The sequence below is a fragment of the Camelus ferus genome, chromosome 7 (assembly GCF_009834535.1).
Source record: "Camelus ferus isolate YT-003-E chromosome 7, BCGSAC_Cfer_1.0, whole genome shotgun sequence".
In the NCBI taxonomy this organism is placed as follows: domain Eukaryota; kingdom Metazoa; phylum Chordata; class Mammalia; order Artiodactyla; family Camelidae; genus Camelus; species Camelus ferus.
The window spans coordinates 1-144,179 of record NC_045702.1 but is presented as its reverse complement, the minus strand read 5'-3'; the positions used below and the strand labels follow the sequence as shown (position 1 = coordinate 144,179).

The 144,179-nt window shown below is 33.1% G+C and overlaps 1 long non-coding RNA gene and 2 pseudogenes across 1 annotated transcript; all 3 read right to left on the bottom strand.

The window, feature by feature from the left end:
* Positions 1 to 62,829: 62,829 nt before the first annotated feature.
* Positions 62,830 to 64,494, bottom strand: LOC116665090 (annotated as a pseudogene).
* A 29,254-nt stretch (positions 64,495 to 93,748) lies between these two features.
* On the bottom strand, positions 93,749 to 95,301 carry LOC102516601 (annotated as a pseudogene).
* Positions 95,302 to 107,051: 11,750 nt separating this feature from the next.
* Positions 107,052 to 127,709, bottom strand: LOC116665089. The gene is made up of 3 exons (XR_004321667.1): positions 127,633 to 127,709; positions 113,515 to 113,524; positions 107,052 to 107,062 (listed from the first exon to the last, which is right to left on the bottom strand). It is a non-coding gene; the product is annotated as an uncharacterized LOC116665089 (long non-coding RNA).
* Positions 127,710 to 144,179: the final 16,470 nt, after the last annotated feature.

The following is a 144,179-nucleotide window of genomic DNA, read 5'->3' as shown; positions in this document are numbered from 1 at the left end:
GAAAAACTGAAAACCTTCCCACAAATATCTGAGACAAGACAAAGTTGCCCATTCTCACAATTTCTATTCAATATAGTCTTGGAAGTCCTAGCCACAACGATCAAGCAAGAAAAAGAAATAAAAGGATTCAGACTGCAAAAGAAGAGGTAATATTGTCACGGTATGCTGGCATGACACTATACATAGGAAACTGTAAAAGCCTCACAAAATTATACTTAGGCTAAAAAAGGAACTGTGCAAGGTAGCCAGAATATTGTACAAAAATCAATTGCATGTCTTTACACTACCAGTGGATCAACAAGAAAACAAAGTATGGAAACAACCACTTTTATAACTTCACATAAAAGTACAAAATGCTTAGGTATAAATCTGACCAAGGAGGTGAATGACTTATACATGGAGAACTAGAATACATTAACTGAGGAAATTAAAAAGGATTTGAAGAATTGAAAAGATACCCAATGTTCTTGTAATGGAAGAAATAATATTGCTAAAGTGGCCATACTGCACAAGGCAATCTACAAAATTATTGCGATTTCCTATCAAATTACACAAAACGTTTTTTTATAGGACTAGAACGGATGATCCTAAGATTTATTTAGAATCAGTAAATATCCATAATTTCCAAAGCAATATTGAAAAAAGATAAAGAGGTTGGAGGTATAACCAGCCTCATCTCCATACACTATTTTAGAGCTACAATAATCAAACTGACATGATATTGGAACAGAAACAGGCATATGGACCAATGGAACAGAATAGAGAGCCTAGGAATAAATCTACAGGCCTATGTTGAAATAATTTTTGACAAAGTAGCCAAGAATATGAAACAGTAAAGACCATCTCTTCACCAACTGGTGTTGGGAAAACTAGATAGCATCATGCAGAGTAATGAAATTAGAACACTCCTTCACTCCATACAAAAGAATAAACTCAAAATGGTTTGAAGACTTAAATGTAAGGCTAGACACAATAAATCTCCTAGAAGAAAATATAGACAAAACATTCTGAGATAAATCTCAGCAATGATCTCCTACAACAGACTACCGACGTAATGGATATAAGAGCAAAATTAATAAATTGGACCTAATTAATCTTATAAGCATTTGCACAGCAAGGGAGCCAAAAACAAAGCAAAATGACAACCTACAAGATGAAAGAAAATATTTAGAAGTGATGCAACTTACAAAGGCTTAATTTCCAAAATAGAAAGAGTTCATACAAACTAATAATAAAAAAAAAAATCTGAAAATGGGCAGAAACCTTAAATAAGCAATTCTCCAATAAAGACATACAAATCCCAAATAGATATATGGAAAAAAAATGCTCACTATCATTAATTATCAGAGAAATGCCAATGAAAACTGTAATGAAGTATCACCTCTCAATAGTCAGAATGGCCATCATTCAAAAGTCCACAAACAATAAATGCTGGGGAAGCTGTGGAGAAAGGGAGCCCTCCTAAATTGTTGGTAAGAATGTAGTTTGGTTCAGTCATTGTGGAAAACAGGATGGGTTGCCACAAAAGACTAAAAATAGACAACGTACAATCCAGTAATCCCACTTCTGGGTATATATCAAAGAGAACCCTAATTCAAAAACACACCTGCATCCCAATGTTCATAGCAGTGCTATATACAACAGCCACGACATGGAAGCAACTTAATTGTCCATCAACAAATGACAAGATACAGGAGTTGTGGCATATTTATACAACGGAATAATACTCTCATAAAAAATGATAAAACAATGACATTTACAGCAACATGGGTTTCCCCAAAAACTGTCATTCGAATTGAAATAAGCCAGAAAAAGAAAGGAAAATAATACATGACATGACATATATGGAACCTTAAAAAAATTTTCGATGAGGGCACTATGATTTCATCTACTAAACTGAAACGCACTCGCATATCTACTAAATATTCTAACGTTTCCTGTGGAAAGGTGCTGGGACTGGATATATTTGGGAGATGTAGGTTTATAAATGTTATACACTATATATAAAAATAGATTATTTCAAATTTTTTTTGTATGACAAAGGGCATTGTGTTAAATATAGTGAAGTAACATTGAGCAACAAAAAATATATTCATGAACTGGGACACTGTGCTATACACCACAGACTGACACATTGTAAATGGCAGTACTTCAATCATAAATAAATGAATAAATAACTAAATAAGCAAATTAAATAAATAAGTAAGTAAGTAAATAAATAAATAATAATAAAAAGAAATACAAAGATTCACAATACTTGACTTTACACCTTAAGAATCTAGGAGAAAAATCAAAGAATAAGGAAGAAAATTGAATGAATCAGATTAAGGCAAAAAACAAGAGAAACAATGGAAATGATAAAAAAAAAAAAAAAGCCTAAGTCTGTTTTTCTTAAACATAAAGTGGACAAACGTTTTGTTTGGCTAAGAAAATAAAGACTCAAATAAAATTAGAAATAAAAGAGAAGATATTACCACTGATGTTACAGAGATACATAGGATCATAAGAAATTACCACTAGCCAAAAATTTGAATGACCTAGAACAAAGACAAATTTCCAGAAACATAAGTCTTCCAATACTGAATCAAGAAGAAATTAGAAAGTTAAATAGAGCAAAAGTGTGTATGAGTAAATCAGTAATCCATACCTCCCAAAACAGAAAATATTTACAAGATGACTCTTCTAGTGAATTCTCTCACACATTTGAAGACAATTTCTCACCAATTATTCCCCAAATGTTCCAAGAATTTAAAGGGGTGAAAGATTCCATACTGGTATTATGATGCCAGCTATATACGCAAAACAAAGCTAGAAAGGAAATTATATGCAAAGTATAGAATAATACCCATGATGAACATATGTGCCACAATTCTCAACAAAACACAAGCAAAATGAATTCAACAACACATTTAAAGTATCATACACTATGTGTTAAGGGATTTATCCCTGGGTTTAAGGATATTTCAAAATTTTCAAATCAATAAAGGTGACATGCCACACTACTAGAATGAGAAATGAAAATCACACAATTTTCTCAATAGGTGCAGAAAGAGCATTGTATATAAAGAAACATCCTTTTATGATACTCCCGACAACTAAAATTAACTCTGTCAGTGGCACGATATCATATACACACAAAAAGTGTGTGGAGAGAAGCGATGCAGTTCACTGTTTACTAATTCTTAGAAAAAGGGTTTATATCTCATGAACAATGACTCACATAATATCTAAGTTATAACAATGTTAATAATCTTAAGCTATTTATGTCCCCATGCTACTGCAGTAAGCACAGGATGTTAAATGATCAAGGATTGTTTCAAAGTTCATCACAAAACTTCATTAAATAGGCCATCACTTAACCTGCCAGCTATGACTGTCCTAGGTTGTTCTCCTCTGAGGATTTTTCCAATCATTTTCTATCCATCCATCCATACTGGATACATTGAGTAGGTCATTTCTTATCCAGCCTGGATATGGGACATTCCTAAAAGTTTATCAGTTCAGCCTATCGGCTTATTCTCTAGAGCCTTCAGACAGGAGTCTACAAACCCAACATCCCTTGACAGAAAAGTGAATGAAGAAAATTTGATGTATATATAAAATGGAATCAATAATTTGCATTCCTATCAACAGTGTCCACGGTGTTCCTTTTTCTCCACCAACATCTATTTCTTTTCTTTTGATGAAAGCCTTCTGACAAGTGTGAGGTCTTGTCTCATTTTTGGTTTATTACTTTCCTAATAATTTATAACTCTGAACATATTTTCATGTGTCATTTAGCCAACTGTAAGTTTTCTTCGGAAATTTGAGTCAGATCTAACTATTCAGTTCCTATGGACTGTTTTTAATTGGATTGTTTGGTCTTTTTGTTGTTGTTGTGGGGTATGATTTTGCCATATATTTTGGATAATAACACTTGATTTGAAATTATCACTTGCAAATATATCCTCCCATTGTGTTGGTTGACTTCATTTTACTGATCATTTCCTCTGCAGTGTAAATCTCTTTAGAGTGATACAATCATATTTCTTTAGTTTTGCTTCTGCTTCCCTTGACAGAGGAGTCATTTGTAGAATCCAATTAAGTCCAATGTCAGAGTGTACTTCTTATGTTTTTCTCTAGGATTCTTTGTCTTCGGGTTTTATATGTTTTATATGCCCTGGAGAGGGATTGCTGGGTCATAAGATAGGTCTATTTTGTTTTTTAAAGGAACTTCCATACTGTTTCCAAAGTGGTTGCACCAATTTTCATTCCCCCCAACAGTGTAGGAGAGTACCTTTTCCTCCACAACCTCCCCAGCCTTCATTACTTGTAGACATTTTGATAGCAGCCCTTCTCATTAGTGTGACGTAAAACATTATTTTATTTTTGTCTTGCCTTTGTATAATGATTAGTAATGTGAGCATGATTTTATGTTCCTGTTTTTCATCCGTGTGTCTTATTTAGAGAATTGTCTTCTGCTCATTTTCTGGCAGAGTTGTTATTAAATTTTTGAAATGGAGTTATATGAACCATTTGTGTATTTTAGTAATTAGCCTCTTGTTGATATCATTGTTTCCAAGTATTTCCTCCCATTTGGAAGTTTATATTTTTATTTTGTTTATTTTGCTGTGTAGACGCTGTTAAGTTTAAAAAGGACCTTTTTATTTAATTTGATTTTATAGTTTTCAGCTTGGGAGAGCGACGTAAGAACATTTTGCTACAATTTATGTTTTGTTTTGCCTATGTTAGATTCTAGGAGATTTATAGTGTCATGTATTAGATTCAGATCTTTAAAACATTTTGAGTTTATTTTTGTACAATGTGAGGGAGTGTTCTAATTTCATTGATTTCCATTTAGCTGTCTAGCTTTCTCAATATCACTTGCTGAAGACTGTCTTTTAGGCATTGTATATTTTTGTTTCTTTGTCATAGGTTAATTGACCATAGGTGTGATATTTTATTTCTGCCTCTGTGTTCTGTTCCAGTGATATAGATGTTTGTTTGTTTTCCACTATTGTGCTGTTTTGATTACTGTATTATTTTAATAAGTCTGAGATATGGGAGTGTTATGCCTCCAATTGTGTTCTTTTCCCTCAATGTTTCTTTTGCAGTTCTGGTTCTTTTGCAGTTCCATACAAATGTTAGGACTGTTTTTAGTTTTGTGGAAAATATCATGTAGTTCTATCTGAATAACATTATATCTGTAGACATTTTTTGTTGTATGTATATTGTAAAAATATTAATTCCTCTAAACTAAGACCATGAGATTTATTTCCATTTCTTTGCATCATCTTCAAATTTCTTTATCACTGTCTTCTTGATTTTATTATATTGGTTTATTTATAGGTTTTTCATTTATTGATGTGATTTCATATGGATTTTTTTAAATTATGGAATACTTCATTGTTAGTGTAACTAAATCTGACAGTTTTTGTATATTAATCATGAATCATGCTACTTTGCTAAATGTATTTATAAGTTTTAGTTGTTTTTGTGTGGAGAAATTTTAGGTTTCTCTATATAGATTATCATGTCATCTGAAATAATAACAGTTTTACTTCTTTCAAGCCAACTTGAAAAACTTTTTTCTTGTCCAATTGCTGTTGCTAGGACTTCCCATACTGTGTTTAATAGAAATGGTGAGAGTGGGCATCCTTGTCTTATTCCTTAATTTGGCTTTCAGTTTTTCACCTTTGCATATTATGTTGTCTGTGGGTCTGTAATAAATGACTTTAGTTATGTTGAGATATATTTCCTGTATCCTTCTTTGGTAAGAGGTTTCTATTGTTGTTGTTGTTGTTGTTGTTGTGTTGTGGTTGTGGTTGTTTTAAAGTATAAATTTTTTATTTTGTGAAATGCTTTTTATGGGTTTATTGGGATGACCAATTTGATTTTCCTTTTCTTTTGTTAATCTGTGGTAACAAACTGATTTATTTGTGTATGTTGTATCTCCCTTGTTACGCTGCAATGAATCCAAATTTATCATGGTGTATAATTCATTTTATGTATTGATGGATTTAGTTTGCTAATAATATTTGCAGAATTTTTGCATCTATATCAATCAAAGATATTGGCTTGAAGTAATCTTTGACCATACTTTGTTTGTTGGCTTTGATATCAGGGTGATGAAAGCTTCATAGAAGTAATTTGGGAGTTTCACTCATCTTCAATATTTTTGAATAGTTTGAAGAGTATAAGTTCTTCTTTGTATTATTGTACAGTTCTCCACGCGAGCTGTTTAAATCTGCACTGGTATTTAACGATTTTTTTAAATGCAGATTCTATCTTTCTTCTGCTAATCAGTTTGTTCAAATTATATGTTTCTCCTTATCTCTGTATCTTTCTAGACATGTGCCCACTTTTTCTAAGTTGTCCAGAATTTTGGCATGAAAGTGTTGACAATAAGATCTCTTTTTTATATATCTGTGGTAACAATTGTTGTTTCTCTTCTTTTATTTCTTACTTTATTGCTTTGGAGCATCTCTCTTTTCTTCATGATGCACCTGGCTAGAGGTTTTTTGATTTTGTGCATCTTAAAAACAAAACAAAACAAAAAAAACTTTGGGTTAACTATTGTTTTCCATAGTGTTTTCTCTATAATTTATATATATGCCTGTAATATTTAAGATCATGTTTTTCCTGTTTTTAACTTTTTTTATTGATTTACATTCATTTTACAAAGTTGCCTCAAATTCCAGTGTAGAGCAAAATTTTTCACATACAATAAACATATATATATTTGTTGTCACATCTTTTTCCTTGTGAGCTGCCATAAGATCTTTTGTATATTTTCCTGCGCTATACAGTACAATCTTGCTTATCTATTTGACAATTTTGGCATTCCAGTCTTTCTCTTCCCAACCCCCGCACATTTGACAACCAAAATTTTGTACTCTATGTCTGCGTGTCTATTTCTGTTTTTAGTTTATGATTGTTTAGTTTTGCTTCATTTTGTTCTTAGATTTCATGTATGAGCGGTCTCATATGATATTTTTCTTTCTCTTTTTGGCTTACTTCACTTAGAATGACATTCTCCAGACGCATTCTTGTCGCTGAAAATGATGTTATGTTGTTGGTTTACATGGCTGAGTAGTATTCCATTGTATAAATATACGGCCACTTTTTTATCCAGTCATCTGTCCATGGACATTTAGGCTGTTTCCACGTCTTGGCTATTGTAAATACTGCTGGCTATGAACATTTGGGTGCATGTGTCATCCTGAAGTAGGGTTCCTTCTGGATATATGACTAGGAGTGGAATTCCTGGGTCATATGATAAGTTTATTCCTAGGCTTTTGAGGGATCTCCATGCTGTTTTCCAGATTGGCTGTACCAAAATGCATTCCTTCCAGCAGTGTTGGAGGGTTCCCTATTCTCCACAGCCTCTCCAGCACTTGTCATTTGTGGATTTTGAATGATGGGCATTCTAACTGGTGTGAGTTGATACCTCATTGTAGTTTTGATTTGCATTTCTCATATAATCAGTGATATTGAGCATTTATTGATGTGCCTGTTGATCTTCTGCATGTCTTCCTTGAAGAATTGCTTGTTTAGGTCTTCTGCCCATTTTTGGATTGGGTTGTTTGTTTTCTCTTATTCAGTTGGATGAGCTGCTAATATATTCTGGAGATCAAGCCTTTGTCAGTTTCATTTGCAAAATTATTTTCCCATTCCGTAGGTTGTCTTTTTGTTTTACTTCTGGTTTGCTTTCTGTGTAGAGGCTTGCAAGTTTCATTAGGTCACTTTTGTTTCTTACTGCTTTCATTACTTCTACGAGAAAAGTTTCGAGATGGATGTCAAATAATGTTTTGCCTTTGTTTTCCTCTAGGAGGTTTATTGTATCCTGTCTTATGTTTAAGTGTTTGATCCATTCTGAGTTTATTTTTGTGTCTGGTGTAAGGGAGTGTTCTAGCTTCATTGATTTACATGCTGCTGTCCAGCTTTCACAACACCATTTGCTGAAGAGACTGTCTCTATTGCATTGTATATTCTTGCCTCCTTTGTCGAAGTTTAATTGACCAAAAGATTGTCTATTCATTTCTGGGCTCTCTATTCAGTTCCATTGACCTATATGTCTGTTTTTGTACCAATACAGTGCTGTCAGGTTGACTGTAGCTCTGTAGTATTATCTGAATCATTAGCATAAAGAAATGCCACTGATTTTTGAACCTGAATCTTATAACCTGCTACCTTGCTGAATTCTTTGATCAGCTGTAGAAGTTTTTGTGTGGATCTTGCTGGGTTTTCTATATATAGTAGCATGTCATCTGCCTATAGTGAGACTTTTACCTCTTCCTTTCCAATTTGTATCCGTTTTCCTTCTCTCTCATTTGATTGCTGTGGCTAGGACTTCCAAGATTTTGTTGAGTATGAGTGCTGATAGTGTGCAACCTTGTCTTGTCCCAGATTTTAGTTGGAAGATTTTGACTTTCTCACCGTTGAGTGCTATGCCGGCTCTACGTTTGTTATATATAGTTTTATGATGTTGAGTTATGTTCCCTCTATGCCCACTTTGGGCGTTTTTATCATACATGGTTGCTGAATTTTTTCAAATGCTTTTCCTGCATCTATTGAGATGATCATGTGGTTTTGGCACTTTCTCTTGTTGATGTGATGTATTACATTGATTCATTTGCATATTTTGAACCACCCATGTGTCCTTGGGATGAACCCCATTTGGTTATGATGTATAAACTTTTATATGTGTTGTTGGATTCTATTTGCTACTATTTTGGTGAGGATTTTGGCATCAAAGCTCATCAGTGATATTGCCCTATAATTCTCTTTTTGGTAGTGTCTTTGCCTGGTTGTGGTATTAGGGTGATTGTGGCTTCATAGAATGAGTTTGGGAGTATTCCTTCCTTTTCAATCTTCTGGAAGTGTTTGAGAAGGACTGATATGAGTTCTTCTTTGTATGTTTGGTAGAATTCCGCAGTGAAGCCATCCGGTCATGGACTCTTCATTGTAGGGAGTTTTATATTGCTATTTTGATTTCATTTCAAGTGATCTGTTTGTTCAAGGGGTCAGTTTCTTCTTGATTCAGTCTTGGTGGACTGTATGTTTCCAGAAACTTATCCATCTTCTCTAGGTTTTCCAGTTCGGTTCCATGGAGATTTTCATAATACACTAGTATGATATTCTGTATTTCTATTTTATTTGTTGTAATTTCTTAATTCTTTTGTCTTATTTTGCTAATTTGTGCTCTCTCTCTTTTCTTCTTTTTGAGTTTGGCCAGAGGATTGTCAATTTTTCTTACTTTTTCAAAAAACCAGCTTTTGGATTGGTTGATGTTTTTCCTATGGTCTTTGGAACCTCCATTTTATTTATTTCCTCCACAATCTTTATGATTTCCTTCCTGCTGCTGCCTTTTGGGGATTTTTGTTCTTCCTTTACTAGTTCATTCATCTGGTGGGTTAAATTGTTTATTTGTGATTGTTCTTCTTTTTTGAGGAAGGCCTGTATCACTCTAATCTCCCCTCTTTGCTTGGCTTTTCCTGAGTCCCATAAATATTTTGTGCTTTTGCTTTCATTTTCTTTGTCTAAAGGTATTTTTTCTATTTCAGCATTGAATTATTCATTGACCCATTGGTTTTTAATAACATATTGTTTTATCTCCATGTTTTCCTTTTGTTCTCCTTTGTTTCTCTGTTGTTGAGTTCTAGCTTCATGGCATTGTGGTCAGTAAAGTTGCTCGATGAAATTTCTATCTTCTTACAATTGCTGAGGTTTCTTTTGTGCCCATGTACACGATCAATCCTGGAAATTGCTCCTTGTGCCCTTGAAAAGAATGTATATCCCATTTTGGGGGGGTACAATGCTCTGAAAATATCCACCAAGTCTAATATTCCTATTGTATTATTTAATTTCTCTGTTGCCGTATATATTTTCTGTCTCGGTAATCTGCCCAGTGATGTCAGTGCATTGTTGAAATCTGCAACTGTGATTCTATTCCCATCACTATGCCCCTTTATCTCTGTTAGTAATTATTTTATGTATTTAGGTCCTCTCTATTTGGTGAATATGTGTTAATGAGTGTACTATCCTTATCTTGTATCACTCCTTTAATCATTAAAAAATGTCCTTCTTTATCTTTCTTCCTGACATTTGATTTAAAGCCTATTTTGTCTCAAATCAGTACTGCAACACCTGGTTTCCTGGCTTTTCCTTTTGTATGGATTACCCTTTTCCATCCTTTCACTCTCAATCTATATGTGTCCTTCTCCCACAAGTGGGTCTCTTGTATGCAGCATATTTAAGTTTCTTGCTTTATTAAATCCCCTGCCACTCTATGTCTTTTGACTGGAGCATTTAGTCCATTCACATTTATAGTAATTGATGATAGGTTTGTGTTTATTGCCACTTTGACCTTAACTTTGCAGTTAACAATGTATTCATCTTTGTTACTTTCATCTTCCTTTTATGGTTTGGTAATTTTCCTTTGTATTATCAAGAAATTTATTTTGTTTTTTTGATTCCCTGATTAGTTTTCGTCTTGTTTTTACCCTTTTTATAAGTCTATTAGCCCATTACTATAACTGCTTTTATTAAACTGACAGTAACATGATCACAAACCCATTTTACGAAGAACAAAAAATTTTAAAAGGAAAGACAGAAAACAATTCTGTATTTTCCTGCCTCCCTCTCCCACTCTCAATGATTTGTATGTCTTATTTTATAATTTCATGTTTATTTTATTTTTAATTCATGTGTTATAACCTTTCCAGCAGCAAGTTTCTCATTTCTGTAGCATCCTGCTGCTTTTCTATTTAGACTAGTACTTTCAATATTTTTTAAGTAAGTTTTCAGTGTTGCTAAACTCTTGCAGATTTTTCTTGTCTGTGAAATTATTTATGTCACCCTCTATCATAAAGGATATCCTTGCAGGATAAAGTATCTGAGAGTATATCTATTTTTCATTCAGTACATTTAGTATATCTTAACACTCCCTTCTTGTCTGTAGTGTCTGTGTAGAGAAATGATCTGAGATCCTTATGGGGGTTCCCTTGTAACTCACTCTTTGCATTTCTCTTGTTGTCTTTAGGATCACTTCTTTATCCTTGATTTTGGCCATCTTAATTATATGTTGTTGTGTGGGTGTACTTGGGGTCTTTCTGTTTGGGACCCTCTGAGATTCCTGTCCTTGGATATCTCATTCCATGTTTAAGTTTAGGAAGTTCTCAGTCATGACATCTTCAAACACCTTTGCAAACTCCTTTGATATTTCTTCCCCTTCTGGGACATCTATCATGCAATATTTGTCATGCTTTATATTATCCCATACTTCCCTTATGCTTTTTTCATTTGTTCCTGGTTGTTTCTCTTGTATGACTTCTGATTGGGTGCTTGTTATTGTCCTGTCTCCTAAGTCACTAATTCATTCCTCTGCATTTTCTAGTCAGCTTTGCACTGCTTTACATCATTCCTTATCTCAGTCAAGTGGTTTACCTATTCTACTCGGCTCTTCTTTATAGCTGTCATTTCATTTATGACATATTTTATATATCTAAACACTACCTCTGTTATTTCTTTCAGTATTTTGATCACTCTTTTTTGAAATCTTGATCTAGTTTGCTATCAATGTCTATTTCACAGAACATTCTTTCAGGTATTTCTGTTTTTCTTTTAATTGGGAATGGTTTTTATGTTTCTTCATCATTCTCCTACATCTTTGGCACTGTTTTATGGAGTACCAGTTATCTAATGTGGTCCTAAAAGAATTTAACTACCTAATGCCTTTGTAGTAATACAACTTAGGAAAGAGAATAAAGAGACAGATTGATAAAGAATTTTAAAGAAGGGAGAAATAAAGGTTTGAAAATATCATATAATGAATAATAGAAAAGCAAGTTGGAGCAGAATTTTGAAAAATAATACTCATAAAAATATTTTTTAAAAATTTCAAAGGGATGAATATGGGAGTATATATAATTTTCTAAGAAGTAAAAATTCAGAGGGTAATAGAAAATGGAACAGATAAAAACAAATTTAAACAAGGATGGATTGTTGGTATCCTCCTGGAGACTGTGCTTTTAATGGGAAGTCTTTCTGCCTTCATCCTTATTTGGAAGCTCAGCTTGAAGTTTCCGGAGGTCCTCCACTGTAGACCTCATCTGTGATGCTCCCAGTGCCTGTCAGCAGGCAGATTGCACCTACTCCCAACAATGGGTCAGGTGCTGTTCTCCTTTACTGTGGGCTGGCTTGTCACTGCCCTGCCCGATGCTGCAGTCAGATGTTGCATACTGCCCAGGCATGAATGGGCATCATGCCCTCTCCCAGCAGAATGGTCAGGGGCTGTGTTCCAGCCTAAAATGTTGGGGGCCACCCTCCCCTTCAGGGTGCCGGTCACTACAATGCTCTGTGCCACTTTGCACTCCGCCTTGGGTTTGCACCCCATAGGTGGGCTCAGAGAAGACTGAGGAAAAGTGTTGTCCCTGGTCTGGGTCAAAACACAGCTCCTTGTTTGTCTTGGTGGTACAAGTTCTCTGAGGAACCAGGACAGAAATATCCTATCTGCCTTGGGCTGTAGACAAGTCTCTTTCTGGCCCTTGAGGCTGCTAAGTCCTTAGGTGTGGATGCAGGTTTTGCCCCCACTGCCACCTGGGTGCAAAGTGCCAGAGGGTATGGTGGCTGGGCATGAGACCCACCTCCCTTCAACTAGAAAATTGTGTGGATTCTCAGAGATTGGGGTATGCACACTTCTCCCCACCAAGGGCACATCTGCCCTGATGTTTTATATAGGGCCCAGTTTATTCTGCCCCGTGAATGCACAGCCATGGCACACAGCCCCCTATGTTACCCCTGGGTTGCCTCAGTTTAGCCATCCCCTTCTTCCACCCAGCTCTGGCAGTATGGCCTTGCCCCCAGCTACTGGACTGCATCTTGGGCTGGGTGTCACAGGGACCCTCTGTGCCTGTTTACATTTGTTCTGTCAGTCAACTGATACTCTGTACATATCCAAGCCTTGTAGGTTCTCCCTTCATCCAACTGGCCTCTCAGTTGGAGAGGGGAGACTCAGTGAATGAGTGCCAGTCCTTCTTTGCTTATCCTTCCCCATGGGACCTGTCCCACTCTGTTTTGCCTTTTCTTCCATCTTTATTCCTTTTCTCCAACCAGATTTTTGGCATCTTTATCTTTTGCAGAGGACAATGTTCTTTCAGAGTTCTGCAGGTTCTCTGGTTAGCTGAGTGACTCTGTGTATGTGAGTCTTGGTGCATTTGTGGGAAAGGGAGAGCTACAAGCATCCTTCTACTCCACCATCTTGGCCTCCCCCCAAAAAAAGACTCACTATATGGAAAAAGATATACATAGCCTGGAAATAGATGGAGAAGATATTTTATGGAAATGACAAGAAAGTGCAGATTGCAATGCTGAAAACATACAAAATATGTTTTAAAAGAAGGGCCACAATGAAAGTTTAACATGAGATTATATAAAGAAAAAGAGATCAATATAAAAATAGGGTATTACACTCATTCACTTATATATGGGCTCAACACCATAGATCCTAAATGTATAAAGAAATATTAGTAGACATTAGGGAATTAATTCATTATAAAACAATAATATTACATGAGTTTGTCTCCTCACTATTTTGATGGACAGAAAATCCAGAAAGAATATCTGCAAGGAAACAGAGGTCTTAATAGCATATTAAATCATTTCAACCTAACTGAGCTATTGGACACTGCATCAGAAAATCAGAACGCAAACTTTTCAAGTGTACACAGGATGTTATCTAAGGAATTAACCACATATTATGTCATGAAAGGAGCCTCAGAAACTTTAAGCAAATAAAGATGACAGCAAGCATTATTCCATATACAAAAGTATGAAAAAATGCATCAACTCTAGAAAGAAGAACAGGAAAGCACAAACATGAGATTAAACCACATCCTTTAAAAAAACTAAAAAGTGGTAAATGATGAAATCAAAGATGTAATAAAATCATACCTGGGGACAAAATACAATGAAAACACAGCTTCATAAAAAGTATGGGATGCAGCAAATACAAATCTATGAGGGAAGTTTAGAACAAATTGTGCCTACTAGAAGAAATAAGAAAAACCTCACACAAAGGACCATGCTTACCACCCATAATAACTACTAATAATAGCAAACAATACCCAAAGGCAGTAGAATGAGAAATCTTTAAACATTAGGTTGAAAATAAATAAAATATAAATTAAAAAATAAATTAAATGTCATAAAATCAGGAGCATTTTTGTCTTAAAAATAATAACAAATTGATACGCATTTAGCCAAACTTTTCCAGATATACAGAGAGTGGACCCAAACAAAATAAGAATCAAAAGATTAGAAATAACTTCTGATATTACACAAATACAAAAATGTTTATGAAAGCCATATGAGCAGTTACATGACAACAAACTGGATGACCTAAAAGAAATGGACAAATATCTAGAAACATACATCCTGCCAACACTGAATAAAGAGAAAACTGAAAACTTGAAAACAGCAATCAGTATAAGTTAAATAAAATCTATAATTTTAAAAACACCCCTTGATCAAAATGTCTGGATGCCTTCATTAATACCTATATCCCCCTAAGTATTTTAAAAAATGAAGGAGGAAGGAAAATTCCCAAAGTTATTCTAAGAGACCACCATTATCTTGATAACAAATCCAGTCAAAGACACTACAAAAAAAAAAAAAAAAAGAAAATGAAAAGCCAATATTCTTGATGAATATACATTCAAAACTCCTCAATAAAACAACAACAAATTAATCCAGCAATACATAGAAAGGATTATACACGACGTTCTGCTGGATAACTTCCAAAGTCACAAGGATGGTTCAACATAGAGAAATCAATCAGCAAGATACATATTCAATAAAGGAAGGACAAAATTCACAGGAACATTTCAATACACACAGTAAAAGCATTTGACAAAATTCATCATCCATTCATGATCAGAACTCTCATGAAAGTGAGTACAATGGGAACATTCTTCAAAATACTAAAGCCAATTTTTAACAACTTATAAGACTCAGTGGGAAATGCTGAAAGCCTTCAGGGTAAAACGGGAACATGACAATGATTTCTACTCTCAGCACTACAGTTTAATAGTAATAGAAGAAAGGAAAAGAAAAAGAAGTAAAAGAAAGGCAAAATGGAAAGAAAGAGGCAAAATTGTCACCAGTACTGATGACATAACAATCTACATAGAGAGTCCTAAGGGCTCCACACAGACTATTATGAACAATAAATAATTTCAGCAAGGGAGCAGGGTATAAGATAAATGTAAACATGTCTCTTGCATTTCTACATATTAATCATGAGATACCATAAAATGGATGTTGAAAGCAATACTATTTTAAATCCCATTCCCCAAATATCTTGGAATAAATGTAACCACATATGTGAATGGTCTAAACACTGAAAATTATAAAACATTGACAAATAATTTAAAAATGATTCACAGAAATGGAAAGATGTCTTGTGTTCTTGGAATGAAAGAGATAATATGGTTAACATGGCCGTACTACACAAAGAAACCTACAGATTTATTGCAATTCCTGTTACAATGCTGTAGTATTTTCCACACAACTAGAAAAATATAATTCTAAGTTTTACATGAAATCATTAAAAATTGCCTAAATGATCTTGAGATAAAACAAAATATCTGGAGGTATAACCCTCCCAGATACCTTACTATATTACAAACCTACAGTAATAATAACAGCATGGCATTGGCACACAGGTATAATCAACACAAATAGATAGAGAGCCTAGAAATAATTCCAAAAACCTATGATCAATGAATCTATGATAAAAGAGGCAAGAGTACACGGTGGAGAAAAGACAGCCTCTTCAATGGATGGTGTTGGGAAAGCTGGACATCTACATGTAAAACAATGAAATTAGAGCATTCCCTGACATCATATACAAAAATAAACTCCAAGTGTATTTAAGGACATAAATGGAAGACCTGATAATATAAAAGTGCTAGAAGGGAATATAGGTGATACACTCTTAGGTATATATCATAGGATTATTTTCTTATATCAGTCTTCTAATGCAAAAGAAATAAAAGCAAAATTAAGCAAGTGGGACCTAAACAAACTTGAAAAATTCTGCACAGTTTAAGACACTATCAATGAAATGAAAACATTGCCTGTGAAACTGGAGAACATAATTGCAAACAATGCAAGTGGCCAGGGGTTAATTGATGTAGGTTCATAGTTGTAACATGGATTTAAGTTACACAACACAATGTGAAAAACAAAAATGCTATGAGAAAAAGAGCAGAGTACCTGAATTAATATTTTTCCAAAGAAAACATTCAGATGAGTAACAGGCAAGTGATAAAAATGCTCAAAATTACTAATTATTAGGGAATTGCAAATCAAAACCACAATCAGGTATCACTTCACACTGGTCAAATGGCAATTATCAAAAGTCTACAAATACTAAGTGTTGGAAAGTATGCGGAGGAAACAAAGCCCTTGTATACTCCTGGTAGGAATGTAAATTTGTACAACTTCTATGGAAAAGACTATTCACATTACTTTAAAAACTTAAAAGGGAACTACCATATGACGAAGTAATACCTCACCTAGGAAAAATCCAGGGAAAATCTCTAAATTGAGAAGAACCAATGTTCACAACAGCACTGTTTATAATATTCAAGACAGGGAAGGAATACAAGAGTACACAATAGACTATGGACTTAAAAAAATATGATGTTTCAATAAATATGCAATGGAATATTACTCAGCCATGAAAAAGTATAAAACATAGCTTTATCAGTATCACGAATGGGTCTACAAAATATTATGCTTAGTGAAGTAACTTACACAAAGACAAAAGTATATAATATAATTTATATGTGGAATCTAAAGAATAACAAATATCTGTGTATAACTATCAATAGCTATCAATTGATAGATAGATAAATAGTTAGAAAGTTAGATAGATAGATACATAGAAAGATAGATAGATGGATATATAGAGAAATAGAGAGACAATTAGAGAGATAGAAAGATAGAGAGTTTGACATATTGAGAGATTAGATATACAAGACTGAAGCAGACTCAAAGTTATGGGAAAAATTTTATGTTTACCAAAGGGGAAAGGAAAGACAATTTAATGGTAGGACATTGAAAGATACAAAGTAGTACACATAAAGGAGATAAGCAACAAGGATTATCTGTAGATATCAGGGAATTATACACAATAATTTATAATAATTTTATGTTACAATTATTGTAATAACTTTTAATAATTTATAATGCAATATAATCTACAAAGTGGTTGGAATCACCATGCTGTACATCTGAAACTACACAATATATTACATCTACTGTACTTCATTTAAAATAAAATATCTCATGTATAATATAGTCCTTTTTCCCCTGATAGCATCATCCTTTAATGTTGTTTAACATTTACTCTTTAACTTTTCTGATTACTGTCTCAAAATAATTCTTTTGCTATTCTGAGGATGTTACCAGATTGAAATATCTATATTTATTGCCCCTGATTTCCTATTTTTCTCTCTTTAATCCATATACTATTGTACCATTTTAACACATATCCAAATAAACAGTTGCAGCTTTCTCGTGGTCTCTACTTAGCATTATGTTCAATGTTTTGCATATTTTTCCCATTTTATTTTTCTTAGAAGAGCTCTTTTCTACATCTCTTGTAAGGTGTCTCAGTTTTGGTTTTCATCTCATTCAGGTTTTGTTTGTCTGGTAAACACTTCATTTTCAATTTGTATCTAAGTGATAACTGTGCAAGGTAGAGTATTCTTGGGTTAGAAATTTCATATATTAGTAGTTTGAAAATGTCATTTTATTTACCCTTGGCCTATGTTTTCTGCTGAGAAATCTGCAGATAGCCTAATGGGGGTTCCTATGTAGATTATCATAACTTTTTTTGCTGCTCTTAAAATTTTACTCTGTCATTGACTTGACAAATTGCATATGACATATCTTGAAGGAGGTCTCTTTGCCTTAAAGTTATTGGTGTTTTGTTGGCTCACTGAATTGTGTATCAGTTTCTTACACAGTTTAGGGAAGTTATAGACTATTACTTTTTTAAATAAACCATCAGCTGACTTCTATATTTCTTCTTCCTCCAGGATTTCAATCTAATGTGAGTTCCTAAAGAAGTCTGATGGCTATTGTAGAATTTCCTCACTTTTTAATATCTTGTATCTCTGCCCTCTCCTATCATTTCTAGTTTTGTATTGGTGAGCTTACTAATCTCTCTTCCACAAAAACAGTCTACTTCCAATACTTTCTATTGCATAATTTGTCTCATTTAATAAGTTCTTCTGGTTCTCCAATAATGTTTCTTTATTTTATAGTTTCAATATCTTTAGTAAAGTATTCCTTATCATCATTTAATTTATTCCTGATTTCACTAAACTGTTTTCTGAGGTTTGTTTTATGTATTGAGTTTCTGTATGACACCTATTTTGAATCCTCTATTAGTCATATGGCAATATTCCATAACTTTAAATTTGTTTGCTTCAGGGTTGACCTTGTGTGCGTGTGTGTGTGTGTGTCTGTGTTTCTGTGTGTCTGTGTATCTGTGTGTGTGCGTGCCCTATAATGTTACTGTGATTGGTCATGATCTTTTAAATTATTGTTCTGATGACACTAAATAACAGATTGGGTGTTGAATTCCTTGCTTTTGTTTTCTGGTAGTATGCAATATTGCACCCTTTGTGGTTTTACTTACCTGAGCTACCTCTGATAATATTTAAAAATGGCACTTTACAGTCGCTACTGTCTGTATAAAAGATGTGCTTTCATTGTCATTTCTTAGACTTCTCTGGTAGTTAATGCCACTGTTGTCACTGGGATGGGGAACCCTTAAAATTATCTGATATCCCTTGAGACTCAGTGTACACATTCATGAAATTTGGAAAGACAGGTGGGTAGTTGGAATCAGGCAAGTGCCTTTGCCATGTCCAGTGTTGCAAGGTACCTTGTTTCCACCACTGTGTATGGGGAGTAGTTTGAGTGTTATGAATGTCTGAGTGTCTGAAGGATGGAATTTCTGTCTCCATTGTGGCTCCCTCCTAGTTACCTGTGACCATGAGTATTGGTGCAGTTGGAGGCTGAAGCTGAGTGAACAACTGAGACCCTTTTTCTACTGGGTTCTCTGAACATGTGGGCTAAGATACACTAGTCAGTTGGCCTTTGTTGCAGTCACCAACTCTGCTCTTCCCTCAATTCAGCCTCCTTTATGTGTTTTAGTCCACCACACTTCAGCTGTACACATGAGTACTGGAGTATTGTTTTGTGTTGTAGTTATTTTTGTTGAGATGTGAACGTTTTACTGACTGTAGATTAAAGGGGAGAGACAAGAATAGTTTAAACTTATGTCACTTTTTAAAAAGTATATACTTTTTCATTTAAAGGCTTAAATTCTACTAAGGACATTATAAGAACAGTAAAGAAAGTGAACAAATCACCTCCCTTAATATCATAGTACTGCAAAATATTTTGTTTTTCCTAGGTTCTTTTCTTCAATGATTGTCGCATATACATGCACAGTTTCCTATAATATATGCTTATAATCCCTTTAAAATCATTTAAATTATTAAAATATTTCTCTGTCCTGTAAATATAGCTGTGTTGCTTCTCTAATTTATAACTAGTAGCTTGCATATTTCTGTTTTCTACATCCTTCTTCCCTGTGCCCACAGGAAACCACTACTTGGTACACTACACAAATATTTGTGAGTCTCTTTCTGCTTTTTTTATGATTATTTCTCTTATATCTTTAGTTTCCTCATGTAAGTGATAACGTACAGTGTTTTTTTCTGTATGACTTATTTTCTTATGTGCAACATCCTCGGGATCCAATCACATTGTTCCAAATGGCAGATATCTATTTTTTGTTATAACTAACTATTTATTATGTTATATATATCTCACATAATCTTCAGCCAATCATCTGTTGATAGGCAGTTGTGTTGCGCTTCTATCCTTGGCTATTATAAATGATGATGTTAAGGACTTGGGGGTAATATATCCTTTAAAGTTGTTGTTTTCATTTGTTTCAAATTTAGAAATAAAACTGGAATTGCTTCAACATATAATACTTCTATTTCGAGTTTTCTGAGCACTGTCCACACTTTTATAATAGTGGATGCATCAATTTATATTTCCACCAACATTGTAACTGGGTTCCCTTTTCTCAACATTCTTATTAATGTTTGTCATTTGTAGACTTTTTGTTAATAGCCATTTTGGTTGTTCAGAGAATATATTTCATTCTGGATTTGATTTATATTTTCCTAAAGAATATCAACGTTATGTATCTTTTTACGTGCATGAAAATCAGCCACATGTCTGTTTTTGAAAAGTTTCCATGAAGATCCTTCAACTATTTTTAAGTTGGGGACTTTGTTTTTTAAATACTAAGTCTAACATGCTATATATATATTATGGATGTTAACACCTTGTTGGTCTCATTGTCTGAAATTTTTCCTTCTATTCTGGGTGCTGTCATATGTCTTGTGGACAGTTTCCTTTACTCTGTAAACGGTTTTGCACTTCACATTTTTACAAGAAGTAGAATTCCTGTATCATTTAGTACATCTATTTTTTCCTCAATAAACTATAAACTGTTTTTCATAATTTTTTTTATTTTTTCTATTTTTTTTACATAGGAGAAACATCAAAAATAAATATTGCTATGATTTACCTCAAAGTCAGTTCTGCTCATTTTCTTGGTCAGAAATTGTGTATTTTCAGGATTTACATTTAGGAAATTAATCCATTTGTATATTAGTTTGTATACTATGGAAGGAAGTGCTCTTACATCTTCCTTTTACATGTAGTGTCCAGTTTTCTGAGAACTACTTGTTGAAGAGACTGCCTTTTCTCCATTGTATACTCTTGCCTACTTCATTGTAGACTAATTGATCATATGTGTGTGGGTTTATTTTAGGACTCTCTATTTTGTTCCATTGAAAGATGTGTCTCTTTCAGTGCCATATTTTGATGTTTTGATTACTGTAGCTTTGTAGTATGTTCTAAAATCAAGGAGGATAATGCCCACAGCTTTGATCATTTTTCAAACATTATTTCAGAAAATTTGGGCCTTAAAAGTTTTTCTATAAATTTAATATTTGTCTCCTTGTTTTGTGAAGAAAATTATGGATTCTGTGAGACTGGAAATTTACTAAAAGAAAAAAACAGAAAAATATTAAAATGTGGAGGGTAAATCATACAATATTAAACAGCAAATGGATTGCTGTATAAATCAAAGAAAAAATATATAAAGAAAAATGACAACAAAAAAGTTCATAGGGTATAGCAAAAGCAGTAATAATAGGGATGTTTTTAGCAAAATAATCCCACTTATACAAAAAGAAATATTTCCCTCTTATAACATAATCTTACAACCAAAAGTTGTAACAAAATAAAAAAAACTGTTAGTAGAATGAAAGACACTTGAAAGTTAAGAACATAAATAAATAAAGATTAAAAATAGAAACATTAAACAATCTAAATAATGGTTTTTGAATGATAAATAAAATTCATAAACTGTAAAAAGGCTCATGAGCAAAAAAGAGAACACAGATTAATAAACTCAGAAATAAATGAGAAGTTACAGCTTACATCACAGAAATACAAATCATCATAAGAGGATACAACAAATTATATGCCAATAAAATGGAAACCCTAGAAGAAATTGACAAATTCTTAGAAAGATATAATCTCCAAAATGGAATGAGAAATAGAAAATATGAACCAATTATCACTAATGAAATTGAATAAGTAATTAAACAAAATCTCCCAAGAAACAAAATTCCAGTCGTAGACAGCTTCACAGGTGACTTCTGCCAAACATTCAGAGAAGAGCTATCACCTACACTTTTCAGAGTATTCCAAAAATTTGCAAACGAAAGAAGGCTTCCTAACCCAAATTTCCATATCACACTACTACTAAAACTGGAACAAATACCTCAAAAAATTACAGGTTAAATATTACTGATAAGCATAGATGCAAAAATCATAACTTAAATGTTAGCAAGCTAAACAATACATTAAAAGGATTATACAATATGATTAAGTCCATGTTATTCAAGTGATGCCAAAGTGTTTCAATACCTACAAATTAATCAATACGATACACCACACCAACAAACTGAAGAACAAAAATTATATGGTCACCTCAATAGAGTTATAAAATATTTTGACAAAATTAGTATCTATTTATGATTATATTTCCCCTCAAAATGGTCATGAGGAAACATACCTCAACAAAGTTAAGGTCATATGTGACAAGATCTCAGCTAACATGACACTCACTGATTAAAATCTGAAATCATCTCCTGTAAGAGCAGCAAGAAGACAAGAATGCTCACTCTTACCACTTTAATTCAATATAGAATTGGAAATTCCAGCCATAGCTATCCATAAAAAAAGTAAATAAAATGTAACTAATTAAGGAAATGAATAAAAGTATCTGTTTGCAGATGACATACTATAAACAGAAATCCTAAAGATGGCTCGACAAAACTACTAGGGCTTATCAATGCATTTGGTAAAATTTCAGAAAGGAAAATTAATATACAGAAATCTTGCATTCCTACACACTAACAAGCTAACAGATAGAGAAAGTGAGGGAACTGTCTCATTTACAGTTGCATTACAAAAAAATAAAATATCTAGAAATGTATCCAACCAAGGAGGTAAAAGACCTATAAACAGAAAACTATAAAATATTTATAAAAGACATTAAAGATGAAGCAAATAGATGAAAGGATATACAGTGTTCATAGATTATGAAAAAATTATTGTTTAAATGACAGTACTAACCAAGAAAATACACAAGTTAAATTCAGTGCCTATCAAAACACCAAGGGCATTTTCAGAATCTAACAGTAAATAATTCTAAAATATACATGTAAACACAAAAGAGTTGAAATCACTATAAAAGAAATAAAACAAACATACAAAATACACAAACTACTTTGAGAAAGAATAAAGGGGATGTATCACAGTCCCTGATTTTAAACTATAATACAAAACTACGGTAATAAAAAGAATATGGTACTGGAACAGAACAAACAGAAAAATGGAACAAAACAGAGTGCCTAAAAATGAAATCACACAATATGGTCATTTAGCCCATTACAAACAGATGAATATACAGTGGGGGAACTATAACCAACAGGCACATGAAAACGTGCAACATCACTAACCATCAGAAAAATGCAAGTCCAAAACACAATGAGATTTTATGTCAGTGCTGTCAAAATGACTATTATCAAAAAGAAAACAAGAATATGTGTTGATGAGAATGTAAGGAAAAGAACCCTGTTGCACTGCTGGAGTAAATGTAAATTTCTGCTGTCACTGTGGAAAACAGTATGGAGTTATATCTAAAAATTAAAAATTAAATATGATCCCACAATTCCATATCTGCATACTTATTCCAAGAAGATAAAAACACTAATCAGAAAAGATAAATTCAAACCTATTTTCACTTCAGCATTATTTACAATATCAAGGAAATAGATGCAAATTAATTAATCAACAGTAGATGATGGATAAACAAGGTGTGCATTTATAGTATATATATCTACACATCTATTAAATACAGATTTATCTATATTTATAGATATATATATACAGATAGATACATACATACATACATAGATACATAGATAGAATGATTAGATAGATAGATAGATAGATAGATAGATAGATAGATAGATAGATAGATAGATAAATAGATAGATAGATACATAGATAGATAGATAGATAAATAGATAGATAGATACATAGATACATAGATAGATAGATAGATAGATAGATAGATAGATAGATAGATAGATAGATAGATAGATAGATAGATATAAGCACACAAACACATAAAAATACAAAGTGTTATTCCTCAGCTATAAAAAGAATAAGTTCTTGTCATTTGCAACAAATGGGTAGAACAAGAGGGTAAAATGCTAAGTAAAATAAGTCAGAGAGAGAAAGACAAATGTTAATAATTTTATTTATATTTGGAATTTAGAACAAACAAACATAACAATACAGAAAAGGTTTTATAGATATAGAAAGAAACAGGTTGTTAACAAGAAGGAGGGAAATAGGGTGAAGGAAAAGAAATAGTTGTGGAAATTTAAGAGAGAAAAATTTCCAGTTGCAAATTAAATGAGTCAGGGACAAGAAATTTACTATATGGGGAAGAGTCAATAACTATGAAATATCTTTAAATAGCAACATGTCATATCTAGATTTATTCTGCTGATCAGTTTGAAATTTATTACAGTTTACAAACAGTAGGTTGTGTAAGAGAAACTAACATAGAGTTATAGATTAAAGTACACTTCAAAAACAAACAAATATAATTATAGAAAAAAACAGATTTGTAATTAATAGAGGCAGGGGTTGGGAAAGGAGAATTAGATTAATGCACTCAAAAGTTACAAATCTCCAGCCATAAAATAAACATGTTACAGGGAGGCCACAAAGTAACATGATAAACACAAGGAATACTGCTTTATATTATATACGAATGTTGTTAAGGGAGTAGACCATAAGATTTCTCATCACAACAAAAAACCAAATTGTATATCTTTAATAGTGTATCTAAATGAGAAAATGAATTCTCCCTATAGTTGCTATGATACCTATTTCATGATATATGTAAAAAAAATCACTTTCCTGTGCACCTAAACTTACACAATGTTTTATGCCAATTATATTTCAATAAAAGTGGAAGGAAAAATGGAAAGGCAATGATCATTTTTTCCATGCCATTTCTCATGATTGTTTTTGCAGTAAGAAACCTTGAGTCATGATGTATTTATCCTAGGTAAAGATACTAATAAATAAGTGATTTTAATAAATAATACATAAAGATACTAATAAATCAGTTTTCACCATGCCTTAAACTTCTTCATCATAACAGCCCACTGCTTCTGTAGGCATCAAAATTTTACACTGTGAATTCATCTGAGATTAGGGAATAGGTATAAAATTAACCCTGGCTGCTTTTGCTGTGAGTGATAAAGTTCACTGTATCTGACCGAGGGTCTCATCTCACCGACAAGCATCTACAAGGAAGGAACGTGCTCGGTTGCTAAAAATCTCAGCATGGTAAAATCTCATAACTCCAACTCTTCTTAACTGTTTGGGAATGGCAATGCAATACTGACAAAGTCTTGATTTTGGATAACAATGTGGTGTTTTCTCATGGTTGCATTAGGCGTTGTGAGGATAATCATTGTGATCAACAACAAATATTCTTGCTCAAGTGCTGGGCAAAGAAGTGTAAATGTTCTGCATTATTAGGACTGAGTACTGCTTTCAAAGAGATGACTATGCTCACTCTACTCCAGGTAGTCCAAGGAAAGAAAGTTTATTGCAATTTCTAGGTGAACGGGAATAAGTCTGTGTTTCAGTCTCCATAAATAAGTCAAGGGGTGTTCAAAGCCAAAATAAGTTGTGTCAACAATGAGAATTAAAAGAAAAAAAAATCTTAGACATAAGCTTAAGTTAAAAAGGGACACAGTCCTGTGCAGGGCTCTCGGTAATGGAGAATATATATGCATCAGTCCAATTCAAGGATTCATTCGCTTGGTCCTAGCATCAACTCGGGATTCAGTGAAGAGTTAACAATTAGTATACTGGTAGAAATATAATCAACCTCTCCCTGATCTGAAGAAAATCTGGTGGCTCAATGAAACTCTTAATTCACAGAGATCCTGCCAGATGCAGAATAATAATTCACTGATGACTCAACTAAGACAAACATAGTTACTGCTTAACAATCCATCTTCACACACACACATAGTGTTAGACAGATTTGTAGTATTTACTGGGAAGAATTCAGTGGGCAGTATTCAGAGTATAGTTTTCAATGCACCAGTCAACTTTTTTCCTATTGCAAATAGTCTAGATCTTCCCAGGTAAAAAATACAGATGGACAAACAATATTCTTCTTTAGGATTTCTAATTTTGAAAGTAAACTGTACATTTTGACTTATCAGTATAGAACTTTGTTAAGATGATCACGGTAAGACACACTGTCTGATAAGAGAGCTGGAAACTAGCTGCTGAACCACCCCATCTGAACCCCAGTCTGCTAATGTAAACAACAACATAGCCACCATGAGATTTGAGCTGGCAAACTTAAAAGCTTCATGTTTCTGTTGTAGGAACAACCACTGCTGTCCAGAAACTGTTCTCCTGCTGCAAGTGGGCTCTTTTCTTCTCTTGGTAAATGTCAAATAGGTGGGATGTGGCTAGAGCTTACTTTGTCCATTTGCCCATTCTCCAGGTTATCAAAGGCTTTCTTCATAATGGTGACACATTTTCAGGACTGAATATTGCCATTATAGTATTATTAGCTGACACTGGCTGCATGATTGTGAGCAGAAGCCTTAGGCTCCCTGACATTGCCTACAATTTTCCCCGGATTACAGGGCATTTCACATTCTGAAAATACTTCAAATTTTATTTTAAATTAATGGAAAATAGTCAGTCTTCCATGAATATTTTATATTTCCTACTATCTGCAGAAATTGGGTATTCTTGCATTTGGACAAATTTTTAATTCTACCAACCTCAACTCTTTCTAGTCCACACATTTTAGATTGCAATTTGACTACTGAAAATGACCAACCCAAGTAAGGGTCTAGTATCTCTTAGATACTTCCTGTGTGAAGGATAGAAGGGGCACAATTTATGTGGGGTGTATAAACCTAATTTAAATGTTTGTGATGACACTATCCCTTCTGGACAAAGCTATGATTCTAAGAAGTAAATTAATTAGTAGCCAATATAGTTATTATTATGGGGATGAGAATCATTTATTTTGGGTTGGGTGGGTGAGGAAGAGACAGGAATATATCCAGCAAATGAGAATGGAATGCTTCAGTCCCCTGGAGGCATGAATTAAGAAGAAAATATTACTTTGTCTCCTGTACATACCTCCACTTTCTGTATTGTGTGACTAGTCCTTGGGTTATGAAAATAGCTAGTTTGTGGTGAAGAGTAAAGACCATAATGAAATAATTTGAAAACCATGAGAGTTTTGTTGTTTTAGAAAGTAGGTTTTGCTTAAAGTCAACATGTATTTTTCATTCACTAAATACTAAAATGCATCCTGTGGCATGTGCTGTGCTTACTGTGCTTGTACCCAAGATAGACAAGGAAAGGGGGATAGACAGAAAACTTCTAGAGGAGGTGGTTTCTGTGGTGAGACTGGGAAAGTCTAAGTAGGTAAAAGGAGAATATCCAAAGTCCAAGGATGAGCTGGAACAAAAGTTGTGAGTTTGGAGTTAACATGGTTGACAAGCATTTACCTGGATGTATCTCCAGATACAGTGAAACATAAAGATATGCCAAGGTAGTCAGTTGCCAGATCTATAAATAAATGACTAAACAATGTTGAATTTGTGGGCTTAGATTTGGAAAGGCATTAAGTGTCACCCTGAGGATGTAAGCTTGTCTTTGGCTGCAACATAAAAGCAACATAAATTATTCACCAGAAAATATAGTGTAGACTCCTGAGGGGAGGAAATGAAAGCACAAATTGGAATGCTTTGAGAACAGCACAACGAAGACCATAGATAAAATTACTTCTTAAATTCTACCACATGCTGAATGTGCCATCTGAGACTAAATCATGTGAACTTTATTATTCCAGGGATGACATATTAGAGACCATGATCCCTGGGCCGGTTCCAGCATTTATCTCCTGTTCCAACCATTCCTACCTTAACACTTTTAATGCTTTCCAGGATGAACCAGAAGCCACTTAGTACTTTTCCCTCTCTACATGTTTTAGTCTGTTCCCAAATTCTTCCATTTTCTCTTCTTCCTTACAAGAAATTATTCAAATTTACTCCCATATTGTTCCATCAGATGATCATATCAATCAAATATCTCTTTTTTTCTTTAAATGGTAACTTAGTCTCCCACTTTATTCAACTCTACTTTAAAAAAAACAAGGAAACACAGTTACACATATATGTTTATTGTTCAAATAATAAAATTGCAGATATTTGTTGACATTTGCCAACATCAATTTTAATCTTTGTTATCCTGCATAAACACTTTGTCCTCTGGTAGATCAGTTATAATTAGGATGACGTTCATAAACTGCAGTTGGCTGATGAGTTGGCCATGAAAGAGAGTTAGCTGATATCAGCTATCACTGGCACTTGAAACCATGGGTTGCTCTGTGCTTGAAGTTTAGAAAAAGGACCTTCATTTGCCGATATGTGGTTATATCTATTTGGAAAAGGAGAAGGCTCCACCATCAGTCCAAGATAATTGCTCTGTATGGGAGATAAGCTGCTGTACTGAGAATTAGAAGTTTTAGTTGTAATGAAATTCACAACACGGTCATTTGCTTCAGTGTAGCTTCTTTGTGAGTGCACGTGGAAAGTGGTCAACTGATTTAAAATAGCGCATTGATCCATTGCAATTTCTTCTGGTGGTCAAACTGACATTGATGATGCAGGAGAAAAATCACCTCTCATCGGGTATTTGTATCACAAATTATGTGGCTAGTAGAGGGCTTTCTTATTAGAGGCAAGTTTAAATTTCAGAAAGTAAAATTGCACTTTCTCCACCAGTGTTAGCCACAAAACCAGAATTATGATTATCCAAATTACCCCCTGCTTTAAAGTGCTTCTTGTTGAAATCTTGAGCCAATGAAGATACCAGAGAAGCATTTTTAATCCCAACTTTTCTTTTTATTCTCACTAAAAGCTGGGGACAGCCTCATTTAAAGTTTGGATTATGATAGAACAGCAGCTACAAACAAAGGGGAAAGATTTTAGTAATAGTTTCAACCAATATACAACACTAAAATAAGCCTAACGTATAAAACCTCATATTTCACACTTACTATACAAAGATAATATCATCAAAATATGAACACTCCTGACAATTTTTTGAAATTCATTATTTGGAAAATGCACATTTAAATAGTATAGTCATCAAATTAAAAATGTTAGCATTTGCAGTAATGGTGAATGCCCATTTTTTAAAAGCAGCTTTAATACCTTTATTTAGATTTCTTATACGATTCATAGTTGCTAGAAAATTATCTCATAATCTTAAATACATTATGCACTGTACTCATTTTAGAAAAAATAAAGAATTTTAGCCTTAGTTGTTTTATACAATTTTCAAAATCTAACTTTACATGTATATTACCATAGTTGATGTACAAAATAAAATTTTCTATATAAGTTACAAAGTGGTGACTAAAATTTCTGAATACCTAGTTTAAAACAGAGACTACATTTTCTTCTGCCAGAAATTCAGCTAGACAAGTAGATCTTTGAAAATTCTGCCACAATTTACTAAACCTATAAAGGTTAAGCTGTCTAAGTAAGCTTTTCATACTTCCAGTGTCAAATATTCTGAAAGGGGCCTTTCTGTCCAAAACTTCCTTCTTAAAGACAACTTCATCGATCACTATGGAAGTTCCATTATCATCCTACCAGATGGATTGAAATTGGTCACTCCCTACCATTTTCCAGAGTTTTCTTGGAAATGTCAGAGAACGAAAATCATTATCTTCATCTGGTTCAGAGACACAATGTGTGTAACATGGTATTTTTACCAAGGATTCTTCACAAAAATTCTAAGAAGCATTTTCTTCAATCGTAGACCTCAAGTCCAGTTCCCCCAAAAATGTTTGATCACACAATAGAAATCTACTGGACTTTCCTGAACCAGTTGGTCCATCTTTAGGAGACTCATCTTGAATTTCTGAAGAAACATGTCCCATCTCAAATAACTTTTTCTACAGCTCCTTTTCTAATCTGCATGATTTTGAGCACAGCAGCTTCAAATGCTGCTTTGGCAGGCCTGCACACATAAACTGCTAGGCCATCAAGTGGTTCTCAACCTGAGAAGCTGTGACATTACAAAGTGACTGGTCTCCTAGCAAAGCAAGTGTAACTTTCAGCCAGTGTTTACTTCTCATTCATCCAGTTAAAATGAAACATATAGGATGATTATTTTTACAGTGTGATCTGCAAATATTATTTCCACAAAATCTTTTTAAATAAATTAAATTTGGGGTCTATGAAATAAAACCAATCTCCTTCCTTTTGTACACAAATTTATACCAGATTGGTGAACAGAGTATAAATAATGCACTAAATAAATAAACTAATTTTAAAATTTTGGAATTTAAATTGAAATTTGTGTAAAACCTGTACAAAATGATATAACTATTTCATTATCATTTGTAAATAAAATTAAAAAAAATTTGTTTGGATATGTAAGTAGTTATTTTTCTGTGTGCTTTATATTAAGTAGCTCTATATCCAAAAAATGAGCAGAATAAATATCAGTTTATTTGGTATGTTTATAAATAAATGGTAAATATTTATAAAATAAAATTAGATTAAAATAATCAAACTAATTTAAGAAATCCCAAAGGTTTTTTTTCTCAATTGTAATTCAGCATTATAAGTAAAACGAAACTTATTTAATATTCTAATTTAAAATTACAAAAGAGAAAATCTTATTGTATACTTGCAAATGTTTATTTTTGCCATTCTTTCATTCAGAGGTTTTTCAGTCCCTACAAAGTATAAATTTTCTAGTCATCTTTATAGTCCACAATTTGTGTCTCCTGTTAATTGTTCCAAAATGATGTTGATAAATAAACTTATGCACAAGTTACTGGGTTCCATACCCAGTGCCTCCATTAAGGGGCAAACAAACAAACAAACAAACAAATAACATTATATATGTGTTGGTGTGGAAAAGACCAGATAAATACTTTTAAGGAAGCAATTTGTTTCTCAGTCATGAAACAGTTGCATTCTTAGTATAATATGGCATTTTAAGGCAAGTATTCTGTGCTCTTATTGTAAATAATAGCTATGTTCTCTATCAGTAAACTGTAGTAAATCGAGTTCTACCAAAAATTATATTCTTTATTTAGAAATAACTTCCATTAAACATAAGCCAAATTCAAAATGAGACATAAAATTTTTAAATAAATAAATGTACACTCAAGTTACAATGTAATTTTTTCTTCAGGATATGTATATTCCATTCTAAATAAATATTAGAAACCTGAATTCATGACATATTATAAGTATTATAAACTATAGTTAAGTGGGATTTCGTCCTGATACATTAATATTATTTAACACATACAAATCAATAAATGTGATACTATCCCTGAAAAAAACAAAGAATACAGAAATAATAATCTCAATAGATGAAGGAAAATTATTGACAGAACTTAACTACATTTTTATGAAAAAATTCTTAACAAATTCGCTCTAGGTATAATGTAACTAAACATAATAAAAGCCATAAATGAAGAAAAAACCATGACCAACATCAAGCTCAATGTTAACATACAGGAACGTTTTCCTCTGGATCAGTAATAAGAAAAAGTAGCTCATTCTCACAAGTCATAAATTACACTACTAGAAGTCCTAGACAGAACAACTAGTCAAGAAAATAACATAAAAGGCGTCGAACATTTAAAAAACAGTAAAACTTTTATGGATGACATAATTTCACATAGATAGAAAACTCCATAGAATCCTCAGGTGACTGTTAGAAATAATGAACAAACTTATTAAACTTAAAGAATACAAAATCAATATACAAAAATCGGTTGCACTTTTATATACTAACAACACATTATCAGAAAGAGAAATTAGGAAAACAATTGTGTGTACGATTATATCAAAAAGGATAAAAAAGGAATAAATTTAATAAGTGAAATAAAAGAGGTAAACATAAATCTATTAGTAACAGGTGCAAGAAATATAAGTAAACATAATAAATAGAAAGATATTCTGTGCTCATGGATTGTATGCAATGTGAGGAAATATCCTAATATATATTTTACACTATCAATCTTCCCAGCACTGCTTATTGAGGACAATGCCTTTTCATCATTTTATGATCTTCCTTCCTTTTTTATGGGTTAATTTATCATAGGTGTTAGTGATTATATCTGCTTACTCTATTCTCTCCTATTCATTGGTGTCAGTTTTTAGCCAGTATCATGTTTAAATTACTAAAGCTTTGTAGTACTGTTTAAAATCAGAGAAATTTACACTATTAGACGTAATAAATTTTTCAAAATTATATTCACAACTAATGATTTTTATGGTTACATATAAATTATGAAATTATTTGTTCTATTTAATTGAAAATTCTCATGAGTATTTTGATATGAATCACACTAAATTTAGATTGCTGTGGGTAGTATGGTTGTTTTAACCATATTGTTTCACAACATTAACATAAGAGATCTTTTCACTTCTTTTGATCAGTTTTAAGTTCCTTCATCTATGTTTTCTATTATTTAATGTATAGGTTTTCATCTTATTTGTTAACTTCATTTCTAGGTATTCTTTACATATATATATAATTATATACATAAAATTTTTAACACGTTTCCTACACACATACAGCAGTCAGAAGGCAGTGGCAAGACATATTCAAAGTCCTGAATGAAAGGAAGCTGTAATTTAGGATAATTTATCAAGCAAGGCTATCCCTTGGAATAGAAAGAGAGATAAATAAATTCCACACAAACAAATACTAATAGAACATAGCAACAGAAAGAAAATAATGAAAGATCTACTTTAAATACAAAAGAAGCAGGATGCTTTATAAAGGAGAAAAGCATAATTAGACAGGCTATAGCTACAATGACTTACAACAGAATAAACATGATGTTGTAAAGCAGGACATCAAAGTTTTTAAGGGTCAGAGAGGTAAACAGGACAATAGAGAGTATTTACTTCTTGCTTCTGTTCTCTGTAGAATGGGTTAGAAGTTTTATTACTATCAGTTAAAATAAACAGATATATTAATGGGCCCATATACATACAAAAATGTTAAGTATAAGTCAAAAGCTTACAATGAACTCACAAAAGCAAAAAGAAACCAAGATAATAAAAGAAAGTTTTCAAGCCACCAAAAGAAAAGGAAATGAACAAAATGAAATACCAAATCAACTGGAAACTGAAGTTCAAAATGGAAATAAACACCCATCTATCAATAATTATCACAAATGTTAATAGAATAAGTGCTTCAATCAAAAGATCTATATTGTCAAATGGGATAATATAACAAGACCCTACATTATGAAGCATACAATAGACCCACTTTAGGGAGAGGAACACACATCAATTGAATGTCAGAGGATGGAAAAATATATTCCGGCAAATGGACATGACAAGAAAGCAGGATTAGCAGTACTGATTTCACACAAAATAGACTTGAAACAAAGGCCATAAAGAAAGATAAACAAGGACATACTATAATGATAAATTTATGAACAAAAAATTAGGGTATTATACACTTTAAGATATATACACTCAATATTGGAGCACCTAAATACATAAAGCAAACACTAATAGATAAACAGGGAGAAACTGATGGGAAAACAGTCATAGTAGGAGACTATAACACCCCATTACCATCATTGGAGTTGTCTTTCAGACAGAAAATTAATAAGGGAAGAAAGACACTAAAACATAAAATAAAATATTAGGACTTGGTTGATATTTTCAGTACAACTCCCCAAAACAGAATATACATTATTTTCCAGTGCACATGGAAAATATTCTAGGAAAGATTATGTACTCAGGCACAGAAGAAGCCTCAAAAATTTAAGAGAATAAAAATTACTTCAAGCATCTTTCCTGAATATAATACCATGAAACTGGTATTAATCATAGAAAAACAGGGAGAAAAAAATGACTCCATGTGAATTAAACAAAATGATACTAAAACAATTAGGGGGGTGATGAAGTTAAAGAAGAAATTAAAAAGTATCTTGAGAAAAATGATAAAAAAAACACCACACAAAGTCTATGGAATATAGTTAAAGCAGGCTTAAGAGGGAAGTTCATAGTGACAAGGCCCTCCTCAAAGTAGAAGAGTAACTTCAAATAAATAATCTAACATTGTATGTAAAATAATCATGAAAAGAAGAGAAAACAAAACCAAAAGTCAGCAGAAAGAGGGAAATAATAATGATCAAGGATGAAAGAATTCATATAGAGACTAAAAAGTAGAAAAAAAATTAAAATTCTTTTTTGAAAGAGCAAACAAAATTGACAAAACTCTGGAAAGGAACACCAACAAGAAAAGAGAGAGAACACAAGAAATATATGAAATGAAAATGGAGAATCTACAAAGAGTACAGCAAATTTGCAAAATTTCATAAGGGACTGCCATGAACAACTGTATGGAAACAAATTGGATAACCTAGAAGAAATGAAGAAGTTTCTGGAAACATTCAGCCCACCAATATTGCATCAAGAAGAAATTGACCATTTTAACACACATATCACCAGAAATGGAATAGAATTATCAATAAAATAAAAAAACTCTGCAAACAAAATTTCAGAACCAAATGGCTTCACTGGGGAATCTGACCAAACATACAAAGGAAAATCCATGCCAGTCCTCCTCAAACTCTTCCAAAATATTTATATGGAGAGAGTATTCCCAAACTCACACCATAAGACCAACATCAACCTGATACCAAAACCAGAACAAGACACTACCCTAAAAGAAAATTATAGGCCAATATTATTGATAAACACAGATGTAAAAGTCCTTAAGAAATTATTAACAAACAGAATCCAACAGCATGTTAAAAAAGATCATATATCATGATCAACTTAGGTTCATCCCAGGAACACAAGGATGGTTTAACAAATGCAAATCAATCAATCAATTGTGATAAACCTTATCAACAAAAGAGAGGACAAAAACCAGATGATCATCTCAGTAGATATGGAAAAAGCATTTGATAAAATTTAACACCTATTTGCAATAAAAATTCTTATCCCAGTGGGCATAGAGGGACCATTATCAATATAATGAAAGCTATTTATGACAAACATATAGCCAGCAAAATACTCAGGGGTGCAAAATTGAAATACTTCCCACAAATATCTGAGACAAGACAAGGTTGCCCATCCTCACAATTTCTATTCAATATAGTCTTGGAAATCCTAGCCACAATGATCAGGCAAGAAAAAGAAATAAAAGGATTCAGACTGGAAAACAGGAGGTAAAATTGTCACGGTATGCAGATACGACACTATACATAGGAAACTGTAAAAGCCTCACAAAATATTACTTAGGCTAATAAAGGTATTGGGCAAGGTAGCCAGAATAATGTACAAAAATCAATTGCATTTCTTTACACTAACATTGACTCAACAGGAAAACAAAGTATACAAACAACCACTTTTATAACTGCACCCAAATGTATAAAATGCTTAGGAATAAATCTGACCAAGGAGGTGAATGACTTATACATAGGGAACTAGAAAACATTGATTGAGGAAATTAAAAAAGATTTTAAGAATTGAAAAGATATCCAATGGTCTTGTAAAGGAAGAGACAATATTTTTAAAATAGCCATACTGCCCAAGGCAGTTAACAGAATTAATGCGAGTTCCTATCAAATTATGCAAAACTTCTTTTTAGGACTGGAACAAATGATCCTAATATTTATATAAAATCAGAAAAGATTCATAATTTCCAAAGCAATATTGAAGAAAAAGAAAGAGGCTGGAGGAATAAACAGCCTGGTCTCCATACACTATTGCAGAGATAGAAGAAAATCAACATGACATGATATTGGTACAGAAACAGGCATATGGACCAATGGAACAGAATACAGAGCCTAGGAATAAATCTACAGGCCTATGCTCAAATAATCTTTGACAAAGTAGCCAAAAATATGACACAGAAAATACCATCTCTTCACCAACTGGTGTTGGGAAATCTAGATAGCAGCATGCAGAGCAATGAAATTAGAACAATCCTTCACTCCATACACAAGAATAAACTCAAAATGTTTTGAAGACTTAAATGTAAGGCAAGACACAGTAAATCTCCTAGAAGAAAACATAGGCAAAACACTCTGAGAAAAATCTCAGCAATGATCTCCTATAACAGCCTACCCAGGTGATGGATATAAGAGAAAAATTAATAAATTGGACCTAGTTAAACTTTTCAGCTTTTGCACAACACATGGAGCCATGAAACAATGCAAAATGACAACCTACAGGATGAAAGAAAATATTTAGAAGTGATGCAACTGGCAAAGGCTTAGTTTCCAAAACATAAAGGTTTCATACAAAATTATGATAATAAAAAAAAAGAAAAACAATCTGAAAATGGGTAGAAACCTTAAATAAGCAATTCTCCAACAAAGACATACAAATGCCAAACAGATATATGAAAAAAAAAGTTCACTCTCATTAATTATCAGAGAAATGCAAATCAAAACTGTCATGTTGTATCACCTCAAAAAAGTCAGAAAGGCCATCATTCAAAAGTTAACAAACAATAAATCCTGGGGAAGCTGTGGAGAAAGGGATCCCTCCTAAACTGTTGGTAAGAATGTAGGTTGATGCTGTCATTCTGGAAAACAGGATGGGGATTCCTTAAAAGACTGAAAATAGACTTAATGTACAATCCAGCAATCCCACTTCTGGGTATATATCAAAGAGAACCCTTATTCCAAAAGACAACTGCACCCCAATGTTCATAGCAGCACTATATACAACACCCACGACATGGAAGAAACCTAATTGTCCATCAACAGATGACAAGTTACAGGACTTATGGCATATTTACACAATGGAAGAATACTCTGTCATAAAAAATGATAAAACAATGACATTTGCAGCAAAATGAGTGTCCCCAAAAAGTGTCATATTAATTTAAGTAAGCCAAAAAGAGAAAGAAAAATAACACATGACGTGACATATATGGAACCATAAAAAAAAGTTCGATGAGGGCACTATGATTTCATCTACAAAACTGAAACACACTCGCAGATCTACTAAATATTCTTATGGTTCATGTGGAAAAGTGCTGGGAGAGGATATATTTGGAAGCTGTAGGTTTATACTTGTTATCCACTATACAAAAAATTTGATATATTTAAATGTTCTTTTGTATGACACAGGGCAGTATGTTAAATATCGTGAAGTAACCTTTAATAGGAACACAAATGTATGCATGAACTTGGACACTGTGCTATACACCACAGATTGACACTTTGTAAATGGCAGTACTTCAATGATTAATAAACGACTAAATAAGTAAATAAGCAAATTAATATGTAAATAAGTAAATAAAGTAAATAAATAAATTAATTAATAATAATAATATTTAATAATAAAATAATACAAAGTTTCACACTACATAACTTTACAACTCAAGAATCTAGGAGGAAAAGGAAGAATAAGGAAGAAAACTGAATGAATCTGAGTAAGGCAAATAACAAAAGAAACAATGGAAATGATAAAAAAAAAAGCATAAGTCTGTTTCTTTTAAACATAGTGTTGACAAACGTTTAGTTTGACGAAGAAAATACAGACTCAAATAAAATTAGAAATAAAAGAGAATGTATTACCACTGATGTTACAGAGATACATAGAATCATAAGAAATTACCAGTAGCCAAAAGTTTGAATGACCTAGAACAAAAGACAAATTCCCAGAAACATATGTCTTCCAAAACTGAATCAAGAAGAAATTAGAAACTTATAGAGCAAAAGTGTGTATCAGAAAATAAGTAATCCAAACATACCAAAACAGAAATTATTTACAGGATGAATTTTCTAGTGAATACTGTCATACATTTGAAGACAATTTTTCAACAATTCTTTCCCAAATCTTCCAAAAATTTGAACGGGAGAAAATGCCATACTGGTTTTATGATGCCAGCTTTATTTGCAAAACAAAGCTGGAAAGGAAGTTATATGCAAAATATAGGATAATAACCCTGATGAACGTATGTGCCAAAATTCTCAACAAAACACAAGCAAAATGAATTCAACAACACATTTAATGTATCATATACAATGAGTAAAGGGATTTATCCCTGGGTTTAAGGATACTTCAAAATATTCAAACCAATAAAGATAACATGCCACACTAATAGAGTCAGAAATAAAAATCACATAAAATCTCAATAGGTGCAGAAATAGCTTTGAATATAATACAACATCCTTTTATGATTCTCCCAACAAATTAAATTAACCCTGTCAGAGGTACCATATCATATACACACAAACACTGTGTGGAGAGAAGTGAAGCAGTTCTCTGTTTATTGATTCTTAGAAAAAGGGTTTATATATCTCATGCCCAATGCCTCACATATCATCTAAGTTTTAACAATATTAATAATCTGAAGCTATTAATGTCCCCATGCTCCTGCAGTAAACACAGGATATTAAATGATCAAGGATTGATTTAAATTTCACCATGAAACTTCATTAAATAGGCCATCTCTTATCCAGCCAGCTGTGCCTGTCTTGGGATGTCCTCCTCTGAGGATCTTACCCATTACTGGCTATTCAGCCATCCATAATGGATACATTGATTAGGTCATTTCTTAACCAGCCTGAATATGTGACATTGCTAATAGCTTTTTTATCAGTTCAGAGTATGGGCTTATTCTCTAGAGCCTTCACACAGGGGACTTCAAACCCAAAATCCCTTGGCAGAAAAGTGGATGAAGAAAATTTGATGTATATATACAATGGAATCAATAATTCGCATTCCTATCAACAGTGTCCATGGTGTTCCTTTTTCTCCACCAACATCTATTTCTTTTCTTTTTGATGAGAGCCTTCTGACAATGTGTGAGGTCTTCTCTCATTTTTGGTTTATTACTTTCCTAATAATTTATAAATCTGAACATATTTTCATGCATCATTTAGCCAACTCTATGTTTTCTATGGAAAATTGAGTCAGATCTATCTATTCAGTTCCTATGGACTGTTTTTAATTGGATTGTTTGGTCTTTTTTGTTGTTGTTGTGGGATATGAGTTTGCCATGTATTTTGGATATTAACACTTAATTCTAAAATATCACTAGCAAATATATTCTCCCATTGTGTTGGTTGACTTCATTTTATTGATCATTTCCTCTGCAGTGTAAATCTCTTTAGAGTGATACAATCATATTTCTTTAATTTTGCTTCTGCTTCCCTTGCCAAAGGAGACATATGTAGAATCCAATTAAGTCCAATGTCAGAGTGTACTTCTTATGTTTTACTCTAGGATTCTTTGTCTTTGTGTTTTATATGTTTTATATGCCCGGGAGTGGGATTGATGTGTCATAAGATAGGTCTATTTTGTTTTTTAAAGGAACTTCCATACTGTTTCCAAAGTGGTTGCACCAATTTTCATTCCCACCAACAGTGTAGGAGAGTTCCTTTTCCTCCACAACCTCCCCAGCCTTCATTACTTGTAGACATTTTGATGGCAGCCCTTCTCATTAGTGATAGGTAAAACGTTATTTTATTTTTGTCTTGCCTTTGTATAATGATTAGTAATGTGAGCATGATTTTATATTACTGTTTTTCATCTGTGTGTCTTCTTTAGGGAATTGTCTTGTGCTCATTTTCTGGCTGATTTGTTTGTAAATTTTTGAAATGGAGTTGTATGAACAATTTATGTAGTTTAGAAATTAGCCTTTTGTTGATTGCATTGTTTCCAAATATTTTCTTCCATTTGGAAATTTATCTTTACATTTTGTTTATTTTGCTGTGTTGAAGCATTTAATTTAATTAGGACCTATTTGTTTATTTTGATTTTATAATTTTCAGATTTGGAGAGTCACATAAGAAAATTTTGCTACAATTTATGTCTTGTTTTGCCTATGTTAGCTTCTAGCAGTTTTATTGTGTCATGTATTAGATTCAGATCTTTAAAACATTTTGAGTTTATTTTTGTATAGTGTGACGGAGTGTTCTAATTTCATTGATTTCCATGTAGCTGTCTAGCTTTTTCAACATCACTAGCTGATTACTGTCTTTTAGGCATTGAATACTATTGTTTCTTTGTCATAGGTTATTTGACCAAAGGTGAGCTGTTTTATTTCTGCCTCTGTGTTCTGTTCCAGTGATATAGATGTTTGTTTGTTTTCCAGTATTGTGCTGTTTTGATTACTGTATTTTTGTTATATAGTCTGAGATCTGGCAGGGTTATGCCTCCAAATTTGTTCTTTTACCTCAATGTTTCTTTTGCAGTCCTGGTTCCTTTGCAGTTCCATACAAATATTGGGATTGTTTTTAGTTTTGTGGAAAATATCACGTAGTTCTATTTGAATCACTTTATATCTGTAGACATCTTTTGTAGTATGCATATTTTAACAATATTAATTCCTCTAAACTAAGACCATGAGATTTCTTTCAATTTCTTTGCATCATCTTCAAATGTCTTTATCACTGTCTTCTAGATTTTATTATATTGATTTATTCATAGGTTTTTCATTTTTTGATGTGATTTCATATGGAATTTTTAAATTATGGAATATTTCATTGTTAGTGTAAAGAAATGTGACAGTTTTTGTATATTAATCATGAATCATGCTACTTTGCTAAATGTATTTATTAGTTTTCGTTGTTTTTGTGTGGAGAAATTTTACGGTCTCTATATAGATATTCATGTCATCTGAAACAATAACAATTTTACTTCTTTCAATGCAACTAGAATAACTTTTTTCTTGTCTGATTGCTATTGCTAAGACTTCCCACACTGTGTATAATAGAAATGGTGAGAGTGGGCATCCTTGTCTTATTCCTTAATTTGGCTTTCAGTTTTTAACCTTTGCATATTATGTTGTCTGTGGGTCTGTAATAAATGAGTTTAGTTTTGTTGAGATATATTTCCTATATCCTACTTTGGTAAGAGGTTCCTGTTGTTGTTGTTGTTGTTGCTGTTGTTGTTGTTGTTGTTGTTGTTGTTGTTTTAATGAATAAATGTTGAATTTTGAGAAATGAATTTTATGGGTTTATTGGGATGACCAATTTGTTTTTCCTTTTTCTTTTGTTAATGTGTTGTATCAAACTGATTGATTTGTGTATGTTGAACCTCCCTTGTGACCCTGCAATGAATCCAATATGATCATGGTATATGATTCATTTTATGTATTGCTGGATTTAGTTTACTAATAATATTTTGTAGTATCTTTGCATCTATATGAATCAAAGATATTGGCTTGAAGTTATCTTTGCCCAAACTTTGTTTGTTGGCTTTTCTGTCATGGTGATGAAACTTCATAGTATTAATTTTGGAGTTTCTCTCATCTTCACTATTTTTGAATAGTTTGAAGAGTATAAGTTCTGCTTTGAATTTTTGTACAGTTCTCCACACGAGCTGTTGAAATCTGCACTGGTATTTAACGTTTTTTTTAAATGCAGATTCCATCCTTCTTCTGCTAATCAGTTTGTTCAAATTATATGTTTCTCCTTATCTCTGTCTCTTTCTAGACATGTGTCCATTTCTTCTAACTTGTCCAGACTATTGGCATGAAACTGTTGACAAATGAACTCTTTTTTATATATCTGAGGTAACAATTGTTGTTTCACTTATTTAATTTCTTATTTTATTGCTTTGGAGCACCTCTCTTTCTTCATGATGCACCTGGCAAGAGGTTTCTTGATTTTGCATATTTAAAAAGAAAACAACACAAAAAAATTTGGGTTAACTGCTGTTTTGCATACTGAATTTCTCTATAATTTATATTTATGCCTGTTATATTTAGGATCATGTTTTTCCTTTCTTTTAACATTTTTGTTATTGATTTACAATCATTTTACAAAGTTGTCCCAAATTCCAGTGTAGAGCAAATTTTTCCATTTACAATAAACATATATATATATTTGTTGTCACATCTTTTTCTCAGTGAGCTGCCATAAGATCTTTTGTATATTTCCCTTCGCTATACAGTACAATCTTGCTTATCTATTCTACAATTTTGGCATCCCAGTCTATCTCTTCCCAACCCCCGTACCCTTGTCACCCAAAATATTGTATTCTATGTGTGCGAGTTTATTTCTGTATTTTATTTATGCTTGTTTTGTTTTGTTTCATTTTGTTCTTATGTCTCATACATAAGCAATCCCATATGGTATTTTTCTTTCTCTTTCTGGCTTACTTCACTTAGAATGACATTCTCCAGGAGCAACCTTGCCGCTGAAAATGATGTTGTGTTGTTGGATTATATGACTGAGCAGTATTCCATTGTATAAATATACTGCTTCTTTTTTATCCAGTCATCTGTCGATGAACATTTAGGCTGTTTCCATGTCTTGGCTATTGTAAATAGTGCTGGCTATGAACATTGGGGTGCAGGTGTCATCCTGAAGTATGGTTCCTTCTGGATTTACGACCAGGAGGGGGATTCTTGGATCATATGATAAGTCTCTACCTAGGCTTTTGAGGGATATCCATCCTGTTTTCCCAAGTGGCTGCACCAAACTGCATTCCAACCAGCAGTGTAGGAGGGTTCCCTATTCTCCAAAGACTCTCCAGCACTTGTCATTTGTGGATTATTGAATGATGGCCATTCTGACTGTTGTGAGGTGATACCTCATTATAGTTTTGATTTGCATTTCTCTGATAATCAGTGATATAGAGCATTTTTCGATGTGCCTGTTTATCATCTGTATGTCTTCCCAGGAGAATTGCTTGTTTAGGTCTTCTGCTCATTTTTGGATTGGGTTGTTTGTTTTTTCTTATTCAGTTGGATTAGCTGCTAATATATTCTGGAGAACAAGCCTTTGTCAGTTTCATTTGAAAAATTTTTTTCCCATTCCTTAGGTTGTCTTTTTGTTTTAATTGTGGTTTGCTTACTGTATAGAAGCTTGCAAGTATCTTTAGGTCACATATGTTTTTTACTGCTTTCATTTCTAAGAGAAAGTTTCGAGATGGATGTCAGATAATATTTTGCCTTTATTTTTCTCTTGGAGGTTTATTGTGTCTTGTCGTATGTTTAAGTCTTTGATTCTGAGTTTATTTTTGTGTCTGGTGTAAGGGAGTGTTCTAGCTTCATTGATTTACATGCTGCTGTCCAGCTTTCACAATAGCATTTGCTGAAGAGACTGTCTCTATTCCATTGTGTATTGTTGCCTCCTTTGTTGTAGTTAAATTGTCCAAAAACTTGTGGGTCCATTTCTGGGCTCTCTATTCTATTCCATTGGCCTATATGTCTGTTTTTGTACTAATACAGTGCTGTCATGATGACTGTAGCTCTATAGTATTGTCTGAATTGTTAGCGTAAAGAAATGCCACAGATTTTTGAACCTGAATCTTGTAACCTTCTATCGATGAATTTTTGATAATTTGTAGTATTTTTTATGTGGATCTTAGGCTTTTCTATATATAGTAACATGTCATCTGCATATAGTGAGACTTTTACCTCTTCCTTTCCAATTTGGATCCCTTTTCCTACTGTCTCTTGTTTGATTGCTGTGGTTAGGACATCCAACAATATGTTGAGTAGGAGTGGTGTTAGTGTGTAACATTGTGTTCTCCCAGATTTTTGTGGGAAGATTTTGTCTTTCTCACCGGTGAGAGCTATGCTGGCTGTAGATTTGTTATATATAGCTTTCATGATGTTGAGATATGTTCCCTCTATGCCCACATTGGTCAAAGTTTTTATCATACATGGGTGCTGAATTTTATCAAATGCTTTTCTTGCATCTATTGAGTTGATCATATTGTTTTGGCCCTTTCTCTTTTTGATGTGATGTATTACATTGATTGATTTGCATAAGTTGAACTACCCATGTGTCACTGGGATGAACCCCACTTGTTTATGATGTATAATCTTTTGTATGTTTTGTTGGATTCTATTTGCTACTATTTTGGTGAGGATTTTGTCATCAAAGCTCATCAGTGATTTTGGCCCGTAATTCTCTTGTTTGGTAGTGTCTTTGCCTGGTTTAGGTATCAGGGTGATTGTGGCTTCATAGAATGACTTTGGGGGTATTCCTTCCTTTTCAATCTTCCTGAAGGTTTTGAGAAGGACTGGCATGAGTTCTTTTTTGTATGTTTTGTAGAATTCCACATTGAAGCCATCCGATATTAGACTGTTATTTGTATGGAGGTTTTATATTGCTATTTTGATTTCATTTCTAGTGATCTGTTTTTTCAAGGGGTCAGTTTCTTCTTGATTCAGTCTTGGTGGACTGTATGTTTCCAGAAACTTGTCCATCTTCCCTAGGTTATCCAGTTTGCTTCCATGGAGTTTTTTATATTATACTCGTATGATATTCTGTATTTCTATTTTATTTGTTGTAATTTCTTCATTCTCCTTTCTTATTTTGCTAATTTGTGCTCTCTCCCTTTTCTTCTTTTTGAGTTTGCTCAGGATTGTCGATTTTTCTTACTGTTTCATAAAACCAGCTTTTGTAAGTTTGATTTTTTCCCTATGGTTTGGAACCTCCATTTTATTTATTTCCTCCAAAATCTTTATCATTTCCTTCCTGCTGCTGCCTTTTGTGGTTTTTTGTTCTTCCTCTTCTAGTTCATTCAGCTGGTGGGTTCAATTGTTTATTTGTTGTTTTTCTTCTTTTTTGAGTAAGTACTGTATTGCTATAAACTCCCCTCTTAGCACTGCTTTTGCTGAGTCCCATAAATTTTGTGTGGTTTTGCTTTCATTTTTTTTGTCTAAAGTTATTTTTTTGTATATTAGCTTTGATTTCTTCATTGACCCTTTGGTTTTTAATAACATATTGTTTAATCTTCATGTTTTTCCTCTTTTCTCCTTTGTTTCTCTGTTGTTGAGTTGTAGCTTCATGGCATTGTGGTCAGTAAAGATGCTCGAGGTAATTTCTATCTTCCTAAAATTGCTGATATTTCCTTTGTGCCAAGTGCATGCTTAATCCTGGAAAATGTTCCATGTGCCCTTGAAAAGAATGTATATCCTATTTTGTAGTGGTGCAATGCTCTGAAAATATCCACCAAGTCTAATATTCATATTGTATTATTTAATTTCTCTGTTGTCTTATTTATTTTCTGTCTTGGTGATCTGTCCTGTGATGATAATGCAGTGTTGAAATCTCTAGCTATGATACTATTCCCAACACTATCACCCTTTATATCTGTTAGTAATTACTTTATGTATTTAGGTGCTCCTCTATTTGGTGCATATGTGTTAATGAGTGTACCAACCTCATCATGTATCACTCGTTTAATCATTATAAAATGTCCTTATCTTTCTTTATGACCTTTGGTTTAAAGTCTATTTTGTCTGAAATCAGTACTGCAAAACCTGCTTTTCTGACTTTTCCATTTGTATGGACTACCCTTTTCCATCCTTTCACTCTCAAACTATATGTGTCCTTCTCCCTCAATTGGGTCTCTTGTATGCTACATATATAAGTTTCTTGCTTTATTATCCAGCCTGCCACTCCATATTTTTCAACTAGAGCATTTACTCCATTCACATTTACAGTAATTCATGATAGGTTTGGGTTTATTGCCACTTTGACCTTATATTTGCAGTTGATTAGGCATTTCCTCTTTGTTCCTTTCATTTTCATTTTATGGTTTGGTAAATTTCCTTTGTGTTATCATGAATTTTATTTAGTGTTAGTGACTCCCTGATAAGTTTTTGTCTTGTTGTTACCCTTTTTTATAAGTCCAGTAGCCCATTACTATAACTGCTTTTATTAAACTGACAGTAAATTGATCTCAAACACATCCTACCAAGAACAAAATATTTTAAAGGGAAAGACAAAGAAAACAATTCTGTTTTTTCCTGCCTCCCTCTCCCACTCTCAATGATTTGTATGCCTTGTTCTATAATTTTGTGCTTATTTTATTTGTAATTCTTGAGTTATCACCTTTCCAGCTGTGAGTTTTTCAATTCTCTATCATCCTGCTGCTTTTCTATTTAGAGTAGACCTTTCAATATTTCTTTAAGCATGGGTTTAGTGTTGCCAAACTGTTGTAGCTTTTTCTTGTCTGTGAAATTCTTTTTGTCTCCTTCTATCATAAAGTATAGCTTTGCTGGATAATGTATCCTAGAGTATATCTTTTATTTCATTCATGTCTTTGAATATAACTTGCCACTCATTTCTGGCCTGTAGTATTTGTGTAGAAAAGTCAGATGAGATCCTTATGGAGATCACTTGTAACACACTCTTTGCTTTTCTCTTGCTACTTTTTCGATCACTTCTTTATCCTTGACTCTGGCCATCTTAATTATATGTCTTGGTCTTGGTGTATATATGACCTTCTTGTTTGGGGCCCTCTGAGCCTCTTGTACTTGGATATCTCATTCCTTCATTAAGTTTGGGAAGTTCTCAGTCATGAATTATTCAAACATCTTTGCAATAACTTTTGATCTTTCTTCCCCTTCTGGGAATTCCATCATGCAAAGATTGGCATGCTTTATATTATACCATAGGTCCCTTAAAGTTTTTTCATGTGTTTCTGGTTGTTTCTTTTGTACCTCTTCTGATTGGGTACTTTCTATTGTCCTGTCTCCTAAGTCACTAATTCGTTCCTCTGCGTTATCTATTCCACTTTGCACTGCCTTTAGATATTTCTTCATCTCAGTCAATGTGCTTACCTATTTTACTCAGCAATTCTTTATAGCTGCCATTTCATTTATGATATATTCTATATCTCTAAACACTATCTCTTTTGTTTCCTTCAGTACTTTGATCAGTCCTTTTTTGAAATCTTGATTTAGTAAGCTATAGATGTCTATTTCACTGATCGTTCTTTCAGGGATTTCTCTCGTTCTTTTAATTGGGAATTGTTTCTCTGCTTCTTCATCTTGCTCCTACCTCTCTCACCCTGTGTTATATGGAGTATCATTTATCTACTGTGGTCCTAAAAGAGTTTATCTACCTAATGTCTATGTAGTAATACAACTTAGGAAAGAGAAAAAAGAGACAGAGAGATAAAGAATTTTAAAGAAGGGAGAAATAAAAATATGAAAACATTGTATAATGAATAATGGAAAAGCAAGTGGAAGCAGAATTTTTAAAAATAAAAAGAATAAAAATATTTTTATAAAATTTCAAAGGGATGAATATCAGAGTGTATATAATTGTTTCAGGAGGAAAAATTAAGGGGATAATAGAAAATGGAAGAGGTAATAACAGATTAAAAAAAGGTGGGGTTGTCGATGTCCTCCTAGAGACTGTGTGCATTTAATATGAAGTCTTTCTGCTTTCATCCTGTTTTGGAAGCTCAGCTTGGTGTTTCCAGAGGTCCTCCATTGTAGCCCTCAACTGTGCTGCTCCCAGTGCCTGTCGGCAAGCAGATCGCACCTACTCCCAACACTGGGTCAGGTGCAGCTCTCCTTTACTGTGGTCTAGTTTGTCACTGCCCTGCCCGATGCTGCAGTCAGATGTTGCAGACTGACCAGGCAGGAGTGGGCATCATGTCCTCTCCCAGCACCATGTTCAGGGGATGCGTTCCTGCCCAAATTTTACGGGCCACCCTCCCCTTTAGAGTGCTGTTCACTCCAGTGCTCTGTGCCACTGTATGCTCTGCCTTGGGTTTACAACCTGGAGGTGGGCTCAGGGAAGACTGAGGAAAAGTGCTGTCCCTGTCCTGGGACAAAACACAGCTCCTTGTTTGTCTTGGTGGAGCAAGTTCCCTGAGGAACCAGGACAGAAGCATCCTATCTGCCTTGGGCTGTAGACAAGTCTCTGTCTGGCCCTTAAGGCTGCTAAGTCCTTATGTGTTGATGCAGCATTTGCCCCCACTGTTTCTGGGGTGAAATGTGACAGAGGTTATGGTGGCTGTGCATCAGCCCCACTTCTGTTCACCTAGAAAATTTTGTGTATATTCAGAGATGTGGGTATGCACCCTTCCCCCCAGGGCACATCTGCCCTTTTGTTTTATGGCGGGCCCAGTTTCTTCTGCCCCATGAATGCACAGCCATTTCACACAGACCCCTTCATTTCCCCTGGGTTGCTTCAGTGCACCCAACCCCATCTTCCACCCAGCTCATGTAGCACTGCCCTGCCCATAGCTGCTGTGCTGCATCTTGGGCTGGGTGTCACAGGGACCCTCTGTGCCTGTTTAACTAAGTTCTGTCAGTCAACTGTTACTCTGTACAGATCCAAGCCTTGGAGTCTCCCCCACCTTCCAACTGGCCACTCAGTTGGAGAGGGGAGACTCAATAAATGAGTGCCAGGCCTTCTTTGCTGCTCCCTCACCATGGGACCTGTTCCAGTCTGTTTTGCCTTTTCTACCTTCTTTATTCCTTTTCTCCTACCAGATTTTTTGCATCTTTATCATCTGAAGAGAACAATCATCTTTCAGAGTTCTGCAGGTTCTCTGGTTAGCTGAGTGAGTCTGTGGATGTGACTCTTGGTGCATTTCTGGGAAAGGGTGAGCTACAAGCATCCTTGTACTCCACCATCTTGGCCTCCCCGCAAAAAAGACTCACTTTATGGAGGAAGATTTACACAGCTTGGAAATAGATGGGGAAGTTTTTTCAAAGAAATGACAAGAAAGTGCAGATTGCAATGCTCAAATCACACAAAATATGTTTTAAAACAAGGGCCACAATGAAAGTTTCATATGAGATTATATAAAGAAAAAGAAATCAATATAAAAATAGGGTATTACACTCATTACTTATATATGGACCCAACACCATAGATCCTAAATATAAAAAGAAATATTAGTAGACATTAGGGAATTAATTCATTATAAACAATAATAGTAGATGAGTTTAACACATCAATAGTTTGATGGACAGATAATCCAGAAAGAATATCTGCAAGAAACAGAGGTCTTAATAGCATATTAGATCATTTCAACCTAACTGAGCCATTGGACACTGCATCAGAAAAGAAGAATACATAAACTTTTCAAGTGTGCACAGGATGTTATCTAAGGAATTAACCACATATTATGTCATCAAAAGAGCCTCAGAAACTTTAAGCAAATATAGATGACAGCAAGCATTATTCCATACACAAAAGTTTGAAACTATGCATCAATGCTAGAAAGAAGAACAGGAAAAGCACAAACATGAGATTAAACCACATCTTTTAAAAAAATAAAAAATGGAAAATGATGAAATCAAAGAGGTAATAAAATCATACATGGGGACAAACTACTATGAAAACACAGCTTCATAAAATATATGGGATGTGGCAAAGACAAATCTATGAGGGAAGTTTATAAGAAATCATGCCTTGTATAAGAAATAAGAAAAAACTCACAAAAAGGACCAACTTTACCACCCATAATAACTACTAATAATAACAAACAACCCCAAAGGCAGAAGAGTGAGAAATTTTTAATTATTAGGTTGAAAATAAATAAAAAAAATTAAAAAATAAATAAATATCATAAAATCAAGAGCATTATTTTCCTTAAAATATTAAAAAATTGATATGCATTTAAACAGGCTTATCAAGATATATGGAGCGTGGACCGAAACAAAATAAAAATCAAAAGTTTAGAAATAAGATCTGATATTACAGAAATAAAAAAAGTTTATGAAAGCAGTATGAGCAGTTACATTACAACCAACTGGATGACATAAAAGAAATGGACAAATTTCTAGAAACATACAGCCTGCCAACACTGAATAAAGAGAAAACTGAAAACTTGAAAACATTAATCTGTACAAGTTAAATAAAATCTATAATTTTAAAAACAGCCCTTGAAAAAAGTCTACATGCCTTCATTAAAAGCTCTTTCCCAATAACTATTTAAAAAAAAATGAAGTAGGAAGGAAAATTCCCAAAGGTATTCTATGAGACCACCATTACCCTGATAACAAATCCAGTCAAAGACACTAAAAAAAAAAAATGAATATGAAAAGAAAATATTCTTGATGAGTATACATTCAAAACTCCTCAATAAAACATCAACAAATTAATCCAGCAAATCATATAAAGGATTGTAGATGATGATCCATTGGATACCTTCCAAAGTCACAAAGATGGTTCAACATACACAAATCAATCATCATGATTCATATCTAATAAGGGAAAGACAAAATTCACAGGACCATGTCAATACACACAGAAATATCATTTGACAAATTTCAACATCCATTCATGATCAGAAATCTCCTGAATGTGAGTACAATGGGAGCATCTCTCAACATACTAAATGCCGTTTATAACAAATTTTAATACTCAGTGGAAAAAGCTGAAAGCCTTCTGGGTAAATTCAAGAACATGGCAAGGATTCCTACACTCAACACTTCTGTTTAATAGTAATAGAAGAAAAGAAAAGAAAAATAAGTAATAGAAAGGCAAAATGGAAAGAAATAGGCAAAATGTCACCAGTACTGATGACATAACAATCTCCATAGAGAGTTCTAAGGTCTCCACACAGACTATTATGAAAAATAAATAATTTCAGCAAGGGAGCAGGTTACAAGAAAAATGTAAAAAAGTCTCTTCCATTTCTACACGTTAATTATGAGATACCATAAAATGGATGTTGAAAGCAATTCTATTTAAAAACCTTTTCCCCAAATACATTGGAATAAATGTAACCACATTTGTGAAAGTTCTACAGTCTGAAAAATTTAGAACATTGGCAAAATATTTAAAAATGATTCACAAAAATGTAAAGAGGTCTTGTGTTCTTGGATTGAAAGAGTTATTATTGTTAACATGGCCGTACTACAAAAAGAAACCTACAGATTCAGTCAATTCCTGTTACAATGCTGTAGTATTTTCCACACAACTAGAAAAATATAATTCTAATGAAACCATTAAAAATTTCCAAAATGAACTTGGGATAAAACAAAAATCTGGAGGTATAACCCCTCAGATTCCTTACTATCATAGAAACCTACAGTAATAAAAACAGCATGGCATTGGCACACAGGTATAATCAATACAAACAGATAGAGAGCCTAGGACCAATTCCACAAACCTATGATCAATGAATCTATGATAAAAGTGGCAAGAGTACACAGTGGAGAAAAGACAGTCTCTTCAATGGGTGGTGTTGGGAAAGCTGGACATCTATATTTAAAACAGTGAAATTAGAGCATTCCCTGACATCACATAAAAAAATAAACTCCAACTGTATTAAGGACATAAATGGAAGACCTGATCCTATAAAACTGCTAGAAGGGAATATAGGTGATACACTATTGGTTACATATCATAGGAATATTTTCTTATATCAGCCTCCTAAGACAAAAGAAATAAAAGCAAAATAAGCAAGTGGGAACTAAACAAACTTCAAAACTTCTGCACATCTATGAACACTATCAATGAAATGAAAATCTTGCCTGTGTATCTGGAGAACATATTTGCAAACAATGCAAGTGGCCAGGGGTTAATAGATTTAGGTTAATACATGCAACATGGATTTAAGTTACACAACTCAATGTGAAAAACAAAAACACAATCAAAACAAGAGCAGAGTACCTGAATTAATATTTTTCCAAAGAAAACATTCAGATGAGTAACAGGCAAGTGATAAAAATGCTCAACATTACTAACTATTAGGGAATTGCAAATCAAAAGCACAATGAGGTATCACTTCACAGTGGTCAAATGGCGATTATCAAAAGGTCTACAAATACTAAGGGTGGGAGAAGATGTGGAGGAAACAAAGCTCTTGTATACTCCTGGTAGGAATGTAAATTGGTACAAATTCTATGGAAAACAGTATTCAGATTACTTAAAAAACTTAAAAGGGAATTACCATATGACCCAGTAATACCTCTCCTAAGAAAAATCTGGGGAATATCACTAAATTGAGAAGAACCAATGTTCACTAGAGCACTGTTTATAATATGCAAGTGAGGGAACCATTCCAAAGGTCCACAATAGACTATGGACTTAATAAAATATAATGTTTCTATAAATATGGAATGGAATAATACTCAGCCATGAAAAAGTATAAAATATTGCAATTTCAAAATCACGAATAGGCCTAGTATATATTATGCTTAGTGAAGTAACAGATAAAGAAAAATGGTTATACTATAATTTATAAGTGGATTCTTAAGAATAACATATATTTGGGTACATCTATCAATATATATCAATTGATAGATGACAGAAAAATACATAGAAAGATAGATAGATATATACATAGAAAGATAGATAGATATATACATAGAAAGATAGATAAATAGAGAAAAAGAAGGAGAAATAGTGACTCAGAAAGATAGAGAAATTGACCGATTGAGAGACTAGATTGAAAAAACTGAAGCAGACTCAAACATATGGGAAAAAATTTATGTTTACCAAAGGGGAAGGGAAAGACAATTTAATGGTAGGACATTGACAGATACAAAGTTATACACATAAATGATATAAGCAACAAGGATAATTTGTAGAATCAGGGAATTATACAAAATAATTTATAATAATTGTATGTTACAATTATTTGTAATAACTTGTAATAATTTATAATGCAATATAATCTACAAAGTGGTTGGATTCTCCATGCTGTAAATCTGATATAACACAACATATTACATCTAATGTACTTCATTTAAAATAAAATATCTCATGAATAATTTAGTCTTTTTCCTCTGATAGCATCTTACTTTAATGTTGTTTTATTATTACACATTATCTTTTCTGATTACTGTCTCAAATTATTTCTTTTACTGTTGTGAGGATGTTACCAGATTGATATATCTATATTTATTGCCCATGATTTCCTATATTCCTCTCTTTAATCCATATAGTATAGTAGCATTTTGAAACATACTCAAATAATCATTTGCGGCTTTCTCGTGGTCTCTACTTTGCATTTTGGTCAATGTTTTGCATATTTTTGCCATTTTATTTTTCTTAGAAGAGCTCTTTTCTACATCTCTTGTAAGATGTCTCGGTTTTGGTTTTCATCTCATTCAGGATTTGTTTGTCTGGTAAATTCTTTATTTTCACTTTGTATCTAAGTGATAACTGTGCAATGTAGAGTATACTTGGCTGAAAGTTTTCATATGTTAGTAGTTTGAAAATGTCATTTTATTTACCCTTGGCCTATGTTTACTGCTGATAAATCTGCAGATAGTCTAATGGGGTTCCTTTGTAGATTATCATAAATTTTTTGGCTGCCTTTAAAATTTTACTCTGTCATTGACTTGCCAATTTGCATATGACGTATCTTGAAGGAGGTCTCTTTGCCTCAAAGTTATTGGAGTTTTGTTGGCTCACAGACTTGTGTATCATTTCCTTACCCAGGTTAAGGAAGTTATCGAATATTACTTCTTTATATAAACGATCATCTGCCTTGTACATTACTTCTCCCTCCAGGATTTCATTCTAATGTGCACTTCCTGAAGAAGTCTGATGGCTACTGTAGACTATCCTCACTTTTTTATATCTTGTATCTCTGCCCTTTCCTTTCATTTCTAGTTTTCAATTGGTGAGTTTGCTAATCTCTCTTCGACAAAGACAGTCTACTTCCAATGCTTTCTATTGCATTCGTCATCTCACTTATTAAGTTCTCTGGTCCTCCAATAATGTTTGGTTATTTTATAGTTTCAATCTCTTTGCTAATGTATTTCTTATCGTCACTTAATTTATTCCTGAGTTCACTAAACTGCTTTCTGAGTTTAGTTTTATGTATTGAGTTTCTGTATGATACCTATTTTGAATTCTCTATTAGTCATATGTCAATTTTCCATGACTTTAAGGTTGTTTGCTTCAGGGTTGATATTGTGTGTGTGTGTGTGTGTGTGTGTGTCTGTGTGTGTGTGTGTGCGTGCAATATAATGTTACTTTGATTGGTCATGATCTTTTAAATTATTGCTCTGATGACACTAAATAACAGATTGGGAGTTGGAGTCCTTGCTTTTGTTTTCTGATAGTTAGAAATATTGCACAATTTTGGTTTTACTTACCTGAGCTACCTCTGATAATATTTCTAAATGGCACTTTCCAGTCACTACTGTCTGGATAGATGTGTTTTCATTGTCACTTCTTAGACTTCTCTGTTAGTTAATGCCTCTATTGTCACTGAGATTGGGAAAGCTTCCTTTTATCTGATATCCCTTAGATTCAGTGTACACACTGAGGAAAAGTGTTAAGGCAGGTGGGTAGTTGGAATAAGGCAAGTGCCTTTGCCATGTCCATTGTTGCAAGGTATCTTGTCTCCACCACTTTGAATGGGGAGAAGTGACAGTGTCATGAATGTCTGAGTGTCTGAAGACTGGAAATTCTGTCTCCATTGTGGCTCTCTCCTAGTTACTTTTGACCATGTGTACTCGTGCAGTTGGAGGCCAAAGCTGTGTGAACCACTGAGACCCTGTTTCTACTGGGTTCTCTGAACCTGTGGGCTAAGATACCCTAGTCAGTGGGCCTTAGTTGCCGGCACCAACTCTGCTTTTCCCTCAATTCAGCCTCATTTATGTGTTTTAGTCCACCACACTTCAGCTGTACACATGTGTTCTGGAGTATTGTTTTGTTTTGTAGTTATTTTTGTTGAGGTGTGAATGGTTTACTGACTTTAGATTTAAGGGGAGAGATAAAAATAGTTTAACCTTATGTCACTTTTTTAAGAATATATACTTTTTCACTTAAAAGCTTAAATTCTACTAAGGACATTATAAGAAATGTAAAGAAAGTGAACAAATCACCTCCCTCAATATCATAGAACTACAAAATATTTTCAGTTTTTCCTGGGTTCTTTCTTCAATGTTTTTCCAAGATACATGCACATTTTCCTGTAATATATGCCTATGAACTCTTTAAAATCATTTAAATTATTAAAATATTTCACTGTGCTGTAAATATAGCCCTGTTGTTTCTCTAAATTATAGATAGTAGCTTGAATATTTCTATCTTCTCCATCCTTCTTCCCTGTCCCCAAAGGAAACCACAACTTGGTAAACTACACATATATACGTGAGAATGTTTCTGTTTTTTTTTTAAGATTATTTCTCTTATACCTTTAGTTTCCTCATGTAAGTGATAACGTAGATTGTTTTTCTGTGTATTACTTATTTTCCTATTTAGAACATCCTCTGGGTCCAGTCACACTGTCAAAATGGCAGAATTTTTTTATACATATGAAGGTATAATATTATATATATTTCACATCTTCTTCAGCCAATCATCCGTTGATGGGCAGTTGAGTTGTGCTTCTATTCTTGGCTATTATAAATGGTGATGTTAAGAACATTGGGGGTTATATATCATTTAAAGATATTATTTTAATTTTTTTTCAGAATTATAACAAAACCTGGAATTGCTGTAACATATAATACTCTATTTCTAGTTTTCTGAGCACTGTCCACACTTTTATAATAGTGGATGCATCAATTTATTTTTCCACCAACATTGTCCCTTGGTTCTTTTTTCTCGACATTTTTATAAAATTTTGTCATTTGTAGACTTTGTGTTAATAGCCATTTTGGTTGCTGTGAGATTATATTTCATTCTGGTTTTGATTTATGTTTTCCTAATGAATAGCAACGTTATGTATGTTTTCATGTGCATGAAAATTATCCACATGTCTGTATTTGAAAAGTTTCCATGAAGATCCTTCAACTATTTTTAAGTTGGAGTCTTTGTTTTTTAAATAATAGTCTAATATGCAATATATATATTATGGATATTAGCACCTTGTTGGTCTCATTGTCTGAAATTTTCCTTCTATTATGTGTGTTGTCATATGTCTTGTTGAAGGTTTCCTTTCTTCTGGAAAAGGTTTTGCATTTCACATTTATACATTAAGTGGAATCCCTTTATCACATAGTATATCTATTTCTTGCTCACTAAACTATAAACTGTTACTCTTAGTTATTATTTTTCTTTCATTAGGAGACATATGAAAAATAAATATTGCTGTGATTTACCTCAAAGTCAGTTCTGCTCATGTTCTTGGTCAGAAATTCTGTAGTTTCTGGTTTTACATTTAAGCGATTAATCCATTTGTATCTTAGTTTGTATACTATGGAAGGAAGTATTCTTACATCTTCCTTCTACATGTACAGTCAAGTTTTCCCAGAACTACTTGTTGAAGAGACTGCCTTTTTTCCATTGTATACTTTGCCTCCTTCATTGTAGACTAATTGATCATATGTGTATGGGATTATTTTAGGACTCTCTATTTTGTTCCATAGATCTATGTGTCTCTTTTAGTGCCATATTTTGATGTTTTGATTACTGTAACTTTGTAGTTTGTTCTAAAGTCAGGGAGGATAATGCTCATAGCTTTGTTCATTTTTCAAAGAATATTTCAGAAAATTTGGGTCTTACATATTTTTGTATAAATTTTATTATTTGTTTCCTTGTTTGGTGAAGAAACTTATGGATTCTGTGAGACTACAAATTTACTAAAAGAAAAAAACTGAGGAAAATATTAAAATGTGGAGGATATATGATACAATATTAAACAACCAATGGATTGCTGTATAAATCAAAGAAAAAAAATAAAGAAAAATGAAAACAAAAACAAAGTCCATGGGGTAAAGCAAAAGCAGTATTAATAGGGATGTTTATAGCAAAATAATCCCACTTATGCAAATAAGAAATATCTCTCTCTTATAACATAAACTTACAACAAAAGATGTAACAAAACAATAAAAAAAAACTAGTTAATAGAAGAAAAGACACCTGAAAGTTCAGAACATAAATAAATAAAGATTAAAAATAGAAATATTTAATCAATCTAATTAATGGTTTTTGAAAGATAAATAAAATTCATAATCTGTAAACAGACTCATGAGCAAAAATGAGAATACTCATAAAAAAAGGAGAAGTTACCGCTTATATCACAGAAATACAAAGAATCATAAGAGGATACAACAAATTATGGCCAGTAAAATGGAAACCCTTGAAGAAATGGACAATTCTTAGAAAGAAATTATCTCCAGGATGGAATGAGAAATAGAAAATATGAACCGATTATCACTAATGAAACTGAATTAGTAATTAAACAAAATCACCCAAGAAACAAAATTCCAGGTCTAGACATCTTCACAGTTGACTTCTGCTAAACAATTAGAGAAGAGCTATCACCTGTACTTCTCAGGGTATTCCAAAACTTTGCAGACAATGGAAGGCTTCATACCCCAACTTTCCAAATCACACTACTACTAAAACTGGAACAAATACCTCAAAAAATAGATGTTAAATATTACTGATAAGCATAGATGCAAAAATCAAATATCTTCACTAAAATGCTAGCAAGCCAAACAATACATTAATAGGATTATACAATATGATTATGTCCATTTTATTCCAGGGATGCCAAAGAGATTCAATGCCTGCTTATTAATCAATATGATACACCACACTAACAAACTGAAGACTAAAAATTATATTGTCACCTCAATAGAGCCATAAAATATTGTGACAAAATCAGTATCTCTTTATGATTATATTTCCCCTAAAAGTGGACATGAGGAATCATACCTTAACACAGTTAAGGTCATATGTGACAAAAAATCAGCTAACATGACACTCACTGATTAAAATCTGGGAGCATCTCCTGTAAGAGCAGCAAAAAGACAAGAATGCTCTCTCTTACCACTTTTATTTAATATAGTATTGGAAATTCCAGCCATACCTATTCAAAATAAAAGTAAATAAAATATAGCTAATTAACAAAATGAGTAAAAGTATCTGTTTGCAGAGGAAATACTTTAAACAGAAATCGTAATGATGGCATGACAAAACTACTAGGGCTTATCAATGCATTTGGTAAAATTTCAGAATGGAAATTTAATATACAAAAATCTTGCATTTCTACACACTGACAAGCTAACAGATACAGTAATTGTGGGAACTGTGTCATTTACAGTTGAATTACAAAAAAATAAAATATCTAGAAATGTATCCAAACAAGGTGGTAAAAGACCTGTACTTAGAAAACTATAAAATATTTAGAAAGGAATTTGAAGATGATGCAAATAGATGAAAGAATATACTGTGTTCATCAATTAAGACAAAATTATTGTTTAAATGACAGTACTAACCAAGAAAATACACAAATTAGACTCAGTGCCTATCAAAATACCAAGGTCATTTTCAGAAATGAACAATAAATAATTCTAAAATTTACATGTAATCACAAAAGTGTTGAAATCACTAAAAAGGAAAAAAAAGAAAAAAGTGAAAGCAAACAAACAAAAAAAACTACTTTGAGAAAGAACAAAGAGGATGTATCACTGTCCCTGATTTTAAAGTATAATATAAATCTATGGTAATAAAAAAATATGTTACTGGCACAGAACAAACAGAATAATGGAACACAACAGAGTGCCAGAAATGAAATCAGACAATATGGTTATGTAGCCCATTACAAAAATGAATATACAGTGGGGGAAAGATAACCAACAGGCACATGAAAACGTGCAACATCACTAACCATCAGAAAAATGCAAGTCCAAAACACAATGAGATTTTATATCAGTGCTGTCAAAATGACAATTATGAAAAAGATAACAAATATAAATGTTGTTGAGGATGTAAGAAAAACAACCCTGATGCACTGCTGGACTGAATGCAAATTTCTGTTGCCACTGTGGAAAAGAGTATGGAGATTTATCTAAAAATTAAAAATGAAACGTGATCCAACAATTTCATATCTGGATACTTATTCCAAGAGATAAAAACTCTAATCAGAAAAGATAAATTCAAACCTATATTCACTGCAGCATTATTTACAATAGCCAGGAAATAGAAGCAAATTAATTGCCCATCATTAGATGATGGATAAAGAAGATGTGCATTTATAGTATATATATCTACCCATCTATTAACTACAGATTTATCTATATTTATAGATATATATACAGATAGATAGATAGATAGATAGATAGATAGATAGATAGATAGATAGATAGATAGATAAATAGATAGATAGATAGATACAAGCACACACACACATAAAAATACAATGGGTTATTACTCAGCTATAAAAAGAATAGATTCTTGTCATTTGAACAAATGGGTAGACCAAGAGGGTAATATGCCAATTGAAATAAGTCAGACAGAGAAAGACAAATGTTAATGATTTTACTCATATTTGGAATTTAAAACAAACGAACATAACAAAACAGAAAAGGAATTATACATATAGAAAGAAACAGGTTGTTCACAAGAAGGAGGGAAATGGGGTGAGGAAAAAGAAATTGTTGAGGAAACTTAAGAGAGAACATTTTCCAGTTTTAAATTATATGAGTCAGTGACAATAAATGTAGTGTATGGGGAATAGTCAATAACTATGAAATATATTTAAATAGCAACATACCATAACTAGATTTATTCTGCTGATCAGTTTCAAATGTATTAAAGATAGAAAAGAATATGTTGTGTAAGAGAAAGTAACATCGTGTTATAGACTAAAGTACACTTCAAAAACAAACAAACATAATTATAGAAAAAAAATCAGATTTGTAGTTAACAGAGGCAGGGTTTTGGAAAGGAGAATTAGATTAATGCACTCAAAAGGTACAAGCCTCCAGCCATAAAATAAACGTGTTATAGGGAGGCCACATAGTAACATGATAAATAAAATTAGTACTGCTTTATGATATATATGAATGTTTTTAAGGGAGTAAACCTTAAGATTTCTCATCACAAACAAAAATTAAATTGTATATCTTTAATATTGTATCTAAATGACATAATGAATTCTCCCTATAGTTGCTGTGATATTTATTTCATGATACATGTAAATCAAATCATTATACTATGCACCTAAATAACAGAATGTTTAATGCCAATTATATCTCATTAAATGTGGAAGGAAAAATGGAAAAGCAATGATCAATTTTTTTCCATGTTATTTCTCATGATTGTTTCTGCAGCAAGTAAACTTGAGTCATGATATATTTATCCTAGGTAAAGATACTAATAAGTAAGTGATTCTAATAAATAATACATAAAGATACTAATAAAATCAGTGTTTTCCCATGCCTTAAACTTTCTTCATGATAACAGCCCACTGCTTCTGTAGGTATCAAAATTTCACTCAGTGTATTCATCTGAGATTAGGAAATGGATACAAAATTTAACCCTGGCTTCTTTTGCTGTGAGTGATAAAGTTCACTGTCTCTGTATGAGGTTCTCATCTCCCCGACAGCATCTACAAGAAAGGAACCTGCTCAGTTGCTAAAAATCTTATCATGGTAAAATCTCAGAACTCCTACACATCTTAAGTGTTTGGCAATGGGTATGTAATACTGACAAAGTCTTGATTTTGGATGACAATGTGGTGTTTTCTCATGGTTGCATTAGGGGATGTGAGGATAAACCCTGAGATCCACAACGAAGATTCTTGCCCATGTGCAGGGCAAAGAAGTGTAAAGTTTCTGCAGTATAAGGACTGAGGACTGCTTTCAAAAAGATGACTATGCTCACTCTACTCCAGGTAATCCAAGGAAAGAAAGGTTATTGCAATTTCTAGGTGAATGGGAATAAGTCAGTTGTTCAGTCTCTATCAATTATTCAAGGTGTATTCAAAGACAAAATAAGTTGTTTAAACAATGAGAATTAAAAGAGAAATAAATCATAGACATAAGCTTAAGTTAAAAAGGAGACACAGTCCTTTGTTGGGCTCTGGGGACTGGAGAAATATTATGCATCAGTCAACTTCAAAGATTCAGTGGCTTGGCCTTAGCATCAACTCGGGATTCTGTGAACAGGTAACAATTAGTATACTGGGAGAAATATAATCTACCTCTCCATGATATGAAGAAAATCTGGTGTCTCAATGGAATTCTTAATTCACAGAGATCCTGCAAGTTGCAGAAGCATAATTCACTGATGACTCAACAAAGTCAATCTTAGTGCTAAAAAATCCATCTTGACACAATCACACACACAGTGGTACAAAATTTTGTAGTATTTAGTATGAAGAATTCAGTGGGAAGAGCTCAGAGAGTAGTTTTCAAAGCACCAGCCATACTTTGTACTTTTGCCAATAGTCTAGCTTTCCCAGGTTGAAAAATACAGATGGACAAACCAACAATACTCTTCTTTAGGATTTCTAATTTTGAAAGTAAACTGTAGCTTTTGACTTATCAGAATAGAACCTTGTTAAGATGATCATGGTAAGACACACTGTCTGATAAGAGAGCTGGAAACTAGCTGCTGAAGCAGCCCATCTGAACCCCAGATTGCTAATATTAATAACAACATAGCCACCATCAGAGTTGAGATGGCAAACTTAAAACCTTCATGTTTCTGTTGTAGGAACAACCACTGCTGTCCAGACACAGTTCTCCTGTTGCAAGTGGTCCCTTTTCTTCTCTTGGTAAAGTTCATATTGGTGGGATGTGGCTAGAGCTTACCTTGGTCCATTTGCCCATTATCCAGATTATCAAAGGCTTTCTTCACAACCGGTGACACATTTTTAAGACTCAATATTGCCATTCCAGTCTTATTAGCTGACACTGGCTGCATGAATGTAAGCAGAAGCCTTAGGCTTCCTGAACTTGCCTACAATTTTTCCAGCATTTCAGGGCATTTCACATTCTGAAAATGGTTCACATTTTATTTTAAATTAATGGGAAATGGTCAAAGTCTTCCATGAATAATTTATATTTCCTAATATCTGCAGAAATTTCGTTCTCTTGCATTTGGAAAAAATTTTATTTCTACCACCCTCAACTCCTTCTAGTCCACACATTTTAGATTGCAATATGGTTACTGATTATGACCACCACAAGTAAGGGGCTAGTACCTCTTATATAAATTCTTTGTGAAGGTTAGAAGTGGCACAAGTTATGTGGGGTGTATAAAACTACTTTAAATATTTGTGATATCACTGTCCCTTCTGGACAAAGCTCTGATTCTAAGAAGTAAATTAATTAGAAGGCAGTGTATTTATTGGTATGGGTATGAGAATCAGTTATTTTGGGTTGGGTGGTTGACGAAGAGACAAGATAATATCCAGAAAATGAGAATGGAATGCTTTAGGCCTCTGGAGGCATGAATTAAGAATAAAATAATACTTTGTCTCCTGTACCTACCTCCACGAACTGTCTTGAGTGACTAGTCCTTGGTCTATGAAAAGAGCTAGTTTGTGGTGAAGAGTAAAGACCATAACAAAATAGTTTCAAATCCATGAGAGTTTTTTTGTTTCAGAAAGTAGATTTTGCTTAAAATCAACATGTATTTTTCATTCACTAAATACTAAAATGCATACTATGGCATGTTCTGCACTTAATGTGCTGGTACCCAAGTTAGACAAGGAAAGGTTATAGACAGAAAACATCTGGAGGAGGTGGTTTCTGTGCTGAGACTGTGAAAGTCTAAGTAGGTAAAAGGAGGATATCCTAAGTCCAAGGATGAGCTGGATCAAAAGTTTTGTGTTTGGAGTTTACATGGTTGACAAGCATTTTCTTGGATATATCTCCAGATACAGTGAAACATAAAGATATGCTAAGGTAGTCAGTTGCCAGATCTATAAAGAAATGACTAAACAATGTTGAGTTTGTGGGCTTAGAGTTGGAAAGGCATTAATTGCCACCCTGAGGATGTAAGCTTGTCTTTGGCTGCAACATAAAAGTAACATAAAGTATTCACCAGAAAATATAGTGTAGAATCTTGAGCAGAGGAAGTGAAAACACCTATTGGAATGCTTTGAGAACAGCACAAAGAAGACCATAGATTAAATTACTTCTTAAATTCTACCACATGATGAATGTGCCATCTGTGACAACATCATGTGACCTTTATGAGTCCAGGGATGACATAATAAAGACAATGATCCCTGGGCTGGTTCCTGCATTTATCCCCTGTTCCAACCTATCCCAACAACACTTTTGATACTTTCAAGGATGAACCAGAAGCCACTTAGTACTTTTACCTCTCTAAATGTTTTAGTCTTTTCCCAATTTCTACCATTTTTTGTTCTTCCTTTGAAGAAGTTACTCAAATTTACTCCCATATTGTTCCCTCAAATGATCACATCAATTAAATATCTTTTTTTCTTTAAATGGTAACTTACTACCCCTTTTACCCTTACTGTATTTTTTAAAAAATAAGGAAAAATCAGGTAAACATGTATGTTTATTTTTCAAATAATAAAATTGCAGATATTTGTCGACATTTGCCAACATCAATGTTAATCTTTTTTATCCTGCATAATCTGGTAGTCCTCAGGCAGATCAGTTTTAATTAGGATGAGGTTCATTAACTGCAGTTGGCTGATGAGTTGTCCGTGAAACAGAGTTAGCTGATGTATCAGCTATCATGGGCACTTGAAACCGTTGGTTGCACTCTGCTTGAAGTTAAGTAAAAGGACCTTCATTGCCTGATAAGTTGTGATATCTATTTGGAAAAGAAGAAGGATCTACCGTCAGTCCAAGATAATTGTTCTGTATGGGAGGTAAGATGCTGCACTGAGAAGAAGAGGTTGTAGTTGTAATGAAATTCACAACACGGCCATTTGCTTCAGTGTAGCTGCTTTGTGAGTGCACGTGGAAAGTGGTCAACTGATTTAAAATAGCACGTTGATCCACTGCAAATTTTTTTGATGGTCTAACTGACATTGATGAAGCAGGAGAAAAATCACCTCTCATCGGAGTACTTGTATCACCAAATATGTGGCTTGTAGAGGGCTTTCTTTTTAGAAGCATGTTTAAATTTGGAGAAGGTAAAAATGCACTTTCTCCTCTAGTGTCAGACAGAAAACCAGAATTATGATTATCCAAATTACCCTCTGCTTTAAAGTGCTTCTTGTTGAAATCGTGAGCCAATGAAGATACCAGAGAAGCATTTTTAATCCCAACTCTTCTTTTTATTCTCACTAAAAGCTGGGGACAACCTCGTTTAAAATTTGGATTATGATAGATTTGCAGCTACAAAAATAGGAGAAATATTTTAGTATTACTTTAAACCAAAATACAAGACTACAATAAGCATAATCTATAAATCCTCAGATTTCACGCTTACTATACTAAGATAATATCATCAAAATATGAACATTGCTATTTTTTAAAATTACTTATTTGGAAAATAGATATTTAAATAGTTTAGTCATCAAATTTAAAACATTAGCATTTGCCGTAACGGTGAATACCACTTTTTAAAAGCAGCTTTAACACCTATATTCAGATTTCTGATAAGATTCATAGTTGCTAGCAAAGTTTCTCATAATCTTGAATACTTAACACAGTCTTAATTTTTTGGAAAAAATTAAGTATTTTAGCCTTAGTAGTTTTATGCAATTTTCAAAATCTAGCTTTACATTTATATTACCATAGATTGATGTACAAAAAAATTTTATATATATGTTATCAAGTGGTGACTAAAATTTCTGAATACCTTATTTAAAACAGAGACTTCTTTTTCTTCTGCCAGAAAGTCAGTTAGAGAAGCAGATCTTGGAAAATTCTGCCACACTTACTGAAACCATAAAGGTTAAGCTCTCTAACTACACTTTTCATACTTCCAGTTTCAAATATTCTGAAAGGGGCCTTTCTTTCCAAATCTTCCTTCTTAAAGACATCTTCATTGTTCAGTATGGAAGTTCCATTATCATCCCACCAGATGGATTGAAATTGGTCACTCCCAACCATTTTCCAGAGTTTTCTTGGAAATGTCAGAGAACAAAAATCATTATCTTCATCTGGTTCAGAGACACAATGTGTGTAACATGGTCTTTTTATAAAGGATTCTTCATACAAAGTCTGAAAAGCATTTTCTTCAATCATAGACCTCAAGTACAAGTCCCCAGAGAATGTTTGATCACACAATAGTGATCTACTGGACTTTCCTGAACCAGTTAGTCCAACTTTAGGAGACACATCTTGAATTTCTGAAGAAACATGTGCCATCTCAAATAACATTTTTTACAGCTCCTTTTCTAATCTGCATGATTTTGAGCACTGCAGTTTCAAATGCTGCTTTAGCAGACCTGCACTCATAAACTGCAAGGCCATCACAGTGGTTCTCAACCTGAGAAGCTGTGACATCACAAATGCCTGGTATCCCAGCAACCCAAGTGTAACATTCAGGCTGTGTTTACTTCTCATTCATTCAGTTAAAATGAAGCCTATAGGATGTTTATTTTTACAGTGTGATCTGCAAATTTTTTTCCCACAAAATATTTTTAAATAATTAAAATTTGGGGTCTATGAAATAAAACCATTCTCCTTCCTTTTGTACACAAATTTATACCAGATTTGTGAACAGAGTATAAATATTGCACTAAATAAATACACTAATTTTAAAGTTTTGGAATTTAAATTGAAATTTTTGTGAAACCTCTACAAAAAAGTTATAACTATTTCATTATCATTTGTAATTAAAATGAAAGATAATTTTATTTGGATATGGAAGTAGTTATTTATCTGTGTGCTTTACATTAAGTACCTCTATATTCAAAAAATGAGCAGAATAAATATCAGTTTATTTGGTATGCTTATAAATAAATGGTAAATATTTTTGAAATAAAGTTAGATTAAAATAATCAATCAAATTTAAGAAATCCCAACGGGGGAATTATTTTTTAAATTGTAATTCAGCAGTATAAGTAAAACAAATGTAATTTAATATTCTAGTTTAAACTTAGAAAAGAGAAGATCTTATTGTATACTTATAAAAGTTTATTTTTGCCATTATTTCATTCAGAGGTTTTTCAGTCCTTACAAGGAATAAATTTTCTTGTCATCTTTATAATCCACACTATTGTGGCTCCTGTTAAGTGTTCCAAAATGATGTTGATAAATAAACTTATGCACAAGATCCTAGGTTCCATAGCCAGTGCCTCCATTAAGCGGCAAACAAACAAAAAAATAACAGTAAATATGGTTTGTTGTTGAAAATACCAGCTATGTACATTTTAGGAAGCAATTTGTTTCTCAGTCCTGAAACAGTTGGCATTGTTAGTATAATATGGCATTTTAAGGCAAGTCTTTGTACTCTAATTTTAAATAATTGCTATGTTCTCTATCAGTAAACTGTAGTAAATCCAGTTCTACCAAAAGTTATATTATTTATTTAGAAGTAAATTCCATTAAACGTAAGCCAAATTCAAAATGAGACATAAAATTTTTAAATAAATAAATCTACACTCAATCAACCATGTAATTTTTCTTCAGTATATATATATTCCATTCTAAATAAATATTAGAAACCTGAATTCATGGCATATTATTAGTATTATAAACTATAGTTAAGTGTGATTTAGTCTTGATTCATAAAAATTATTTCACTTATAGCAAATCAATTAATGTGATACCATCCCTTAAAAAACAAAGAATACAAAAATAATAATCTTAATACTTGTAGGAAAATTATTGACAGAACTTAACTTAACATATTTTTGAAAAAATTCATAACAAATTCACTCTAGGTAGAATGTAACTAAACATAATAAAAGTCATATATGAAAAAACCATGAATAACATCAAGCTCAATGTTAACATACAGGAACGTTTTCCTCTGGACCAGTAATAAGAAAAATTAGCTCATTCTCACAAGTCCTAAATTATACTACTAGAAGTCCTAGACTGAATAACTTGTCAAGAAAATCAAATAAAAGGCCCCAAATTGTAAAAAGGCAGTAACACTTTACAGATGACATAATTTCACATAAATAGAAAACTCCATAGACTCCTCAAGTGACTGTTAGAAATTATGAACAAATGTATTAAACTTGCAGAATACAAAATCAATATACAAATATCAGATGCACATCTATATACTGACAACACATTATCAGAAAGAGAAATTAGGAAAACAATTGTGTTTATGAGTATATCAAAAAGAATAAAACAGGAGTAAATTTAATAAGTGAAATAAAATAGCTAAACATAAATCTATTAGTAACAGGTGCAAGAAATATAAGTAAACAAAAAATAAATAGAAAGATATTCTGTGCTCATGGATTGTATGCAATGTGAGGAAATATCCTAATCTATCTTTTACATTATCAATCTTCCCTGCACTACTAATTGAGGAGAATGCCTTTTCATCATTTTATACTCTTGCTTACTTTTTCATAGGATAATTGATTATATTTGTTAGGGATTATATCTGCTTACTCTATTCTCTTCTATTCAGTGGTGTCTGTTTTTGAGCCTGTATCATGTTGTTTTAATTACTAAAGCTTTGTAGTACTGTTTAAGTTCAGAGAACCTTACACTATCAGACAATAATTTTTTCATAATTATATTGTCAACTCATGATCTTTGTGGTTACATATAAATTTTGAAATTATTTGTTCTATTTAATTGAAAATTCTCATGGTTATTTTGATATGAATCACACTAAATTTACATTGCTTTGGGTGGTATTGTTGTTTTAAACATATTGTGTCACATCATTAACATAAGAGATCTTTTCATTCTTTGGATCAGTTTTAATTTCCTTCATCATAGTTTTCTATTCTTTAATGTATAAGATTTCACCTTACTTGTTAACTTCATTTCTAGGTATTTTTACATATAAATATAATTATATACGTAAAATTTTAAACACATTTCCTGCACAAATACAACATTCAGAAGGCAGTGGCAAGACATATTCAAAGTCCTGAATGAAAGGAAGCTGTAATTTAAGATACTTTATCAAGCAAGTCTATGCCTTGGAATATAAGGGGAGATAAATACCTTCCGTAAAAGCAAATACTAAAAGAACATAACAACAGAAAGAAAATAATGAAAGATAAACTCTAAATACTAAAGACACAGGATCCTATATAAAGGAGAAAGGCATATTTAGAAAGACAGTAGCTAAAATGACTTACAACAGAATAAACATGATGTTGTAAAACACGACATCAAAAATTTTAAGGGTCAGAGAGGGAAACAGGACAATATAGTGTATTTTCTTCTTCTTTCTCTTCTCTGTAGAATGGGTTAGAGTTTGTATTACTATCAGTTAAAATAAACAGAAATAGTAATGGGTCCATATACATACAAAAATGGTAACCATAATTCAAAAGCTTACAATGAACTCACAAAACCAAAAAGAAACCAAGATTATAAAAGAAAATTATCAAGGCAGAAAAAGAAAAAGAAATGAACAAAAAGGAAATACCAAATCAATTGGAAAATGACATTCAAAATGTAAATAAACACCTGTCTATCAATAATTATCATAAAAGTTAATGGACTAAGTGCTTCAATCAAAAGATATATATTGACAGATGGGATAATATAACAAGTACCTACATTATGAAGCATAAAATAGACCCACTGTAGGGAGAGGAACACACATCAATTGAAAGTAAGAGGATGGAAAATTATATTTCATGCAAATGGACATGACAAGAAAGCAGGACTAGCAGTACTGATCTCACACAAAATACACTTTAAAATAAAGGCCATAGAGAAAGATAAAAAAGGACATGCTATAATGATTAAGTGATCAATTCAAAATTATTGTATTATATGCTTTAAGGTATATGCACTCAATATTGGAGCACCTAAATACATAAAGCAAAAATTAATAGATACACAGGGAAAAATTGATAGGAAAACAATCATAGTAGGAGACTATAGCACCCCATTACCATCATTGGAGTTGTCTTTCAGACAGAAAATTAATAAGGGATCAAAGACAGTAAAAGATAAAACAAAATTTTAGGAATTGATTGATATATATTCAAAAGAGTACATCTCCCCAAAACAGAATGTACATTCTTTTCCAGTGCACATGGAACATTTTCTAGGAAAGATTATATACTCAGGCACAGAATAAGCCTCAAAAATTTAAAGGATACATATTATTTCAAGCATCTTTTCTGAATATAATAGCATGAAACTAGAAAGCAATCACAGAAAAACCAGGGAGAAGAAAATGACACCATGTAGATTCAACAACATGAAATTAAACAAGTAGGGGTGTGAAGAAATTTAAGAAGAAATTAAAAAGTATCTTGAGAAAAATGACAAAAACACTACACAAAGCCTATGGAATACACTTAAAGCAGGCTTAAGAGAGAAGTTCATAGTAATTAGGCTCTACTAAAAGCACAAGAACAATTTCAAATAAATAATCTAACATTGTATGTAAAATAATTATGAAAAGAAGAACAAACAAAACCAAATGTCAGCAGAAAGAGGGAAATAATAATGATCAAGAATGAAAGAATTCATATAGAGATTAAAAAATAAAAACAATCAAAATCATTTTTGAAATACTAAACAAAATTGACAAAACACTGCACAGGATCACCAACAAGAAAAGACAGAGAACACAAGAAATATACGAAATGAAAATGGAAAAACTAAAAAGAGTACAACAAATTTGCAAAGTATCATAAGGAAATACCATGAACAACTGTATGGAAACAAACTGGATAACCTAGAAGAAATGAAGAAGTTTCTGCAATCATTCAGCCAAACAATATTGCATCCAGAATGAATTGACCATTTGAACAGACAGATCACCAGAAATGGAATAGAATTATCAATAAAATACAAAAAATCTCTGCAAACAAATATTCAGAACCAAATGGATTCACTGAGGAATCTGACCAAACATACAATAATCCATACCAGTCCACCTCAAAATCTTCCAAAAGATTGATATGGAGAGAGTACTTCCAAACTCACACCATAAGGCCAACTTCATCCTGATACCAAAACCAGACAAAGACACTACCCTAAAAGAAAATTATATGCCAATATCATTGATAATCATAGATATAAAAGTCCTTAAAAAATTATTAAAAAACAGAATCCAACAGCATGTAACAAAAGATCATACACCATGATCAAGTTAGGTTCATCCCAGGAACACAAGGATGGTATAACATTTGCAAATAAGTCAATCAATTGTGATACACCATATCAACAAAAGAGAGGACAAAAACCACATGATCATCTCAGTAGATGCAGAAAAGCATTTGATGAAATTTAACACCTATTTGCAATAAAAATTCTTATCCCAGTGGGCATGCAAAGACCATATCTCAACATAATGAAAGCTATTTATGACAAACATATAGCCAGCAAAATAGTCAGTGCTGAAAAACTGAAACCCTTCCCACAAAAATCTGAGACAAGACAAGGTTGCCCATCCTCACAATTTCTATTCAATATAGTCTTGGAAGTCCTAGCCACAACGATCAGGCAAGAAAAAGAAATAAAATGATTCAGACTGGAAAAGAAGAGGTAAAATTGTCACGCTATGCAGACATGACACTATATATCGGAAACTGTAAAAGCCTCCTAAATAATACTTAGGCTAATAGAGTAACTGGGCAAGGTAGCCAGAATAATGTGCAAAAATCAATTGCATTTCTTTACACTACCAGTGAATCAACAGGAAAACAAAATATACAAACAACCGCTTTTATATCTGCACCCAAAAGGATAAAATGGTTAGGAATAAATCTGACCAAGGAGGTGAATGACTTATACATGGAGAACTAGAAAACATTGACTGAGGAAATTAAAAAAGATTTGAAGAATTGAAAAGATACCAAATGGTCTTATAAAGGAAGAGAAAATATTGTTATAATGGCCATACTGCCCAATGCAATCCACAGAATTAATGCGAGTTCCTGTCATATTATGCAAAACATTTCTTTTTAGGACTGAAACAAATGATCCTAAGATTTATATACAATCAGAAAAGATTCATAATTTCCAAAGCAATATTGAAGAAAAAGAAAGAGGATTGAGGAATAACCAGCCTGGCCTCCATACACTATTGCAGAGCTAGAAGATAATCAAAATGACATGATATTGGAAGAGAAAAGGGCATATGGACCAATGGAACAGAATAGAGAGCCTAGGAATAAATCTACAGGCCTATGCTCAAATAAACTTTGAGAAAGTAGCCAAGAATATGACACAGAAAAGACCATCTCTTCACCAACTGGTGGGAAAACTGGATAGCAGCATGCAGGGCAATGAAATTAGAACACTCCTTCACTCCATACACAAGAATAAACTCAAAATGGCTTGAAGACTTAAATGTAAGGCAAGAGACCGTAAATCTCCTAGAAGAAAACATAGGCAAAACACTCTGATATAAATCTCACCAATGATCTCCTAGAACAGCCTACCCAGTAAATGGATATAAGAGCAAAATTAATAAATGGGACCTAATTAAACTTAACAGCTTTTGCACAGCAAAAGGAGCCATAAAACAAAGCAAAATGACAAGCTACAGGATGAAAGAAAATATTTAGAAGTGATGCAACTTGCGAAGGCTTAATTTCCAAAATATAAATAGTTCATAAAATATAATGATATTTAAAAAGAAAGAAGAAGAAAAACAATCTGAAAATGTTTCTTTAGCAGTTCTGGTTATTTTGCAGTTCCATACAAATAATAGGACTGTTTTTACTTTTGTGAAAAATATCATGTATTTCTATCTGAATCAATTTATATGTGTAGACGTCATTGGTAGTATGCATATTTTAACAATATTAATATTTCTAAACTCAGACCATGAGATTTCTTTCAATTTGTTTGCATCATCTTCAAATTTCTTAATCACTGTCTTATAGATTCTATTATATAGGTTTATTCATAGCTTTTAAATTTTTTGATATGATTTCATACGGATTATTTAAAATTATGGAATATTTTTTTGTTACTCTAAAGAATTGTGACAGTTTTTGTATATTAATCATGAATCATGCTACTTTGCTAAATGTGTTTATTAGTTTTAGTTCTTTTTGTGTGGAGAAATGTTAGGGTTCTCTATATAGATTATCATGTCATCTTAAATAATAATAATTTTACTTCTTTCAATCCAACTTGAATAAATTTTTTTCTTGTCCGATTGCTGTTGCTAGGACTTCCCATAATGTGTTTAATAGAAGTGGTGAGAGTGGGCATCCTTGTCTTATTTCTTAATTTGGCTTTCAGTTTTTCACCTTTGCATATTATGTTGTCTGTGGGTCTGTAATAAATGACTTTAGTTATATTGAGATATATTTCCTATATCCTACTTGATAAGAGATTTCTATTTTTGTTGCTGTTTTTGTTGTTGATTTTGTTGTTGTTTTAATGAATAAATGTTGCATTTTGTGAAATGCTTTTTATGGTTTTATTGGGATGACCAATTTGTTTTTCCTTTTCCTTTGTTAATGTGTTGTATCAAACTGATTGATTTGTGTATGTTCAACCCACCTTGTGACACTGTAATGAATCCAATTTGATCATGGTGCATGATTCATTTTATGTATTGCTGGACTTAGTTTGCTAATAATATTTTTAGAATTTTTGCATCTATATCAATCAAAGATATTGGCTTGAAGTTCTCTTTGCCCGTACTTTGTTTGTTGGCTTTGCTATCAGGGTGATGAAAGCTTCATAGAATTAATTTGGGAGTTTCCCTCATCGTCACTATTTTTGAATAGTTTGAAGAGTATAAGTTCTGCTTGGTATTTTTGTGCAGTTATCCACACAAGCTTTTAAATCTGCACTTGTATTTAACGATTTTTTTAAATGCAGATTCTATCTTTCTTCTACTAATCAGTTTGTCCAAATTATTTGTTTCTCCTTATCTCATTCTCTTTCAAAACATGTGTCTATTTCTTCTAAGTTGTCCAGTTTATTGGTATGAAACTGTTGACAAAATGATCATTTTTTATATATCTGAGGTACAATTGTGGTTTCTCTTCTTTCATTTCATAATTTATTGCTTTGGAGCATCTCTCTTTTCTTCATGATGTTCCTGGCAAGAGGAATTTTGATTTGCTTATCTTAAAAAGTAAACAAAAAAAATTGGTATAACTAATGTTTAGCATACTGTTTTTCTCTCTAATTTATATTTATGCCTGTAATATTTAGGATCATGTTTTTCCTTTTTTTATTTATTTACAATCATTTTACAATTTTGCCTCAAATTCCAATGTAGAGCAAAATTTTTCACTTAAAATGAACATATATATATTTGTTGTCACATATTTTTCTCTGTGAGCTGACATAAAACTTTTTATATATTTCCCTGTTCTATTCAGTACAATCTTGCTTATCGATTCTGCAATTTTGTCATCCCAGTCTATCTCTTCCCAACCCCCGCACCTTTGGCAACCAAAATTTTACATTGTATGTTTGCAAGTCTATTTCTGCTTTTTATTTATGCTTGTTTTGTTTCGTTTCATTTTGTTCTTAGATTTCACATATGAGCGATCTCATATGGTATTTTTCTTTCTCTTTCTGGCTTAATTCACTTAGAATGACATTCTCCAGGAGCATCCTTGCAGCTGAAAATGATGCTATGTTGTTGGTTTATATGGCTGAGTAGTATTCCATTGTATAAATATACTGCCTCTTTTTTATCCAGTCATCTGTCGATGAACATTTAGGCTTTTTCCATGTCTTGGTTATTGTAAATAGTGCTGGCTATGAACATTGGGGTGCAGGTGTCTTCCTGAAGTAGGGTTCCTTCTGGATTATGACCAGGAGTGGGATTCATGGGTCATATGATAAGTCTATTCCTAGGCTTTTGAGGGATCTGCATTCTGTTTTCCACAGTGGCTGCAACAAACTTCATTCCAACCAACAGTGTAGGAGGGTTCCCTATTCTCCAAAGCCTCTCCAGCACTTGTCATTTGTGGATTTTTGAATGATGGCCATTCTGACTGTTGTGAGGTGATACCTCATTGTAGTATTGATTTGCATTTCTCTGATAGTCAGTGATATTGGGCATTTTTCGATGTGCCTGTTTATCATCTGTATGTCTTCCTTGGAGAATTGCTTGTTTAAGTCTTCTGCCCATTTTTGGATTGGGTTGTTTGTTTTCTCTTATTCAGTTGGATGAACTGCTAATATATTCTGGAGATCAAGCCTTTCTCAGTTTCACTTGCAAAATTTTTATACTTTCCTTAAGTTGTGTTTTTGTTTTATTTCTGGTTTGCTTACTGTGTACAGGCTTCCAAACTTTTTAGGTCACATTTTTTTCTTACTGCTTACATTTCTTCTACGAGAAAAGTTTCGAGATGGATGTTAGATAATATTTTGCCTTTATTTTCATCTAGGAGGTTTATTTTATATTGTCTTATTTTTAAGTATTTGATCCATTCTGAGTTTATTTTTGTGTCTGGTGTAAGGGATTGTTCTAGCTTCATTGATTTATATGCTGTTGTCCAGCTTTCACAAGACCATTTGCTGAAGAGACTGTTTCTATTCCATTGTGTATTGTTACCTCCATTGTCGAAGTTTAATTGACCAAAAGTTTGTGGGTTCATTTCTGGGCTCTCTATTCTGTTCCATTTGCCTTTATGTCTGTTTTTGTACCAATACAGTGCTGTCAGGTTGACTGTAGCTCTATAGATTTATCTGAATCAGTAGCGTAAAGAAATGCCACTGATTTTTGGACTTGAATCTTGTAACTTTCTATCATGCTGAATTTTTGATCAGCTGTAGTAGTTTTTGTGTGGATCTTGTATGATTTTCTATATATAGTAACATGTCATCTGCATTTAGTGAGAATTTTACCTCTTCTTTCCAATTTGTATCCCTTTTCATTCTCTCTCTTGTTTGATTGCTGTGGCTAGGACTTCCAAGGCTATGTTGATTAGGAGTAGTTATAGTGTGAAAACTTGTCTTGTCCTAGATTTTAGTGGGAAGATTTTGACTTCCTCACCGTTGAGTGCTATGCTGGCTGTAGATTTGTTTTATATAGCGTTTATGGTGTTGACATATATTCCCTCTATGCCCACTTTGGTGAGCGTTTTTCTCACACGAGTGCTGAATTTTATCAAATGATTTCCCTGCATCTATTGAGATGATCATGTGGTTTTGGCCTTTTCTCTTGTTGATGTGATGTATTACATTGATTGATGTGCATATCTTGAACTACCCATGTGTCCCTGGGATGAACCCCATTTGCTTATGATGTATAATCTTTTATATGTGTTGGTGGAATCTATTTGCTAATATTTTGGTGAGGATTTTGGCTTCAAAGCTCATCAGTGATAGTGGCCTATAATTCTCTTTTTTGGTAGTGTCTTTGCCTGTTTGTGGTATCAGGGTTATTGTGGCTTCATAGAAATACTTTGGGAGTATTCCTTCCTTTTCAATCTTCTGGAAGATTTTGAGAAGTACTGATATGAGTTCTTCTTTGTATGTTTGGTAGAATTCCTCAGAGAAGCAGTCCGGTCCTGGACTGTTATTTTTATCGAGCTTTTATATTGCTATTTTGATTTCATTTCTAGTGATCTGTTTGTTCAAGGGGTCAGTTTCTTCTTGATTCACTCTTGGTGGACTGTATGTTTCCAAAAACTTGTCCATCTTCTCTAGGTTATCCAGTTTGATTCCATGGAGTTTTTCATAATATTCTCAGATGATATTCTGTATTTCTAGTTTATTTGTTATACTTTCTTCATTCTCCTTTCTTATTTTGCTAATTTGAGCTCTCTCTTTTCATCTTTTTGAGTTTGGCCAAAGGTTTGTCGAATTTTCTTACTTTTGAAAAAACCATCTTTAATTGGTTGATTTATTTCCTATAGTCTTTGGAACCTCCATTTTATTTATTTCCTCCACAATCTTTATGATTTCCTTCCTGCTGCTGCCTTTTGGGGTTTTTTGTTCTTCCTTTTCTACTTCATTCACATGGTGGGATAATTCTTTATTGTGATTTTTCTTCCATTTTGAGGAAGGCCTGTATCGCTATAAACTCCCCTCTTAGCACTGCTTTTGTTGTGTCCCATAAATTATGTGTGGTTTTGCTTTCATTTTCTTTTGACTCACAGTATTTTTTCTATTTCAGCTTTGATTTCTTCATTGACCCAGTGGTTTTTAATAACATATTGTTTAATTTCCATGTTTTCCTTTTGTTCTCCTTTGTTTCTCTGTTGTTGATTTCTAGCTTCATGGCATTGTGTTCAGTAAAGATGCTGGAGGTAATTTCAATCTTCTTAAAATTGCTGAGGTTTCTTTTGTGTCCAAGTACATGATCAATCCTGGAAAATGCTCCATATGCCCTTGAAAAGAATGTATATCCTCTTTTTGGGGGGGTGCAATGCTGTGAAATATAAACCATGCCTAATATTCCTATTGTATTACTAAATTTCTCTGTTGTCTTATTTATTTTCTGTCTCTGTGATCTGTCCAGTCATGTTAATGCATTATTGAAATCTCCAACTATGATTCTATTCCCATCACTATCCCCCTTCATATCTGTTAGTAATTATTTTATGTGTTTAGGTGCTCCTCTATTTGGTGCATATGTGTTAATGAGTGTACCATCCTCATCTTGTATCACTCGTTTAATCATTATAAAATGTCCTTATCTTTCTTTATGACCTTTGGTTTAGTCTATTTTGTCTGAAATCAGTACTGCAACACCTGCTTTTCTGACTTTTCCATTTGTATGGACTACCCTTTCCATCCTTTCACTCTCAAACTATATGTGTCCTTCTCTCTCAAGTGGGTCTCTTGTATGTTACATATATAAATTTCTTGCTTTATTATCCAGCCTGCCACTCTATATTTTTCGACTAGAGCATTTACTCCATTCACATTTACAGTAATTCATGATAGGTTTGGGTTTATTGCCACTTTGACCTTATATTTGCAGTTGATTAGGCATTTCCTCTTTGTTCCTTTCATTTTCATTTTATGGTTTGGTAAATTTCCTTTGTGTTATCATGAATTTTATTTAGTGTTAGTGACTCCCTGATAAGTTTTTGTCTTGTTGTTACCCTTTTTTATAAGTCCAGTAGCCCATTACTATAACTGCTTTTATTAAACTGACAGTAAATTGATCTCAAACACATCCTACCAAGAACAAAATATTTTAAAGGGAAAGACAAAGAAAACAATTCTGAATTTTCCTGACTCCCTCTCCCAATCTCAATGAATTGTATGTCTTGTTGTATAATTTCGTGTTTATTTTATTTGTAATTCATGAGTTATCTCCTTTCCAGCTGTGAGTTTCTCATTTCTGTATCATCCTGCTGCTTTTCTATTTAGAGTAGACCTTTCAATATTTCTTTAAGCATGGGTTTATTGTTGCTAAACTGTTGTAGATTTTTCTTGTCTGCGAAATTTTTTATGTCTCCTTCTATCATGAAGGGTAGCCTTGCTGGATAAAGTATCCTAGAGTATATCTTTTTTTTAATTCTGGACTTTGAATATATCTTGCCACTCCCTTCTGGCCTGTAGTATTTGTGTAGAGATATCAGCTGTGATCCATATGGGGGTTCCCTTGTAACTCAGTCTTTGCTTTTCTCTTGCTGCCTTTAGGATCACTTCTTTATCCTTGACTCTGGCCATCTTAATTATATGTCTTGGTGTGGGTGTGTTTGGGGTCTTCCTGTTTGGGACCCTCTGCGCTTCCTGTACTTGGATATCTCATTCCTTCTTTAAGTTTGGGAAGTTCTCAGTCATGACTTCTTCAAACAACTATGCAATACCCTTTGATCTTCTTTCCCCTTCTGGAAATTCTATCATGCAAAGTTTGGCATGCTTTATATTATCCCATAGGTCCCTTATGCTTTTTTCATTTGTTTCTGGTTGTTTCTCTTGTACCTCTTCTGATTGGGTGCTTTCTATTGTCCTGTCTCCTAAGTCACTAATTCATTCCTCTGCGTTATCTAGTCAGATTTGCACTGCCCTTAGTTCATTCCTCATCTCAGTCAATGTGTTTACCTATTCTACTCGGTGATTCTTTATAGCTGCCATTTCATTTATGACATATGCTATATCTGTAAACACTATCTCTTTTATTTCCTTCAGTACTTTTGATCAGTCCTTTTTTGAAATCTTGATCTAGAAGGCTATCGATGTATATTTCACTGATCGATCTTTCAAGGATTTCTCTTGTTCTTTTAATTGGGAATTGTTTCTCTGCTTTTTCATCTTGCTCCTACCTTTCAGGCACTGTGTTTTATGGAGTATCATTTAGCTACTGTGGTCTTTAAAGAGTTTATCTACCTAATGCCTGTGTAGTAATACAACTTAGGAAAGAGAAAAAAGAGAAGGAGAGAAGAAGAATTTTAAAGAAAGGAGAAATAAAGATATGGAAACTTTGTATAAAGAATAATAGAAAAGCAAGTGGAAGCAGAATTTTGAAAAATAAAAAGAATAAAAATATTTTTAAAAAATTTCAAATGATGAATATGGGAGCATATATAATTGTGTAAGAAGAAAAATTCAGAGGGTAATAGAAAATGAAACAGGTAAAAACAGATAAACAAAAGGGGGGATTTTGGTGTACTCCTGGAGACTGTGTGCATTTAATGGGAAGTCTTTCTACCTTATCCCATTTTGGAAGCTCAGCTTGCTGTTTCCTGAGGTTCTCCATTGGAGCCCTCATCTGTGCTGCTCCCAGTGCCTGTCTGCAAACATATAGCACATACTCCCAACACTGGATCAGGTGTAGCTCTTCTTTACTGTGGGCTGGTGTGTCACTTCCCTGCCTGATGCTTCAGTCAGATGTTGCAGACTGACCAGGCAGGATTGGGCTTCACACCTTCTCCAAGCAGCAAGGTCAGGGGCTGCATTCCTGCGCAAAATGTGGGGGGCCACCCTCCCCCTCAGGGTGCTGGTCAGTCCACCACTCTCTGCCACTGTGCGCTCTGCCTTGGGTTTGCACCTTGGTGGTGGGCTCAGGGAAGACTGAGGAACAGCCCTGTCCCTGGCCTGGGAGAAAACACAGCTCCTTGTTTGTCTAGGTAGAGCAAGTTCACTGAGTAACCAGGACAGAAGTATCCTATCTGCCTCAGGCTGTAGAAAAGTCTCTGTCTGGCCCTTGAGGTTGCTAACTCCTTAGGAGTGGATTCAGGTTTTGCCCCCACTGCTACCTGGGTGCAAAGTGCCAGAAGGTATGGTGGCTGTGTATGAGCCCTACCTCTCTTCACCTACAAAATTTTGTGGATTTTCAGAGATGAGGGTATGCACCATTCCCCCCAGGGCACATCTGCCCTTATGTTTTATGGAGGGCCCAGTTTTTTCTGCCCCGTGAATGCAAAGCCATGGCACAGAGACCACTGCATTTCTCATAGGCTGCCTCAGTGTGGCAATCCCCATTTTCCACCCTGCTCAGGCAGCATGGCTCTGCCCACAGCTGCTGTGCTGCATCTTCTGCTGGGTGTCACAGGGACCCTCTGTGCCTGTTTAACTTAGTTCTGTCAGTCAACTGATACTCTGTACAGATTCAAGCCTTGGAGTCTCCACCCCATCCTACTGGCCTCTCAGTTGGAGAAGGGAGACACAGTGAATGAGTGCCATTCCTTCTTTGCTGCACCTTCCCCATGGGACCTGTCCCACTTGGTTTTGACTTTACTTCCTTCTTTATTCCTTTTCTCCTATCAGTCTTTTGTTATCTTTATCTTTTGAAGAGGACAATCTTCTTTCAGAGTTCTGCAGATTCTCTGGTTAGCTGAGTGAGTCTGTGGATGTGAGTCTTGGTGCATTTGTGGGAAAGGGTAATCTATGAGCATCCTTCTACTCCACCATCTTGGGCTCTCCCCTTAAAAGACTCACTTTATGGAGGAAGATATACACATCCTGGAAATAGAAGGAGAAGATATTTCATGAAAATGACAAGAAAGTGTAGATTGCAATGCTCAAATCATACAAAATATGTTTGAAAACAAGGGCCACAATGAAAGTTTAGTATGAGATTATATAAAGAAAAAGAGATCAATATAAAAACAGGGTATAACACTCATTAACTTATATATGGACCCAACACCATAGATCGTAAATATAAAAAGAAATATTAGTAAGCATTAGGGAATTAATTCATTATAAAACAATAATAGAAGATGAGTTTAACACCTCACTAATCTGATGGACAGATCATCCAGAAAGAATATCTGTAAGGAAAGGGGTCTTAATAGCATATTATATCATTTTCTCCTTACTGAGTTATTGGACACTGCATCAGAAAAGCAGAACACAAAAAGTATTCAAGTGTGCACAGGATGTTTTCTAAGGAATTAACTACATATTATGTCAAGAAAACAGCCTCGGAAACTTTAAGGAAATACAGATGACAGCAAGCATTATTCCATACACAAAAGTATGAAACTATGCATCAACTCTAGAAAGAACAGGAAAAGCACAAACATGAGATTAAACAATATCTTTTAAAAAAATGAAAAATGGTCAATAATGAAATCAAATACGTAATAAAATCATAACTGGGGAAAAACTACAATGAAAATGCAGCTTCATAATATGTATGTGATGCACCAAAGACAAATCTATGAGGGAAGTTTAAAACAAATCAAGCCTTCTATAAGAAATAGGAAAAACCTCACACAAAGGAACAGGCTTACCAACCATAATAACTACTAATATTAACAAACAAAACCCAAAGGCAGTACAATCAGAAATCTTTAATGATTAGGTTGAAAATAAAAAAAATTAAAATTAAAAGTATATTAAAAACCATAAAATCAAGAGCATTTTTTTCTCAAAAATATTAAAAAATTGATAAGCATGTAGCAAGGTTTATCAAGATATACAGAGATTGGACCCAAACAAAATAAGAATCAAAAGAGTAGAAATAACTTCTGATATTACAGAAATACAGAAAAAGATTATGAAACCATATGAGCAGTTACATGAAAACCAACTGGATGAACTAAAACAAATGGACAAATTTCTAGAAACATACATCCTGACAACAATGAATAAAGAGAAAACTGTAAACCTGAAAACACCAATCAGTATAAGTTAAATAAAAATCTATAATTTTAAAAAGACCCCTTGAACAATATCTCTGGATGCCTTCATTAAAACCTCTTTCCCCCCAACTATTTCAACAAAAGAAGTAGGAAAGAAAATTCCCAAATATATTCTATGAGACCACCATTACCTTGATAACAAATCCAGTCAAAACACTAAAAAAAAAAAAAGGGAAATGAAAAGCCATTATTTTTGATGAATATACATTCAAAACTCCTAAATAAAACATCAACAAATTAGTCCAGCAATACATAGAAAGGATTATACACGATGATCAGTTGGATACCTTCCAAATTCACAAGGATGGTTCAACATAAACAAATCAATCAGCATGATACATATCTAAAAAAAGAAGGACAAAATTCACAGGACCATGTCAAAACACACAGAAAAAGCATTTGACAAAATTCAACATCCATTCATGATCAGAAATCTCATGAAAGTGAGTACAATGGGAAAATCTCTCAAAATACTAAAGCCAATTTTTAACAACTTATAAGACTCAGTGGGAAAAGCTGAAAGCCTTCTGGGTAAATTCAGTAACATGACAAGTATTCCTACTCTCACCACTTCTGTTTAATACTAATAGAAGAAAGGAAAAGGAAAAGAAGTAAAAGAAAGGCAAAATGGAAAGAAAGAGGCAAAATTGGCACCAGTACTGATGACATAACAATCTACATAGAGAATCGTAAGGGCTTAACACACACTATTTTGAACAATAAATAATTTCAGCAAGGGAGCAGGGGACAACATAAATGTAAAGAAGTCTCTTGCATTTCCACACGTTAAACATGAGATACCATAAATTGGCTGTTGAAAGCAATAATATTTAAAATCCTATCACCCCAAATATCTTGGAAAAAGTAGCCATATATGTGAAAGTTCTACAAAATGAAAATTATAAAACAATGATAAAGAATTTAAAAATGATTCACAGAAATGGAAAAATGTCTTGTGTTCTTGGATTGAAAAAGCTAATAATGTTAACATGGTTGAACTACACAAAGAAACCTACAGATTAAGTGCAATTCCTGTTACAATGCTGTAGTATTTTCCACACAACTAGAAAAATATAATCCTAAGTTTTACATGAAACCATTAAAAATTGCTAAAATGATCTTGTGATAAAACAAAAAATCTGGAGGTATAACCCTCCCAGATACCTTACTATAATAAAAATCTGCAGTAATAAAAACAGCATGGCATTGGCACACAGGTATAATCAATATAAACAGATAGAGAGCCTAGGAATAATTCCACAAACCTATGATCAATGAATCTATGATAAAAGAGGCAAGAGTACACAGTAGAGAAAAGACAGTCTCTTCAATGGATGGTGTTGGGAAAGCTGGACATCTACATGTAAAAGAGTGAAATTAGAGCATTCCCTGACATCACATACAAAAATAAACTCCAACTGTATTAAGGACATAAATGGAAGACCTGATCCTATAAAACTGCTAGAAGGGAATATAGGTGACACACTATATGGTTATATGTCATAGGAATATTTCCTTATATCAGCCACCTAAGGCAAAAGATATAAAAGCAAATAAAAGCAAGTGGGAACTAAACAAACTTCAAACTTCTGCACAGCTTTGGACACTATCAATGAAATGAAAGCATTGCCTGTGAAATTGGAGAACATTTTTGCAAACAATGCAAGTGGCCAGGGGTTAATAGATTTAGGTTAATAGATTCAACATTGATTTAAGTTACACAACTCAATGTGAAAAACAATAACCCAATCAAAAATAGAGCAGAGTACCTGAATTAATATTTTTCCAAAGAAAACATTCAGATGAGTAACAGGCAAGTGATAAAAATGCTCAACATTACTAACTATTAGGGAATTGCAAATCAAAAGCACAATGAGGTATCACTTCACAGTGGTCAAATGGCGATTATCAAAAGGTCTGCAAATACTAAGTGTGGGAGAAGATGTGGAGGAAACAAAGCTCTTGTGTACTCCTGGTAGGAATATAAATTGGTACAACTTCTAAGGAAAACAGTATTCAGATTACTTTAAAAACTTAAAAGTGAATTACCATATGACCCAGTAATACCTCTCCTAAGAAAAATCTGGGGAATATCCCTAAATTGAGAAGAACCAATGTTCACTACAATCCTGTTTATAATATGAAAGAGAGGGAAGCAATCCAAAGGTCCACAATAGACTATGGAGTTATTAAGATATAATGTTTCTATAAATATGGAATGGAATATTACTCTACCATGAAAAAGTATAAAGCATTGCTATTTCAAAATCACGAATAAGCCTAGAAAATATTATGCTTAATGAAGTAACAGATAAAGACAAAAGGTTATAGTATAATTTATAAGTGGAATCTTAAGAATAACATATATTTGGGTACATCTATCAATAGCTATCAATTGATTGATGACAGAAAAATACATAGAAAGATAGATAAATAGAGAAAAAGAAGGAGAAATACAGAATCGGAAAGATAGAGAGATTGACCGATTGAGAGACTAGATTGAAAAGATTGAAGCAGACTCAAAGATATGGGAAAATATTTATGTTTACCAAAGGGGAAGGGAAAGTCATTTTAATGGTAGGACATTGACAGATACAAAGTAATACACATAAATGAGATAAGCAACAAGGCTAATTTGTAGAGATCAGGGAATTATACACAATAAATTATAATAATTGTATGTTACAATTATTGTAATAACTTGTAATAATTTATAATGCAATATAATCTACAAAGTGGTTGGTTTCACCATGCTGTACATCTGAAACTACACAATATAGTACCTCTACTGTACTTCATTTAAAATTAAATATCTCATGAATAATTTAGTCTTTCTCTTTTGATAGCATCTTACTTTAATGTTGTTTTATTTTTACACATTACCTTTTCTGATTACTGTCTCAAATTATTTCTTTTACTGTTGTGAGGATGTTACCAGATTGATATATCTATATTTATTGCCCCTGATTTCCTGTTTTTCTCACTTTAATCCATATAGTATAGTAGCATTTTAAAACATACCCAAATAAACATTTGTGGCTTTCTCGTGGTCTCTACTTTGCATTTTGGTCAATGTTTTGCATATTTTTGCCATTTTATTTTTCTTAGAAGAGCTCTTTTCTACATCTGTTGTAAGATGTCTCAGTTTTGTTTTTCATCTCATTCAGGATTTGTTTGTCTGGTAAATTCTTTATTTTCACTTTGTATCTAAGTGATAACTGTGCAAGGTAGAGTATACTTGGCTGAAATATTTCATATGTCATTAGTTTGAAAATGTCATTTTATTTACCCTTGGCCTATGTTTACTGCTGATAAGTCTGCAGATAGCCTAATGGGGTTCCTTTGTAGATTATCATAATTTTTTCGGCTGTCTTTAAAATTTTACTCTGTCATTGACTTGCCAATTTGCATATGACATATCTTGAAGGAGGTCTCTTTGTCTTAAAGTTATTGGTGTTTTGTTGGCTCATGGACATGTGTATCAGTTCCTTACACAGGTTAGGTAAGTTATCGACTATTACTTCCTTAAATAAAACATCAGCTGGCTTCTACATTTCTTGTAACTCCAGGATTTCACTCTAATGTGCACTTCCTGAAGAAGTCTGATGGCTATTGTAGAATATACTCACTTTTTAATATGTTGTATCTCTGCCCTCTCCTATCATTTCTAGTTTTGTATTGGAGAGTTTGCTAATTTTTCTTCCACAAAGACAGTCTGCAACCAGTGCTTTCTATTGCATTTGTCATCTCATTTTTAAGTTCTTCTGGTCCTCCAATAATGTGTGATTATTTTATACTTTCAGTCTCTTTGGTATGTATTCCTTATCATCATTTAATTTATTCCTGAGTTCACTAAACTGCTTTCTGAGTTTTGTGTTATGTATTCAGTTAATATATGACACCTATTTTGAATTGTCTATTAGTCATATGGCAATATTCCATGACTTTAAGTTTGTTTGCTTCAGGGTTGACTTTGTGTGTGTGTGTGTGTGTGTGTGTGGGTGTGGGTGTTTGTGTGTCTGTGTGTGTGTGTGTGTTTTTGTGTCTGTGTATCTGTGTATTTGCATGTCTTATGATGTTACTGTGATTGGACATGATCTTTTAAATTATTGCTCACATGACACTAAATACAAGATTGTGTGTTGGAGTCCTTGCTTTTGTTTTCTGGTAGTTAGCATTATTTCACCATTTTTGGTTTTACTTACCTGAGCTACCTCTGATAATATTTCTAAATGCACTTTCCAGTGACTACTGTCTGGATAAAAGATGTGCTTTCATTGTCACTTCTTAGACTTCTCTGGTATTTAATGCCACTGTTGTCACTGGGATGGCAAACTCTTTTATCTGAAATCTCTTGAGACTCAGTGTACACATTGAGGAAAACTGTAAAGGCAGGTGGGTAGTTGGAATCAGGCAAGTGCCTTTGCCATGTCCAGTGTTGCAAGGTACCTTGTCTCCACCACTGTGAATGGGGAGTAGGGAGAGTGTCATGAATGTCTGAGTGTCTGAAGGATGGAATTTCTGTCTCCCTTGTGGCTCCCTCCTAGTTAACTGTGACCATGAGTACTGGTGTAGTTGGAGGCTGAAGCTGTGTGAACCACAGTGTCCCTGATTCTACCAGGGTTCTCTGAACCTTTGGGCTAAGATATTCAATCAGTGGGCCTTGGTTGCAGGCACCAACTCTGCTTTTCCCTCAATTCGGCCTCCTCTATGTGTTTTAGTCCACCACACTTCAGCTGTACTCATGCGTTCTTGAGTATTGTTTTGTGTTGTAGTTATTTTTGTTGAGATGTGAACATTTTATTGACTGTAGACTTAAGGGGAGAGACAAAAATAGTTTAAAGTTGTCACTTTTTAAAAAGTATATGCTTTTTCATTTAAAAGATTAAATTCTACTAAGGACATTATAAGAAAAGTAAAGAAAGTGAACAAACCACCTCCCTTAATATCATAGAACTATGAAATATTTTCAGTAATTCCTGGGTTCTTTCTTCAATGTTTTCCCACATACATGAACATTTTCCTATAACATAGGCCTATAATCTCTTTAAAATCATTTAAATTATTAAACTATTTCTGTGCTGTATGTATAGCATTGTTGCTTCTCTGAATTATAGCCAGTAGCTTGCATATTTCTGTCTTCTCCATCCTTCTTTCCTGTCCCCACAGGAAACCACAACTTGGTAAACTACATATATATATGTGGGTCTGTCTGTTTTCTTTTTATCATTATTTCTCTTATATTTTTAGTTTCCTTATGTAAGTGATAATGTCGGTTGTTTTTCTCTGTATTACTTATTTTATATGTGCAACATCCTCAGTGTTCAGTCACATTGATCCAAATGGCAGAATTTTATTTTTTTTTATACCTAAGTATGTATATTATTATATGTATCTCACATCTCCTTCAGCCAATCATCTGTTGATGGGCATTTGAGTTGTGCTTCTATCCTTGGTGATTATAAATGATGATGTTAAGAACATTGGGGGTAAAATATCCTTTAAATTTATTGTTTTCAATTTTTTCAGATTTATAACATAAACTGGAATTGCTGCAACATATAATGCTTCTATTTCTACTTTTCTGAGCACTGTCCACACTTTTATAATAGTGGATGCATCAATTTATATTTCCACCCACAGTGTACCTGGGTTCTCTTTTCTCGACATTCTTATTAATGTTTGTCATTTTTAGACATTATGTTAATAGCCATTTTGGTTGCTGTGAGATTATATTTCTTTCTGGTATTGATTTAAGCTTTCCTAATGAATAGCAAAGTTATGTATCTTTTGATGTGCATGAAAATCATCCACATGTCTGTTTTTGAAAAGTTTCCATGAAGATCCTTCAACTATTTTTAAGTTGGGGACTTTGTTTTTTAAATATTATTCTAATATGCTATATATATATTATGGATATTAACACCTTGTTAGTCTCATTGTCTGAAATTTTTCCTTCTATTTTGTGTGTTGTCATATGTCTTGTTGAAGGTTTCTTTCCTCTGCAAAAGGTTTTGCACTTCACACTTATATATGAAGTAGAATCCCTGTATTGCATTGTTCATCTATTTCTTCCTCACTAAACGATAAACAGTTACTCTTAGTTCATTATTTTTTTTAATTAGGAGAGTCATGAAAAATAAATACTGCTAAGATTTACCTCAAAGTCAGTTCTGCTCATGTTCTTGGTCAGAAATTCTGTAGTTTCTGGTTTTACATTTAAGCGATTAATCCATTTGTATCTTAGTTTGTATTCTATGGAAGGAAGTGCTCTTACATCTTCCTTTTACATGTACTGTCCAATTTTCCCAGAACTACTTGTTGAAGAGACTGCCATTTATCCATTGTATACTTTGCCTCCTTCATTGTAGACTATTTGACCATATGTGTGTGGGTTTATTTTAGGAATCCCTATTTTGTTCCATTGATCTATGTGTCTCTTTTAGTGCCATATTTTGATGTTTTGATTACTGTAACTTTGTAGTATATTCTAAGTTGAGGGAGGATAATGCCCACAGCTTTATTCATTTTTCAATTATTATTTCAGAAAATTTGGGTCTTACATTTTTTTTTAATAAATTTTAATATATGTCCCTTGTTTTGTGAAGAAACTTATGGATTCTGTGAGACTACAAATTTACTAAAAGTAAAAAACTGAGAAAAATATGAAAATGTGGAGGATAAATCATACAATATTAAACAACAAATGGATTGCTGTATAAATCAAAGAAAATATATATAAAGAAAAATGACAACAAAAACAAACTTCATGTAGTATAGCAAAAGCAGTATTAATAGGGATGTTTATAGCAAAATAATCCCACCTATACAAATAAGAAACATATCTCTCTTATAACATAATCTTACATCCAAAAGATGAAACAAAATCATAAAAAAAATAGTTAGTAGAAGAAAAGACACCTGAAAGTTCAGAACATAAATAAATAAAGATTAAAAATAGAAACATTTAATCAATCTAAATAATGGTTTTTGAAAGTTAAATAAAATTCATAAAGTGTAAACATACTCATGGGCAAAAAAGAGAATACTCAAAAAAAAATGAGAATTTACAGCTTATATCACAGAAATACAAAGAATCAAAGAAGATACAACAAATTATATGCCAATAAAATGGAAACCCTTAAAGAAATGGACAAATTCTTAGAAAGACATAATCTCCTGGTTGGAATGAGAAAAAGAAAATATGAACCAATCACCACTAATGAAATTGAATAAGTAGTTAAACAAAATCTCCCAAGAAGCAAAATTCCACGCCTAGACAGCTTCACAGGTGACTTCTGCCAAATAATTATACAAGAGCTATCACCTATACTTCTCAGAGTATTCCAAAAATTTGCCGACGAAGGAAGGCTTTGTGCCCCATTTTTCCATATCACACTAACACTACAACTAGAACAAATACATCAAAAAATTACAGGTTAAAAATTACTGATAAGCATAGATGCAAAAATCAAATATCATCACTAAAATGTTAGCAAGCCAAACAATATATTAAAAGGATTATACAATATGATCAAGTCCATTTTATTCCAAGGATGCCAGATTCAATACCTACAAATTAATCAATATGATACACCACACTAACAAACTGAAGAATAAAAATTATATGGCCACTTCAAAAGAATCATAAAATGTTTTGGAAATTCAGTATGTATTTATGATTATATTTTCCCTCAAAGTGGACATGAGGAAACATACCTTAGACACAGTTAAGGACATATGTGACAAGAACTCAGCTAACATGACACTCACTGATTAAAAGCTGAAAGCATCTCTTGTAAGAGCAGCAAGAAGACAAGGATTCTCTCTCTTACCACTTTTATTCAATTCAGTACTGGAAATTCCAGCCATACCTATCCAAAATAAAAGTAAATAAAATAGAGCTAATTAAGAAAATGAGTAAAAGTATCTATTTGCAGAGCACATACTTTTAACAGAAACCCTAAAGATGGCATGACAAAACTACTAGGGCTTATCAATGCATTTGGTAAAAATTCAGAATGGAAAATTAATATACAGAAATCTTGCATTTCTACAAACTAACAAGCCTATAGATAGAGTAAGTGAGGGAACTGTCTCATTTACAGTTGCATTACAAAAAATTAAAATATCTAGAAATGTATCCAACCAAGGAGTTAAAAGACCTGTACTCAGAAAACTATAAAATATTTAGAAAGGAAATTGAAGATGATGCAAATAGATGAAAGAATAAACTGTGTTCATCGATTAAGAGAAAATTATTGTTTAAATGACAGTACTAACCAAGAAAATACACAAATTAAAGTCAGTGCCTATCAAAGTACCAAGGGCATCTTCAGAAATGAACAATAAATAATTCTAATATTTACATGTAATCACAAAAGAGTTGAATTCACTAAAAAGGAAAAAAAGAAAATAGTGAAAGCAAACAAACAAAAACACTACTTTGAGAAAGAACAAAGAGGATGTATCACTGTCTCTGATTTTAAAGTTTAATTCAAACCTACGGAAATAAAAAAAAATATGGTACTGGCACAGAACAAACAGAATAATGGAACACAACAGAGTGCCTAAAAATGAAATCAGAAAATATGGTTATGTAGCCCATTACAAAAAAATGAATATACAGTGGGGGAAAGATAACCAACAGGCACATGAAAACGTGTAACATCACTAACCATCAGAAATATGCAAGTCCAAAACACAATCAGATTTTATGTCAGTGCTGTCAAAATGACTATTATCAAAAAGATAACAAATATAAGTGTTTTTGAGGATTTAAGTAAACCAATCCTGATGCAACCCTGGACTGAATGCAAATTTCTGTTGCCACTGTGGAAAACAGTGTGGAGTTTTATCTAAAAATTAAAAATGAAACATGATCCAACAATTTCATATCTGGATACTTATTCCAACAGATGAAAACACTACTCTGAAAAGATAAATTCAAACCTATATTCACTACAGCATTATTTACAATAGCCAGGAAATAGAAGCAAATTAATTGCTCATCAGTAGATGATGGATAAAGAAGATGTGCATTTATAGTATATATATCTACCCATCTATTAACTACAGATTTATTTATATTTATAGATATATATACAGATAGATAGATATAAGCAAACACACACATAAAAATACAATGAGTTATAACTCAGCTATAAAAAGCATAGGTTCTTGTCATTTGCAAAAAATGGGTAGATCAAGAGGGTAATATGCTAAGTGAAATAAGTCAGACAGAGAAAGACAAATGTTAATGATTTTACTCACATTTGGAATTTAAAACAAATGATCATAACAAAATAGAAAAAGATTTATACATATAGAAAGAAACAGGTTGTTCACAAGGAGGAGGGAAATGGGGTGAGGAAAAAGAAATAGTTGAGGAAACTTAAGAGAGAAAATTTTCCAGTTGCAAATTAAATGAGTCAGGGGCAAGAGATATACTGTATGGGGAATAGTCAATAACAATGAAATAACTTTAAAAAGCAACATTTCATAACTAGAATTGTTCTGCTGATCAGTTTGAAATGTATTAAAGATAGCAAAGAGTATGTTGTGTAAGAGAACTTAACATAGTGTTATAGATTAAAGTACACTTCAAAAACAATCAAACATAATTATAGAAACAAATCAGATTTGTAGTTAACAGAGGCAGGGTTTGGGAAAGTAGTATTAGCTTAATGCACTCAAATGGTAGAAGCCTCCAGCCATAAAATAAATGTGTTCTAGGGAGGCCACATAGTAACATGATAAATACAATTATTACTGCTTTATGTTATATATGAATGTTGTTAAGGAAGTAGACCATAAGTTTTCTCATCACAACCAAAAACCAAATTGTATACCTTTAATAGTGTATCTAAATGACATAATGAATTCTCCCTAAAGTTGCTGTGATATTTATTTCATGATACATGTAAATCAAATAACTATACTTTAAACCTAAACTAACAGAATGTTTTATGCCAATTATATCTCAGTAAAAGTGGAAGGAAAAATGGAAATTCAATGATCATTTTTTCCATGTCATTTCTCATGAATATTTTTGCAGCAAGTAACCTTGAGTCATGATGTATTTATCCTAGGTATAGATACTAATAAATAAGTGATTCTAATAAATAATACATAAAGATACTTATAAAATTAGTGTTTTCCCATGCCTTAAACTTTCTTTATGATAACAGCCCACTGCTTCTGTTGGCATCAAAATTTCACTCAGTGTATTCATCTGAGATTAGGGAATGGATACAATATTAACCCTGGCTTCTTTTGCTGTGAGTGGTAAATTTCACTGTCTCTGATCGAGGGTCTCATCTCCCCAACAGCATCTAAAAGAAAGGAACGTGCTCGGTTGCTGAAAATTTCAGCATGGTAAAATCTCAGACCTCCTACACTTCTTAACTGTTTGGCAATGGGAATGCAATACTGACAAAGACTTGATTTTGGATAACAATTTTGTGTTTTCTCATGGTTGCATTATGTGATGTGAGGATAATCCCTGACATCCACAACAAACATCCTTGCCAAAATGCTGGGCTAAGAAGTGTAAAGTTTATGCATTATTAGGACTGAGGACTGCTTTCAAAATGATGACTATGCTCACTCTACTCCACGTAGTCCAAGGAAATAAAGGTTATTGCAGTTTCTAGGTGAACGGGAATAATTCAGTGGTTCAGTTTCTATAAATTAGTCAAGGGGTGTTCAAAGCCAAAATAAGTTGTGTCAACAATGAGAAATAAAGAGAAATAAATCATAAACATAAGTTTAAGTTAAAAAGGAGACAGAGACCTTTGCTGGGCTCTGGGGACTGGAGAACGTATATGCATCACTCAACTTCAAAGATTCAGTGGCTTGCCAATTGCATCAACTCGAGATTCAGTGAAGAGTTAACAATTAGTATACTGGGAGAAATATAATCTACCTCTCCCTGATCTGAAGAAAATCTGGTGTCTCAATGAAACTCTTAATTCACAGAGATACTGCAAGATGCAGTAGAATATTTCACTGATGACTCAACTAAGACAATCATAGTGCATAAGAATTAACCTTCGCACACACACACAGTGGAAGACATATTTGTAGTATTTAGTGGAAGAATTCAGTGGGCAGAGCTCAGAGAATAGTTTTCAAAGCACCACCCACCTTTTGTAATTTTGCCAACTGTCTAGCTTTTCCCAGGTAAAAACCTACAGATGGACAAACAACACTGTTTTTATGATTTCTAATTTTGAAAGTAAACTGTATAATTTGACTTATCAGTATAGAACCTCCTTAAGATGATCAAGGTAAGACACACTGTCTGAGAAGAGAGCTGGAAACTAGCTGCTGAATCAGCCGACCTGAACCCCAGACTACTAATGTAAACAACAACATAGCCCTCATCAGAGTTGAGCTGACAAACGTAAAAGATTCATGTTTCTGTTAAAGGAACAACCACTGCTGTCCAGACACAGTTCTCCTGCATCAAGTGGGCTCTTTTCTTCTCTTGGTAAAGGTCATATGGGTGGGATTTTGCTAGAGTTTACCTTGGTCCATATGTCCATTCTCCAGATTATCAAAGGCTTCCTTCACAACTGGTGACACATTTTCAGGACTCAATATTGCCATTCCAGTCTTATTAGCTGACACTGGCTGCATGATTGTCAGCAAGAGCCTTAGGATCCCTGACCTTGACTAAAATTTTTCCAGCATATAAGGGCAATTCACATTCTGAAAATGCTTCACATTTTATTTTAAATTAATGGAAAATAGTCAAACTCTTCCGTAAATATATTTTATTTACTAACGTCTGCAGAAATTTGGTATTCTTGCATTTGGACAAGTTTTTAATTCTACCACCCTCAACTCCTTCTAGTCCACACATTTTAGATTGCAATTTGGTTACTGAAAACGACCACCTCAAATAATGGGCTACTACCCCTAAGATAGTCCCTGTGTGAAGGTTAGAAGGGGCACAAGTTATGTGGGTTGTATAAACCTAATTTAAATGTTTGTGATGGCACTTTCCCTTCTGCACAAAGCTCTGATTCTAAGAAGTAAATTAATTCGAAGTCAATAGATTTATTCGTATGGGGATAAGAATCAATTATTTTGGGGTGGGTGGTTGACGATGAGACAGGAAAATATCCAGAAAATGAGAATGGAACGCTTTAGGCCTCTGGAGGCATGAATTAAGAAGAAAATAATGCTTTGTCTCCTGTGCCTACATCCACATACTGTCTTGGGTGACTAGTCCTTTGGTTATGAAAAGAGCTAGTTTGTGGTGAAGAGTATAGACAATAAAATAATAGTTGGAAACCATGAGAGTTTTGTTGTCTCAGAAAGTAGATTTTGCTTAAAGTCAACATGCATTTTTTATTCACTAAATACTAAAATGCATCCTGTGGCATGTGCTGTGCTTCCTGTGCTGGTACCCAAGTTAGACAAGGAAAGGGGGATAGACAGAAAGCATCTGGAGGAGGTGGTTTCTGTGCTGAGACTGGGAAAGTCTAAGTAGGTAAAAGGAGGGCATCCTAAGTCCAAGGATGAGCTGGAGCAAAAGTTGTGAGTTTGGAGTTAACATAGTTGACAAGCATTTGCCTGGATTTATCTCCAGATACAATGAAACATAAAGAGATGCCAAGGTAGTCAGATGCCAGATGCATAAAGAAATGATTAACTATTTTGAGTTTGTGGGCTTAGATTTGGAAAGGCATTAATTTCCACCCTGGGGATGTAAGCTTCTCTTTGGTTGCAACATAAGAGCAACATAAAGTATTCACCAGAAAATATAGTGTAGAATCTTGAGAGTAGGAAATGAAAGCACCTACTGGAATGCTTTGAGAACAGCACAAAGAAGACCATAGATAAAATTACTTCTTAAATTCTACCACATGTTGAATGTTCCATCTGAGACTACATCATTTGAACTTTATGATTCCAGGGACGAGATAATAGAGACCATGAACCCTGGGCTGGTTCCTGCATTTATCTCCTGTTCCAAACTATCCTAACAACACTTTTAATATTTTCCAGGATGAACCAGAAGCCAATTAGTACTTTTCCCTCTCTTCATGTTTTTGTCTTTTCCCAAATTCTACCAATTTCTCTTCTTTCTTACAGGATATTATTCAAATTTACTCCCATAATGTTCCATCAAATGATTATATCAATCAAATATCTTTTTTTTTTAAATGGTAAATTTGTCTCCCATTTTATTTTTAACTGTATTTAAAAAAATATAAGGAAAATACAGGTACGCATATATGTTTATTGTTCAAATAAATAATTTGCAGGTATTTGTTGACACTTGCCAACATTAATTATAATATTTGTTACCCTGTATAATCTGGTAGTCCTCTGGCAGATCAGTTGTAATTAGGATGACGTTCATAAACTGCAGTTGGCTGATGGGTTGGCCATGAAAGTGAGTTTGCTGATTTATCAGATATCACGGACACTGGAAACCGTGGGTTGCTTTCTGCTTGAAGTTAAGTAAAAGGACCTTCATTGGCCGATATGTTGTGATATCCTATTTGGAAAATAAGAAGGCTCCACCATCAGTCCAAGATAATTGCTCTTTATGGGAGATAAGTTGATGTAGTGAGAAGTAGAAGTCTTAGTTGTAATGAAATTCTCAACACGGCCATTTGCTTCAGTGTAGCTGCTTTGTGAGTGCACGTGGAAACTGGTCAACTGATTTAAAATAGCACGTTGATCCACTGCAAATTTTTTGATGGTCTAACTGACATTGATAATGCAGGAGGAAAACAAACTCTCTTCGGGGTATTGTATCACCAATTATGTGGCTAGTAGAGGACTTTATTTTTAGAGGCATGTTTAAATTTGCAGAAGGTAAAATTGCACTTTCTCCTCTAGTGTCAGCCACAAAACCAGAATTATGATTATCCATATTACCCACTGCTTTTAAGTGCTTCTTGTTGAAATGTTGAACCAATGAAGATACCAGAGAAGCATTTTTAATCCCAACTCTTCTTTTTATTCCCACTAAAAGCTGGGGACAGCCTCATTTAAAATTTGGATTATGATAGAACTGCAGCTACAACAAAGGAGAAATATTTTAGTATTATTTAAACCAAAATACAAGACTACAATAAGCATAATCAATAAAACCTCAGATTTCATGCTTACTATACTAAGATAATATCATCAAAATATGAACATTGCTGACTATTTTTTGAAATTCCTTATTTGGAAAATACATATTTAAATAGCATAGTCATCAAATAAAAATCATTAGCATTTGCAGTATCTGCGAATGCCCCTTTTTAAAAACAGATTTAATTCCATTATTTAGATTTCTGTTAAGATTCATAGTTGCTAGCAAATTTTCTCATAATCTTGAATACTTAATGCCCTGTCCTCCTTTTTTAAAAAAAATGAAGAATTTTAGCCTTAGTGGATTTATACAATTTTCAAAATCTAGCTTTACGTTTACATTACCATAGAATGATATATATAAAAAAATTTATATATAAGTAATGCCGTGGTGACTAAAATTTCTGAATACCTTGCTTAAAACAGAGACTTCTTTTTCTTCTGCCAGAAAGTCAGCTAGACAAGCAGATATTTGAAAATTCTGCCACACTTTACTAAACCCGTAAAGTTCAAGCTGTCTTACTGAACTTTTTATACTTCCAGTTTCAAATATTCTGAAAGGGGCCTTTCTTTCCAAATCTTCCTTCTTAAAGATATCTTCATCGATCACTATGGAAGTTCCATTATCATCCCACCAGATGGATAGAAATTGGTCACTCCCAACCATTTTCCAGAGTTTTCTTGGAAATGTCAGAGAACAAAAATCATTATCTTCATCTGGTTCAGAGACACAATGTGTGTAACCTGGTCTTTTTATCAAGGATTCTTCACACAATATCTGAAAAGAATTTAATTCAATCATAGACCTCAAGTCTAAGTCCCCAGAGAATGTTTTATCACACATTAGAGATCTACTGGACTTTCCTGAACCAGTTGGTCCATCTTTAGGAGACACATTTAGAGTTTCTGAAGAAACATGTGCCATCTCAAACAAATTTTTCTCCAGCTCCTTTTCAAATCTGCCTGATTTTGAGCACTGCAGCTACAAATGCTGCTTTGGCAAACCTGTGCACATAAACTGCTAGGCCATCATAGTGTTTGTCAACTGAGTAGCTGTGACATCACAAAATGACTGGTCTCCCAGCAACCCAAATGTAACATTCAGCCAGTGTTTACTTCTCATTCATCCAGTTAAAATGAAACCTATAGGATGATTATTTTTACAGTGTGATCTGCAAAATTTTTCCCACAAAATCTTTTTAAATAAATTAAATTTGGGGTCTATGAAATAAAACCAATCTCCTTCCTTTTATACACAAATTTATACCTGATTGGTGAACAGGGTATAAATAATGCACTAAATATATAAAGTAATTTTAAAAATTTGGAATTTATTTAGAAATTTGTGTAAAACCTGTGCAAAAAATTTATAACTGTTTATCATTTGTAAATAAAATGAAACATAATTTGATTTGTATATGGAAGTAGTTATTTATCTGTGTGCTTTACATTAAGTAGATCTATATTCAATAAGTGAGCAGAATAAATATCAGTTTATTTGTTATGTTTATAAATAAATGGTTAATATTTATGAAATAAAATAAGAATAAATAATCAATCAAATTAAAATATTCCAGAGTTAATTTTTTTAAATTTTAAATCATCATTATAAGTAAAACAAATGTAATTTAATATTCTAGTTTAAAATTACAAAAGAGAAAATCTTATTGTATACTTACAAATGTTTATTTTTGCCATTATTTCATTCAGTGGTTTTTCAGTCCCTACAAGGATTAAATTTTCTAGTCATCTTTATAATCGACAGTCTTGTGTCTCCTGTTAATTGTTCCAAAATGATGTGGATAAAAAAACTTATGCACAAGATCCTGGGTTCTGTACCCAATGCCTCCATTAAGGGGCAAACAAACAAACAAACAAATAACAGTAAATGTGGTTTAGTGTGGAAAAGACAAGCTAAATACGTTTTAGGAAGCAATTTGTTTCTCAGTCTTGAAACAGTTGGCATTGTTAGTATAATATGGCATTTTAAGGCAAGTATTATGTGCTCTAATTTTAAATAATAGGTATGTTCTCTATCAGTAAACTGTATTAAATGCAGTTCTACCAAATGTTATATTCTTTATTTAGAAATAAACTCCATTAAACATAAGCCAAATTCAAAATGAGAGATAAATTTTTAAATACATAAATGTACACTTAAGCTACAATGTACTTTTTTCCTTCAGTATATGCATATTCCATTCTAACTAAATATTAGCAACTTGAAAGCATGGATTATTATAAGTATTATAAACTATAGTTAAGTGGGATTTTGTCTTGATTCTTAAATATTATTTAAAATATGCAAATCAATAAATGTGATACCATCCCTTAAAAATCAAAGACTACAAAAATAATAATCTCAATATATGTAGGAAAATTATTGACAGAACTTAACATTTTTATGAAAAAATTCATAAGAAATTCGCTCTAGGTAGAATGGAAATAAACATAATAAAAGCCATATATGAAAAAAACCATGACTAACATCAAGCTCAATGTTAACATACAGGAAAGTTTTCCTCTGGACCAGTAATAAGAAAAAGAAGTTCATCCTCACAAGTCCTAAACTACACTACTAGAAGTCCTAGACAGAACACCTAGTCAAGAAAATAATATAAAACTCACCCAACTTGTAAAAAAGCAGTAAAACTTTTACAGATGACATAATTTCACATAGATAGAAAACTCCATAGACTCCTCAAGTGACTGTTAGAAATAATGAACAAACGTGTTAAACTTGCAGAATACGAAATCAATATACAAAAATCAGTTGCACATTTATATACTAACAACACATTATCAGAAACAGAAATTAGGAAAATAATTATGTGTACAATTATATCAAAAAATAAAATAGGAATAAAATTAATAATTGAAATAAAAGAGCTAAACATAAATATATTACTAACAGGTTCAAGAAATATAAGTAAAAAAATAAATAGAAAGATATTCTGTGCTCATGGATTGTATGCAATGTGAGGAAATATCCTAATCTACCTTGTACATTATCAATCTTCCCTGAACTGCTTGTTGAGGAGAATACCTTTTCATCATTTTATACTCTTGCTTCCTTTTTCATGGGTTAATTGATCATAAGTGATAGGGATTATATCTGCTTACTCTATTATCTTCTATTCATTGGTGTCTGTTTTTGAGCCAGTATCATGTTGTTTTAATTACTAAAGCTTTGTAGCACTGTTTAAGTTCAGAGAACCTTACACTATCAGACTTAATAATTTTTTCATAATTATATTGTCAACTCATGATCTTTGTGGTTACATATAAATTTTGAAAATACTTGTTCAATTTAATTGAAAATTCTCATGGATATTTTGATATGAATCACACTAAATTTAGATTGCTTTGGGTAGTATGGTTGTATTTAAACATTGTTTTACATCATTAACATAAGAGATCTTTTCACTTCTTTGGATCAATTTTAATTTCCTTCATCAAAGTTTTCTATTTTTTAATGTATAAGTTTTCACCTTATATGTTAACTTCATTGTTAATTATTCTTTACATATATGTATAAAATTATATACATAAATCTTTAAACACGTTTCCTACACAAATACAGCAGTCATAAAGCAGTGGCAATACATATTCTAAGTCCTGAATGAAAGAAAGCTGTAATTTAAGATACTTTATCAACCAAGAGTATCCCTTGAAATAGAAGGAGAGATAAATATCTTCTACACAATCACATACTAAAAGAACATAGCAACAGAAAATAAATAATGAAAGCTCTATTCTAATTACAGGAGAAGCAGAATGCTATATAAAGGAGAAACGCATAATGAGAAAGGCAGTAGCTATAATGAGTTACAACAGAATAAACATGACGTTGTAAAACAGGACATCAAAATTTTTAACGGTCAGAGAGGGAAACAGGACAATACAGAGTATTTTCTTCTTGTTTCTGTTCTCTGTAGAACGGGTTAGAGTTTGTATTACTATGAGATAAAATAAACAGATATAATAATGGGCCCATACATACAAAAATGTCAACAATAATTCAAAAGCTTACAATGAACTCACAAAACCTAAAAGAAACCAAGATAATAAAAGAAAATTATCAAGCAACAAAAAGAAAAAGAAATGAACAAAAAGGAAATACCAAATCAACTGGAAAATGAACTTCAAAATGGAAATAAACACCTGTCTATCAATACTTATCACAAATGTTAATAGAATAAGTGCTTCAGTCAAAAGATTTATATTGTCACATGGAATAATATAACAAGACCCTACATTATAAAGCATACAATAGACCCAATTTAGGGAGAATAATACATATCAATTGAAAGTAAGAGGATGGAAAAATATATTCGATGCAAATGGACATGACAAGAAAGCTGGACTAGCAGTACTGACTTCACAAAAAATAGACTTTAAAACAAAGGCCATAGAGAAAGATAAACAAGGAAATGCTATAATGATTAAGTGATCAATACAAAATTAGGGTATTATACACTTTAAGATATATGTACTCAATACTGGAGCACCTAAATATATAAAGCAAATACTAATAGATAAACAGGGAGAAATTGATGGGGACACAATCATAGTAGGAGACTATAACACCACATTACCAACATTGGAGTTGTCTTTCAGACAGAAAATTAATAAGGGAACAAAGACACTAAAAGATAAAATAAAATATTAGGACTTGGTTGATATACTCAAAACAGTACATCTCCCCAAAACAGAATATACATTCTTTTCCAGTGCACATGTAATATTTTCTAGGAAAGATTATGTACTCAGGCAAAGAAGCCTCAAAAATTTAAGAGGATAATAATTATTTCAAGCAGCTTTTCTGAATATAATACCATGAAACTAGAAAGAAATCACAGAAAAAACAGGGAGAAGAAAATGAATGTAGATTAAACAACATGATACTAAAACAGGTAGGGGGTGATTAAGTTAAAGAAGAAATTAAAAATTATCTTAAGAAAAATGACAAAAACACTACACAAATTCTATGGAATACACTTAAATCAGGCTTATGAGGGAAGTTCACAGTGACAAGGCCCTCCTCAAAGTAGAAGAGCAATTTCAAATAAATAATCACACGTTGTATGTAAAATAATCATGAAAAGAAGAGCAAACAAAACCAAAAGTCAGCAGAAAGAGGGAAATAATAAAGATCAAGGATGAAAATATTCATATAGAGATTAAAAAATAGGAAAAAATCAAACTATTTATTGATATTGTAAACAAAATTGAAAAAACTCTGGACAGGATCACTAAGAAGAAAAGAGAGAGAACACAAGAAATATATGAAATGAAAATGGAGAATCTATAAAGAGAACAACAAATTTGCAAAATTTCATAAGGGACTACCATGAAAAACTGAATGGAAACAAACTGGATAACCTAGAAGAAATGGAGAAGTTTCTGCAAACATTCAACCCACCAATATTGCATTAAGAAGAAATTGACCATTTGAACAGACAGATCCCCAGAATTGGAATAGAATTATCTATAAAATAAAAAAATCTTTGCAAACAAAATTTCAGAACCAAATGGCTTCACTGCGGAATCTGACCAAACATACAAAAATCCATACCAGTCTTCCTCAAACTCTTCCAAAAGATTGATATGGAGAGAGTACTTCCAAAATCACACCATAAGGCCAATATCAACCTGATACCAAAAGCAGACAAAGACACTACCCTAAAAGTAATTTATAGCCCTATATCATTGATAATAATAAATGTAAAATTCCTTAAGGAATTATTAACAAACAGAATCCAACAGCATGTTAAAAATGATCAGACACCATGATCAAATTAGTTTCATCCCAGGAACACAAGTAAGTTTTAACGTATGCAAATCAATCAATCAAATGTGATACACCATATCAGCAAAAGAGAGGACAAAAACCACATGATCATCTCAGTAGATGTAGAAAAAGCATTTGATAAAATTTAACACCTATTTGCAATAAAAATTCTTATCGCAGTGGGCATTCAGGAACCATATCTCAACATAATGAAAGCTATTTATGACAAACTTATAGCCAGCAAAATTCTCAGTAGTGAAAAACAGAAAACATTACCACAAAAATCTGAGACAAGACAAGGTTGCCCATCCTCACAATTTCTATTCAATATAGTGTTGGAAATCCTAGCCACAAAGATCAGGGAAGAAAAAGAAATAAAAGGATTCAGACTGGAAAAGAAGAGGCAAAACTGTCATGGTATGCAGACATGACAGTATACATAGGAAACAATAAAAGCCTAAGAAAAAAATTACTTAGGCTAATAAATTAACTGGGCACGGTAGACAGAATACTGTACAAATATCAATTGCAATTCTTTTCACTACCAGTGAATCAACACAAAATAAAGTATACAAACAACCGCTTTTATAACTGCACCCAAAAGTATAAAAGGCTTAGGAATAAATCTGACCAATGAGGTGAATGATTTATACATGGAGAAGCAGAAATCATTGATTGAGGAAATTTAAAAACATTTGAAGAATTGAAAAGATACCCAATGTTCTTATAAAGAAAGAGACAATATCGTTAAAATGGCCATACTGCCCAAGGCAATCCACAGAATTAATGCAAGTTCCTATCAAATTATGCAAAACATTTCTTTTTAGGACTGAAACAAATGATCCTAAGATTTATATACAATCAGAAAAGATTCATAATTTCCAAAGCAATATTGAAGATAAAGGAAGAGGCTGGAGGAATAACCAGCCTGGTCTCCATACACTATTGCAGTGCTAGAAGATATACAAAATGACTTGATATTGGAAGAGAAACAAGCATGTGGACCAATGGTACAGAATAGAGAGCCTAGGAATAAATCTACAGGCCTATGCTCCAATAATCTTTGACAAATTATCCAAGAATATGACACAGAAAAGATCATCTCTTCACAAACTTTTGGGAAAACAGGAGAGCAGCATGCAGGGCAATGAAATTAGAACACTCCTTCACTCCATACACAAGAATAAACTCAAAATGGCTTGAAGACTTAAATGTAAGGCAAGACACAGTAAAACTCCCCTAAAGAAAACATAGGCAAAACACTGAGATAAATCTCACCAATGATCTCCTAGAACAGCCTACCCAGGTACTGGATATAAGAACAACATTAATAAATGGGACCTAATTAAACTTAACAGCTTTTGCAAAGCAAAGGGAGCCATAAAACAAATCAAAATGACAACATACAGGATGAAAGAAAATATTTAGAAGTGATGCAATTTGCAAAGGCTTAATTTCCAAAATAGAAAGAGTTCATAAAACCTAATGATAATAAAAAAAACAAGAAAAACAATCTGAAAATGGGCAGAAACCTTAAATAAGCATTTCTCCAATAAAAACATACAAATGCCAAATAGATATATGAAAAAAAAATGCTCACTATCATTAATTATCAGAGAAATGCAAATCAAAACTGTAATGAAGTATCACCTCACAATAGTCAGAAAGGCCATCATTCAAAAGTCCACAAACAATAAATGCTGGGTAAGCTGTGGAGAAAGGGAACCCTCCTAAACTGTTGGTTACAATGTAGTTTGGTGCATTCACTGTGGAAAACTGGATGGGGATTCCTCAAAAGCCTGAAAATAGACTTAACATAGAATCCAGCAATCCCACTTCTGAGTATATATCAAGGAGAACCCTAATTCAAAAATACACCTGCACCACAATTTTTATAGCAGTTCTATATACAACACCCGCGACATGGAAGCAACATAATTGTCCATCAAAATATGACAAGATACAGGAGTTCTGGTATATTTACACAACAGAATAATACTCTGCAATAAATAATGATAAACAATGCCATTTGCAGCAAAATGGGTGTCCCCAAAAATTGTCATTCTAATTGAAGTAAGCCAGAAAGAGAAAGAAAAATAACACATGAGATGACATATGTGGAACCTTAAAAAAAATTTGGATGAGGGCACAATGATTTCACCTACAAAACTGAAACACACTCGCAGGCCTTCTAAATATTATATGGTTCCTGCGGAAAGGGTCTGGGAGTGGATATATTTGGGTGCTGTATGTTTAGACATGTTATTCACTATATATAAAATTTGATATTTTCGAAAGTTATTTTGTATGACACAGGGCAGTATGTTAAATATCTTGAAGTAACCTTTAATAGGAACACAAATGTATGCATGAACTTGGACACTGTGCTATACACCACATATTGACACATTGTAAATGGCAGTACTTCAATGATAAATAAATGAATAAATAAGTAAATTAGGAAAATATATAAATAAATATTAAATAAATATATAAATAAATAGTATTTAATAATAAAAGACATACAAAGATTCACACTACTTAACTTTACACCTCAAGAATCTAGGAGAAAAAAGAAAGAATAAGGAAGGAAATTGAATGAATAAGAGTAAGGCAAATAACAACAGAAACAATGGAAATTATAAGAAAAAAAATAACCTAAGTCTGAAACTTTTAAACATAATTTGGAGAAACGTTTAATTTGGCTAAGAAAATAAAGTCTCAATTACAATTAGAAATAAAAGAGATGATATTACCACTGATGCTACAGAGATACTTAGGATCATAAGAAATTACCACTAGCCAAATATTTGAATGACCTAGAACAAAAGACATATTCCCAGAAACATGTCTTCCAATACTGAATCAAGAAGAAATTAGAAAGTTAAACAGAGCAAAAGTGTTTATGAGTAAATCAGTAATCCAAACCTCCCAAAACAGAAATTATTTACAAGATGACTTTACTAGTGAATTCTGTCATACATGTGAAGACAATTTTTCACCAGTTCTTCCCCAAATCTTCCAAGAATTTGAAGGGGTGAAAGATTCCAAACTGGTTTTATGATGCCAGCTTTATTTGCAAAGCAAAGCTAGAAAGCACATTATATTCAAAGTACAGTATAATACCCCTGATGAATGCAAGAACCAAAATTTTCAACAAAACACAAGCAAAATGAATACAACAACACATTTCAAGTATCATAAAACATGAGTAGAGGGATTATTCCCTAGGTTTAAGGATACTTTAAAATTATCAAATCAATAAAGGTGACATGCCACACTAATACAATGAGAAATAAAAATTACATTATCATCTCAATAGGTGCAGACAGAGCCTTGTATATAAAGCAACATCATTTTATGATACTCCCAACAACTTAAATTAACCCTGTCCGTGGCACGATATCATATACACACAAACACTGTGTGGAGAGAAGCAAAGAAGTTCTCTGTTTATTGATTCTTAGAAAAAGGGTTTATATATCACATGCACAATGCCTCACATATCATCTAAGTTATAACAATGTTAAAAATCTGAAGCTATTTATGTCCCCATGCTCCTGCAGTAAGCACAGGATGTTAAAAGATCAAGGATTGTTTTAAAGTTCATCATGAAACTTCATTGAATAGGCCATCTCTTATACAGCCAGCTGTGTCTGTCTTAAGTTGCCCTTCTCTGAGTATCTTACCCATCATTGGCTATCCAGCCATCCAGACTGGATACAATGAGCAGGCCATTTCTTATCCATCCAAGATATGTGACATTCCTAACAGTTTGTTTATCAGTTCAGCCTATGGGCTTATTCTCTAGAGCCTTCAGACAGAGGCCTAGAAACCCAACATCCCTTGACAGAAAAGTGGATGAAGAAAATTTGATGTATATATAAAATGGAATGTATACTTTGCATTCTTATCAACAGTGTCAATGATGTTCCTTTTTCTCCACCAACATCTATTTCTTTTCTTTTTGATGAGAGCCTTCTGACAAGTGTGGGTTCTTGTCTCATTTTTGGTTTATTACTTTCCTAATAATTTATAACTCTGAACATATTTTCATGCATCATTTAGTCAACTATATGATTTCTACGGAAAGTTGAGTCAGATTTATCTATTCAGTTCCTATGGAATTTTTTTAAATTGGATTTTTTGGTCTTTTTTGTTGTTGCTGTGGGGTATGAGTTTGCCATATATTTTGGATATTAACAACTGATTGGAAAATATCACTTGCAAATATATCCTTACATTGTGTTGTTTGACTTCATTTTATTGATCATTTCCTCTGCATTGTAAATCTGTTTAGAGTGATACAATCATATTTCTTTAGTTTTGCTTCTGCTTCCCTTGTCAGAGGAGACATATGTAGAAACACATTAAGTCCAATGTCAGAGTTTACTTCTTATGTTTAAACCTAGGATTCTTTGTCTTCCAGTTTTATGTTTTATATGCCCATGAGTGGGATTCCTGGGTCATATGATAGGTCTAATTTTTATTTTTTAAAGGAATTCCATACACTTTCCAAAGTGTTTGCACAAATTTTCATTCCCAACAGCAGCGTAGGAGAGTTCCTTTTTTTTCCACAACCTCCCCAGCCTTCATTATTTGTAGACATTTTGATGACAGCACTTCTCATAAGTGTGAGGTAAAACGTTAATTTATTTTTGTCTTGCTTTTGTATAATGATTAGTAATGTGAGCAGGTTTTTCTGTTCCTGTTTTTCATCCGTGTGTCTTACTTAGAGAATTGCCTTTTGCTCATTTTCTGGCTGAGTTGTTTGTAAATTTTTGAAATGGAGTTTTATGAACGATTTGCATATTTTAGAAATTAGCCTCTTTTTGATTGCATTGTTTCCAAATATTTTCTCCCATTTGGAAGTTTATCTTTTTATTTTGTTCATTTTGCTGTGTAGAAGCTTTTAAGTTCAATTAGGACCTATTTGTTTATTTTGATTTTATAGTTTTCAGATTGGGAGAGTTACATAAGTAAATTTTGCTACAATTTATGTCTTGTTTTGCCTATGTTAATTTCTAGAAGTTTTATTGTGTCATGTATTATATTCAGATCTTTAAAACATTTTGAGTTTATTTTTGTACAGTGTGAGGGAGTGTTCTAATTTCATTGATTTCCATGTAGCTGTCTAGCTTTCTCAACATCACTTGCTGAAGACTGTCTTTTAGGCATTGCATATTTTTATTTCATTTGTCATAGTTTAATTTACCATAGGTGTTCTCTTTTATTTCTGCCTCTGTGTTCTGTTCCAGTGATATAGATGTTTGTTTGTTTTCCAGTATTGTGCTGTTTTGATTACTGTATTTTTTTTTATATACTCTGAGATCTGGGAGGGTTATGCCTTCAACTTTGTTCTTTTTCTTCAATGTTACTTTTGCAGTTCTGGTTCTTTTGCAGTTCCATACAAATCTCAGGACTCTTTGCAGTTTTATGGAAAATATCACGTATTTCTATCCGAATCAAATTATATCAACACATATTTTGTAGTATGTATATTTTAACAATATTAATTCCTCTAAAAAGAGGCCATGAGAATTCTTTCCATTTCTTTGCATCATCTTCAACTTTCTTTATCACTGTCTTAGAGATTTTATTAAGTTGTTTTATTCATAGGTTTTTTATTTTTTCATGTGATTTCATATAGATTTTTTAAATTATGGAATATTTCATTGTTACTGTAAAGAAATGTGACAGTTTTTGTAGATTAATCATGAATCATTCTAATTTGCTAAGTGTATTTATTACTTTTAGTCGTTTTATGGAGAAATTTTAGGGTTCTCTATATAGATTATCATATCATCTGAAATAATAACAGTTTTACTTCTTTCAATCCAACTTGAATAACTTTTTTCTTTTCCAATTGCTGTTGCTAGGACTTCCCATACTGTGTTTAATAGAAATGGTGAGAGTGGGCATTCTTGTCTTATTCCTTAATTTGGCTTTCAGTTTTTCACCTTTGCATATTATGTTGTCTGTGGGTCTGTAATAAATGACTTTAGTTATGTTGAGATATATTTCCTGTATACTTCTTTGGTAAGAGGTTTTTATTGTTGCTGTTGTTGTTCTTGTTGTTGTTGTTGATGTTGTTGTTGTTGTTGTTTAAAAGAGTAAATGTTGAATTTTGTGAAATGCTTTTTATGGGTTTATTGGGATGACCAATTTGTTTTTCCTTTTTCTTTTGTTAATGTGTTGTATCAAAATGATTGATATGTGTATGTTGAACCTCCCATGTGACCCTGAAATAAATCCAATTTGATCATGGTGCATGATTCATTTTATGTATTGCTGGATTTAGCTGGTTCATAATACCGTAGAATTTTTGCATGTATATCAATCAAAGATATTGGCTTGAAGTTCTCTTTTGCCGTACTTTGTTTGTTTCTTTGCTATCAGGGTGATGAATGCTTCATAGAATTAATTTGGGAGTTTACCTCATCTTCACTATTTTTAAATAGTTTGAAGAGTATAACTTCTGCTTTGTATTTTTGAACAGTTCTCCAGGTGAGCTGTTTAAATCTGCACTTGTATTTAATGATATTTTTTAAATGCAGAATCTATCTTTCTTCTACTAATCAGTTTGTTCAAATTATTTGTTTCTCCTTATCTCTGTCTCTTTCTACACATGTGTCTATTTCTTCTAAGCTGTCCAGGTTATTGGCATGAAACTGTTTACAAAATGATGCATTTTTTATATATCTGAGGTAACAATTGTGGTTTCTCTTATTTTATTTCTTACTTTGTTGCTTTGGAACATGTCTCTTTTCTTCATGATGCACCTGGTAAGAGGTTTTTTGATTTTGCTTATCTTAAAAAGAAAATAACACAAAAAAACTTTGGGTTAACTACTGTTTTGCATACTGTATATCTCTATAATTTATATTTATGCCTGTAATATTTAGGATCATGTTTTATATTTTTTTAACATTTTTTTAATGATTTGCAATCATTTTAAAAAGTTGCCTCAAATTCCAGTGCAGAGCAAAATTTTTCAGTTACAATAAACATATATATATTTGTTTTCACATCTTTTTCTCAGTCAGCTGCCATAAGAACTTTTGTATATTTCCCTGTGCTTTACCATAAAATCTTGCTTATCTATTCTACAATTATGGCATCCCAGTCTATCTCTTCCCAACCCCCGCACCCTTGTCACACAAAACATTTTATTCTATGTCTGCGAGTATATTTCTGTTTTGTATTTATGCTTGTTTGGTTTCATTTCATTTTATTCTTAGATTTCACACATGAGCGATATCATTTGGAATTTTTCTTTCTCTTTCTGGCTTACTTCACTCAGAATGACATTCTCCAGGAGCATCCTTGCCGCTGAAACTGATGCTATGTTGTTGGTTTATATGGCTGAGTAGTATTCCATTGTATAAATATACTGCCTCCTTTTTATCCAGTCATCTGTCGATGAATATTTAGGCTTTTTCCATGTCTTGGCTATTGTAAACAGTGCTGGCTATGAACATTGGTGTGCAGGTGTCATCCTGAAGTACGGTTCCTTCTGGATTTGTGACCAGGAGTGGGATTCATGGGTCATATGATAAGTCAATTCCTAGGCTTTTGAGGGATCTCCATCCTGTTTTCCACAGTGGCTGCACCAAACTTCATTCCAACCAGCAGTGTAGGAGGGTTCCCTATTCTCCAAAGCCTCTCCAACATTTGTCATTTGTGGATTTTTGAATGATGGTCATTCTGACTGTTGTGAGGTGATACGTCATTGTACTTGTCATTTGCATTTCTCTGATAATCAGTGATATTGAGCATTTTTTGATGTGCCTGTTGCTCATCTGTATGTCTTCCTTGGAGAATTGCTTGTTTAGGTCTTCTGCCCATTGTTGGATTGGGTTGTTTGTTTTTTCTTATTCAGTTGGATGAGCTGCTATTATATTCTGGAGATCAAGCCTTTGGCAGTTTCTTTTGCAAAATTTCTTTCCCATTCCTTAGGTTGTCTTTCTGTTTTACTTGTGGTTTGCTTACTGTGTAGAGGCTTGCAAGTTTCTTTAGGTCACATATGTTTCTTACTGCTTTCATTACGTCTACGAGAAAAGTTTCCTGATGGATGTCAGATAATGTTTTGCCTTTATTTTCCTCTTGGAGGTTTATTGTATCTTGTCTTATGCTAAGTGTTTGATCTATTCTGAGTTTATTTTTGTGTCCGTTGTAAGGGATTGTTCTAGCTTCATTGATTTACATGCTGCTGTCCAGCTTTCACAACAGCATTTGCTGAAGAGACTGTCTCTATTCCATTGTGTATTGTTGCCTCCTTTGTTCAAGTATATTGTCCAAAAATTTGTGTGTTCATTTCTGGGCTCTGTATAGTGTTCCATTGAACTATATGTTTGTTTTTGTCCCAATACAGTGCTGTTATGTTGACTGTAGCTCTATAGTATTATCTGAATCGGTAGCGTAAAAAAGCCACTTATTTTTGAACCTAAATCTTGTAACCTGCTAACATGCTGAATTTTTCATCAGCTGTAGTAGTTTTTGTGTGGATCTTGTAGGTTTTTCTATATACAGTGACATGTCATCTGAGTATAGAGCGACTTTTACCTCTTCTTCTCCAATTTAGATCACTTTTCATTCTCTCTCTTGTTTGATTGCTGTGGCTAGGACTTCCAAGTCTTGTTGAGTAGGAGTAGTGATAGTGTGCAACCTTGTCTTGTCCCAGATTTTAGTGGGAAGATTTTGACTTTCTCACCGTTGAGTGCTATGCTAGCTGTAGGTTTGTTATATATAGCTTTTATGATGTTGAGATATTTTCCCTCTATACCCACTTTGGTGAATGTTTTTCTCACACATGGGTGCTGAATATTATCAAATGATTTTCCTGCAACTATTTAGATGATCATGTGGTTTTGGCCCTTTCTCTTGTTGATGTGATGTATTACATTGATTGATTTGCATATCTTGAACTACCCATGTGTCCCTGGGATGAACTCTATTTGGTTATGATGTATAATCTTTTATATGTGTTGTTGGATTCTATTTGCTACTATTTTGGTGAGGATTTGGGCATCAAATCTCATCAGTGATATTGGCCTATAATTCTCTTGTTTGGTAGGGTCTTTGACTGTGGTATCAGTGTGAATGTGGCTTCATAGAATGACTTTGGGAATATTCCTTCCTTTTCAATCTTCTGGAAGCATTTTAGAAGGACTGGTATGATTTCTTCTTTGTATCCTTGGCAGAATTCCACAGTGATGCCGTCCGGCCATGTTCTGTTATTTGTAGGGAGGTTTTATATTGCTATTTTGATTTCATTTCTAGTGATCTGTTTGTTCAAAGTGTCAGTTTCTTCTTGATTCATTCTTGGTGGACTGTATGTTTCCAGAAACTTGTCCATCATCTCTAGGTTGTCCAGTTTGTTTCCATGGAGTTTTTCAAAGTATTCTAATATGATATTCTGTATTTCTATTTTATTTGTTGTAATTTCTTCATTCTCCTTTCTTATTTTGCTAATTTGGGCTCTCTCTATTTTCTTCTTTTTGAGTTTGGTCAGAGGTTTGTCGATTTTTCTTACTGTTTCATAAAACCAGCTTTTATACGGTTGATTATTTTCCTATGGTCTTTGGAACCTCTATTTTATTTATTTCCTCCACAATCTTTATGATTTCCTTCCTGCTGCTGCCTATTGGGATTTTTTTTCTTCGTCTTCTAGTTCATTCCTCTGGTCGGTTCAATTGTTTATTTGTGATTGTTCTTCTATTTTGAGGAAGGCTTGTATCACTTAAACTCCCCTCTTAACACAGCTTTTGCTGTGTCCCATAAATTTTGTGTGCTTTTGCTTTCATTTTCTTTTGTCTCATGGTATTTTTTTTATTAGCTTTGATTTCTTCATTGACCCATTTTTTTAATAACATATTGTTTAATCTTCATGTTTTCCTTCTGTTCTCCTTTGTTTCTCAGTTGTTGAGTTGTAGCTTCATGGCTTTGTGGTCAGTAAAGATGCTCGAGGTAATTTCTGTCTTCCTTAAAATTGCTGAGGTTTCTTTTGTGCCCAAGTACATGATCAATCCTGGAAAATGCTCCATGTGCCCATGAAAAGAATCTAAATCCTATTTTGGAGTGGTGCAATGCTCTGAAAATATACACCATGTCTAATATTCGTATTGTATTATTTAATTTTGTCTGTTGCCTTATTTATTTCCTGTCAGGGTGATATTTCCTGTGATGTTAATGCAGTGTTGAAATCTCCAACTATGATTCTATTCCCATCACTATCACCCTTTATATCTGTTAGTAATTACTTTATGTATTTAGGTGCTCCTCTATATGGTGCATATGTGTTAATGAGTGTACAATCTTCATGTTGTATCACTGCTTTAATCATTATAAAATGTCCTTCTTTATCTTTCTTTATGACCTTTGCTTTAAAGACTATTTTGTCTGAAATCAGTACTGCAACACCTGCTTTTCTGGCCTTTTCATTTGTATGGAATACACTTTTCCATCCTTTCACTCTCAACTATGTGTCCTTCTCCCTCAAGTGGGTCTCTTGTATGCAGCTTATTTAAGTTTCTTGCTTTTTTATCCAGGCTGCCACTCTATGTCTTTCAACAGGAGCATTTAATCCATTCACTTTTAAAGTAATTGATGATAGGTTTGTGTTTATTGCCATTTTGACCTTATTTTTGCCATTGATTTGGTATTTCCTCTTTGTTGTTTTCATCTTCCTTTTATGGTTTGGTAATTTTGCTTTGTATTATCATGAATTTTATTTAGTTTTTGTGACTCCCTGGTAAGTTTTGTCTTGTTGTTACCCTTTTTTATAAATCTATTAGCTCATTACTATTACTGCTTTTATTAAACTGACAGTAAATTGATCTCAAACTCATCGTACCAAGAACAAAATATTTTAAAAGGAAAGACAAGGAAAACAATTCTCTTTTTTTCCTGCCTCCCTCTCCCACTCTCAATGATTTGTATGTCTTGTTTTATAATTTCGTGTTTGTTTTATTTGTAATTCATGAATGATCACCTTTCCAGCTGTTAGTTTCTCATTTCTCTATCATTCTGCTGCTTTGCTATTTAGAGTAGACCTTTCAATATTTCTTTAAGCATGGGTTTAGTGCTGCTAAACTCTGGTACATTTTTCTTCTCTGTGAAATTCTTTATGTCTCCTTCTATCATAAAGGATAGCCTTGCTGCATAATGTATCCTAGACTATATCAATTTTTTTATTCAGGTGATTTAATATATCTTGCCACTCCCTTCTAGCCTGTAGTGTCTGTGTAGAGAAGTCAGATGAGATCGTTATGGGGCTACCCTTGTAACTCACTCATTGCTTTTCTCTTGATTCATTTTGGATCACTTATTTATCCTTCACTCTGGCCATCTTATTTATATGTCTTGGTGTGGCTGTATATGTGGTCTTCCTGTTTGGGGCCCTCTGAGACTCCTGTATTTGGATATCTCATTCCTTCTTTAAGTTTGGGTAATTCTCAGTCATGACTTATTCAAACAACTTTGAAGTTCCCTTTGATCATTCTTCCCCTTCTGTGACCTCCATCATGCAAAGATTTGCATGCTTTATATTTTCCCATAAGTCCCTTATGGTTTTATCATGTGTTTCTGGTTGTTTATCTTGGACCTCTTCTGATTCGGTGCTTTCTATTGTCCTCTCTCCTAAGTCACTAATTCATTACTCTGCGTTATCTATTCCACTTTGCACTGCCTGTAGATCATTCTTCATCTCAGTCAATGAGTTTACCTTTTTTACTCTGCAATTCTTTATAGCTGCCATTTCATTTATGACATATTCTATATCTCTAAACACTATCTTTTTTATTTCCTTCAGTACATTGATCAGTCCTTTTTTGAAATCTTGATCTAGGAGGCTATTGATGTCTATTTCACTGATCATTCTTTCAGGGAATTCTCTTGTTGTTTTAATTGGGAATTGTTTCTCTGCTTCTTCATCTTGCTCCTACCTCTCTGGCCCTGTGTTTTATAGAGTATTAGTTATCTACTGTGGTCCTAAAAGAGTTTATCTACCAAATGCCTATGTAGTAATACAACTTAGGAAAGAGAAAAAAGAGACAGAGAGATAAAGAACTTTAAAGAAGGGAGAAATAAAGTTATGAAAACATTGTATAATGAATAATAGAAAAGCAAGTGGAAGAAGAATTTTAAAAAATAAAAAGAATAAAAATATTTTTATAAAATTTCAAAGGGATGAATATGTGGTTATATATAATTGTTTGAGGAGTAAATATTAAGAGGGTAACAGAAAATGGAAGAGGTAAAGCAGATTTAAAAACGGGGGGTTTTGGTGTCGTCCTGGAGACTGTGTGTTTTAATGGGAAGTCTTTCTGCCTTCATCCTGTTTTGGAATCACAGCTTGCTGTTTCCAGAGGCCCTCCATTGTAGCCCTCATCTGTGCTGCTCCCAGGGCCTGTTGGCAAGCTGATCGCACCTACTCCCAACACTGGGTCAGGTGCAGCTTTCCTTTACTGTGGGCTGGCTTGTCACTGCCCTGCCTGATGTTGCAGTCAGGTGTTGCAGACTGACTAGGGAGGAGTGGGCATCATGCCCTCTCCCAGCGCCATGGTCAGGGATTGCATTCCTGCCCAAAATTTGGAGGCCACTCTCCCCTTCAGGTTTCCAGTCACTCCAATGCACTGTGCCACTCTATGCTCCACCATGGGTTTACAACATGGAGGTGGGCTCAGGGAAGACTGACGAACAACCCTGTCCCTGGCCTGGGACAAAACACAGCTCCTTGTTTGTCTTGGTGGAGCAAGTTCCCTGAGGAACCAGGACAGAAGCATCCTTTCTGCCTCGGGCTGTAGACAAGTCTCAGTCTGACTCTTGAGGCTGCTAAGTCCTTATGTGTTGATGCAGCATTTGTCCCCACTGATTCCAGGGTGCAAAGTGCCAGAGCGTATGGTGGCTGTGCATGAGCCCTACCTTTCTTCACCTAGAAAATTTTGTGTATTTTCAGAGATGGGGGTATGCACCCTTCCCTCTAGGGCACACCTCCCCTGTTGTTTTATGGAGGGCCCAGTTTCTTCTGCTCTGTGAATGCACAGCCGTGGCACACAGACCCATTCATTTCCCCTGGTCTGCCTCAGTGCAGCCATCCCCATCTTCTACCCAGCTCAGGCAGCATGGCCCTGCCCCCATCTGTTGTGCTGCATCTTCAGCTGGATGTCACAGGGACGCTCTGTGCCTGTTTAACTTTGTTCTGTCAGTCAACTGATACACTGTACAGATCCAAGCCTTAGAGTCTCCCCCTCCATCCTACTGGCCTCTCAGATGGTGTGGGGAGACTCAGTGACTGAGTGCCAGTCCTTCTTTGCTACTCCCTCCCCATGGGACCAGTCCCACTCTGTTTTCCCTTTTCTTCATCCTTTATTCCTTTTCTCCAACCAGATTTTTTGCATCTTTATCTTTTGAAGAGGACTATGAACTTTCAGAATTCTACAGGTTTTCTGGTTAGCTGAGTGAGTCTGTGGATGTAAGTCTTGTTGCATTTGTGTGAAAGGGTGAGCTATGTACATCATTCTACTACACCATTTTGGCCTCCCCCCAAAAATGATTCGCTTTTTGAGGAAGAAATACACAGACTGGAACTAGATGGGGAAGATATTTCATGGAAATTACAAGAAAGTGCAGATTGCAATGCTCAAATCATAGAAAATATGTTTGAAAACAAGGGCCACAATGAAAGTTTCATATGAGATTATATAAAGAAAAAGAAATCAATGTAAAAATAGGGTATTACACTCATTAACATATATATGGACCCAACACCATAGAACCTAAATATTAAAAGATATATTAGTAGACATTAGGGAATTAATTCATTATAAAACAATAATAGTAAATGTGTTTAACACCTCACTATACTGATGGACAGATCATCCAGAAAGAATATCTGTAAGGAAACAGAGGTCTTAATAGCATATTAGATCATTTCAACCTAACTGAGCTATTAGACACTGCATCAGAAAATCAGAACATATAAACTTTCAAGTGTGCACAGGATGTTATCTAAGGAATTAAACACATATTAGGTCATCAAAAGAACCTCAGAAACTTTAAGCAAATATAGATGACAGCAAGCATTATTCCATACACATAAGTATGAAACTATGCATCAATTCTAGAAAGAACAGGAAAATCACAAATATGAGATTACACCACATCTTTTAAAAAATAAAAAATGGTCAATGATGAAATCAAAGAGGTAATAAAATCATACCTGGGGACAAACTACAATGAAAACACAGCTTCATAAAATGTATGGGATGTAGCAAAGACAAATCTATGAGGGAATTTTAGAACAAATAAGGCCTTCTATAAGAAATAAGAAAAACCTCACACAAAGGACCAAACTTACCACGCATAATAACTACTAATAATAACAAACAAAACCCAAAGGCATTAGAATGAGAAATCTTTAATTATTAGGTTCAAAATAAATAAAATTAAAATATTAATTAAAAATCATAAAATCAAGAGCACTTTTTTCTGAAAAATATTAAAAAATTTGATAAGCATCTAGCAAGGCTTATGAAGATATACAGAGTGGACCCAAACAAAATAAGAATCAAAGGAGATGAAATAACTTCTGATATTACACAAATACAAAAAAAGATTATGAAACCAATATGAGCAGTTACATGACAACCAACTGGATGACCTAAAAGAAATGGACAAATTTCTAGAAACATACAGCCTGCCAAAACTGAATAAAGAGATAACTGAAAACTTGAAAACAGCAATCAGTATAAGTTAAATAAAAGCTATAATTTTAAAATGACGCCTTGAACAAAATGTCTGGATGCCTTCATTAAAACCTCTTTACCCCCAACTATTTCAAAAAATGAAGGAGGAAGGAAAATTCCCAAAAATACTCTATGAGACCACCATTAACCTGATAACAGCTCCAGTCAAATACACTACAAAAAAAAATGAAAATGAAAAGCGAATATTCTTGATCAATATACATTCAAAACTCCTCAATAAAACATCAACAAATTAGTCCAAAAATACATAGAAACGATTATATATGATGATCTGTTGGATACCTTCCAAAGTCACAAGGATGGTTCAAAAAACACAAATCAATCAGTATGATACATATCTAATAAAGGATGGACAAAATTCACAGGACCATGTCAATACACACAGAAAAAGCATGTGACAATATTCAACATCCATTTATGATGAGAACTCTCATGAAAGTTAGTACAATGGGAACATCTCTCAACATACTAAAGGCCATTTATAACAATTTATAATACTCAGTGGGAATAGCTGAAATCCTTCTGGGTAAATTCAGGAACATGACAAGGATTCCTACTCTCACCACATATGTTTAATAGTAATAGAAGAAAGGAAAAGAAAAAGAAGTAAAAGAAAGGCAAAATGGAAAGAAAGAGGCAAAATTGTCACCAGTACTGATGACATAACAATCTACATATAGAGTCCTAAGGGTTACACACAGACTATTATGAACAATAAATATTTCAGCAAGGGAGCAGGGTACAAGATAAAAGTAAAGAAATCTCTTGCATTTCTACACATTAATCATGAGATATCATAAAATGGATTTTGAAAAGCAATACTATTTAAAATCTGATCCCGAAATATCTTGGAATAAATGTAACCACATATGTGAAAAGTCTACACACTGAAAATTATAAAACATTGACAAAGAATTTAAAAATGATTCACAGAAATGTAAAGATGTCTTGTGTTCTTGGATTGAAAGAGTTAATATTGTTAACATGGCCGTACTACACAAAGAAACCTACAGATTTAGTGCAATTCCTGTTACAATGCTGTAGTATTTTCCACATAACTAGAAAAATATAATTCTAAGTTTTACATGAAACCATTAAAAATTGCCAAAATAATCTTGGGATAAAACAAAAAATCTGGAGGTATAACCCCCCAAGTAACTTACTATACTACAACACTACTGTAATAAAAACAGCATGACATTGGCACACAGGTATAATCAATACAAGTAAATAGAGAATAATTCCACAAACCAATGATAAATGAATCTATGATAAAAGAGGCAAGAGTACACAGTGGAGAAAAGACAGTCTCTTCAATGGATGGTGTTGGGAAAGCTGGACATCTACATGTAAAACAGTGAAATTAGAGCATTCCCTAACATCATATACAAAAATAAACTCCATGTGTATTAAGGACATAAATGGAAGACCTGATCCTATAAAACTGCTTGAAGGGAATATACGTGATACACTTTTGGTTATATATCATGGGAATATTTTCTTATATTAGCCTCCTAAGGCAAAAGAAATAAAAACAAAAATAAGTAAGTGGGAACTAAACAAACTTCAAAACTTCTACACAGCTTTGGACACTATCAATGAAATGAAAGCATTGCCTGTGAAACTGGATAACATTTTTGCAAACAATGCAAGTGGCCAGGGGTTAATTGATGTAGGTTCATAGATTTAACATGGATTTAAGTTACTTAACTCAATGTGAAGAACATAAACCCAATCAAAAATAGAGCAGACTACCTGAATTAATATTTTTCCCAAGAAAACTTTCAGATAAGTAACAGGTAAATGAAAAAAATTCTCAACATACTAATTATTCGGTAATTGCAAATCCAAACCACAGTGAGGTATCACTTCACACTTGTCAAATGGTGATTATCAAAAGTTCTACGAATAGCAAGTGTTGGAGAGGATGTGGATGAATCAAAGCTCTTGTATACTCCTGGTAGGAATGTTAATTGGTACAACTTCTATGGGAAACAGTATTCAGATTATTTTAAAAACTTAAAAGGGAACTACCATATAACACAGTATTACCTCTCCAAGGAATAATCTGGGGAAAATCCCTAAATTGAGAAGAACCAATATTCACAAAAGCACTGTTTATAATATGCAAGAGTGGGTAGCAATCGAAGGGTCCACAATATACTATGGACTTAAGAAGATATGATGATTCACTAAATATGGAATGGAATATTACTCAGCCATGAAAAAGTATAAAACATTGCTATTTCAATATCACGAATGGGCCTATTAAATGTTATGCTTAGTGAAGTAACTTAGACAAAAACAAAAGTATATAATAAAATATATAAGTGTAATATAAAGAATAACAAATATCTATGTATATCTATCAATAGCTATCAATTGATAGATGACAGAAAGATAGATAGGTAGATACATAGAGAGATAGATAGATAAATAGACAAATACAAGGAGAAATAGAGAGATAGAAAGATAGATTGACAGTTTGAGAGATTAGATAGACAAAACTGAAGCAGACTCAAAGATAAGGAAAAAATTTATGTTTACCAAAGGGGAAGGGAAAGACAATTTAATGGTAGGATATTGACAGATACAAAGTAGTACACATAAAGGAGAAAAGCAACAATGATTATTTATAGAGATCAGGGAATTATACACAATTAATTATATTAATTTTATGTTAAAATTATTGTAATCACTTGTAATAATTTATAATGAAATATAATCTACAAAGTGTTTGGTATCACCATGCTGTACATCTGAAACTACACAATATTGTACATCTACTGTACTTCATTTAAAATAAAATATCTCATGTATAATTTAGTCCTTTATCCTCTGATAGCATCTTCCTTAAAAGTTGTTTAATTTTTACCCGTTACCTTTTCTGATTACTGTTTTAAAATGTTTCTTTTACCGTAGTGAGGATGTTACCAGATTGATATATCTGTATTTATTGCCCCTGATTTCCTATTTTTCTCTCTTTAATCCATATAGAATAGTAGCATTTTAAAAGATACCCAAATAAACTGTTGCAGCTTTCTTGTGGTCTCTATTTAGCATTTTGATGAAAGTTTTGCATATTTTTGCCATTGTATTTTTTTAGAAGAGCTCTTTTCTACAAAACTTGTAAGATGTCTTGGTTTTGATTTTCATCTCACTCAGGTTTTGTTTGTCTGGTAAAGTCTTTATTTTCACTTTGTATCTAAGTGATAACTGTGCAAGTTAGAGTATTCTTGGATGAGAGAATTCATATGTCAGTAGATTGAAAATGTAATTTTATTTACCCTTGGCCTATGTTTTCTGCTGATAAATTTGCAGATAGCCTAATGGGGGTTCTTCGAGGATTATCATTATTTATTTGGCTGCCTTTAAAATTTTATTCTGTCATTGACTTGCCAATTTGCATAAAACGTATCTTGAAGGAGGTCTCTTTGCCTTAAAGTTAATGGTGTTTTGTAGGTTCACGGACTTGTGTATCAGTTCCCTACTGAGGTTAGGGAAGTTATCGACTATTATTTCTTTAAATAAATGATCACCTGCCTTCTAGCTTTCTTCTCTCTCCAGGATTTCACTCTAATGTACAATTCCTGAAGTAGTCTGATGACTATTGTAGAATCTCTTCACAGTTTAATATCTTGTATCTCTGCCCTTTCCTATCATTTCTAGTTTTGTATTGGTGAGTTTGCTAATCTCTCTTCCACAAAGACAGTCTACTTCCAATAATTTCTATTGCATTATTCATCTCATTTATTAAGTTCTTCTGGTCCTCCATTAATATTTGGATATTTTATAGTTTCAGTCTCTATAATAATGTATTCCTTATCATCATTTAATTTATTCCTGAGTTCACTAAACTGTTTTATGAGTTTTGTTTTAAGAATTGAGTTTCGGTATGACACCTATTTTGCATTCTCTATTAGTCATATGGCAATATTCCATTACTTTATCTTTGTTTGCTTCAGTGTTGTCATTGTGTGTGTGTCTATGTGTGTGTGTGTGTTTGTGTCTGTGTATGTGTGTGTGTGTCTGTGTATCTGTGTGTGTGCGTGCCCTATAATGTTACTGTGATTGGTCATGATCTTTTAAATTATTGGTCTGATGACACTAAATAACCGATTGGTTGTTGGAGTCCATGCTTTTCTTTCCTGGTAGTTTACAATATTGCACAATTTTTGGTTTTACTTACCTGAGCTACCTCTGATAATATTTCAAAATAGCACTTTCCAATCACTACTGTCTGGATAAAAGATGTGCTTTCATTGTCACTTCTTAGACTTTCTGGTAGTTAATGCCACAGTTGTCACTGGGTTGGGGAACCCTTCCTTTGGTCTGATATCCCTTGAGACTCACTGTACACATTGAGGAAAGTTGTAAAGGCAGGTGGGTAGTTGGAATCAGGCAAGTGCCTTAGCCATGTCCAGTGTTTCAAGGTAACTTGTCTCCACCACTGTGAATAGGGAGAAGGGACAGTGTCATGTGTGTCTGAGTGTCTGAAAGATGGAATTTCTGTCTCCATTGTGGCTCCCTCCTACTTACCTGTGACCATGAGTACTGGTGCAGTTGGAGGCCAAAGCAGTGTGAACCACTGGGGCCCTGTTTCTACTGGTTTCTCTGAACCTGTGGGCACAGATATCCTAGTCAGTGTACCTTCGTTGCAGTCACCAACTCTGCTCTTTCCTCAATTCAGCCTCCTTTATGTGTTTAGTCCACCACACTTCAGCTATACACATGCAATCTTGAGTATTGTTTTGTGTTGTAGTTATTTTTGTTGAGATGTGAACGTTTTACTGACTGTAGATATAAGGAGAGAGACAAAAATAGTTTAAACTAATGTGACTTTTTAAAAAGTATATACTTTTTCATTTAAAAGCTTAAATTCTACTAAGGACATTATAAGAACAGTAAAGAAAGTGAACAAATCACGTCCCTTAATATCATAGAACTACAAAATATTTTCAGTGTTTCCTGGGTTCTTTCTTCAATGTTTTTCCCACATACATGCACATTTTCCTATAATGTATGCCTATAATCCCTTTAAAATCATTTAAAGTATTAAACTATTTCTCTCTGCATTAAATATAGCCCTGTGGCTTTTCTAATTTATAACTAGGAGCTTTCATATTTTTGTCTTCTCAATCCTTCCCTGTCCCCAAAAGAAACCACTCTTTGGTACACTAAACATATATACATGAGTCTGTTGCTTTTTTTTGTGATTATTTCTCTTATATCTTTAGTTTCCTCATGTAAGTGATCATGTAGATTTTTTTTTTCCCTGTATTACTTATATTCCTATGTTCAACATCTTCTGGTTCCAGTCACATTGTTCCAAATGACAGACTTTTATTTTTTGTTATAACTAAGTATGTATAATATTATAAATATCTCACATATTCTTCAGCCAATCATCTGTTGATGGGCAGTTGAGTTGCACTTCTATCCTGGGCTATTATAAATGATGATGTTAAGAACATTGGGGTAATATATCCTTCAAAGGTATTGTTTTCATTTTTTTCAGATTTATAGCAAAAACCGAAATTGCTGCAACATATACTGCTTCTATTTCTAGTTTTCTGAGCACTGTCCACACTTTTATAATAGTGGATGCATCAGTTTATATTTCCACACACAGTGTAACTGGGTTCTCTTTTCTCGACATTGTTATTAATATTTGTCTTTAGTAGACATTTTGTTAAAAGCCATTTTGGTTGCTGTGAGATTATATTTCATTCTGGTTTTGATTTATGTTTTCCTAATTAAGAGAAAGGTTATGTATGTTTTTATATGCATGAAAATTATCCACATGTCTGTTTTTGAGAAGTTTCCATAAAGATCCTTCAACTATTTTTAAGTTGGGGTCTTTGATTTTAAAACCTTGAGTCTAATATGCTATATATATATTATGGAGATTAACACGTTGTTGGTCTCATTGTCTGAAATTCTTCCTTCTATTATGTGTGTTGACATATGTCTTGTTGAAGTTTTCCTTTCCTCTGCAAAAGGTTTTGCACTTCACATATATACATGATGTAGAATCCCTGTATCACATAGAACATCTATTTCTTCCTCACTAAACTATAAACTGTTACTCTTAACTTATTATATTTTTTAAATATGAGACTCATGAAAAATAATTATTGCTAAGATTTACCTCAAAGTCATTTTGCTCATGTTCTTGGTCAGAACTTATGTAGTTGCAGGTTTTACATTAAAGAAATTAATCCATTTGTATCTTAGTTTGTATAATATGGAAGGAAGTGCTCTTACATCTTCCTTTTATATGTACTGTCCAGTTTTCCCAGAACTACTTGTTGAAGAGACTGCCTTTTTCGATTGTATTCTTTGCCTGCTTCATTGTAGACTAATTGACCATATGTGTATGGGCTTATTTTAGTATTCTCTATTTTGTTCCATTGATCTATGTGTCTCTTTTAGTGCCATAGTTTGATGTTTTGATTACTGTAGCTTTGAAGTATGTTCTAAAGTCGGGGAAGATAATGCCAACAGCTTTGTTCATTTTACAAAGAATATTTCAGAAAATTTGGGTCTTACATGTTTTTGTATAAATTTTATTATCTGTCTCCTTGTTTTGTGAAGAAACATGGATTCTGTGAGACTACAAATTTACTAAAAGAAAAAAAATGAGAAAAATATTAAAATGTGGAGGATAAAACGTACAATATTAAACAACCAATGGATTGCTGTATAAATCAAAGAAAATATATATAAAGAAAAGTGACCACAAAATCAAGTTCACGGGGTATAGCAAAAGCAGTATTAATAGGGATGTTTATAGCAAAATAATCCCACTTGTACAAATAAGAAACATCTCTCTCTTATAACATCATCTTACAACAAAAAGATGTAATAAAATAATAAAAAAACTAGTTAGTAGATGAAAAGACACCTGAAAGTTCAGAACATAAATAAATAAAGATTAAAAATAGACACATTTAATCAATCTAAATAATGGTTTTTGAAAGATAAATAAAATTCATAAACTGTAAACAGACTCATGAGCTAAAAAGAGAATACAGATTGATAAGCTCAGAAATGAATGAGAATTTACAGCTTATATCACAGAAATACAAAGTATCTTAAGAGGATACAACAAACTATATGCCAATAAATTGGAAACCCTAGAAGAAATTGACAAATCCTTAGAAAGACATAATCTCCAGGATGGAATGAGAAATAGAAAATATGAACCAATTATCAATAATGAAATTGAATAAGAAATTAAACAAAATCACCCAAGAAACAAAATTCCAGGCCTGTGCAGCTTCACAGGTGACTTCTGCCAAACATTTAGACAAGAGCTAACACCTATACTTCTCAGAGTATTCCAAAAATTTGCAGATGAAGGAAGGCTTCATAGGCCAAATTTCCATATCACACTAATACTAAAACTGGAACAAATACTTCAATGAACTACAGGTTAAATATTACTGATAAGCATAGATGCAAAAATCATCACTAAAATGTTAGCAAGCTAAACTATACATTAAAAGGATTATACAATATGATTAAGTCCATTTTATTCCAGGGATGTCAAACTGATTAAATACCTACAAATTAATCAATATGATAAAACACTAAAACAAACTGAAGAATAAAAATTATATGGTCATCTCAATAGTATCATAAAATGTTTCACAATTCAGTATCTATTTATGATTATATTTCCCCTCAAAGTGGGCATGAGGAAACATAACTTAACACAGTTAAGGTCATATGTGACAAGAACCTAGCTAACATGACACTCACTGATAAAAAGCTGAAAGTATCTACTGTAAGAGCAGCAAGAAGTCAAGAATGCTCTCTCACCAATTTTATTCAATACATTATTGGAAATTTAAGTCAATACAAACCTATGGAAATAAAAAAATAAAATATGGCACTGGCACAGAACAAACAGAATAATGGAACACAACAGAGTGCCTAAAAATGAAATCACACAATATGGTCATTTAGCCCATTACAAACAGATGAATATACAGTGGGGGAACTATAACCAACAGGCACATGAAAACGTGCAACATCACTAACCATCAGAAAAATGCAAGTCCAAAACACAATGAGATTTTATGTCAGTGCTGTCAAAATGACTATTTTCAAAAAGATAACAATTTTAAGTGTTGGTGAGAATGTAAGAAAAACAACACTGATGCACTGCTGGAGTGAATGTAAATTTGTGCTGCCACCGTGGAAAACAGTATGGAGTTTTATCTAAAAATTAAAAATGAAACGTGATCCAACAATTTCATATCTGGATACTTATTCCAAGAGATAAAAACACTAATCAGAAAAGATAAATTCAAACCTATATTCACTGCAACTTTATTTACAATAGCTAGGAAATAGAAACAAATTAATTGCTCATCAGTAGATGATAGATAAAGATTTGCATTTATAGTATATATATCTAACCATCTATTAACTACAGTTATATCTATATTTATAGATATATATACAGATAGATAGATACAAAAACATAAGCACACACACACATAAAATTTCAATGGATTATTACTCAGCTATAAAAAGAATAAGTTCTTGTCATTTGCAACAAATGGGTAGAACAAGAGTGTAATATGCTAAGTGAAAAAAGTCAGACAGAGAAAGACAATTGTTAATGATTTTACTCACATTTGGAATTTAAAACAAATAAACATAACAAAACAGATAAGTATTTATACATATAGAAAGAAACAGGTTGTTCACAAGAAGGAGGGAAATGGGGTGAGGAAAAAGAAATAGTTGAGGAAATTTAAGAGAGAAAATTTTCCAGTTGCATATTAAATGAGTCAGGGACAAGAAATGTACTGTATGGGGAATAGACAATAACTATGAAATATATATAAATAGCAACATTTCATAACTAGATTTATTCTGGTGATCAGTTTGAAATGTATTAAATATAGCAAAGAGTACATTGTGTAAGAGAAAGTAACATAGTGTTATAAAGAACACTTCAAAAACAAACAAACATTATTATAGAAAAAAAATCAGATTTGTAGTTAACAGAGGCAGGGTTTGGGAAAGTGGTATTAGCTTAATGCACTCAAAAGGTCCAAGCCTCCAGCCATAAAATAAACGTGTTCTAGGGAGGCCACATAGTAACATGATAAAAAAAATTAGTACTGCTTTATGTTATATATGAATGTTATTATGGGAGTAGACCCTGTTTTCCCATCACAACAAAAAACCAATCTGTATACCTTTAATAAGGTATCTAAATGAGATAATTAATTCTCCCTAAGTTGCTATGATATTTATTTCATGATAAATGAAAATCAAATCACTTTCCTGTGCACCTAAACTTACACAAAGTTTTATGCCATTTATATCTCAATAAAAGTGGAAAGGAAATTGGAGAGGCAATGATCATTTTTTCCATGATATTTCTCATGATTTTTTTTTGCAGAAAGTAACCTTGAATCATGATGTATTTATCCTAGGTAAAGATACTAAAAAATAAGTAATTCTAATAAATAATACATACAGATACTAATAAAATAAGTGTTTTCCCATGACTTAAAATTTCTTCATCATAACAGCCCACTGCTTCTGTAGGCATCAAAATTTCACTCTGTGTATTCATCTGAGATTAGAGAATGGATACAAAATTATCCCTGGCTTCTTTTGCTGTGAGTGATAAAGTTCACTGTCTCTGACAGAGGGTCTCATCTACCCGACAGCATCTACAAGAAAGGAACTTGCTTGGTTGCTAAAAATCTCAGCATGGTAAAATCTCAGAACTCTTGCACTTCTTAACTGTTTGGCAATGGGAATGCAATACTGACAAATACTTGAATTTGGATAAAATGTGTTTCTTTCCCATCATTGCATTAGGGGATGTGAGGATAATCCCTGAGATGCACAATAAATATTCTTCCTCAAGTGCTGGGCAAAGAAGTGTAAATGTCCTGCATGATTAGGACTGAGGACTGCTTTGAAAATGATGACTATGTTCACTCTACTCCAGGTAGTGCAAGGAAAGAAAGGGTATTGCAATTTTTAGGTGAATGGGAATAATTCAGCGTTTCAGTCTCTATAAATTAGTCAAGGGGTGTTCAAAGCCAAAATAAGTTGTGTCAACAATGAGAATTAAAAGAAAAAAAAATCTTAGACATAAGCTTAAGTTAAAAAGAGACACAGTCCTGTGCAGGGCTCTTGGAAATGGAGAATATATATGCATCAGTCCAATTCAAGGATTCATTCGCTTGGCCCTAGCATCAACTCGGGATTCAGTGAAGAGTTAACAATTAGTATACTGGTAGAAATATAATCAACCTCTCCCTGATCTGAAGAAAATCTGGTGGCTCAATGAAACTCTTAATTCACAGAGATCCTGCCAGATGCAGAAGAATAATTCACTGATGACTCAACTAAGACAAACATAGTTACTGCTTAACAATCCATCTTCACACACACACATAGTGGTAGACAGATTTGTAGTATTTACTGGGAAGAATTCAGTGGGCAGTTTTCACAGTATAGTTTTCAATGCACCAGCCAACTTTTTTCCTATTGCAAATAGTCTAGATCTTCCCAGGTAAAAAATACAAATGGACAAACAATAATCTTCTTTAGGATTTCTAATTTTGAAAGTAAACTGTAGCATTTGACTTATCAGTATAGAACGTTGTTAAGATGATCACTGTAAGACACGCTGTCTCATAAGAGAGCTGGAAACTAGCTGCTAAACAAGCCCATCTGAACCCCAGACTGCTAATGTGAACAACAACATAGCCACAATAAGGGTTGAGCTGGCAAACTTAAAAGCTTCATGTTTCAGTTATAGGAACAACCACTGCTTTCCAGACACTGTTATCCTGTTGCAAGTGGGCACTTTTCTTCTCTTGGTATAGGTCATATTGGTGGGATGTGGCTAGAGATAACCTTTGTCCATTTGCCCATTCTCCAGATTATCAAAGGCTTTCTTCACAACTGGTGACAAATTTTCAAGAGTCCGTATTGCCATTCCAGTCTTATTAGCTGACACAGGCTGCATGATTGTGAGCAGTAGCCTTTGGCTCCCTGACCTTGCCTACAATTTTTCCAGCATTTCAGCGCATTTCACATTCTAAAAATGCTTCACCTTTTAGTTTCAATTAATGGGAAATAGTCAAAGCCTTCCATTAATATTTTATATATCCTAATATCTGCTGAAACTTGGTATTCCTGCATTTGGACAAGTTTTTATTTCTACCACCCTCAACAACTTCTAGTCCACACATTTTAGATTGCAATTAGGTTACTGAATATGACCACCACAAGTAAGGGGTTAGTAACTTTTAGATACATCCTGTGAGAAGTTTAGAAGGGGCACAAGTAATGTGGGGTGTATAAACCTACTTTAAATTTTTGTGATGGCACTGCCCCTTCTGAAAAAAGCTCTGATTCTAAGAAGTAAATTATTTAGAAGACAACAGAGTTATTGGTATGGGGATGAGAATCAGTTATTTTGTGTTCGGTGGGTGAGGAAGAGACAGGAAAATATCCAGAAAATGAGAATGGAATGCTTTAGGCCTCTGGAGGCATGAATTTAGAATAAAATAATACTTTGTCTCCTGTACCTACCTCCATTTACTGTCTTGAGTGACTAGTCCTTGGGCTATGAAAAGAGCTAGATTGTGGTAAAGAGTAAAGACCATAACATAATAGTTTGAAAACCATGAGAGTTTTGTTGTTTCAGAAAGTAGATTTTGCTTAAAGTCAACATGTATTTTTCATTCACTAAATACTAAAATGCATCCTGTGGCATGTGCTGTGCTTACTGTGCTGGTACCCAAGTTAGAAAATGAAAGGGGGATAGACAGAAAACATCTGGAGGAGGTGGCTTCTGTGCTGAGACTGGGAAAGTCTTGGTAGGTAAAATGAGCACATCCAAATCCCAAGGATAAGCTGGAGCAAAAGTTGTGAGTTTATATTTAACATGGTTGACAAGCATTTACCTGGATGTATCTCCAGGTAGAGTGAAACATAAAGATATGCCAAAGTATTCAGATGCCAGATCTATAAATAAATGACTAAACTATGTTGAGCTTGTGGGCTTAAATTTGGAATGGCATTAATTGCCACCCTGAGAATGTAAGCTTGTCTTTGGGTGCAACATAAGAGCAACATAAAGATTTCACCAGAAAATAAAGTGTAGACTCTTGAGAGGAGGAAATGAAAGCACCTATTGGAATGCTTTGAGAACAGCACAAAGAAGACCATAGATAAAATTACTTCTTAAATTCTACCACATGCTGAATGTGCCATTTGAGACTACATCATGTGATCTTTATGATTCCAGGGATGACATAATGGAGACCATGATCCCTGGGCCTGTTCCTGCATTTATCTCCTGTTCCATCCTATCCTAACAACACTTTTAGTACTTTCCCTGATGAACCAGAAGCCAATTAGTACTTTTCCCTCTCTTCATGTTTTAGACTTTTCTCAAATTCTACCATTTGCTCTCCTTCCTTACAAGAAATTATTCAAATTTACTCCCATATTGTTCCATCAAATGATCATATCAATCAAATATCTCTTGTTTTGTAAATGGTTACTTAGTCTCCCATTTTATTCTTAACTGCATTTTAAAAAATATATAAGGAAAATACTGGTACAGATGTATGTTTGTTGTTCAAATAAAAAAATTGCATATATTTGTCGACATTTGCCAACAGCAATTATAAACTTTGTTATCCTGCATAATCTGGTAGTCCTCTGGCAGGTCATTTTTAATTAGGACGACATTCATAAACTGCAGTTGGCTGATGAGTTGGCCATGGAACAGATGTAGCTGATATATCAGCTATCACTTGCACTGGAAACGGTGGGTTGCTCTCTGCTTGAAGTTTAGAAAAAGGACCTTCATTGGCTGATATGTTGTGATATCTATTTGGAAAAGTAGAAGGCTCCACCATCAGTCCAAGATAATTTTTCTGTATGGGATATAATTTGCTGTACTGAGAAGCAGAGGTTGTAGTTGTAATGAAATTCATATCAAGGCCATTTGCTTCAGTGTAGCTTCTTTGTGAGTGCACGTGGAAAATGGTCAACTGATTTAAAATAGCACGTTGATACACTGCAATTTTTTCTGGTGGTCTTACTGACATTGATGATGCAGGAGGAAAATCACCTCTCATCGTGGTACTTGTAACACCAATTTTGTGGCTAGTAGAGGGCTTTCTTTTTAGAGGCATGTTTAAATTTGCAGAAGGTAAAAATGCACTTTCTCCTCTAGTGTCAGCCACAAAACCAGAATTATGGTTATCCACATTACCCCCTCCTTTAAAGTGCTTCTTGTTGAAATCTTGAGCCAATGAAGATACCAGAGAAACAATTTTAATCCCAGCTCTTCTTTTTATTCCCACTAAATGTTGGGGACAGCCTCATTTAACATTTGGATTATGATGGAACTGCAGCTACAATCAAAGGAGAAATATTTTAGTATTATTTTAAACCAAAATACAAGACTAAAATAAGCATAATGTATAAAACCTCAGATTTCACGCTTACTATACTAAGATAATATCAAGAAAATATGAACATTACTGACTTGTTTTTGAAACTCGTTATTTGGAAAATACACATTTAAATAGTCTAGTCATCAAATCGAAAACGTTAGCATTTGCAGTAACGGTGAAGGCCCTTTTTAAAAACAGATTTAATACCTTTATTTAGATTTCTGATAAGATTCATAGTTGCTAAAAAGTTTCACATAATCCTGAATACTTAACGCACTGTCCTCATTTTTTAGAAGAAATAATGAATTAAACCTTAGTAGTTTTATACAAATTTCAAAATCTAGCTTTACATTTATATTACCATAGATTGATGTACAAAAAATATTTTATATATACGTTACGAAGTGATGACTAAAATTTCTGAATACCTCTCTTAAAACAGAGACTACTTTTTCTTCTGCCAGAAAGTCAGCTAGACAAGCAGATCTTGGAAAATTCTGCCACACTTTACTATACCTATAAAGGTCAAGCTGTCTAACTAAACATTTGATACTTCCAGTTTCAAATTTTCTGAAAGGGCCCTTTATTTCCAAAACTTCCTTCTTAAAGACATCTTCATCAATCACTATGGAAGTTCCATTACCATCCCACCAGATGGATTGAAATTGGTCACTCCCAACCATTTTCCAGAGTTTTCTTAGGATATGTCAGAGAACGAAAATCATTATATTCATTCGATTCAGAGACACAATGTGTGTAACCTGGTCTTTTTATCAAGGATTATTCACAGAAAGTCTGAAAAGCAATTTCTTCAATCATAGGCCTCAAGTCCAAGTCCCCAGAGAATGTTTGATCACAAAATAGATACCGACGGGACTTTCCTAAACCAGTTGGTCCATCTTTAGGAGACATATCTCAAATTTCTGAAGAAATATGTGCCATCTCAAATAACTTTTTCTACAGCTCCTTTTCTAATCTGCATGATTTTGAGCACTGCAGCTTCATATGCTGCTTTGGCAGTCCTGCACACATAAACTGCTAGGCCATTACAGTGGTTTACAACGTGAGTAGCTGTGACATCACAAAATGACTGGTCTCCTAGCAACCCAAGTGTAACATTAAGCCAGTGTTTACTTCTCATTCATCCAGTTAAAATGAAACTTATAGAATGTTTATTTTTACAGTGTGATTTGCAAATATTATTCCTACACATCTTTTTAAATAAATTAAATTTGGTGTCTATGAATAAAACCAATCTCCTTCCTTTGTTCACAAATTTATACTTGATTGGTTAATAGAGTATAAATAATGCACTAAATAAATAAACTAATTTTAAAATTTTGGAATTTAATTTGAAATTTGATGTGAAACCTGTAGCAAAAAAGGTATAATCTATTTCATAATCATTTGTAAATAAAATGAAACATAATTTGATTTGTATATGGAAGTTGTTATTTATCTGTGAGCTTTATATTAATTAGAGCTATATACATAAAATGAGCAGAATAAATATAAGTTTATTTGGTATGCTTATACATAAATGGTAAATATTTATGAAATAAAATTAGATTAAAGTAATTAATCAAATTTAAGAAATCCCAAAGGAGGGAATTTTTTACTAAATTGTAATTCAGCATTATTAATAAAACAAATGTAATTTAATATTCTAATTTAAGGTTACAAAAGAGAAAATCTTATTGTATAGTTACAAAGGTTTATTTTTGCCATTCTTTCACTCAGAAGTTTTCAGTCCCCAGAAGGAATAAATTATCAAGTCATCTTTATAATCCACACACTTGTGGGTCCTCTTATGTGTTCCACAATTATGTTGATAAATACATATATGCACAAGATCCTAGGTTCCATATCCAAATGCCTCCATTAAGGGGAAACAAACAAACAAACAAAGAAATAACAGTATATGTGGGTTGAGGTGGAAAAGAACAGCTACGTATATTTTAGGAAGCAATTTGTTTCTCAGTCCTGAAACAGTTGTCATTGTTAGTATAATATGGCATTTTAAGGCGAGAAGTTTCTGTTCTAATTGTAAATAATAGCTATGTTCTCTACCAGTAAACTGTAGAAAATTCAGTTCTACAAAAAATTTATATTGTTAATTTAGAGATAAATTCCATTAAACATAAGTCAAATTCAAAATGAGAGCATAAAATTTTAAATAAATAAATGTATACTGAAGCTACAATGTAATTTATTCTTTCAGTATATGTATATTCCCATTCTAAATAAATATTAGCAACCAGAAATCATGGCATATTATAAGTATTATAAGCTATAGATAAGTGGGATTAAGTCCTGATTAATAAATATTATTTAGCATATGCAAATCAATAAATGTGATACCATCACTTACAAAACAAAGAATACAAAAATAATAATCTCAATAGATGTAGGAAAATTATTGAAAGAACTTATCTTAACTCTTTTATGAAAAAATTCGTAACAAATTCGCTGTAGGTAGAATGTAACTGAACATAATAAAATCCATATATGAAAAAAACAATGACTAACATCAAGCTCAATGTTAACATACAGGAAAGTTTTCCTCTGGACCAGTAATAATAAAAAGTAGCTCATCCTCACAAGTCCTAAACTACACTACTAGAAGTCCTAGACAGAACAACTAGTCAAGAAAATAACATAAATGGCATTCAACTTGTAAAAAAGTAGTGAAACTTTTACAGATGACATAATTTCGCATAGATAGAAAACTCCATAGTCTCCTCAAGTGACTGTTAGAAATAATGAACAAACGTATTAAACTTGCAGAATACAAAATCAATATACAAAAATCAGTTGCACTTTTAAATACTAACAGCATATTATCAGAAAGAGAAATTAGGAAGACATTTGTGTGTACAATTATATCAAAAAGAATAAAATAGGAATAAATTTAATAAGCGAAATAAAAGAGCTAAATATAAATCTATTAGTTACAGGTGCAAGAATATATGTAAACAAAATAAATAGAAAGATATTCTGTGCTCATGGATTGTATGCAATGTGAGGAAATATCCTAATCTATCTTGTACATTATCAATCTTCCCAGCACTGTTTATTGAGGAGAAAGCCTTTTCTTCATTTTATATTCTTGCTTCCTTTTTCATGGGATAATTGATATTAGGTGTTAGGGGTTATATCTGCTTACTCAATTATCTTCTATTCATTTGCATCTTTTTTTGAGCCAGTATCAGGCTGTTTTAATTACTAAAGTTTTGTTGTACTGTTTAAGATCAGAGAACCTTACACTATTAGACAATAAATTTTTAAAATTATATTGGCAACTCATGATCATTGTGGTTACATTTTAATTTTGAAATTATTTCTTCTATTTAATTCAAAATTCTCATGGTTATTTTGATATGAATCACAGTATATTTACATTGCTTTGGTTAGTATGGGTGTTTTAAACATTGTTTCACATCATTAACATAAGAGATCTTTTTCACTTCTTTGGATCAGTTTTAATTTCCTTCATCAAAGTTTTCTATTTTTAACGTATAAGTTTTCAACTTATTTGTTAAATTCATTTCTAGGTATTATTTACATATATATATTATTATGTACATAAAATTTTAAACACATTTCCTACACAAATAGAGCAGTCAGAAGGCAGTGGCAAGACATATTCAAAGTCCTGAATGAAAGGAAGCTCTAATTAAAGATAATTTATCAAGCAAGGTTATCCCTTGGAAAAGGAGAGATAAATACCTTCCACATAAGCAAATAGTAAAAGAACATAACAACAGAAAGAAAATAATGAAAGATCTAGTCTAAATACAAAAGAAGCAGGATGCTATATAAAGGAGAAAGGCATAATTAGAGAGGCAGTAGCTACAATGACTTACAACAGAATAAACGTGACGTTGTAAAATAGGACATCAAAAGTTTTAAGGGTCAGAGAGGGAAAAAGGACAATACAGGGTATTTTCTACTTCTTTCTGTTCTCTGTAGAATGGGTTAGAGTTTGTATTACTATCAGTTAAAATAAACAGATATAGTAATGGTTCCATATAAATACAAAAAAGTAACCATAAGTCAAAAGCTTACAATGAACTCACAAAATCAAAAAGAAACCAAGATAATAAAAGAAAATTATCAAGACATAAAAAGAAAAAGAAATGAACAAATAGGAAATATCAAATCAACTGGAAAATGAAGTTCAAAATGGAAATAAACACCCATCTATCAATACTTATCACAAATGAAAATAGAATAAGTGCTTCAATCAAAAGATATATATTGTCAGAAGGGATAATATAACAAGACCAGACATTATGAAGCATACAATAGACCCACTTTACGGAGAGGAACACACATCAATTGAAAGTAAGAGGATGGAAAAGTATATTCCATGCAAATGGACATGACAAGAAAGCAGGACTAGCAGTACTGATTTCACACAAAATAGACTTTAAAACAAAGGCCATAGAGAAAGAAAAACAAGGACATGCTATAATGATTAAGTGATCAATACAAAATTAGGGTATTATACACTTTAAGATATATGCACTCAATATTAGGATCACCTAAGTAGATAAATCAAACACTAATAATAAACAGGGAGAAATTGATGGGAACACAATCATAGTAGGAGACTATGATACACCACATTACCATCATTGGAGTTGTCTCTCAGACAGAATATTAATAAGGGAACAAAGATACTAAAAGGTAAAATAAAATATTAGGACTTGGTTGATATATTCGAAACAGTACATCTCCCCAAAACAGAATATACATTCTTTTCCAGTGCACATGGAACATTTTCTAGGAAAGATTATGTACTCAGGCACAGAAGAAGCCTCAAAAATTTAAGAGGATAAAAATTATTTCATGCATCATTTCTGAATATAATACCATGAATCTAGAAATCAATCACAGAAATACCAGACAGAAAAAAAATTACACATTGTAGATTAAACAACATGATACTAAAACAAGTAGGGGGCTTATGCAGTTAAAGAAGAAATTAAAAAGTATCTTGAGAAAAATGATAAAAAAAACACTACACAAAGTCTATGGAATATAGTTAAAGCAGGCTTAAGAGGGAAGTTCATAGTGACAAGGCCCTCCTCAAAGTAGTAGAGTAATTTCAAATAAATAATCTAACATTGTATATAAAATAATCATGAAAACAAGAGCAAACAAAACCAAAAGTCAGCAGAAAGAGGGAAATAATAATGATCAAGAATGAAAGAATTCATATAGATATTAAAAAATAGAAAAAAAAATCCAACATCTTTTTTCAAATAGTAAATAAAAGTGACAAAACTCAGGACAGTCTCACCAACAAGAAAAGAGAGAGAACACAAGAAATATATGAAATGAAAATGGAGAAACTACAAAGAGTACAACAAATTTGCAAAATATCATAAGGGACTACCATGAACAACTGTATGAAAACAAACTAGATAACCTAGAAAGAAATGGAGAAGTTTCCGGAAACATTCAGCCCACCAATATTGCATCAAAATAAATTGACCATTTGAACAAACAGATCACCAGAAATGGAATAGAATCATGAATATAATAAAAAATCGCCGCTTACAAAAATTCAGAATCAAATGGCTTCACTGGAGAATCTGACCAAACATACAAAGAAAAATTCCATGCCAGTCCTCCTCAAACTCTTCCAAAAGATTGATATGGAGAGAGTACTACCAAACTCACACCATAAGGCCAACATCAACCTGTTACCAAAAGCAGACAAAGACACTACCCTAAAAGAAATTTATAGCCGTATATCATTGATAATCATAGATGTAAAAGTCCTTAAGAAATTATTAACAGAATCCAACAGCATGTAAAAAAAGATCATAAAACATGCTCAACTTAGATTCATCCCAGGAACACAAGGATGGTCTTACATATGCAAATCAATCAATAAATTGTGATACACAATATCAACAATAGAGAGGACAAAAACCAAATGATCATCTCAGAAGATGCAGAAAAATCATTTGATAAAATTTAACACCTATTTGCAATAAAAATTCTTATTCCAGTGTGCATAGAGGGACCATATCTCAACATAATGAAAGCTGTTTATGAGAAACATATAGCCAGCAAAATACTAAGGGGTGAAAAACTGAAACCCTTCCCACAAAAATCTGAGACAAGGTTGCCCATTCTCACAATTTCTATTCAATATAGTCTTGGATGTCCTAGCCAGAATGATCAGGCAAGAAAAAGAAATAAAAGTTTTCAGACTGGAAAGGAAGAGGTAAAATTGTCACGGTATGCAGACATGACATTATACATAGGACACTGTAAAAGCCTCACAAAATATTACTTAGGATAATAAAGGAACTGGCAAAGAAGTCAGAATAATGTACAAAAATCAATTACATTTCTTTACACTACCAGTGAATCAATAGGAAAACGAAAGTATAGAAACAACCGCTTTTATAATTCCACCCAAAAGTATAAAATGCTTTGGAATAAATCTGACCACGGAGGTGTATGACTTATACATGGAGAACTAGAAAACATTGATTGAGGAAATTAAGAAAAGATTTGAAGAATTGAAAAGATACCCAATGTTCTTGTAAAGTGAGAGACAATATTTTTAAAATGCCCATAATGCCCAAGGCAATCCACAGAATTAATGCGAGTTCCTATCATATTATGCAAAACATTTCTTTTTAGGACTGGAACAAATGATCCTAAGATTTATATACAATCAGAAAAGATTCATAATTTCCAAAGCAATATTGTAGAATAAGAAAGAGGGTGGAGGGATAACCAGCCTGGTCTCCATATACTATTGCAGAGCTAGAAGATAATCAAAATGACATGATTTTGGAACAGAAACAAGCATGTGGATTAATGGAACAGAATAGAGAGCCTAGGAATAAATCTACAGGCCTATGCTCAAATAAACTTTGACAAAGTAGCCAAGAATATGACACAGAAAAGACCATCTCTTCACCAACTGGTGGGAAACTGGATAGCAGCATGCAGGGCAATGAAAATAGAACACTCCTTCTCTCCATACACAAGAATAAACACAAAATTGCTTGAAGACTCAAAATACGGCAAGACACAGTAAAACTCTCCTAAAGAAAACATAGGCAAGACACTCTGAGATAAATCTCAGCAATGATCTTCTAGAACAACCTACCCAGGTAATGGATATAAGAGCAAAATTAATAAATGGGACTTAATTAAACTTATCAGCTTTTGCACAGCAAAAGGAGCCATAAAACAAAGCAAAATGACAACCTTCAGGATGAAAGAAAATATTTAGAAGTGATGCAACTGGCAAAGGCTTAATTTCCAAAATAGAAAGTGATCATAGAACCTAATGATAATAAAAAAAAAAAGAAACACATTCTGAAAATGGGCAGAAATCTTAAATAAGCAATTCTCCAATAAAGACATACAAATGCCAAATAGATATATGAGAAAAAAAAAAGCTCACTATCATTAATTATCAGAGAAATGCAAATCAAAACTGTAATGAAGTATCACCTCACAATAGTCAGAAAGGCCATCATTCAAACGTCCACAAACAATAAATGCTGGGGAAGGTGTTGAGAAAGGGAACCCTCCTAAACTGTTGGAAAGAATGTAGTTTGGTGCTGTCATTGTGGAAAACTGCATGGGGATTCCTCAAAAGACTGAAAATAGACTTAACATAGAATCCAGCAATCCCACTTCTGGGTATATATCGAGGAGAACCCTTATTCAAAATGACACCTGCACCCCGATATTCATAGTAGTGCTATATACAACACCCACAATATGGAAGCAACATAATTGTCCATCAAAAGATGACAAGATACAGGAGTTTTGGTATATTTACACAACGGAATAATATTCTGCCATAAAAAATGATAAAACAATGACATTTGCAGCAAAATGGGTGTCCCTAAAAAGTGTCATTCTAACTGAAGTAAGCCAGAAAGAGAAAGAAAAATAACACATGACATGACATATATGGAACTTTAAAAAAATTTGGATAAGGGCACTATGATTTCATCTGCAAAACTGAAACACACTCGCAGATCTACTAAATATTTTACGGTTCCTGCCGAATGGGTCTGTGAGACGATATATTTGGGAGCTGAATGTTTATACATGTTATCCACTATATATAAAAATAGATATTTTCAAATGTTGTTATGTATGACACAGTGCTGTATGTTATATATCGTGAAGTAACCTTCAATAGGAACACAAATATATCCATGAACTGGGACACTGTGTTATACACCACGGATTGACACATTATAAATGGCAGTACTTCAATGATAAATAAATGAATAAATAAGTAAATAAGTAAATAAGCAAAATAAGTAAATAAATAAATAAATAAATAATAAATAAATAAGTATTATTTAAATATACAAGAAATACAAACTTTCACACTTCTTAACTTTAAACCTCAAGAATCTAGGAGAAAAAAGAAAGAATAAGGAAGGAAATTGAATAATTCAGAGTAAGGCAAATAACAACAGAAACAATGGAAATGATAAAAAAAGAAAAACCTAAGTCTGTTTCTTTTAAACATAAATTGGAGAAACGTTAATTTTTGCTAAGGAAATAAAGTCTGAATTAAAATTAGAAATAAAAGAGGAGATATTACTACTGATGCTACAGAGATACTTAGGATCTTAAGAAATTACCAGTAGCCAAAAGTTTGAATGACCTAGAACAAAAGACAAATTCCCAGAAACATGTGTCTTCCAATACTGAATCAAGAAGCAATTAGAAAGTTAAATAGAGCAAAAGTGTGTATGAGTAAATCAGTAATCCAAATCTCCCAAAACAGAAATTATTTACAAGATGACCTTACTAGTGAATTCTGTCATACATTGGAAGATAATTTTTCACCAATTCTTCCCCTAAACTTCCAAGAATTTGAATGGGTGAAAGATTCCAAACTGGTTTTATGATGCCAGCTTTATTTGCAAAACAAAGCTAGAAAGGACATTATAGGCAAAGTATAGAATAATATCCCTGATGAACATATGTGCCAAAATTCTCAAGAAAACACAAGCAAAATGAGTTCAACAACACATTTAATGTATCATATACTATGAGTAAAGGGATTTATCCCTGGGTTTAAGGATACTTCAAAATATTCAAATCAAAAAATGTGACATGCCACACTAATATAATGAGAAATAAAAATCTCATAGTCATCTCAATAGGTGCAGAAAGAACCTTGTATATATCAAAACATCCTTTTATTATTCTCCCAACAAATTCATTTAACCCTGTCAGTGGCACGATATCTTATACACACAATGTTTGGAGAGAAGCAAAGCAGTTCTCTGTTTATCGATTCTTAGAATAAGAGTCTATATATCACATGAACAATGACTCACATATCATCTAAGTTATAACAATGTTAATAATCTGAAGCTATTTATGTCCCCATGCTCCTGCAGTAGGCACAGGATGTTAAATGATCAAGGATTGTTCTAAAGTTCATCATGAAACTTAATTAAATAGGCCATCTCTTATCCAGCCAGCTGTGCCTGTCTTAGGTTGTCCTCCTCTGAGGATCTTACCCATCATTGGCTACCCATCCATCCATACTGGATACATTGAGTAGGCCATTTCTTATCCAGCCTACATATGTGACATTCCTAACAGCTTGTTTATCAGTTCAGCCTATGAGCTTATTCTCTAGAGCCTTCAGACAGGGGCCTACAATCCCAACATCCCTTGACAGAAAAGTGGATGAAGAAAATTTGATGTATACATACAATGGAATCAATACTTTGCATTCCTATCAACAGTGCCCACGGTGTTCTTTTTTCTCCACCAACATCTATTTCTCTTCTTTTTGATGAAAGTCTTCTGACAAGTGTGAGGTCTTGTCTCATTTTTGGTTTATTACTTTCCAAATAATTTATATCTCTGAACATATTTCCATGCATCATTTAGCCAACTCTATGTTTTCTACGGAAAAATGAGTGAGAGCTATATATTCAGTTCCTATGGACTTTGATTTAATTGGAATGTTTGGTCTTTTTTGTTGTTGTGGGGTATGAGTTTGCCATATATTTTGGATATTAACAATTGATTAAAAAATATCACTTGCAAATATATCCTCCCATTATGTAGGCTGACTTCATTTTATTGATCATTTCCTCTGCAGTGTAACTGTGCTTAGAGTGATACTATCATATTTCTTTGGGTTTGATTCTGATTTCCTTGTCAGAGGAGACATATGTAGAATCCAATTAAGTCCAATGTCAGAGGGTACTTCCTATGTTTTAAACTAGGATTTTTTGTCTTCCGGTTTTATATGTTTTATATGTCCAGGAGTGGGATTGCTGGGTCATATGAGAGGTCTAGTATATTTTTTAAAGAAACTTCCATACTGTTTCCAAAGTGGTTGCAACAATTTTCATTCCCACCAACAGTGTAGGAGAGTTCCTTTTTCTCCACAACCTCCCCAGCCTTCATTATTTGTAGACATTTTGATGACAGCCCTTCCCATTCGTGTGAGGTAAAACATTATTTTAATTTTGTCTTGCCTTTGTATAATGATTTGAAATGTGAGCGTGTTTTTATGTTCCTGTTTGTCATCTATGTGTCTTCTTTAGAGAATTGTCTTGTGCTCATTTTCTGGCTGAGTTGTTTGTAAATTTTTGAAATGGAGTTTTATGAAAGATTTGTGTATTTTACAAATTAGCCTCTTGTTGATTGTATTGTTTCCAAATAATTTCTCCCATTTGGAGTTTATCTATTCATTTTGTTTATTTTGCTGTGTAGAAGATTTTAAGTTTAATTAGGGTCAATTTGTTTGTTTTGTTTCATAGTTTTAGTCTTGGGAGAGTGACATAAGAAAATTTTGCTATAATTTATCTCTTGTTTTGCCTATGTTAGCTTCTAGGAGTTTTATTGTGTCATGTATTAGATTCAGATCTTTTAAACATTTTGACTTTATTTTTTACAGTGTGAGGGAGTGTTCTATTTTCATTGATTTCCATGTAGCTGTCTAGGTTTCTCAACATATCTTGCTGAAGACTGTCTTTTAGGCATGGTATATTTTTCTTTCCTTTGTCATAGTTTAATTGAAAATAGGTGTGATGTTTCATTTCTGCTTCAGTGTTCTGTTCCAGTGATATAGATGCTTGTTTGTTTTCCAGTATTGTGCTGTTCTGATTACTGTATTTTTGTTATATAGTCTGAGATCTGGCAGGGTTATGCCTCCAACTTTGTTTCTTTTGCAGTTTTGGTTCCTCTGCAGTTCCATGCAAATCCTAGGACCATTTTTAGTTTTTTGGAAAACATCATTTATTTCTATCTGAATTAATTTATATGTGTAGACATCTTTTGTTGTATGTATATTTTAACAATATTTATTCCTGTAAACTAAGACCATGAGATTTCTTTCCATTTCTTTGTATCATCTTCAAATTTCTTTATCACTGTCTTATAGATTTTTTATATTGGTTTATTCATAGATTTTTCATTTTTTCATGTGATTTCATATGGATTTTTTTAAATTATGGTATATTTCATTGATACTCTAAAGAAATGTGACAGTATTTGTATATTAATCAAGAATCATGCTACTTTGCTAAATAAATATATAGTTTTAGTTCTTTTTGTGTGGAGAAAATTTAGGGTTCTCTATATAGAATATCATGTCATCTGAAATAATAACAGTTTTACTTCTTTCAATCCAACTTGAATAACTAATTTTCTTGTCCGATTGCTCTTGTTAGGACTTCCCATACTTTGTTTAATAGAAATGGTGAGAGTGGGCATCCTTGTCTTATTCCTTAATTTGGCTTTCAGTTTTTCACCTTTGCATATTATGTTGTCTGTGGGTTTGTAATAAATAACTTTAGATATGTTGAGATGTATTTTCTGTATCCTACTTAGGTAAGAGATTTCTATTGTTGTTTTTGTTGTTGATGTTTCAATGAATAAATGTTGAATTTTGTGAAATGATTTTTATAGGTTTATTGGGATGACCAATTTGTTTTTCCTTTTTGTTTTGTTAAAGTGTTGTATCAAACTGATTGATTTGTGTATGTTGAACCTCCCTTGTGACACTGCAATTAATCCAATTTGATCATGGTGTATGATTCATTTTATCTATTGCTGGATTTAGTTTGCTAATAATATTTTGTAGAATTTTTGCATCTATATCAATCAAAGATATTGGTTTGAATTTCTCTTTACCCATACTTTGTTTTTTGGCTTTGCTATCAGGGTGATGAAAGCTTCATAGAAATAATTTGGGAGTTTCCCTCATCTTCACTATTTTTGAATAGTTTGAGGAGTATAAGTTCAGTTTTTATATTTATACAGTTCTCCATGCAAACTGTTGAAATCTGCAGTTGTATTTAACAATTTTTTTAAAATGCAGTTTCTATCTTTCTTCTACTAGTCAGTTTGTTCAAATTATTTGTTTCTCCTTATCTTTGTCTCTTTCTAGACATGTGTCTAATTCTTCTAGGTTGTCCAGATTATTAGCATGAAACTGTTGACAAAATGATCCCTTTTTTATATATCTGAGGTAACAATTGTTGTTTCTCTTCTTTTATATCATAATTTATTGCTTTGCAGAATCTCTCTTTTCTTCATGATGCACCTGGTAAGAGGATTTTTGATTTTGTTTATCTTAAAAAGAAAACAAACAAAAGAAACTCTGGGATAACTACTGTTCTGCATACTTTTCTTCTCTCTAATTTATATTTATGCCTGTAATATTTAGGATCATGTTTTTCCTTTTTTTAACTTTTTTTTATTGATTTAAAATCATTTTACAATGTTGCCTCAAATTCCAATGTAGAGCAAAATTTTTCGCATAAAATGAACATGTATATATTTGCTGTCACATCTTTTTCTCTGTGAGCTGCCATAAGATCTTTTATATATTTCACTGTGATATAAAGTACAATCTTGCTTATCTATTCTGCAATTTTGGCATCCCAGTCTATCTCTTCCCAACCCCCGCACCCTTAGCAACCAAAACTTTGCATTGTATTTTTGCGAGTCTATTTCTGTTTTGTATTTATGCTTGTTTTGTTTCATTTCATTTTGTACTTAGATTTCACAGATGAGCGATCTCATATGGTATTTTTCTTTCTCTTTCTGGCTTAATTCACTTAGAATGACTTTCTCCAGGAGCATCCTTGCCGCTGAAAATTATGCTATGTTGTTGGTTTATATGGTTGAGTATTATTCCATTGTATAAATATACTGCCTCTTTTTTATCCAGTCATCTGTTGATGAACATTTAGGCTTTTTCCATGTCTTGGCTATTGTAAATAGTGCTGGCTATGAATATTGGGGTGCAGTTGTCATCCTGAAGTAAGGTTCCTTCAGGATTTATGACCAGGTGTGGGATTCCTGGGTCATATGATAAGTCTATTCCTAGGCTTTTGAGGGATCACCATCCTGTTTTCCAGAGTGGCTGCACCAAACTGCATTCCAACCAGCAGTGTAGGAGGGTTCCCTATAATCCACAGCCTCTCCAGCATTTGTCATTTTTGGATTTTTGAATGATGGCCATTCTGACTGTTGTGAGGTGATACTTCATTGTACTTTTGATTTGCATTTCTCTGATAATCAGTGATATTGAGTATTTTTGGATGTGCCTGTTGCTCATCTGTATGTCTTCCTTGGAGAATTGCTTTTTTAAGTCTTCTGCCCATTTTTGGATTGGGTTGTTTGTTTTTCCTTATTCAGTTGATTGAGCTGCTAATATATTCTGGAGATCAAGCCTTTGTCAGTTACATTTGCAAAATTTTTTTCCCATTCTTTAGGTTGTCTTTTTGTTTTACTTGTGGTTTGCTTACTGTGTAGAGGCTTGCAAGTTTCTTTAGGTCACATTTGTTTCTTACTGCTTTCATTTCTTCTACGAGAAAATTTTTGAGATTGATGTCAGGTAATATTTTGAATTACTGTTTTCCTCTAGGAGTCTTATTGTCCCTTGTTTTATGTTTAGGTCTTTGATCCATTCTGAGGTTATTTTAGTGTTCGTTGTAAGGGATTGTTCTAGCTTCATTGATTTATATGCTGCTGTCCAGCTTTCACAACACCATTTGCTGAAGAGACTGTCTCTATTCCATAGTGTATTGTTGCCCCCATTGTCGAAGATTAATTGACCAAAATTTTGTGGGTTCATTTCCTGGCTCTCTATTCTGTTCCATTGGCCTATATGTCTGTTTTTGTAACAATACAGTGCTGTCATGTTGACTGTAGCTCTTTGGTATTATCTGAATCTGTAGCGTAAAAAAATCCCACTGATTTTTGAACCTGAATCTTGTAACCCACTAACTTGCTGAATTCCTTGATCAGCTGTAGCATTTATTGTGTGGATCTTGTAGGGTTTTCTATATATATATAACATGTCATCTGTGTATAGTGAAACTTTTACCTCTTCCTTTCCAATTTGGATCCCTTTTCCTTCTCTCACTTGTTTGATTGCTGTGGATAGGAATTCCAAGACTTGTTGAGTAGGAGTGGTGATAGTTTGCAACCTTGTCTTGTCCCAGATTTTAGTGGGAAGAGTTTGACTTTCTCACCATTGAGTGCTATGCTGGCTGTAGATTTGTTATATATAGCTTTTATGATGTTGAGATATGTTCCCTTTATTCCCAATTTGGTGAGAGTTTTTATCATACATGGGTGCTGAATTTTATCAAATGTTTTTTCCTGCATCTATTGAGATGATCATGTGGTTTTGGCCATTTCTCTTGTTGATGTGATATATTACATTGATTGATGTGCATATGTTGAACCACCCCTGTGTCCCTGGGATGAACCCCATTTTGTTATGATGTATAATCTTTTATATGTGTTGTTGGATTCTATTTGCTACTATTTTTGTGAGGATTTTGGCTTCAAAGCTCATCAGTGTTATTGGCTTATAATTCTCTTTTTTGGTAGTGTCTTTGCCTGTTTGTGGTATCAGGGTGATTGTGGCTTCATAGAATGGCTTTGAGAGGATTCCTTCCTTTTCAATTTTCTGGAAGAGTTTGAGAAATACTGGTATGAGTTCTTCTTTGTATGTTTGGTAGAATTTAGCAGTGAAGCCATCCGGAACTGGACTGTTATATGCAGGGGGCTTTTATATTTCTATTTTGATTTCATTTCTTGTGATCTTTTTGTTCAAGGGGTCAGTTTCTTCTTGATTCTCTCTTAGTGTACTGTATGGTTCCAGAAACTTGTGCATCTTCTCTGGGTTATCCGGTTTGATTCCATGGATATTTTCATAATATTCTTGTATGATATTCTGTATTTCTATTTTATTTGCTGTAATTTCTTCTTTCTCCTTTCTTATTTTGCTTGTTTGTGCTCTGTCTCTTTTCTTATTTTTGAGTTTGGCCAGAGTTTTGTCGATTTTTCTTACTTTTTGAAAAAACCAGCTTTTGAATTGGTTGAATTTTTTCCTATACTCTTTGGAACCTCCAATTTATATATTTCCTCCACAATCTGTATGATTTCCTTCATGCTGCTGCCTTTTGGGGTTTTTTGTTCTTCCTTTTCTAGTTCATTCAGATGGTTGGTTAAATTGCTTATTCGTGATTGCTCTTCTTTTTTGAGGAAGGCCTGTATTGCTATAAACTCCCCTCTTAGCATGCTTTTCCTGTGTCCCATAGATTTTGCATGGTTTTGTTATAGTTTTCTTTTGTCTAAAGCTATTTTTTTTTTTATTTCAGCATTGACATCTTCATTGACCCATTGGTTTTTGGTAACATATTGTTTAATCTCCATGTTTTCCTTTTGCTTTCCTTTGTTTCTGGGTTTTTGAGTTATAGCTTCATGGCAT